A 144,179-nucleotide genomic window follows, 5' to 3' on the forward strand; every position below is an offset into this window, starting at 1 on the left:
ACGGAGCTGGTTGGGCGGCTGAGGGTGAGGACAGTCCCTCTTCCAATGACCAGGAGACAAACAGTTTATACATCGGTTCTCCCGGCTGCAGTGGGAAAATGTGGAGTGATCCGGAGACTTACAAACCCTGCACAACCTCTGCGGTGCGTCTGACACCTGCCCTGCGGCGCTAGCTGGCGGTTGAGTCTGCGTCGGTGTCCGGACTGCAGCGCTAACTGGAACCTGAGTCTGCATTTTGACCAAACGGTCTAGCAAGCTCACCAAACTCCTCATATAGTCATCACCGCCAGAGACAGGTGCGGGAGACGGTGCAGGAGACGGTGTAGGAGACCTTGCACAAAATGGTATAGGAGATGACGCATGAGCCGGGACGGGAGATAGCACCACCGGCACGGTCGTGTTCAAGTCGGGAGCCATGTCGACTACAGGGACATGAACCTGTGAATGGAACCTACGTTCTACCGCGCCTGCTTCACGTTGTCCACCTGCAGCAACACGGGACTTCCTCTGCAGCATGTGCTCATCAAGCCTCTCCTGGATCTCGCTAGCAGACCATTTCCCTGCGGACTTGAACTTAAAAACATTGGCAAGAGACTGATCTGGACAGTGTTTGATAAACATCATGCTTACCTCGTGGCTTGGCTCTTCAATACTACGGCCCTGCCACTTCAAGCATTCGTCAGCCACCTCCACTGTCTTATTAAGCCTAATCCAATACTCCATAGCGTCCTCACCTGGCTTGGGCAGCGTACTGTAAAAGTCCGCCAGGGGCATGCTCGAGTATGTGAAGTCACTAAAGTGTTGCTTCAGTACATCAAAAATAATGTGGGGGTTCGCTATGTGGTCGACAGATGTGTTGCGCAGCTTTATCCTCACCACGTCCCCTGCTTTCCCCATAAGCTTAGCTAGAATCTCATGTGACTGCTCACTAACTGGAATGGCTCGCTTCCTCAAATACAAAGTCATAAGGCTCTCCCACTCATGAACTGTAAACTTATCAGAGCTATCGCCCCTGAAAATAGGAGGCTCCCTAGCGTCTGTCTGCATTACTACTCTAACACTAGGAGCTGTCTCCGAACACTGTTCAGCAGACCTAGCACTGTCTGTGTGTGTGTTTCTAAGCATTTGTGTTTCCTGCAGCTTAGCAGTGATTGACTCTCCTATCTTCTCTGCTAACCGAGTAATGAGCATGGCTAACTCACCCACTGGCTGCTCGCTGTTACCCAGCACAGCCCCTTCGCTGATACCTGGCCTGGCCCATTCTACGTAGCGTGTGGAGGTGAACTGAGGAGTGCCAAATGTGGTCGGGTCTCTAGGTCCTGGTGCTCTGGTGTCTGGTTCTCCGCCCTCTAAGAGCTGCCCGAAACTCCTACCTACACCTAGCCGTAAACCCCCACCCACATCTAACTGGTACCCCCTCTCCATAGCACACTGGCGATCCAAAAGATCCTGATCAGCAATGTTACCCCCACCTACGTACGAACCACCCTCTGCCATGTTCCTACCTCTAACACTCAGATAAAATAAAAAATAAAATAAAAAAGTGAAAAGCTCAATTCATTTAAATAATTGAATCTAGAAATCACTAAGAGATTGAAACAATCACACACAATCAACAAATTCACCAATAGATTAATCACATATGCACATATCCAGTAGTTTAGATCAATAGATTATTCACACGAGTCCTTCAATCACATCAACAGTAACCTTTTTTTCCTTTTTTTTCGTGTGTTTTTCTTCCTTCAGTATATACAAATGTCCTGTTCACAAGCCCAGTCCATGGTAACCACAGCTATGACTGTTCAGTGTCCACACAGCTCAACTCCAGTCCACTGTAACATGAGTGTACAGTCTATAGAAATACCTGAGGACGTCTGGGGCTTGATGACGACAGCAGCCTCCCGCGGCGAGCAACTGATGTCACTCTCAGAATCCAGGAGGGTCACGGCACCAATGTAACGGGGGCAGTCCTATGCTGTTCTGTGCTGGTCAGCCTGCTGCATGCCCGTCACTTCCATCATCAGCTCTGCGTTGTGTTCTATTTTCGGTGGGGTCCCAGGTGTTATGGGGGGCCCTCAGTCTCTCATCATCATCATCATCATCATCATAATCAAGGAAGGAGGGGGGACACATAGGACTCTATTTGGCCCACCTTGCCATTTATTTTGGTTTCAAACCCTTCGACAACCGTCCAGTCCTCCAGCAGGAGCGGTGTTTCTTACGGACGTGGGGGTCGAAGTTCAACCACTGCCCGGACTCCACTCGTGTGCGTTAGAAGTAGAAACCGTCCACGGGACTCCGATGTAAGAAAGGATAAACAAGTATTTTATCCCACAGCTTGCAGTATCTTCTTACAGGGATACTCAAGGTTACGTTCTCCTCAACCCGCAAAACTGTCCCACGGTAAGAAACACGCGTGGCTCGGCTCGATTGCTGCTTGAGACTCCTCCCACAAAACAAAAATGGCCTCTCCCGCGTTCCGTCTTCCGTGTACCCATAAGACCTCTCTCTTAAAACGACAGTACACGTATATGACGGTCGTTGTAAAACACATAAAAGTAAATAATGACATAAAATAAAATGTAGTAAACACAAATAACAGCACACAGACAGGATTTGGTGATATTTCATACTCAAACAAAATAAAATAAAAACATTAATTTTAACCTGGTTACACTAGTGTATGATGATGTATCAGCTCAGATACATAAGATGGTGCCAGCCAATTTAAAGACTTGAAAACAAGTAATAATATCTTAAACTGGATCCTAAAACAGACAGGGAGCCAGTGAAGGGAGGCCAGTACTGGTGTTATGTGATCACGTCGTTTCTTTCCTGTCAGCTGCATTTTGTACAAGCTGCAGGCGACGAAGCGACAACTGAGCTACACCAACATACAATGAATTACAATAATCCAAACGAGAGGTAAAAAAGCATGAACTACCCTTTCAAGATCATTTGGAGGGAGATAGGCCTTTACTTTTCCCAGAAGTAATTAAAAAATAACTTGTTTTGACTACTGAGCTTATTTGTTTATCAAAGTTAAAAGAGCTGTCAAAAATCACACCAAGATTCCTAACAGAAGAGTGACTGTAGGACACTAAAGGGCCAAGAGCACTATCATAACCATCCAGAAGATCAGGTTGTCCATATACAATAATTTCAGTCTTATTTTGATTTAGTTTCAGGAAGTTCAACGCCATCCATGTGTTGACATCCTTTAAACAACTCAGCAAAGCCTGTAGAGAATCTCTGCTGTTTGTTTTTATAGGCAGATAGAGTTGCAAATCATCAGCAAAACAATGAAAAGGCATATTATGTTTTTTAAAAATGGACCCCAAGGGCAGCATATACAATGAGAAGAGCATGGGGCCCAAAATGGAGCCTTGGAGGACCCCACAGTTAAGTGGGGCTGCAGCTGAAGAGAATTGGTCTATATGGACAGAAAAGCTTCTATTTGACAGGTAAGACTTGAACCATTCTAGAGCAGTACCTTTAATGCCTACACACAGCTCAAGACGTGATAAAAGAATATTATGGTCAACCGTGTCGAAGGCAGCAGTCAGGTCCAAATTTAACCAAAATTGGGACAACTAAAATTAAGTAATAATTTGCTGGCTATAGTATTATTGGCTATACTTTTTCGCAATGCGCGACAGTTTCCCAACTAACCAATCAGTTACCATTGAGGAAAGTCATGCCGAAAAGGAACAAATCAATGTCAGCTACATATGCAACATAACTGACAAACTTCAAACGCAACTCTAGCATACATCAACAAATCAAACAACACATCAAAACATGGCTACTGAGGTAATTTAAGGACATAAACTGCATCTGGTGGCTGCTACATCTACTCTGTGGCGACGTGCTTTCGATTAATAGCATGAAACAGTCCCATCGCCACCTCAGTACTACGCATCTCTCCTGTGTGGGTAAACCCTCCGAGTTTTTCCATCAAAAGCTGGCTGAATTTAAGAGAAGCCAAGAAAAACCAAAGAAAGCGACATCGGTCTCAACCAAGGCTTTGGAGGCATTTGCCACAGCCGAAGAGCTGACCTTGCCTGCTGCTGTCATTCTCGCAGAAACGATGATCGATAAGAAAGCAGCTGATGTCCTGAAGAAAGTGCCGTTGTCAAATCATACTGTGTGCCATTGGATCGACGACATGGGAATTGACATTGTTGACCAAGTGGTGGATGTGATGTATTTTGTGTTTGTCTGCTCTGGACACTTCCCTATGGTGCCGTTAGAGGGCGCCAGTGTTGCTATAATGGGCATCACTGTTGCCGGGTTGTCTTATTCTGCTCTCTCTCTCTGGAATAAAGTCGGATCACAGCACAACGAAAGTCCGCTTCGCTCCTGTTATTTTATTATGTACTTCAAGTTTAGTACAGAGAAGTCGGTGACTTCCGTCTGTGAATCTAACCGACGAGTACGGTCCACCTGGCGTTCCCTACGACGCTGCGGTAACGAAGAATCCGCGTTAGCAAGTTAGCAACGTATGGCTAGGTTAACAGTGCTAGTTGCTAGTTAGCAGTGCCGGTATCACTTCAAAGAAGAGATGGCGGGGATCATCGGGCATCTTGATGCCTTAGAAGAGGCGGCGGAGCAGTGGTCAACGTATGTGGAGAGGTTTGCCCATTTTGTGCTGGCAAATGGGATTGAGGGGGAGAAGAAGCTGTCAGGTTTTTTTTTTAAATGTGATTGGGCTGACAACTTAGGGACTGTTGCGCCGCTTAATTGCTCCAGACAAGCCAGGAGAGAGAATATATGATCCGACTGTGGCTGTATTGCAGGCCCATTTCTCCCCGAAGCCCATTGTGATGGCCGAAAGAGATTGCGTTCACAGAAGGAACCAAGCGGAGGGGGAAGCAATAGCACAGTATATTGCTGATCTGAAAAAACTGTCGGCGCACTGTGGGTTTGGGGCTTATTTACATGATGCTCTGACGAACAGGTTTGTTTGTGGCCTCAACAGCCAGTCCATTCAGAAGAAGCTGTTAACGGAGCCTGCCCTCACCTACCAGAGAGCAGTGGAAATCGCCGTCTCTATGGAGTCCCAGCAGCTCAGCGGCTCCTTGAAAGTGAATGCCATGTCTCTTCCAGTCACTCCGGGGAGGAGATGCACTCGATGTGGCAGGACAAATTAAACCGAAAGTGACTGTTTCTTCAAAGATCAGCTCGGCCACCGCTGCGGTAAGAAAGGCCACATTTCACGCACATGCAGAGAGAGCAAGCAGGGAAATAAGGCAGGTAACACAATGTGGAAAATAAAAGGGCAGAGAGGGAAAGATTGTTCCGAGAGACAGTTAAATAAATTGGACACCAGTGCCAAGCCGAGTGACACTGATACTGACTCAGACGCTGAATTACCCTGCACAAGGTAGATATACTAGCTGTGAGTGAAAATGTCATACAGCAGGTCAATCCGACCTATTCAGTAATGTGGGTGAGGCCAAAAGTAGAGGGGCTAACAACAGAGATGGAACTAGACACCGGTGCAGCAGTCTCCGTTATTTCAGAAGAGTTGTACAAAGTAAAATTCTGCCATCTTCCTCTGCACCACATCCACATCCTGCTGAAAGCCTACTCAGGTCAAGTGATCCCCAATGTTGGGGTCATGAACGTTAGGGTGCAGATAAACAAACAAAGAGCACGACTCCCCCTATATGTGGTGAAAGGTAATGCGCCACCCCTTTTCGGGCGGGAGTGGCTGAGAAGATTGAGACTGAACTGGAGAGCCATAGAAACTGTCAGATCCATACATCACATGTGGGGAGACACATTGGAAGCCGTGCTACACCGACATGCAGATGTATTCAAAGATGAACTGGGAACTCTGAAAGGCTGTGAAGTAGCACTGACACTGAAGCCAGAACATCAACCGAAGTTCTGTCAGGCTCGTGTGGTCCCATATGCACTCAGGCCCAAAGTGGAAGCAGAACTGGAGTGCCTGCGACAACTAGGTGTTATATCCCCAGTGCAATTTAGTGAGTGGCCCGCCCCCATTGTGCCAAGAAAAAGGGGGGTGTACACATCTGTGGGGATTTTAAGGTAACTCTCAACTCCGCCCTTTGTGCTGAACATTATCCTATTCCCCGGATAGAAGATCTGTTTGTTTCCCTAGCGGGGGGGGGGGGCAGCGTTTCAGCAAACTGGATCTCTCCCATGCTTACCTGCAGGTGGGCTCTCGCAGTTACATTACCATCACCACACATAAGGGAATGTTCCACTACAACCGGCTGCCATTTGGAATAACGTCAGCGCCATCCATCTTCCAAAGAGTAATGGTGTCACGTATCTGGAAAAACCCAAAAGCAGACGGGACAACCAGGTAAGGAAAAAACCAAGTCTTTATTGAAGTGGCAGATCCCAGGAGTAGAGCAGGAGTTGGCTCAGTGGCAGGGAGACTGGCAGGCTGAAGTCCTGAAGAGCAGAGAGCAAAAAATCCGACAGGCAGGCAAGAATGCACAAACTATGAACATCAGAGAATGCAGGCTAGGACTGGGACTGGGACTGGACGTGCAATAACCTTTAGGCAACAAACCATGAATGGCTACGTTCCAGCGAAGACTGGTCCACAGTGGAGGCTTCTTAAAGGTGAGGGTGATTGCTTGATTGCCAGCAGGTGTGTTGATTGAAACCATGGACAGGTGTGCCAGAGTCAAGGAGGAGGAGGAGTGAGCAGGTGTCAAGGGAGAGGGGTTGTGACAGTACCCCCCCCCCTCCGAGTGGCGCCACCGGGCGACCCACAGGCCTGTCAGGGTGCGTCCTGTGGAAGTCCCGGACGAGGGTCGCGTCCAGGACAAGGCGACGAGGGACCCAACACCTTTCCTCCGGGCCATATCCCTCCCAGTCAACGAGATACTGCAGGCCGCGACTGCAGCGACGAGAGTCCAGGAGACGGCGAACAGTGTAAGCAGGATGATCGTCGATCATAGGTGGGGGCGGGGGGGGCGGAGGAACTAGAGGGCTGGTAGAGACAGGTTTGAGGCAGGACACATGGAAGGAAGGATGAACCCGGAGAGTGCGGGGCAGCTTCAGACGGACCACAGAGGGGTTAATGACTTTGACAATTGAAAAGGGACCAATATACCTGGGGGACAGTTTCTTAGCGTCTGATTTCAAAGGTAGGTCCTTGGTAGAGAGCCATACCTGGTCACCGGGGGAGTAGTCCAGAGCAGGGGTGCGATGATGATCAGCCAAGCACTGGTAACGGCCGGAGGCCCTGAGCAGTGCAGCACGGGCTCGCTGCCAGGTCCTGCGGCACCGACGGACATGGGCCTGGACAGACAGAACCGGAATGTCCTCCTCCTGAGAAAGAAAAAGGGGAGGCTGATAGCCATAAAGGCATTGAAAAGGTGACAACCCAGTAGCAGACGATGGCAAGGTGTTATGGGCATATTCTACCCAGGGAAGTTGTGAGGACCAAGAGGATGGGTTGGCAGACACCAGACAGCGGAGAACAGTCTCCAATACCTGGTTGGCCCTCTCGGCCTGGCCGTTGGTCTGAGGATGGAACCCCGATGACAGACTGACGGTGGCACCGATGGCAGAGCAGAAAGCCTTCCAGACAGCAGAAGTGAACTGGGGACCACGGTCAGACACTATATCACGGGGAAGACCGTGGATCCGGAAAACCTCCCTGACCAGCAGATCTGCAGTCTCTCGGGCCGAAGGCAGTTTCAACAAGGGCAAAAAATTAACAAATTTACTGAAGCGATCAACAACAGTCAGTACTGTTGGGGTTTGTGGAAGACCCCAAGCGCACGACACCAGGCAGAGATGGGATTAGCTGAAACGGGCGTACTTTATTACTTGCTCATACAACGGGCAAACAGGGGGCAATGAGCGACTAAGAAAAACAGGAAGTCCACGAAAAAACTCACGGGTAAATCCAAACTGGGAACACGTCAGGATACTTCCACAGGGAAACGTCACAAAGAAAACAGGAAACCAAGGGCTGAGATAAACTCGGAGAGAAATGCACCGGGAGGGAAGAGTAACCACTCCTGCGAGGAAGTTACGGCACGAACTGACAATGGGCGCTGGGAGACCAGCAAATTTAAGCCCAGCCCTGACGACTGAGCCCGGCCCTGACGAGCTGATTGGCTGCCGGCGAAGGGTGGGCGGGCCACGGCGCGGGGTGGGCGAGCCGTAACAAGTACAACGGTATTACCGTCGGAGGCGGGCAGACCAGAGACGAAATCCAAGGACAGATGCGACCAGGGACGGTGTGGAACAGGCAGGGGGCGCAGCAGACCGGCACTGGCCCGAGTGGAGGGCTTATTCTGGGCACAAACAGGACAGGCAGAAACAAAAGACCTAGTATCCTCCTTCATTGAAGGCCACCAGAACCGCCTACGGAGGAAGGCTAGGGTACGGGTTACTCCAGGATGGCAGGTAAGTTTGGAAGAGTGAGCCCACTACAACACACTAGATTTAACAGCATCTGGAACAAACAAGCGCCCAGGGGGACCGTTACCTGGGTCGGGCTGAGTCTGTTGTGCTGCCATGACCTCCCTTTCAATGTTCCAGGTGACAGCCGCAGCCGCAACCACACAGGTAGAGGGAACGATGGTGTCAGGTTGGAGCTTGGGCTCAGACTCCTTCCCATGCACACGAGACAGAGCATCGGGCTTGGCATTCCTGGAGCCAGGTCTGTACGTCAAAGAAAAATTAAAACGACCAAAAAAGAGCACCCACCTGGCTTGGCGCGCGGTGAGTCGCTTTGCTGACTGGATGTATTCCAGGTTCTTATGGTCAGTCCACACTATAAAAGGAAGCTCAGACCCCTCCAGAAAATGTCGCCATTCCTCCAGTGCCAATTTCACTGCCAGGAGCTCACGATTCCCCGCATCATAGTTCCTTTCAGCTGGGGAGAGACAGTGAGACAGGAAGGCACAGGGGTGTACTTTACCATCCTCACTGGAGCGCTGAGAAAGGACTGTCCCCACCCCAATCTCAGAGGCGTCCACTTCTACAACGAACTGCTTGGTTGGGTCTGGCTGGATGAGGATAGGAGCTGTGGTGAAGCGGTGCTTGAGGGCTTGGAAAGCTGCATCTGCTACAGGGGTCCACAGGAACGGCCTGGAGGTGGAGGTAAGAGCGGTTAGTGGGGCCGCAACACGGCTGTAATTGCGGATGAACCGTGTGTAGAAGTTGGCAAAACCGAGGAACCTCTGAAGCTGCTTACGGCTGGTCGGGCTTGGCCACTCAAGAACCGCTCTTACCTTGGCGGGGTCCATTCTCACCTGCCCATCGGCCACGATGTAGCCCAGGAAGGTGACTGAAGGAGCATGGAATTCGCACTTCTCTGCTTTCACGAAAAGGCGGTTCTCCAGAAGCCGTTGAAGGACTTGGCGGACGTGCATGACATGCTCTGACAGGTCTCTGGAAAAAATCCGGATATCATCCAGGTAAACAAAAACAAAACGATCCAACATGTCACGTAGGACGTCATTGACCAGACTCTGGAAGACAGCTGGGGCATTAGTGAGACCAAACGGCATCACCAGATATTCAAAATGCCCCAGGGGGGTGTTGAAGGCAGTTTTCCATTCATCTCCGTCTCGAACCCGGACCAGGTGGTAAGCATTGCAGAGGTCTAGTTTAGTGAACACTGTGGCTCCCTGGAGAGAATCAAAAGCAGAAGTTATGAGGGGCAGAGGGTACTTATTCTTGACTGTGATGTTATTGAGGCCTCTATAGTCAATACACGGCCGGAGGGTCTTGTCCTTCTTGGCCACAAAAAAGAACCCCGCACCAAGGGGTGACGATGAAGGGCGAATAAGACCAGCAGCCAAGGAGTCCTTGATGTACCTCTCCATGGACTCCCGCTCAGGCTTGGAGAGGCTATATAGACGGCTGCTGGGGAGGGGAGCGCCCGGCAGCAGGTCAATAGTGCAATCATAGGGGCGAAGAGGAGGCAGGGAGAGAGCTTGCTGTTTGTTGAACACGGCTTGGAGGTCATGGTACTCTGGAGGCACCAGTGACAGGTCAGAGGTCTCAGGGCTTGACACCTGACAGGGGACAGACTGAGGCAGAGCAGGCTGGAGGCATATGGCATGACAGACGGGACTCCAACTTGAAATTCTGCCCAACGACCAATCAATATGGGGACTATGCTTAACCAGCCAGGGATGACCAAGTATAATGGGAAAATTTGGAGAATTGATAACAAAAAAACTTAACTCCTCTTGATGGTTTCCCGACAACAGGAGGTGCACAGGCTCGGTCTTAGAGGTTATCCGGGCCAGGAGACGTCCATCAGGGCATTAGCTTCAAGAGGCTGGTCCAGAATCACAGTGGCAAGACCTAACTGCTTCACAACACTTGCATCCAAAAAGCTTTCATCAGCTCCAGAGTCAATTAAAGCCAAAGGTTTAGTGGACTGACCTTTAAAACTGATGGTAGCTTGCAACTGGGTACGTGGACAAGGAGACAGAGGGCAGACAGTTGGGCTCGCGAGGATCATCCCCCTCCCTCGTGAGCCTGCTAGTTTTGACGGATGGTGAGGGCAGGAGGCGAGAAAGTGACCAGGCTGACAACAATACAAGCAGCTGTTCTTGGTGATGCGGCATTGACGCTCCTCCGGGTCGAGCCGGAAGCGGCCGAGTTGCATCGGCTCCGAAGCTGAGGAAGAATCACGCCTCGGGCTTTCTCGGAGGGCGGCAACCTCAGTCGAGCGAGCTTGGCCCCCAGAGTTTGGAGGTGTGGCTCGTGGAAAGTTATTGTGACCAGGAGAGCGGCGCGTCCTCTCTCCTCCGCTCCCGGGGACGGTTGTCCACACGAATGGCCAGGGTAACCAATTCCGCCAACCCTCCAGGCTCGGGGTAGGAAACCAATTCGTCCTTTATGGATGTGCTTAGACCGTTGGCAAACCCGGCCTGGAGGGACTCGTTGTTCCATCCGCTCTCCGCTGATAGTGTACGGAACTCAACTGAGTAGTCAGCGACGCTGCGGGAACCCTGGCGGAGAGAGATCAGTCTTTTTGAAGCATCCTTTCCCCGCACTGGATGATCAAAAACCTGGCGAAAACCAGTGGTGAACTCAGCGTAGGATGAGGAAGAGGAGGCCCGCATCTCCCACACCGCTGTAGCCCAAGCCAGAGCGCTTCCCCGGAGAGGACCCATGATGTAAGCGACTTTGGCTCCATCCGTGGAATATGACTGGGGCTGCTGGTTAAACACAATCTCCCACTGCATCAAAAAAGGGCGACAAAGTCCAAAATCTCCATCATACTTATCGGGCGGGGCAACCCATGGTTCCTTAGCCGAAGTTGATGGCACTGAGGGTGGCGGAGCTGGAGGGGTGGGACCGGGGCTAGCGGAGGCACCAAGCTGGGTCTGGATTCTGGAGATCTTTGAGCTGAGCTCACGGAGGGCGTCAGCCATCCCCTGTAGCACCTGGCTGTGCTGCCTGAGGACCGATTCCTGGTTGGCTACAGCCTAGCAGACCGTGGCCAGGTCTGTGGTGGAATGGTCTGCTGGGTCCATAGTGGCTGGAACGTACTGTCACGTATCGGGAAAGAACCCAAAAGCAGACGGGACAACCAGGTAAGGAAAAAATCAAGTCTTTATTGAAGTGGCAGATCCCAGGAGTAGAGCAGGAGTTGGCTCAGTGGCAGGGAGACTGGCAGGCTGAAGTCCTGAAGAGCAGAGAGCAAAGAATCCGACAGGCAGGCAAGAATGCAAAAACTATAAACATCAGAGAATGCAGGCTAGGACTGGGACTGGGACTGGACGTGCAATAACCTTTAGGCAACAAACCATGAATGGCTACGTTCTAGCGGAGGCTTCTTAAAGGTGAGGGTGATTGCTTGATGGCCAGCAGGTGTGTTGATTGAAACCATGGACAGGTGTGCCAGAGTCAAGGAGGAGGAGGAGGAGTGAGACGGTGTCAAGGGAGAGGGGTTGTGACAAATGGACCAAGTTCTTCAGGGGCTTCTCAATGCGCACTGTTTTCTGGATGTTATTTTAGTGACTGGACGGGATGACGCTGATCATCTAAAAAAACTTGGAGACAGTGCTGAGTTGCTTGGAGAACTTTGGCCTCTGGGTGCAGAAGAAAAAGTGAGTTTTTCAGGAACTCACTGGAATATCTGGGACACACCATCAACGCCACAGGCCTCCACAAATCCCCAGAAAAACTCAGGGCTATTGCCGAGGCCCCTGCCCCAACGAATGTAAATCAACTCCGCTCCTTTCTAGGACTGATAAATTATTATGGCAGATTCGTCCCAAACATAGCAACACTCCCACCATGCCCCTGCATGGTGGGAGTGGTCCCCAGAGCATGAAAAAGCATTCTGCTCAACAAAAGAACAGCTCCTCTCTGAGAGAGTTTTAACTCATTATAACCCCCAACTGCCAATCGTACTGGCATGTGGTGTCTCACCATATGGAGTGGGCACTGTGATTTCTCATGTGATACCTGGTGGTCAAGAGAGGCCCATAGCATTCGCCTCCAGAACCTTGAGCAAAGCTGAGCAAAATTATGCTCAAACAGGAGGCCTTGGGGGTTATACTCGGCGTGCACAAATTTTTTGCATATCTGTATGGGCGCCATTTCACCCTTCTCATTACCGTGCTGTTACACCACCTGGACTCCCTGCCTGTGTGCAGCACAGATATTTGCAAAGAAACAAGGTATGACCCGGTGCTCTCTCACGTGATGGACATGGTCTTGTCAGAGCAGCTTCCAGTAGTCAAGGAACGGGACGATGCACTGATGCCCTATTGCTCAAGGAGAGAGGAGCTCACTGTGGTTCTAGGGTGCCTTCTGTTCAGGCTTTAAGGGGTTGTTCAGCTGTCATGGCCTGTCTGAGGTTTTGGTCAGCGACAATGGTCCGCAGTTCACCTTGAGTGATTTTGTGGACCCTTTCACCCAGCCACAAACGGATTGGCGGAACGTTTTGTGCAGACACTTAAGTGGTCGTTGAAAGCTTCCAGGGGGCAGACAACGATGCGACATCGACTGGATTCATTCCTGCTCAGCTATAGAAATGCTCCCCATGCCACAACAAATTAGTCTCCGGCCATGCTTTGACCTCCTCAAGCCAAGTGTGGCGGCTGTGGTGGGTCAGGCACAGACAGGCCGGGAGGGTCGCAGGGCCCCATTCGCCAAGGACAAAGACTTCACGCCTGGGGACTCTGTTCTGGTGCGTGATTATAGACGGGGGGAGGAGAAGTGGATGCCGGGTGTGGTGGCTCAGACGGGGCCAGTGTCCTACATGGTAGATATGGAAATGCCACACAGATCAGATGAGGGCCTGCGACCCGGAAATGCTCACGCCTGGAGAGCCACCACAACCCGCCTCACTGGAGCAAACAGCTTCTGCCCCCACGAAAGATCCAGTGCCAATTCCCCCAGCGGGTAGGCAGGATTCCCCCCTGAAAAGTCACCCAATCCCACAAACGGAGCCAGTAAACTCAGGGCCAACAGAAGTATCGGTTGAGGCTGATGCTCCCCCAGAGACTGTTCCCTCAGAGACTGTTAGGAGGTACCCTACACGGGAAAGAAAACCCCCAGACCGCCTCAATCTGTAATGGACTTTGGATTAAAGGGGCACTCGCCACACTAGGTTAGTTAGTGAGTTGGGCAGTTTACCACCACTCACCCAGATTGTGTAACATGTGCAAGTCCTGTTTTTTTTTTAATGCAAGTCATAGTAGGAAGTTTTGAGTTATGTTATCTGTTTTAAAGTATTCCGGGTTGTTCTGCAGGAATATTCGGGTGTTATTCAGGAGATATAAATAGGCATCCAGGTTTTTCGGAGAACTCCGAGCTAAATAAGTGGGGAGGAGATGTATGTGAATGTTCTCATTCATCCAGGTCATGGTTATCCAAAGGAACTGAATCTAGTGCAACTGGACTTGGTATATATCCGTGGGGAGATCTGATGTATTTTGTGTTTGTCTGCTCTGGACTCTTCCCTAAGGTGCCGTTAGAGGGCGCCAGTGTTTATATATTGGGCATCACTGTTTCCGGGATGTCTTATTCTGCACTCTCTCTCTGGAATAAAGTCGGATCACAGCACAATGACAGTCCGCTTCACTCCTGTTATTTTATTACGTACTTCAAGTTTAGTACAGCGAAGTCGGTGACTTCCATCTGTGAATCTAACAGTGGAGGAATCAAAGAGTCGGGTACGTTCGCTTTGCAGTTAGATGAATCAGCGGATGTCAGTGGGGAAGCGCAGCTGATGCGTTTGTGCGTCACAAAGACACTTTGGAGATGAACGAGCACGTTCTGTTTTGCTAGAACCTCACGGGGAGAACTAGCGCACAGCACGTTTTTAACGTTACTGACCATTTGTTCTCTCAACACAAGCTGGACTGGAAGTCCTGCTCTCATGTGAGCACGGACGGCGCTGCGGAGATGAGCGGCAGAGTGAAGGTTTAATGGCCCACATCGAAAAGGTCAACCCTCATGTTACATGGATGCACCGCATGATTCACCGAGAAGCATCAGCTAGCAAGAGAATGATCCAGAGTTACGCCACGTTTTGAATGATGCCGGAAACGTGATCAACTTCATACAGTGCAGGCCTTTGAATCATTGACTGTTTCAGTCACTTTGTCAACTTTTTCTAGCGTTACTTAGGTAGGCTAGATAGGTAAATGATATTGTGCGCGCTAAACAAGCTATCATCACATGCTCAAAACAGACACGTAACATTGTACTAGGACAATGCATGCAGAAATATTGACGGGCCCCCCCTAGCGACGGGCCCTGGTGCCACTGCACCGGCTGCACCACCTATATTTACGCCAGTGGACGGCGTCCACTCTGGCAGGAAGCGGAACGACTCCTTGCGGGGAGATGCGTTGGCCGAGGAAGTCGATGGACGACAGGCCAAACTGGCACTTGGCTGGGTTGACTATGGGTCCATGCGCACTGAGCCGCTCGAACACCTGCCGGAGCTGCGTCAGGTGCTCCTCCGCGGATGCGCTGGCCACGAGAATGTCATCCAAGTAAACAAACAAGAACGGCATATCCCGTAGCACAGAGTCCATCAGCCGCCGGAACGTCTGCGCTGCCCCCTTGAGACCGAAGAGCATCCGCAGGAACTCGGAAGAGTCCAAATGGCGTGATGACTACTGTCTTAGGCACGTCCCGAGGGTGGACCGGTACCTGGTGGTAGCCCCACACCAAATCTACTTTGGAAAAGATGGTGGCCCCCGCCAGGTGGGCAGAGAAATCCTGTATGTGCGGGACGGGGTACCGGTCAGGGGTTGTGGCGTTGTTCAGGTGATGAAAATCGCCGCAGTGGCGCCAACCGCCATCAGCCTTGGAAACCATGTGCAGGGGGGAGGCCCACGGGCTGTCCGAGCGGGGCACGATGCCGAGGCGTTCCATGGTGGCAAACTCCTCCCTGGCGATCGCGAGCTTAGCAAAGTCGAGGCGCCGAGCACGTGCGTAGACCGGGGGTGCAATACGGTGCTCCATGCCGTGCTTGGCCACCGCTGATGAGAACGTGGGTGTGGTGAGGTCAGGGAACTCTGCGAGCAGTCGTTGATACGTGTCTCCGGCGGCGAGCAAGTTTGACAGGCCGAGCGTCCCTGCACCTCCCAGTGTGCACGGGTATGTAGCGAAAGAGACAGCATCGATCAAGCGACAGTTTGTAACCTCCACCAGCAGCCTGAAGGCGCACAGGAAGTCCGCGTCCAGGAGGGGAACCGACACCGCGGCCATAACCAAGTCCCAGCCGAAACGCCGCCCGCCGAAACACACCTCCACATACCTGGTGCCGTAGGTACGTATGGGCGTGCCGTTCGCGGCATCCATCCGGGGGCCTTGTCCGCCGGCCATGGTGTCCGCGGCCGACGCAGGCAGGATGTTACGCTGAGCGCCCGAACCGACCAGCAGCCGCCGGCCAGATGAGGCGTCCTTGATAAACAACAGCCTGCTGTTCTCGCCGGTGCTCATAACTGCTATTGAGCGCCCCCTGGCGTTTCCCTGGACGCTGAAGCTGCATGGCGGGCGACACTGCTTGGCCCTGGCACCAGACCTGTTGTGGTAATAACACAGCCCGCTGCTGTCACGCTGCTGGCGGCGGGCAGCCACCGCAGCCGCGGTGCCCGCTGCGTCCTCTAGCGGCGGGGGCGAGGTCTGGGCGGGGAGCATCGCATGAACGAACTGCTGCCGGTTGGCGAGGGAAATCCTGTCCGCTTCCGCACCCAGAGCGCGGTAGTCTTTGGTGGAGGAGAGAGGGGGGGGGGGGAGCTGGCTAGCGCCGTGCGCACAGGCGCTGGGAGCTGCCGCAGAAACATATGGGTGAAAATGAAGGAGGGGTCCGCCGAGCCCAAAACGGCCAACATCTTCTCCAGCAGCTCGGAAGGTTTGCTATCGCCGAGTCCGTTGAGTGACAACAGGCGATCCGCCTTCTCCATCTCCAACAGCTGGAAGAGCTGCAGAAGGAAGCCTTGATGCGCCGTATTTCCCCACAGCCGGGGGGCTTCCAGTAGCCCCATAGCTCGGGCCGTCGTCCGGGCATCCAACGCCGCCACCGCATGGAAACACCTCGTACCGTCCCGGGTTATTCCTCCCAGCTCGAACTGGGCTTCAATGTGCTGAAACCATGGCCGGGGACGGTGCTGCCAAAACTCGGGCAACTTCCCCGTCGCTGCTGAGATGCTAGCGCTAACATGAGCCATACCGTTAGCATCACTCGGAGCCGGAGCGGTGTCGTCATCGCTTTGGGTCGACATGTTCGTTGTCAACGTGCGGGGTCACCAATGTGGGAGTGCAGGATGGAGGAGACTTAGAGATCGAGTCGAGTCCATCCCGTTTACTCGCCACACAAAACAACACCGATACAGCACAATCTCTCCTGGCAACCAGCCAACCAACCGCTAGGCTGCTGCCAACATGGCTCCACCCCCTAGGAAACTCTAAGCAGTGCCTACGTCACCACTCTGAACGTCTGGCTTAAAGGAGCTGCAGCCCCTGGTGGCTCTACCCTCAACAGGGTATCACCACAACATTCTCTCTCTTTATTTATAATTTATTTCTGATTTTTCCCTTTTTCTCCCAATTTAGTGGCCAATCGCTCCCTATTCTAGTTCAAACCCCCACCCTCGTACTGCATGCGTTCGCCAACTGCATTTCCCCGGCCGGCAGTCTGGAAGGAGACGCCTCGCCACTTCCGTGACAAGGCGACTCCAGGCCGAACCACTGCTTTTTCCCCACTCACCCACAGAGACGCAGTCACGTGACGAACACAAGCCGACTCCGCCCCCTCCCCAAGACAGCGTTGCCAATTATTGCTGCTTCATCGAGTCCGGCCATAGTCGGATCTGACGAGACCGGGGTGCAAACCCCAGTCCCCAGTGGACAACTGCATCGCTACACCACCGCGGACCCTGAGGTGACATTCTCCACCATGGCCCACATCAGAACTAAACACAGGAACAGGCTCAACTTGGAGAAGAACCTGGTCAGGCCCACATCAGAACTAAACACAGGAACGGGCTCAACTTGGAGAAGAACCTGGTCAGGCCCACATCAGAACTAAACACAGGAACGGGCTCAACTTGGAGAAGAACCTGGTCAGGCCCACATCAGAACTAAACACAGGAACGGGCTCAACTTGGAGAAGAACCTGGTCAGGCCCACATCAGAACTAAACACAGGAACGGGCTCAACTTGGAGAAGAACCTGGTCAGGCCCACATCAGAACTAAACACAGGAACGGGCTCAACTTGGAGAAGAACCTGGTCAGGCCCACATCAGAACTAAACACAGGAATGGGCTCAACTTGGAGAAGAACCTGGTCACAGCTGCTGCAACAATTCCCCCGGACTCACCCACAAGGCAGCGGGGCAGTGGTTGATAGGTGCCAGGGCGTGTCCACCAGGGTGGGCCTGCACACCATATCTCTGGGGCCCACTGCTGCTCCGAGATCCCCTGCCAAGTTAGTCTGGGGCCGCAAGAGCCCAGTTACCATTTGTGGCCACGGGGAGGCCTGGCAGGAGTCTTGGTGAAGGGGAGGCTATGTACTGGCAAGGGAAGGTTACACGCTAGGATGCTTCCCTGCACACACACGCGTTTCCATACCCATTCATCCCAAAGCCCTAACGAACTTGATCCATGAGAACCATGTCTAACCTCATCTCTCAGAACCACGTCTAACTTGATCCATCAAAACCATGTCTAACCTGATTCATCAGAACCACGTCTAACTTGATCCATCAGAACTACATCTAACCTGATCCATCAGAACCATGTCTAACATGATACATCAGAACCATGTCTAACTTGATCTATCAGAATAACGTCTAATTTAATCCATCAGAACCATGTCTAACCTCATCCGTCAGAACCACGTGTACCTTGATTCATCAGAACCACGTCTAACCTGATCCATCAGAACCATGTCTAACTTCATCTGTCAGAACCATGTCTAACTTGATCCATTAGAACCACATCTAATGTGATCCATCAGAACCACCACGTCTAACTTGATCCATCAGAACCACATCTAACCTGATCCGTCAGAACCATGTCGGATGTTAAAAGATTGAATTGAGACATTTAACGGAGATGATGGACCTGAATCGGGTCAACTGTGCTGTTTCTTAACAGTAATTCACACAGATGATGAAACACAGTCTTCATGTTTAAAGATCAGTTCAACGTGATGGCTTTATTTCTGAAGCTCCAGACCTGTACTGAAAACTAAACATCACAGGTTCAGCAACTGTACTAGCTCCATGACATACAAGTTCACAGAAAACACCTCGGCTGGTGGTCTCACCCACAAACCAAACGAGGAAGGTTAAAACACATCTTCCTCAGTGAGCTGGTTATTCACCATGTGATCTCTACACCGTTAATTCGGAGTCTTTGTGACTGTAGGTCACTTTTAATCTTGTTGTTTCTGCTTCTTGTCATGGTTTAAACTTCTCTGGTGAATGAAAAACCCTCCAGCTGCAGGTCCTGTATGAAGGAGGTGTGACATATATGAGGTCATGATGACACCTGCTGAAGAGAGCAGCACTACGTCCATCTGCTGGACTCTGCCATGCGGTCATGTCTCGGCTATTCACCACCAGACATGCCTACCTGGTAGAAAACACACGAGTATCCTCACAGCAGGACTCGAAAAGTGCTTCTGTCCTTCAACACTACAGGACTCAGACTTCCAGAGATCTTCTCCACCATTCCAGCTGGGACATCCATGACAGCCACTGCAGACATAAGGTCACATTATTCAGTGTTAATAACATAACAAGACATTGGGATCATGCGTTTGGACCTGCAGCCACTGTACTGTTTATAAGGGTGGGGACACCTGCAGCCACTGTATTGTTTATAAGGGTGGGGACACCTGCAGTCACTGTATTGTTTATAAGGGTGGGGACACCTGCAGTCACTGTATTGTTTATAAGGGTGGGGACACCTGCAGCCACTGTATTGTTTATAAGGGTGGGGACACCTGCAGTCACTGTATTGTTTATAAGGGTGGGGACACCTGCAGTCACTGTATTGTTTATAAGGGTGGGGACACCTGCAGCCACTGTATTGTTTATAAGGGTGGGGACACCTGCAGCCACTGTATTGTGTATAAGGGTGGGGACACCTGCAGCCACTGTATTTTTTATAAGGGTGGGGACACCTGCAGCCACTGTATTGTTTATAAGGGTGGGGACACCTGCAGTCACTGTATTGTTTATAAGGGTGGGGACACCTGCAGCCACTGTATTGTTTATAAGGATGGGGACACCTGCAGTCACTGTATTGTTTATAAGGGTGGGGACACCTGCAGTCACTGTATTGTTTATAAGGGTGGGGACACCTGCAGCCACTGTATTGTTTATAAGGGTGGGGACACCTGCAGCCACTGTATTGTGTATAAGGGTGGGGACACCTGCAGCCACTGTATTTTTTATAAGGGTGGGGACACCTGCAGCCACTGTATTGTGTTAATGGGTGGGGACACCTGCAGCCACTGTATTGTTTATAAGGGTGGGGACACCTGCAGTCACTGTATTGTTTATAAGGGTGGGGACACCTGCAGTCACTGTATTGTTTATAAGGGTGGGGACACCTGCAGTCACTGTACTGTTTATAAGGGTGGGGACACCTGCAGTCACTGTATTGTTTATAAGGGTGGGGACACCTGCAGTCACTGTACTGTTTATAAGGGTGGGGACACCTGCAGCCACTGTATTGTGTTAATGGGTGGGGACACCTGCAGCCACTGTATTGTTTATAAGGGTGGGGACACCTGCAGTCACTGTATTGTTTATAAGGGTGGGGACACCTGCAGTCACTGTATTGTTTATAAGGGTGGGGACACCTGCAGTCACTGTATTGTTTATAAGGGTGGGGACACCTGCAGCCACTGTATTGTTTATAAGGGTGGGGACACCTGCAGTCACTGTATTGTTTATAAGGGTGGGGACACCTGCAGTCACTGTATTGTTTATAAGGGTGGGGACACCTGCAGTCACTGTACTGTTTATAAGGGTGGGGACACCTGCAGTCACTGTATTGTTTATAAGGGTGGGGACACCTGCAGTCACTGTACTGTTTATAAGGGTGGGGACACCTGCAGTCACTGTACTGTTTATAAGGGTGGGGACACCTGCAGTCACTGTATTGTTTATAAGGGTGGGGACACCTGCAGCCACTGTACTGTTTATAAGGGTGGGGACACCTGCAGTCACTGTATTGTTTATAAGGGTGGGGACACCTGCAGTCACTGTACTGTTTATAAGGGTGGGGACACCTGCAGTCACTGTATTGTTTATAAGGGTGGGGACACCTGCAGTCACTGTACTGTTTATAAGGGTGGGGACACCTGCAGTCACTGTATTGTTTATAAGGGTGGGGACACCTGCAGTCACTGTATTGTTTATAAGGGTGGGGACACCTGCAGCCACTGTATTGTGTTAATGGGTGGGGACACCTGCAGCCACTGTATTGTTTATAAGGGTGGGGACACCTGCAGTCACTGTAGTGTTTATAAGGGTGGGGACACCTGCAGCCACTGTATTGTTTATAAGGGTGGGGACACCTGCAGTCACTGTAGTGTTTATAAGGGTGGGGACACCTGCAGTCACTGTATTGTTTATAAGGGTGGGGACACCTGCAGTCACTGTAGTGTTTATAAGGGTGGGGACACCTGCAGCCACTGTATTGTTTATAAGGGTGGGGACACCTGCAGTCACTGTATTGTTTATAAGGGTGGGGACACCTGCAGTCACTGTACTGTTTATAAGGGTGGGGACACCTGCAGTCACTGTATTGTTTATAAGGGTGGGGACACCTGCAGTCACTGTATTGTTTATAAGGGTGGGGACACCTGCAGCCACTGTATTGTTTATAAGGGTGGGGACACCTGCAGTCACTGTATTGTTTATAAGGGTGGGGACACCTGCAGTCACTGTATTGTTTATAAGGGTGGGGACACCTGCAGCCACTGTATTGTTTATAAGGGTGGGGACACCTGCAGCCACTGTATTGTGTATAAGGGTGGGGACACCTGCAGCCACTGTATTTTTTATAAGGGTGGGGACACCTGCAGCCACTGTATTGTGTTAATGGGTGGGGACACCTGCAGCCACTGTATTGTTTATAAGGGTGGGGACACCTGCAGTCACTGTATTGTTTATAAGGGTGGGGACACCTGCAGTCACTGTATTGTTTATAAGGGTGGGGACACCTGCAGTCACTGTACTGTTTATAAGGGTGGGGACACCTGCAGTCACTGTATTGTTTATAAGGGTGGGGACACCTGCAGTCACTGTACTGTTTATAAGGGTGGGGACACCTGCAGCCACTGTATTGTGTTAATGGGTGGGGACACCTGCAGCCACTGTATTGTTTATAAGGGTGGGGACACCTGCAGTCACTGTATTGTTTATAAGGGTGGGGACACCTGCAGCCACTGTATTGTTTATAAGGGTGGGGACACCTGCAGCCACTGTATTGTTTATAAGGGTGGGGACACCTGCAGTCACTGTATTGTTTATAAGGGTGGGGACACCTGCAGTCACTGTAGTGTTTATAAGGGTGGGGACACCTGCAGCCACTGTATTGTTTATAAGGGTGGGGACACCTGCAGTCACTGTATTGTTTATAAGGGTGGGGACACCTGCAGTCACTGTACTGTTTATAAGGGTGGGGACACCTGCAGTCACTGTACTGTTTATAAGGGTGGGGACACCTGCAGTCACTGTATTGTTTATAAGGGTGGGGACACCTGCAGTCACTGTATTGTTTATAAGGGTGGGGACACCTGCAGCCACTGTATTGTTTATAAGGGTGGGGACACCTGCAGTCACTGTATTGTTTATAAGGGTGGGGACACCTGCAGTCACTGTATTGTTTATAAGGGTGGGGACACCTGCAGCCACTGTATTGTTTATAAGGGTGGGGACACCTGCAGTCACTGTACTGTTTATAAGGGTGGGGACACCTGCAGCCACTGTATTGTTTATAAGGGTGGGGACACCTGCAGTCACTGTACTGTTTATAAGGGTGGGGACACCTGCAGTCACTGTACTGTTTATAAGGGTGGGGACACCTGCAGCCACTGTATTGTGTTAATGGGTGGGGACACCTGCAGCCACTGTATTGTTTATAAGGGTGGGGACACCTGCAGTCACTGTATTGTTTATAAGGGTGGGGACACCTGCAGTCACTGTATTGTTTATAAGGGTGGGGACACCTGCAGCCACTGTATTGTTTATAAGGGTGGGGACACCTGCAGCCACTGTATTGTTTATAAGGGTGGGGACACCTGCAGTCACTGTATTGTTTATAAGGGTGGGGACACCTGCAGCCACTGTATTGTGTATAAGGGTGGGGACACCTGCAGCCACTGTACTGTTTATAAGGGTGGGGACACCTGCAGCCACTGTATTGTTTATAAGGGTGGGGACACCTGCAGTCACTGTATTGTTTATAAGGGTGGGGACACCTGCAGTCACTGTATTGTTTATAAGGGTGGGGACACCTGCAGCCACTGTATTGTTTATAAGGGTGGGGACACCTGCAGTCACTGTATTGTTTATAAGGGTGGGGACACCTGCAGTCACTGTATTGTTATAAGGGTGGGGACACCTGCAGTCACTGTACTGTTTATAAGGGTGGGGACACCTGCAGTCACTGTATTGTTTATAAGGGTGGGGACACCTGCAGTCAGGTGAGACTGAAGAGGACACTTAGATGAGGATGAAACGTATCTGTGTCCAGATGAACTGATTCCACCGTCTTTGATTTCCTCACCTGGATTATTGAGCAGCATCAAGACAGAAAGTCAGGAGAAGTATGGAGGAGGCCAGGAGGAGGTACATTGTGTCTTTGTAGATGTAGAGAGAGCATATGACAGGGTGCCGAGAGAGGAGGTGTGGTATTGTATGGGGAAGTCGGGCCTTGTCTCTCCGCTGCTGCTGCTGCTGAGAAGCTGAAGAACAGATATGTAGTGATGAGGAGTTGAGTGAAGGAGCATGAAAGAGAGAGTGACAAAAGAGCCTCCATCCCCATCACTGTCGTGCAGGTGGAGGCTGTTGTGCATATTGCAGAGTCCTTGGCCAAAATGAAGCTGCAAGTTGTGGCGGGAGAGGAAGAGGTAGACGAGGCCCTCAGGCTGAGGAAGTCGGGAGTTGCAGAGAAGTATGTAGGAGTGGTGCAGGATATGTATGAGGGAGGCGTAGCAGTGGTGAGGTGTGTGGTTGGAATGACAGATGGGTTCAGGGTGGAGGTGGGATTACATCAAGGATCGGCTCTGAGCCCTTTCTTGTTTGCAGTGGTGATGGACAGGTTGACGGACAAGATCAGGCAGGAGTCTCCATGGACGATGATGTTTGCGGATGACATTGTGATGTGTAGTGAGAGTAGGGTGCAGGTGGAGGAGAGCCTGGAGAGGTGGAGGTATGCACTGGAGAGAAGAGGAATGAAAGTCAGTAGGACCAAGATGGAATACCTATGTGTGAATGAGAGGGAGGACCGTGGACTGGTGAGGATGCAAGTGGAGGTGGAGGTGGAGGTGATGAAGACATATGAGTTTAAATACTTGGGGTCAACTGTCCAAAGTAATGGGGAGTGCAGGCAGGGTGGAGTGGGTGGAGAAGAGTGTCAGGAGTGATGTGTGACAGAAGGGTACCAGCAAGAGTTAAAGGGAAGGTTTACCAGATGGTAGTGAGACCAGCTATGTTATATGGTTTGGAGACAGTGGGACTGATGAAGAGACAGGAGGAGGAGCTGGAGGTGGCAGAGATGAAGATGATAAGATTTTCACTGGGAGTGATGAAGAAGGACAGGATTAGGAAGGAGTATATTAGAGGGACAGCTCAGGTTGGACAGTTTGGAGACAAAGCAAGAGAGACAAGATGGAGATGGTGTGGACATGTGTGGAGGGGACATGCTGGGTATGTTGTGTGTGACATTGGTGTGTAAGAAGTGGGGTTGTTGTGAAGTGTGTAGTGTGTTGGTGTAGTGTTGTGTGTCTGTCACGTCTCAGTCTCAACCTTCACCACTGGCTAGCAGACGTGAACAGCAGAGCCGAGCATGTAAGCCTCTCCCTGCCAGTACATAGCCTCTCCGACAGCAAGCCCTATGTAGCGCCTCCTCGTGGCGACACACGGTAACTGGGTACACCTTGGACCCGGGCTGAACTACAAGGGACTCTGAGGAGGTCTGGCCCCTAGACGTGCGGTAGGCAGGCCCATTGGTGTGTGGATATTCCCTGATGCCCACAAACCACCCCCAGCTATGGGTTAAATAGTGCCACCTAGTGGACACCTCGGGAGAGGACTAGGCTACGGGAGTAAAACCCTACACATCAACGTCCACAGCGCTGTTGTTTAGTGTTTTTCTTCCCCTTGTGTGTGTGTGTAAGTGGCAGACTACTGCTGACGTCGTGTGTGGCTGCTGCTTCTCCCTCTCGTAGCCCCCCTTCCCATCCCCCTTCCCTTTCACCTTCCCATCCACCTTCCCATCCACCTTCCCATTCACGCTCCCATCCACCTTCCCATCCACCTTCCCTTTCACCTTCCCATCCACATTCCCATTCACGCTCCCATCCACCTTCCCTTTCACCTTCCCATCCACATTCCCATTCACGCTCCCATCCACCTTCACATCCACCTTCCCTTTCACCTTCCCATCCACATTCTCATTCACGCTCCCATCCACCTTCCCATCCACCTTCCCTTTCACCTTCCCATCCACATTCCCTTTCACCTTCCCATCCACCTTTCCTTTCACCTACCCATCCACCTTCCCTTTCACCTTCCCATCCACCTTCCCTTTCACCTTCCCATCCACCTTCCCATTCACCTTCCCATCCACCTTTCCTTTCACCTTCCCATCCACCTTCCCTTTCACCTTCCCATCCACCTTCCCTTTCACCTTCCCATCCACCTTCCCTTTCACCTTCCCATCCACCTTTCCTTTCACCTTCCCATCCACCTTCCCATTCACCTTCCCATTCAGCTTCCCATCCACCTTCCCTTTCACCTTCCCATTCACCTTCCCATCCACATTCCCATTCACGCTCCCATCCACCTTCCCATCCACCTTCCCTTTCACCTTCCCATCCACATTCCCATTCACGTTCCCATCCAACTTCCCTTTCACCTTCCCATTCACGCTCCCATCCACCTTCACATCCACCTTCCCTTTCACCTTCCCATCCACATTCTCATTCACGCTCCCATCCACCTTCCCATCCACTTTCCCTTTCACCTTCCCATCCACATTCCCATTCACGCTCCCATCCACCTTCACATCCACCTTCCCTTTCACCTTCACATTCACCTTCCCATCCACCTTCCCATCCACCTTCCCCTTCACCTTCCCTTTCACCTTCCCTTTCACCTTCCCATCCACCTTCTCTTTCACCTTCCCTTTCACCTTCGCATCCACCTTCCCTTTCACCTTCCCATTCACGCTCCCATCCACCTTCACATCCACCTTCCCTTTCCCCTCCCCATCCACCTTCCCTTTCACCTTCCCATCCACATTCTCATTCACGCTCCCATCCACCTTCCCTTTCACCTTCCCTTTCACCTTCCCCTTCACCTTCCCATCCACCTTCCCTTTCACCTTCCCATCCACCTTCCCATCCACCTTCCCTTTCACCTTCCCTTTCACCTTCCCATCCACCTTCCCTTTCACCTTCCCATCCACGTTCCCATTCATGCTCCCATCCACCTTCCCTTTCACCTTCCCATCCACCTCCCCATTCACCTTCCCATCCATCTTCAAATTCACCTTCCCATCCACCTTCCCTTTCACCTTCCCATCCACCTTCCCTTTCACCTTCCCATTCACCTTCCCATCCACCTTCCCTTTCACCTTCCCATCCACCTTCCCATTCACATTCCCATCCACCTTCCCTTTCACCTTCCCATCCACCTTCCCATTCACCTTCCCATCCACCTTCCCATTCACCTTCCCATCCACCTTCCCTTTCACCTTCCCATCCACCTTCCCATTCACCTTCCCATCCACCTTCCCATTCACCTTCCCATCCACCTTTCCTTTCACCTTCCCATCCACGTTCCCATTCACCTTCCCATCCACCTTCCCTTTCACCTTCCCATCCACCTTCCCATTCAACTTCCCATCCACCTTCCCATTCACCTTCCCATCCACCTTCCCTTTCACCTTCCCATTCACCTTCCCTTTCACCTTCCCATCCACCTTCCCTTTCACCTTCCCATCCACCTTCCCATTCACCTTCCCATTCAGCTTCCCATCCACCTTCCCTTTCACCTTCCCATTCACCTTCCCATCCACATTCCCATTCACGCTCCCATCCACCTTCCCTTTCACCTTCCCATCCACATTCCCATTCACGCTCCCATCCACTTTCCCTTTCACCTTCCCATCCACATTCCCATTCACGCTCCCATCCACCTTCACATCCACCTTCCCTTTCACCTTCCCATCCACATTCTCATTCACGCTCCCATCCACCTTCACATCCACCTTCCCTTTCACCTTCCCATCCACTTTCCCTTTCACCTTCCCATCCACATTCCCATTCACGCTCCCATCCACCTTCACATCCACCTTCCCTTTCACCTTCACATTCACCTTCCCATCCACCTTCCCATCCACCTTCCCATCCACCTTCCCATTCACCTTCCCATCCACCTTCCCTTTCACCTTCCCATTCACCTTCCCTTTCACCTTCCCATCCACCTTCCCTTTCACCTTCCCATCCACCTTCCCATTCACCTTCCCATTCAGCTTCCCATCCACCTTCCCTTTCACCTTCCCATTCACCTTCCCATCCACATTCCCATTCACGCTCCCATCCACCTTCCCTTTCACCTTCCCATCCACATTCCCATTCACGCTCCCATCCACTTTCCCTTTCACCTTCCCATCCACATTCCCATTCACGCTCCCATCCACCTTCACATCCACCTTCCCTTTCACCTTCCCATCCACATTCTCATTCACGCTCCCATCCACCTTCACATCCACCTTCCCTTTCACCTTCCCATCCACTTTCCCTTTCACCTTCCCATCCACATTCCCATTCACGCTCCCATCCACCTTCACATCCACCTTCCCTTTCACCTTCACATTCACCTTCCCATCCACCTTCCCATCCACCTTCCCATCCACCTTCCCCTTCACCTTCCCTTTCACCTTCCCTTTCACCTTCGCATCCACCTTCCCATCCACATTCCCATTCACGCTCCCATCCACCTTCACATCCACCTTCCCTTTCCCCTCCCCATCCACCTTCCCTTTCACCTTCCCCTTCACCTTCCCATCCACCTTCCCTTTCACCTTCCCATCCACCTTCCCATCCACCTTCCCTTTCATCTTCCCTTTCACCTTCCCATCCACCTTCCCTTTCACCTTCCCATCCACGTTCCCATTCATGCTCCCATCCACCTTCACATCCACCTTCCCTTTCACCTTCCCATCCACCTTCCCATTCACCTTCCCATCCACGTTCCCATTCATGCTCCCATCCACCTTCACATCCACCTTCCCTTTCACCTTCCCATCCACCTTCCCATTCACCTTCCCATCCATCTTCAAATTCACCTTCCCATCCACCTTCCCATTCACCTTCCCATCCACCTTCCCTTTCACCTTCCCATCCACCTTCCTTCCCTTTCACCTTCCCATCCACCTTCCCATTCACCTTTCCTTTCACCTTCCCATCCACCTTCCCTTTCACCTTCCCATCCACCTTCCCTCTCACCTTCCCATCCACCTTCCCATTCACCTTCCCATCCACCTTCCCTTTCACCTTCCCATCCACCTTCCCTTTCACCTTCCCATCCACCTTCCCTTTCACCTTCCCATCCACCTTCCCATTCACCTTCCCATTCAGCTTCCCATCCACCTTCCCTTTCACCTTCCCATTCACCTTCCCATCCACATTCCCATTCACGCTCCCATCCACCTTCACATCCACCTTCCCTTTCACCTTCCCATCCACATTCTCATTCACGCTCCCATCCACCTTCACATCCACCTTCCCTTTCACCTTCCCATCCACTTTCCCTTTCACCTTCCCATCCACATTCCCATTCACGCTCCCATCCACCTTCACATCCACCTTCCCTTTCACCTTCACATTCACCTTCCCATCCACCTTCCCATCCACCTTCCCCTTCACCTTCCCTTTCACCTTCCCTTTCACCTTCCCATCCACCTTCTCTTTCACCTTCCCTTTCACCTTCCCATCCACCTTCCCTTTCACCTTCGCATCCACCTTCCCTTTCACCTTCCCATTCACGCTCCCATCCACCTTCACATCCACCTTCCCTTTCCCCTCCCCATCCACCTTCCCTTTCACCTTCCCATCCACATTCTCATTCACGCTCCCATCCACCTTCCCATCCACCTTCCCTTTCACCTTCCCCTTCACCTTCCCATCCACCTTCCCTTTCACCTTCCCATCCACCTTCCCATCCACCTTCCCTTTCACCTTCCCATCCACCTTCCCTTTCACCTTCCCATCCACGTTCCCATTCATGCTCCCATCCACTTTCCCTTTCACCTTCCCATCCACCTCCCCATTCACCTTCCCATCCATCTTCAAATTCACCTTCCCATCCACCTTCCCTTTCACCTTCCCATCCACCTTCCCTTTCACCTTCCCATTCACCTTCCCATCCACCTTCCCTTTCACCTTCCCATCCACCTTCCCATTCACATTCCCATCCACCTTCCCTTTCACCTTCCCATCCACCTTCCCTTTCACCTTCCCATCCACCTTCCCATTCACCTTCCCATCCACCTTCCCATTCACCTTCCCATCCACCTTCCCTTTCACCTTCCCATCCACCTTCCCATTCACCTTCCCATCCACCTTCCCATTCACCTTCCCATCCACCTTTCCTTTCACCTTCCCATCCACCTTCCCTTTCACCTTCCCATCCACCTTCCCTTTCACCTTCCCATCCACGTTCCCATTCACCTTCCCATCCACCTTTCCTTTCACCTTCCCATCCACCTTCCCTTTCACCTTCCCATCCACCTTCCCTTTCACCTTCCCATCCACCTTCCCATTCACCTTCCCATCCACCTTCCCTTTTACCTTCCCATCCACCTTCCCTTTCACCTTCCCATTCAGCTTCCCATCCACCTTCCCTTTCACCTTCCCATTCACCTTCCCATCCACATTCCCATTCACACTCCCATCCACCTTCCCATCCACCTTCCCTTTCACCTTCCCATCCACATTCCCATTCACGCTCCCATCCACCTTCCCTTTCACCTTCCCATCCACATTCCCATTCACGCTCCCATCCACCTTCACATCCACCTTCCCTTTCACCTTCCCATCCACATTCTCATTCACGCTCCCATCCACCTTCACATCCACCTTCCCTTTCACCTTCCCATCCACTTTCCCTTTCACCTTCCCATCCACATTCCCATTCACGCTCACATCCACCTTCACATCCACCTTCCCTTTCACCTTCACATTCACCTTCCCATCCACCTTCCCATCCACCTTCCCCTTCACCTTCCCTTTCACCTTCCCTTTCACCTTCCCATCCACCTTCTCTTTCACCTTCCCTTTCACCTTCCCATCCACCTTCCCTTTCACCTTCGCATCCACCTTCCCATCCACATTCCCATTCACGCTCCCATCCACCTTCACACCCACCTTCCCTTTCCCCTCCCCATCCACCTTCCCTTTCACCTTCCCATCCACATTCTCATTCACGCTCCCATCCACCTTCCCATCCACCTTCCCTTTCACCTTCCCATTCAGCTTCCCATCCACCTTCCCTTTCACCTTCCCATTCAGCTTCCCATCCACCTTCCCTTTCACCTTCCCATTCACCTTCCCATCCACATTCCCATTCACACTCCCATCCACCTTCCCATCCACCTTCCCTTTCACCTTCCCATCCACATTCCCATTCACGCTCCCATCCACCTTCCCTTTCACCTTCCCATCCACATTCCCATTCACGCTCCCATCCACCTTCACATCCACCTTCCCTTTCACCTTCCCATCCACATTCTCATTCACGCTCCCATCCACCTTCACATCCACCTTCCCTTTCACCTTCCCATCCACTTTCCCTTTCACCTTCCCATCCACATTCCCATTCACGCTCACATCCACCTTCACATCCACCTTCCCTTTCACCTTCACATTCACCTTCCCATCCACCTTCCCATCCACCTTCCCCTTCACCTTCCCTTTCACCTTCCCTTTCACCTTCCCATCCACCTTCTCTTTCACCTTCCCTTTCACCTTCCCATCCACCTTCCCTTTCACCTTCGCATCCACCTTCCCATCCACATTCCCATTCACGCTCCCATCCACCTTCACACCCACCTTCCCTTTCCCCTCCCCATCCACCTTCCCTTTCACCTTCCCATCCACATTCTCATTCACGCTCCCATCCACCTTCCCATCCACCTTCCCTTTCACCTTCCCTTTCACCTTCCCCTTCACCTTCCCATCCACCTTCCCTTTCACCTTCCCATCCACCTTCCCATCCACCTTCCCTTTCACCTTCCCTTTCACCTTCCCATCCACCTTCCCTTTCACCTTCCCATCCACGTTCCCATTCATGCTCCCATCCACCTTCACATCCACCTTCCCTTTCACCTTCCATCCACCTCCCCATTCACCTTCCCATCCATCTTCAAATTCACCTTCCCATCCACCTTTCCTTTCACCTTCCCATCCACCTTCCCTTTCACCTTCCCATCCACCTTCCCTTTCACCTTCCCATCCACGTTCCCATTCACCTTCCCATCCACCTTTCCTTTCACCTTCCCATCCACCTTCCCTTTCACTTTCCCATCCACGTTCCCTTTCACCTCCCCATCCACCTTCCCATTCACCTCCCCATCCACCTTCCCTTTCACCTTCCCATCCACCTTCCCTTTCACCTTCCCATTCAGCTTCCCATTCACCTTCCCTTTCACCTTCCCATTCACCTTCCCATCCACATTCCCATTCACACTCCCATCCACCTTCCCATCCACCTTCCCTTTCACCTTCCCATCCACATTCCCATTCACGCTCCCATCCACCTTCCCTTTCACCTTCCCATCCACATTCCCATTCACGCTCCCATCCACCTTCACATCCACCTTCCCTTTCACCTTCCCATCCACATTCTCATTCACGCTCACATCCACCTTCACATCCACCTTCCCTTTCACCTTCACATTCACCTCCCCATCCACCTTCCCATCCACCTTCCCCTTCACCTTCCCTTTCACCTTCCCTTTCACCTTCCCATCCACCTTCTCTTTCACCTTCCCTTTCACCTTCCCATCCACCTTCCCTTTCCCCTCCCCATCCACCTTCCCTTTCACCTTCCCATCCACATTCTCATTCACGCTCCCATCCACCTTCACATCTACCTTCTCTTTCACCTTCCCATTCACCTTCCCTTTCACCTTCCCATTCACCTTCACATCCACCTTCCCTTTCACCTTCCCATCCACCTTCCCTTTCACCTTCCCATTCACCTTCCCATCCACCTTCCCTTTCACCTTCCCATCCACCTTCCCATTCACCTTCCCTTTCACCTTCCCCTTCACCTTCCCATCCACCTTCCCTTTCACCGTCCCCTTCACCTTCCCATCCACCTTCCCTTTCACCTTCCCATCCACCTTCCCTTTCACCTTCCCATCCACCTTCCCATTCACCTTACCATCCACCTTCCCTTTCACCTTCCCATCCACCTTCCCTTTCACCTTCCCCTTCACCTTCCCATCCACCTTCCCTTTCACCTTCCCATCCACCTTCCCATCCACCTTCCCTTTCACCTTCCCTTTCACCTTCCCATCCACCTTCCCTTTCACCTTCCCATCCACCTTCCCTTTCACCTTCCCATCCACCTTCCCTTTCACCTTCCCATCCACCTTCCCTTTCACCTTCCCTTTCACCTTCCCCTTCACCTTCCCATCCACCTTCCCTTTCACCTTCCCATCCACCTTCCCATCCACCTTCCCTTTCACCTTCCCATCCACCTTCCCTTTCACCTTCCCATCCACGTTCCCATTCATGCTCCCATCCACTTTCCCTTTCACCTTCCCATCCACCTCCCCATTCACCTTCCCATCCATCTTCAAATTCACCTTCCCATCCACCTTCCCTTTCACCTTCCCATCCACCTTCCCTTTCACCTTCCCATTCACCTTCCCATCCACCTTCCCTTTCACCTTCCCATCCACCTTCCCATTCACATTCCCATCCACCTTCCCTTTCACCTTCCCATCCACCTTCCCTTTCACCTTCCCATCCACCTTCCCATTCACCTTCCCATCCACCTTCCCATTCACCTTCCCATCCACCTTCCCTTTCACCTTCCCATCCACCTTCCCATTCACCTTCCCATCCACCTTCCCATTCACCTTCCCATCCACCTTTCCTTTCACCTTCCCATCCACCTTCCCTTTCACCTTCCCATCCACCTTCCCTTTCACCTTCCCATCCACGTTCCCATTCACCTTCCCATCCACCTTTCCTTTCACCTTCCCATCCACCTTCCCTTTCACCTTCCCATCCACCTTCCCTTTCACCTTCCCATCCACCTTCCCATTCACCTTCCCATCCACCTTCCCTTTTACCTTCCCATCCACCTTCCCTTTCACCTTCCCATTCAGCTTCCCATCCACCTTCCCTTTCACCTTCCCATTCACCTTCCCATCCACATTCCCATTCACACTCCCATCCACCTTCCCATCCACCTTCCCTTTCACCTTCCCATCCACATTCCCATTCACGCTCCCATCCACCTTCCCTTTCACCTTCCCATCCACATTCCCATTCACGCTCCCATCCACCTTCACATCCACCTTCCCTTTCACCTTCCCATCCACATTCTCATTCACGCTCCCATCCACCTTCACATCCACCTTCCCTTTCACCTTCCCATCCACTTTCCCTTTCACCTTCCCATCCACATTCCCATTCACGCTCACATCCACCTTCACATCCACCTTCCCTTTCACCTTCACATTCACCTTCCCATCCACCTTCCCATCCACCTTCCCCTTCACCTTCCCTTTCACCTTCCCTTTCACCTTCCCATCCACCTTCTCTTTCACCTTCCCTTTCACCTTCCCATCCACCTTCCCTTTCACCTTCGCATCCCCATCCACCTTCACACCCACCTTCCCTTTCCCCTCCCCATCCACCTTCCCTTTCACCTTCCCATCCACATTCTCATTCACGCTCCCATCCACCTTCCCATCCACCTTCCCTTTCACCTTCCCTTTCACCTTCCCCTTCACCTTCCCATCCACCTTCCCTTTCACCTTCCCATCCACCTTCCCATCCACCTTCCCTTTCACCTTCCCTTTCACCTTCCCATCCACCTTCCCTTTCACCTTCCCATCCACGTTCCCATTCATGCTCCCATCCACCTTCACATCCACCTTCCCTTTCACCTTCCATCCACCTCCCCATTCACCTTCCCATCCATCTTCAAATTCACCTTCCCATCCACCTTTCCTTTCACCTTCCCATCCACCTTCCCTTTCACCTTCCCATCCACCTTCCCTTTCACCTTCCCATCCACGTTCCCATTCACCTTCCCATCCACCTTTCCTTTCACCTTCCCATCCACCTTCCCTTTCACTTTCCCATCCACGTTCCCTTTCACCTCCCCATCCACCTTCCCATTCACCTCCCCATCCACCTTCCCTTTCACCTTCCCATCCACCTTCCCTTTCACCTTCCCATTCAGCTTCCCATTCACCTTCCCTTTCACCTTCCCATTCACCTTCCCATCCACATTCCCATTCACACTCCCATCCACCTTCCCATCCACCTTCCCTTTCACCTTCCCATCCACATTCCCATTCACGCTCCCATCCACCTTCCCTTTCACCTTCCCATCCACATTCCCATTCACGCTCCCATCCACCTTCACATCCACCTTCCCTTTCACCTTCCCATCCACATTCTCATTCACGCTCACATCCACCTTCACATCCACCTTCCCTTTCACCTTCACATTCACCTCCCCATCCACCTTCCCATCCACCTTCCCCTTCACCTTCCCTTTCACCTTCCCTTTCACCTTCCCATCCACCTTCTCTTTCACCTTCCCTTTCACCTTCCCATCCACCTTCCCTTTCCCCTCCCCATCCACCTTCCCTTTCACCTTCCCATCCACATTCTCATTCACGCTCCCATCCACCTTCACATCTACCTTCTCTTTCACCTTCCCATTCACCTTCCCTTTCACCTTCCCATTCACCTTCACATCCACCTTCCCTTTCACCTTCCCATCCACCTTCCCTTTCACCTTCCCATTCACCTTCCCATCCACCTTCCCTTTCACCTTCCCATCCACCTTCCCATTCACCTTCCCTTTCACCTTCCCCTTCACCTTCCCATCCACCTTCCCTTTCACCGTCCCCTTCACCTTCCCATCCACCTTCCCTTTCACCTTCCCATCCACCTTCCCTTTCACCTTCCCATCCACCTTCCCATTCACCTTACCATCCACCTTCCCTTTCACCTTCCCATCCACCTTCCCTTTCACCTTCCCCTTCACCTTCCCATCCACCTTCCCTTTCACCTTCCCATCCACCTTCCCATCCACCTTCCCTTTCACCTTCCCTTTCACCTTCCCATCCACCTTCCCTTTCACCTTCCCATCCACCTTCCCTTTCACCTTCCCATTCACCTTCCCATTCACCTTCCCATCCACCTTCCCATCCAGCCGTGTACGTATGTGTTTTATTTATCTGTTGTCTTGTTTCACCCCGTTTATTGGAAAGCCACCTGGAGTGTTAGAAAAGTGCTATATGTTTGATGTATTGTTATTATTATTGTTATTATTAATATTATTGTTATAATTATTGTTATTATTATTATTTCTTTCGTGTTTCCTGTTTTACATCCTGTAGAGCTGGGTCCAAACTATGGACCTGAGGCACTGTAGGGCAGATGTCACTTGATTGACAGTACTCGTGGTAATATGTGGGCTGTTCTGAGTAGGGCGATCTTCTGGACTGCACAGATGCTGATGTTACCTGGGATACGGTTGGTGAACTTTTCCATTCCCTTCTTCATGAGTCCTACAGCTCCGACGACCACTGGTGCATCTGCTCAGATTGTATTTTATTTTTCCGTATGTGAAAGTGGTACTGCAGCCTACACCGTAACAGATTCTACAGAACCCTTTGGAGGCCTGGTACAGAACTTCGCACTTACCCCAGGTGCAAAAAACGACACATGTCAACCAGTTGGTGGCGCTATTTTGAAGGTCAACGCGTTTTGGCATGTAACTCCCAAAACGTACATCGGACATTCAAAAACGTTACATGCCCAGACTCACCGAGCAGAGCTGAGTCATGTGGTATAGGCCACGCCCATTTCTGCTTGTTATTTATTTCGCAAATTTGCGAAAATACCCAAAACTACTTTTTCAAACTCCTCCTAGGCCGTGCGTTGAATTTACACGAAACTTGGCACACATCATCTGCAGTCTCTCAAGGCAAAACGCGATCGAAAGAATTTTGATCCGTTGCTCGGTTTTGATTTGACAGATCAATGAACCTTGACTGAAAACGGTGATTTTCCATGACGGTGCCATAACTCATCAATGCATTGACATATCAACTTGAAATTTTAGACGTATGTCACGTATTGTCAAAAGATCCTAACCCATGAAGTGCGTTTCATTTGTCCAGTAGGGGGCGCTATAAACCGGAGAAGTTTATATCCCATAATTGGCACCATGGATTTGGATGAAATTTGGGGTGCACAATCTAGGATCATACTGGAGTTGATCCATGCGATTTCGTCATGATTGGAAAAAGTGGGCGTGGCTTATGACAAAAATGTAAATTTCACCAGCTGCAGGTGGTGGGAGCAGATCCGGTAAGGGAGGCCAACACTCTGCTGCTCTGCAACATAGGGTCCGTTCAGAAGTCCGTCACTCTGTAGTTCTCAAAATAGGAAAAATCATAACACAGCAACATTTCTGCACAGATTCCTTCAATTGCTACCAAATGGCCGCAGACATTCTGGAGGATGACCAGATCTAGGGGGTCAAAGGTCGTTCTGATCGGTCAAACAACGCAGCCACGGCAATGTACAATATATGCCTGTACACTGTACAATATACCTAATATTTTGTATTTTCAAAAGTGTTTGATCAAACTATTCCAATACATTGGACAGGACACGTGACACCACCAGAATGAGGGGTGACGTGTTGTCACCAACGGGTCTTGTGTCATAAGCGTTTAAGGACGAATCGCAGTTTGCTGATGCGAGCTTCACGCATGCCCTGCGAGATGCTGAGCTCGGCTGCAGCATCTCGCAGTGCTTCATCATATACTCCACCCCCCACACCCCCACCCCCCACTGCCACAGCTTTCATTAAAACACAAGCAAGTCCCCTGGAGCGCAGGACGAGGCTGCGCTTCCCCCACTTTACTGGGTAGCTCACTGCAAGGCTGCCCAGAGAACCCCTGAAGGCAGAGCCAGACAACCTCTTCCTTCCTCGGCCTGCCGCCCGCCGCCCGCCGCCCGCCGCCCGCCGCCCGCCGCCCGCCGCCCGCCGCCCGCCGCCCGCCGCCCGCCGCCCGCCGCCCGCCGCCCGCCGCCCGCCGCCCGCCGCCCGCCGCCTGCCTCGTCCACGGCAGGCGGTACTGGAAGTGGACTTCTGCTAAAAACGACACTACACCCTCATGTGGTGGACACGTATTGGGGACAGAATTCAACCCAGGAACTAAGGGTTAAGTCATGGTTGCCCTGGCAGGTTAACGCAGGGTTAAGTTATGGTTGTCCAGCCAGTTTTCGGGTTATTCTTGCCACCTCCGCTCAGTCGAGCTGTGGGGTTTTGTTTGTCTCTCTGATTTACCGTGGATTAAAGAAAGTTGCCTACACGGCTACAGTGTGAACCTACGGTCTTCTCCGTTCCTTCGGCTCTACACTGTTGACCCCGATGTCGGTTTTCGGATAAGTTTTCTGAAACCACACACATTATGGCTACGAACGCCGTTGCAATTAAACTGCCGGAGTTTTGGGAGTCTTCCGCGGCTACATGGTTCACACAGGCTGAGGCACAGTTCGCGCTCAGAGACATAACAGCAGACGAGACCAGGTGCTACTACGTAGTGGCAGCGCTGGGGGGCGCTACGGCTTCCAGGATAAGCGGTTTCATAACCAACCCACCGGCCGATGGTAAATACGCCGCACTTAAACATCTCCTCCTTGAAACTTTTGAACTGTCTGCAACGGAGAGAGCACGTCGCCTCTTCGCAATTCAGGGCTTGGGAGATGGCAAACCATCGGAGCTAATGAGCAGGATGTTAAACCTACTGGGTCAAGAAAAGCCATGTTTCCTGTTTATGGAGCTGTTTCTGCGCAACATGCCGCCCCACGTCCAGACTGCGCTCGCTAACTCCACCATCACTGATCCCCGTGAGCGGGCAAAGGAGGCTGACCGATTCTTCGTCGCTACACAACGTTCCTCCCATGCCGGGGTGCTGGCTCCTACCTTCACTGGCCCCCCGCCGACATCGCGGGCGTGGCCCGACGGTGGCGCCACAGCATCAGACCGCTACAAGCCCTCTGGACTCTGTATGTACCACGCTCGATGTGGTGCGAAAGCTAAACGGTGCCGTTCCCCCTGCAACTACAGGCCGACGGGAAACGAGAGGGCCAACACTCAGTAGTGGCCATGAGTGTTGGCGACACGAGCAGGCTACTCTTCATCCTCGACACCATCTCCGGTCGGCGATTTCTTTGTGACACGGGCGCACAGAGAAGCGTGCTCCCTGCTACTGACGTCGACATCATGGGCGGGGAGCGGGGCCCCCAGTTGGCGACGGCTGACGGCAGCCCTATCCACACCTACGGCGTGCGGTCTGTAGAACTGTGTTTTGGTGGACAACGTTTCACGTGGGAGTTCGTCATGGCCAATGTAACGCTTCCCCTCCTCGGAGCTGATTTTTTGTGCGCTTACGGTTTACTAGTGGACATTCAGAACAGCCGTCTGGTCGATGCCTTAACCTTCTCCTCCTTCGCATGTACGCGGAGGGAAGCGGCCTATGCAGGTCTAGCCAACTCTCTCTCAGAGGCAGACAAGTTCACCCGCCTCCTCGCTGAGTTCCCTGACCTCACCCAGCCTACCTTCTCTGCACCCACCGCTAAGCATGGGGTGGAGCATCACATTGCTACGAAGGGGCCCCCGGTCTACGCCAGAGCCAGGCGTCTCGACCCCGCCAAACTCGCCATTGCCAAGTCTGAGTTCGAGCACCTGGAACGCATGGGGATCATCCGCCGCTCTGACAGCCCGTGGGCGTCCCCACTCCACATCGTCGCTAAGCCTGATGGAGGTTGGCGCCCATGCGGGGACTACCGCCGACTAAATGACGCCACCACGCCTGACCGCTATCCTGTCCCGCATATCCAGGACTTTTCTGCAAACCTGTCTGGCAAATGCGTCTTCTCAAAAGTCGACCTGGTCCGTGGTTATCATCAAGTTCCCGTGCACCCCTCAGACATCCCCAAGACAGCGGTGACAACCCCATTCGGCCTATTTGAATTCCTACGAATGCCATTTGGACTCAAAAACGCGGCCCAGTCCTTTCAGCGGCTGATGGATTCAGTGCTCCGTGGCCTTCCTTTCATCTTCGTCTATTTGGACGACATACTCATCGCCAGCGCCTCCAAGGAAGAACACCTGTCCCATCTTCACGCCCTCTTCACACGCCTCAGCCAGCATGGGCTGATTGTCAACCCGGCGAAGTGCCGGTTCGGGCTGACAGCCATGGATTTCCTCGGGCACCGCATCACTGGGGACGGGGCAGTCCCCCTGCCCTCAAAGGTGGAAGCGGTGGCGGCCTTTCCGCGCCCCCAAACAGCTCGTGCGCTCAGGGAGTTCATCGGGATGGTGACATTCTACCACCGCTTCATTCCCCGAGCCGCCTTTAACATCCGGCCACTGTACGAGGCGCTGAAAGGCATGTCCCCCAACCAGGCGGTCGACTGGACAGCAGAGCGGGACCGTGCGTTCACCGAGACTAAAGCTGCGCTCTCCCAGGCTACCCTGCTAGCGCATCCTTCACCTACAGCGCCTATTTCCATAACCACGGATGCATCGGACTATGCTGTTGGTGCGGTTCACGAACAGTGGGTGGGGGGGGCTTGGCAGCCTTTGGCCTTTTTCAGTCGCCAGCTTACACCCCGAGAGCGCAAGTATAGTACTTTTGACAGGGAACTCCTCGGTCTCTGGCTCGCCGTCCGGCATTTCCGTTTCCTGCTAGAGGGCCGCGAGTTTACTGCGTACGTGGACCACAAGCCCCTCACGTTTGCCATGTCCAAGACGGCCGAGCCATGGTCCGCTCGCCAGCAGCGACAACTCTCCTACATTTCGGAATTCACTACCGACATCCAGCACGTCGCTGGTAAGTCTAACCAGGTAGCTGACTGCCTGTCTAGGGCAGTGATTGGAGCGGTCCACCTAGGCCTTGACTATGCACAGATGGCTGCTGACCAGGCCACGGACCCGAGCATCCTCCGTCTCCGGGCCTCCGACACGGGGCTCCGCCTGCAGGACGTTCCTTTCAGCGACACAGGTGTCACCCTCCTGTGTGACGTCTCCACAGGACAGCCCAGGCCCATCGTCCCGCACAGCTGGAGACGCCCCGTATTTGAAGCTGTGCACGGCCTCTCTCATCCAGGCGGTAAGCCATCCGTGCGCCTGACCTCTGCTAAGTTTGTGTGGGAGGGACTTAAGAGAGACGTGAAAGCGTGGGCCGACTCGTGTGTTGCCTGTCAGCGGGCTAAGATACACCGCCACATTAAGGCGCCCCTGGAACGCTTCGCAGTGCCGGAGAGACGATTTGACCATGTCCACGTCGACCTGGTTGGTCCCCTACCCCCCTCCCATGGGTTCACCTACCTCTTCACTGTGGTGGACAGGACTACGCGCTGGCCTGAAGCTGTTCCCCTGGCATCCACGACGTCTGCTGATGTGGCCCGGGCTTTTATTGGGTCGTGGGTCTCACGTTTCGGTACGCCTTCCGACCTTTCATCTGACCGTGGGCCACAGTTTACCTCAGAGCTATGGAATGCTGTGGGTGAGGCTCTGGGCGTCAAGCTTCATCGCACTACCGCCTACCACCCTCAGGCGAACGGCCTATGTGAGCGCTTCCACCGGTCCATGAAGGCTGCGCTTCGGGCTACTCTCAAGGACTGCAACTGGGTTGACAAGCTCCCATGGGTCATGCTGGGCCTGCGGACCGCCCCGAAGGAAGACCTACAAGCCTCCTCTGCGGAGCTGGTGTACGGCACGCCGCTGCGAGTCCCAGGCGATTTCATGCCCAATGCAACGCGTCCCTGGTCAGCTGTGGACCAACGAGCCTCCTTGCTGGACGGGGTCAGAGCTTTCACACCCGTCCCTACCGCCCAACACGGCGCTCCGGTGTCCCAGGTGCCCCCAGGTCTGCAGTCAGCGGACTACGTGTTCATCCGTCACGACGCACACCGCCCCCCTCTGCAACCCCCTTATGACGGCCCCTTCCGCGTCCTGGAACGGGGAACTAAGCACCTGGTGGTGGATTTTGGGGGCACGGCCGAGCATGTTTCAGTGGACCGAGTTAAACCCGCACACCTGGACTTGACGCAGCCGTTGGAGTTAGCCCAACCTCCTCGTCGCGGTCGTCCCCCGGCTCCGCCTCCTCCCCCCGTGGAGGCCCGAGCTGCCTCGTCTGCTCCTCAGGCCGACCTCCACAGGCCCGCGTCAATGCCTCCCAGAGACACTCCGGCCCCTGTTATCCGGAGCCGCCGCGGACGGCCTGTCGTCCACCCGCGCCTGCCTGACTTCGATTACTAGGGCGAATTCTGGGGGGGCTCATGTGGTGGACACGTATTGGGGACAGAATTCAACCCAGGAACTAAGGGTTAAGTCATGGTTGCCCTGGCAGGTTAACGCAGGGTTAAGTTATGGTTGTCCAGCCAGTTTTCTGGTTATTCTTGCCACCTCCGCTCAGTCGAGCTGGGGTTTTTGTTTGTCTCGCTGATTTACCGTGGATTAAAGAAAGTTGCCTACACGGCTAAAGTGTGAACCTACGGTCTTCTCCGTTACTTCGGCTCTACACTCTAACACTTTTACTGCTCAGCACTTAGCTCTCAACATTGCTGACAAGTACAGGTGCTACAGCCTAATACTGCTCAGCTTCCCCACCTCGTCCCTACGTGTCATTATGTTCTCTTGGACAAATATGTTGTTTTCTCCCAGCCCCACCCCACACCATGTTAAGAACCTGCTCCGGGTTCATCAATAATCCTTTCTTCACTTCATACATGATCAATAGTTGTGCGCTGTGTTCACAAGCATACTCATACACCATCTTGACGGACAGCTTTACGACCACCGTCCCTCTTCAGGACTGAGACCTGCATCCACTAATAAGCACGCAGTCCACTAGCGAGGCTCCTACACACAGCCGGACCCGACTTACATACATGGGGGCTCGGACCCCGTTAATGCCTGCTGGCAGGTCTACTTGTCATTATTATCATTATTATCATTACTATTATTATTATTCTTGTTGTTGTTATCATTACTATTATCATTACTATTATCATTATTATCATTACTATTATCATTATTATCATTACTATTATCATTATTATTATTATCATTACTATTATCATTATTATCATGACTATTATCATTATTATCATTACTATTATCATTATTATCATTACTATTATCATTATTCTTGTTGTTGTTATCATTAATATTATCATTACTATTATCATTATTATCATTACTATTATCATTATTATCATTACTATTATCATTATTATTATTATCATTACTATTATCATTATTATCATGACTATTATCATTATTATCATTACTATTATCATTATTATCATTACTATTATCATTATTCTTGTTGTTGTTATCATTAATATTATCATTATCATTACTATTATCATTATTATCATTACTATTATCATTATTATCATTATTATCATTACTATTATCATTATTCTTGTTGTTATCATTACTATTATCATTACTATTATCATTATTATCATTACTATTATCATTACTATTATCATTATTGTTGTTGTTGTTGTTGTTATTATTATTATTGATATTATTATTATTATTATTGTTAATATTATAATTGTTGTTATTATTGTTATCATTGTTGTTGTTGTTGTTGTTAATATTATAATTGTTGTTGTTGTTATTATTATTGTTATTATTATTATGATTATTACATTGGGAGGAGGATGGTGAATATGGAGCTGCCAGGGAAGAGGAGAAGAGGAAGGCCAAAGAGGAGGTTTATGGATGTGGTGAGGGAGGACATGCAGGTGGCTGGTGTGACAGAGGAAGATGCAGAGGACAGGAAGAGATGGAAACGGATGATCCGCTGTAGCGCCCCCTAACGGGAGCAGCCGCACATGGCAGCAGCAGTAGTGGAAGTTATCCCCTTCTCTGTGTGAGTACATGTTGTGTGTATTACTGGGTAGTACAGTGTTTCTCTGTGTGAGTACATGTTGTGTGTATTACTGGGTAGTACAGTGTTTCTCTGTGTGAGTACATGTTGTGTGTATTACTGGGTAGTAGTGTGTTTCTCTGTGTGAGTATATGTTGTGTGTATTACTGGGTAGTAGTGTGTTTCTCTGTGTGAGTACATGTTGTGTGTATTACTGGGTAGTAGTGTGTTTCTCTGTGTGAGTATATGTTGTGTGTATTACTGGGTAGTACAGTGTTTCTCTGTGTGAGTATATGTTGTGTGTATTACTGGGTAGTAGTGTGTTTCTCTGTGTGAGTATATGTTGTGTGTATTACTGGGTAGTACAGTGTTTCTCTGTGTGAGTATATGTTGTGTGTATTACTGGGTAGTACAGTGTTTCTCTGTGTGAGTATATGTTGTGTGTATTACTGGGTAGTAGTGTGTTTCTCTGTGTGAGTATATGTTGTGTGTATTACTAGGTAGTACAGTGTTTCTCTGTGTGAGTATATGTTGTGTGTATTACTGGGTAGTAGTGTGTTTCTCTGTGTGAGTATATGTTGTGTGTATTACTGGGTAGTACAGTGTTTCTCTGTGTGAGTATATGTTGCGTGTATTACTGGGTAGTAGTGTGTTTCTCTGTGTGAGTATATGTTGTGTGTATTACTGGGTAGTAGTGTGTTTCTCTGTGTGAGTATATGTTGTGTGTATTACTGGGTAGTACAGTGTTTCTCTGTGTGAGTATATGTTGCGTGTATTACTGGGTAGTTGTGTGTTTCTCTGTGTGAGTACATGTTGTGTGTATTACTGGGTAGTAGTGTGTTTCTCTGTGTGAGTATATGTTGTGTGTATTACTGGGTAGTAGTGTGTTTCTCTGTGTGAGTATATGTTGTGTGTATTACTGGGTAGTACAGTGTTTCTCTGTGTGAGTACATGTTGTGTGTATTACTGGGTAGTACAGTGTTTCTCTGTGTGAGTATATGTTGTGTGTATTACTGGGTAGTACAGTGTTTCTCTGTGTGAGTACATGTTGTGTGTATTACTGGGTAGTATATGTTGTGTGTATTACTGGGTAGTACATGTTGTGTGTATTACTGGCTAGTACAGTGTTTCTCTGTGTGAGTACATGTTGTGTGTATTACTGGGTAGTAGTGTGTTTCTCTGTGTGAGTACATGTTGTGTGTATTACTGGGTAGTAGTGTGTTTCTCTGTGTGAGTACATGTTGTGTGTATTACTGGGTAGTAGTGTGTTTTTCTGTGTGAGTACATGTTGTGTTTATTACTGGGTAGTAGTGTGTTTCTCTGTGTGAGTACATGTTGTGTGTATTACTGGGTAGTACAGTGTTTCTCTGTGTGAGTATATGTTCTGTGTATTACTGGGTAGTAGTGTGTTTCTCTGTGTGAGTACATGTTGTGTGTATTACTGGGTAGTACAGTGTTTCTCTGTGTGAGTATATGTTGTGTGTATTACTGGGTAGTAGTGTGTTTCTCTGTCTGAGTACATGTTGTGTGTATTACTGGGTAGTATATGTTGTGTGTATTACTGGGTAGTATATGTTGTGTGTATTACTGGGTAGTAGTGTGTTTCTCTGTGTGAGTACATGTTGTGTGTATTACTGGGTAGTACAGTGTTTCTCTGTGTGAGTACATGTTGTGTGTATTACTGGGTAGTACAGTGTTTCTCTGTGTGAGTACATGTTGTGTGTATTACTGGGTAGTACAGTGTTTCTCTGTGTGAGTATATGTTGTGTGTATTACTGGGTAGTATATGTTGTGTGTATTACTGGGTAGTAGTGTGTTTCTCTGTGTGAGTATATGTTGTGTGTATTACTGGGTAGTACAGTGTTTCTCTGTGTGAGTATATGTTGTGTGTATTACTGGGTAGTACAGTGTTTCTCTGTGTGAGTATATGTTGTGTGTATTACTGGGTAGTACAGTGTTTCTCTGTGTGAGTATATGTTGTGTGTATTACTGGGTAGTAGTGTGTTTCTCTGTGTGAGTACATGTTGTGTGTATTACTGGGTAGTACAGTGTTTCTCTGTGTGAGTACATGTTGTGTGTATTACTGGGTAGTATATGTTGTGTGTATTACTGGGTAGTAGTGTGTTTCTCTGTGTGAGTACATGTTGTGTGTATTACTGGGTAGTAGTGGGTTTCTCTGTGTGAGTATATGTTGTGTGTATTACTGGGTAGTATATGCTGTGTGTATTACTGGGTAGTACAGTGTTTCTCTGTGTGAGTATATGTTGCGTGTATTACTGGGTAGTTGTGTGTTTCTCTGTGTGAGTACATGTTGTGTGTATTACTGGGTAGTAGTGTGTTTCTCTGTGTGAGTATATGTTGTGTGTATTACTGGGTAGTAGTGTGTTTCTCTGTGTGAGTACATGTTGTGTGTATTACTGGGTAGTACAGTGTTTCTCTGTGTGAGTACATGTTGTGTGTATTACTGGGTAGTACAGTGTTTCTCTGTGTGAGTATATGTTGTGTGTATTACTGGGTAGTACAGTGTTTCTCTGTGTGAGTACATGTTGTGTGTATTACTGGGTAGTATATGTTGTGTGTATTACTGGGTAGTACATGTTGTGTGTATTACTGGCTAGTACAGTGTTTCTCTGTGTGAGTACATGTTGTGTGTATTACTGGGTAGTAGTGTGTTTCTCTGTGTGAGTACATGTTGTGTGTATTACTGGGTAGTAGTGTGTTTCTCTGTGTGAGTACATGTTGTGTGTATTACTGGGTAGTAGTGTGTTTCTCTGTGTGAGTATATGTTGTGTGTATTACTGGGTAGTAGTGTGTTTCTCTGTGTGAGTACATGTTGTGTGTATTACTGGGTAGTAGTGTGTTTCTCTGTGTGAGTATATGTTGTGTGTATTACTGGGTAGTAGTGTGTTTCTCTGTGTGAGTATATGTTGTGTGTATTACTGGGTAGTACAGTGTTTCTCTGTGTGAGTACATGTTGTGTGTATTACTGGGTAGTACAGTGTTTCTCTGTGTGAGTATATGTTGTGTGTATTACTGGGTAGTACAGTGTTTCTCTGTGTGAGTACATGTTGTGTGTATTACTGGGTAGTATATGTTGTGTGTATTACTGGGTAGTACATGTTGTGTGTATTACTGGCTAGTACAGTGTTTCTCTGTGTGAGTACATGTTGTGTGTATTACTGGGTAGTAGTGTGTTTCTCTGTGTGAGTACATGTTGTGTGTATTACTGGGTAGTAGTGTGTTTCTCTGTGTGAGTACATGTTGTGTGTATTACTGGGTAGTACAGTGTTTCTCTGTGTGAGTACATGTTGTGTGTATTACTGGGTAGTACAGTGTTTCTCTGTGTGAGTACATGTTGTGTGTATTACTGGGTAGTAGTGTGTTTCTCTGTGTGAGTACATGTTGTGTGTATTACTGGGTAGTACAGTGTTTCTCTGTGTGAGTATATGTTCTGTGTATTACTGGGTAGTAGTGTGTTTCTCTGTGTGAGTACATGTGTGTATTACTGGGTAGTAGTGTGTTTCTCTGTGTGAGTACATGTGTGTATTACTGGGTAGTAGTGTGTTTCTCTGTGTGAGTACATGTTGTGTGTATTATTGGGTAGTAGTGTGTTTCTCTGTTTGAGTACATGTTGTGTGTATTACTGGGTAGTAGTGTGTTTCTCTGTGTGAGTACATGTTGTGTGTATTACTGGGTAGTACAGTGTTTCTCTGTGTGAGTACATGTTGTGTGTATTACTGGGTAGTACAGTGTTTCTCTGTGTGAGTACATGTTGTGTGTATTACTGGGTAGTACAGTGTTTCTCTGTGTGAGTATATGTTGTGTGTATTACTGGGTAGTATATGTTGTGTGTATTACTGGGTAGTAGTGTGTTTCTCTGTGTGAGTATATGTTGTGTGTATTACTGGGTAGTAGTGTGTTTCTCTGTGTGAGTATATGTTGTGTGTATTACTGGGTAGTACAGTGTTTCTCTGTGTGAGTATATGTTGTGTGTATTACTGGGTAGTACAGTGTTTCTCTGTGTGAGTATATGTTGTGTGTATTACTGGGTAGTATATGTTGTGTGTATTACTGGGTAGTAGTGTGTTTCTCTGTGTGAGTATATGTTGGGTGTATTACTGGGTAGTAGTGTGTTTCTCTGTGTGAGTACATGTTGTGTGTATTACTGGGTAGTAGTGTGTTTCTCTGTGTGAGTACATGTTCTGTGTATTACTGGGTAGTATATGTTGTGTGTATTACTGGGTAGTACAGTGTTTCTTTGCGTGAGTATATGTTGTGTGTATTACTGGGTAGTAGTGTGTTTCTCTGTGTGAGTACATGTTGTGTGTATTACTGGGTAGTAGTGTGTTTCTCTGTGTGAGTATATGTTGTGTGTATTACTGGGTAGTATATGCTGTGTGTATTACTGGGTAGTAGTGTGTTTCTCTGTGTGAGTATATGTTGTGTGTATTACTGGGTAGTACAGTGTTTCTCTGTGTGAGTACATGTGTGTATTACTGGGTAGTACAGTGTTTCTCTGTGTGAGTACATGTTGTGTGTATTACTGGGTAGTACAGTGTTTCTCTGTGTGAGTATATGTTGTGTGTATTACTGGGTAGTACAGTGTTTCTCTGTGTGAGTACATGTTGTGTGTATTACTGGGTAGTACAGTGTTTCTCTGTGTGAGTACATGTTGTGTGTATTACTGGGTAGTATATGTTGTGTGTATTACTGGGTAGTACATGTTGTGTGTATTACTGGGTAGTATATGTTGTGTGTATTACTGGGTAGTATATGTTGTGTGTATTACTGGGTAGTAGTGTGTTTCTCTGTGTGAGTACATGTTGTGTGTATTACTGGGTAGTAGTGTGTTTCTCTGTGTGAGTATATGTTGTGTGTATTACTGGGTAGTACAGTGTTTCTCTGTGTGAGTACATGTTGTGTGTATTACTAGGTAGTACAGTGTTTCTCTGTGTGAGTACATGTTGTGTGTATTACTGGGTAGTACAGTGTTTCTCTGTGTGAGTATATGTTGTGTGTATTACTGGGTAGTAGTGTGTTTCTCTGTGTGAGTATATGTTGTGTGTATTACTGGGTAGTACAGTGTTTCTCTGTGTGAGTACATGTTGTGTGTATTACTGGGTAGTAAAGTGTTTCTCTGTGTGAGTATATGTTGTGTGTATTACTGGGTAGTAGTGTGTTTCTCTGTGTGAGTACATGTTGTGTGTATTACTGGGTAGTACAGTGTTTCTCTGTGTGAGTACATGTTGTGTGTATTACTGGGTAGTACAGTGTTTCTCTGTGTGAGTATATGTTGTGTGTATTACTGGGTAGTAGTGTGTTTCTCTGTGTGAGTATATGTTGTGTGTATTACTGGGTAGTACAGTGTTTCTCTGTCTGAGTACATGTGTGTATTACTGGGTAGTACAGTGTTTCTCTGTGTGAGTATATGTTGTGTGTATTACTGGGTAGTACAGTGTTTCTCTGTGTGAGTACATGTTGTGTGTATTACTGGGTAGTACAGTGTTTCTCTGTGTGAGTACATGTTGTGTGTATTACTGGGTAGTATATGTTGTGTGTATTACTGGGTAGTACATGTTGTGTGTATTACTGGGTAGTATATGTTGTGTGTATTACTGGGTAGTATATGTTGTGTGTATTACTGGGTAGTAGTGTGTTTCTCTGTGTGAGTACATGTTGTGTGTATTACTGGGTAGTAGTGTGTTTCTCTGTGTGAGTATATGTTGTGTGTATTACTGGGTAGTACAGTGTTTCTCTGTGTGAGTACATGTGTGTATTACTAGGTAGTACAGTGTTTCTCTGTGTGAGTACATGTTGTGTGTATTACTGGGTAGTACAGTGTTTCTCTGTGTGAGTATATGTTGTGTGTATTACTGGGTAGTAGTGTGTTTCTCTGTGTGAGTATATGTTGTGTGTATTACTGGGTAGTACAGTGTTTCTCTGTGTGAGTACATGTGTGTATTACTGGGTAGTAAAGTGTTTCTCTGTGTGAGTATATGTTGTGTGTATTACTGGGTAGTAGTGTGTTTCTCTGTGTGAGTATATGTTGTGTGTATTACTGGGTAGTAGTGTGTTTCTCTGTGTGAGTACATGTTGTGTGTATTACTGGGTAGTAGTGTGTTTCTCTGTGTGAGTATATGTTGTGTGTATTACTGGGTAGTACAGTGTTTCTCTGTGTGAGTACATGTTGTGTGTATTACTAGGTAGTACAGTGTTTCTCTGTGTGAGTACATGTTGTGTGTATTACTGGGTAGTACAGTGTTTCTCTGTGTGAGTATATGTTGTGTGTATTACTGGGTAGTAGTGTGTTTCTCTGTGTGAGTATATGTTGTGTGTATTACTGGGTAGTACAGTGTTTCTCTGTGTGAGTACATGTTGTGTGTATTACTGGGTAGTACAGAGTTTCTCTGTGTGAGTTTATGTTGTGTGTATTACTGGGTAGTAAAGTGTTTCTCTATGTGAACATTATTTGTGTTGTGTTAAATTCTACTAAATCCCTGAACTTCAACACACTTGATTAAAACAGCTTGTTGTGTTCACCATATCCTACATCATTAACTGTCCTCATGGCTCGTTTGTGTAGTATACATAATGGCTGTAGGTTGGTGTTGTAGACCAGAACAAAAGACATTCGTGTCATCAGCAAACAGAACACATCTCAATAGGTTTGATATCTTGCATATATCACGAAAGTACAGAATGAACAGGTTTGGACCTAAAATCGAGCCCTGGGGTACACCACATGTAATATCTATGCATGATGATTTATGTTCACCTGTCATCTCTTAAATAGCTTCTTAACCAGTTCTGTACCACCCCTTTCCAAATCGACCATCAGTCTGTTGTGGTCAGTAGTGTCAAAAGCTTTTGTTTAGGTCTATAAATATTCCCACAGCAATCTTGTTTTGGTCCATGCAGTTAGTTATTTCTTCCATTTTCAAGAATTCAAAACCCCATCCATGCATATGAGACCTGAATGGATTTTCTTCACACCAGTTTATCTGCTCTGGTGGGGTTCCATCCATCCATTATCCAAGCCGTCCAGCCCAACCAGGGTCGCGGGATGCTGGAGTCTATCCCAGAAGTCATTGGGCAGCAGGTGGGGAGACACCCTGGACAGGCCACCAGACCATCCCAGGGCTGACACACACACACACACCTAGGGGCAATTTAGTACGGCCAATTGACATGAGAATTTAATATTTCTCTGTATTTTAACATGAAACTGAACAGACAGTTCATCACACACATCGAGGTCATGATAAATCAGATCACTTCGGAGTCAAAACATCCAAGGGAAACTTTATTAAAAAAAAAAACCAGAAGAAATTACAAAACATTTAAAACTATACAACATCCAAGGTTGACAGGTGAAGTGTGTGTCTGTATTAGGTCAAGGACGAGGAGGTCTCATTCCAGGTGGGGGGGGTCCTGGGGAAGACAATACACAAGTTAGACCATCAGTGAAGAAACTGGAAGCTGGCGCCGCATGTTGTATGGTGCACTTCACAGAGTGCGGTTTGCAGACGTGTTCAGCCCCCTTGACAGTCACCACTCATTCTGGATTATAAAAGGTACTCACACATCTGTTCCTGAACAACAAGCTCTAGCAGCATTTCCCAAAGCAAGTTCAGTTTCCCTGACTTTTTATTAAGAAAGTGCACAACAAGCTCTGATCTTGAACACGGGACACCGCAGTCGTTTGGTAAATGATTCAAAACTGGTTTTGAGTTTTGATGCGCATTTAGGCCGTTATCAGGCTTTGTTGGGCTGAGCACTTGCTAGTTTCACTCTGACCATCCATAGCTGGGTCAGCTGACATGGGTCGCGCCCTCTATTGCTTCCTTTGTTGTGAAAATCAGAAGGGGGTGGGTTCAGGTGTGGTACTTCCTGGTATTTAAACACACAGCTGCGTCAGACCTCATTGTGTTAAGACTGAACTGGGTAAAGACGTGCGAGTCTACCATTGAGCAAGGACACTGAGTCCTTTTTCTCTCGTTGCCTGCCTCACCCTACCATGTGCTACGAAGACATCCCTGTCAACACCGTTACCCCATCTGTCGCAGACAATGCAACCCTGAGAACCTCTATTCACTCAGGACAGCCTCCTCTACTCACGCCTCCTTCACCCGAGCACTTGCTAATCTGTCAGACATTCAGGTACTAGCCCTGACCGAAACCTGGATACATCCAGAAAATACCGTCACACCGGCTGCACTCTCTGTTGACTCTGCTTTCTAACACACACCCCGTTCTGTTGGGCGTGGTGGCGGTACGAGTGTCCTCATTTCCAAAGAGCAACAATTCCTCCTTTGAATACAATCCAAGCATGGTTACTTCTCCTAGTAAGCTGTTTGTGGTTGTCATATACTGCCCACCAGGGTGTCAACTGGGGAACTTTGTAATCGAACTAAACATGTTACTCTCAGCCATTCCTGATGGTGAGACATGAATATCCTTACTGACAAAAACCCAAGCGACTGACTTCCTGTCTCTTCTGTCCTCCTTTGACCTCAGACAGGTCCCCACTCCTCCCACACACAAAGATGAATGGAGCAAAGTACAGAGAGATCCTTGATGAAAACCTGCTCCAGAGCACTCAGGACCTCAGACTGGGGCGAAGGTTTACCTTTCAACACTACAACGACCCTAAGCACACAGCCAAGACAACGAAGGAGTGGCTTCAGGACGAGTCTGTGAATGTCCTTGAGTGGCCCAGCCAGAGCCCAGACTTGAAACCCATTGAACATCTCTGGAAAAAACTGAAAATAGCTGTGCAGCGACACTCCCCATCTAACCTTACAGAGAAGAATGGGAGAAATACCCCAAATATAGGTGTGCTAAGCTTGTAGCTTCATACCCAAGAAGACTTGAGGCTGTAATCGCTGCCAAGGGTGCCTCAACCAAGTACTGAGTAAAGGGTGTGAATACTTATGTACATGCAATATTTCAGTTTTTCATTTTTAATACATTTGCAAAAATTTCTATAGAACCTTTTTTCACTTTGTCATTATGGGGTATTGTGTGTAGATTGATGAGAAAAGAAAAGGAATTTAATCCATTTTGGAATAAGGCTGTAAAATAACAAAATGTGGGGAAAGTGAAGGGGTGTGAATACTTTCCGGATGCACTGTACATGCAACCATACCACTACACACATTCATACACAACTCCCCTCCCCTCCTTTCTTTTTTTAATGATTCATCTCTTTAATTTATACCTCTGTTACAACTAACACTTCAAGCTGAAGTAAAGTTTTTTTTAACTCTCTTTTGTTAAATTGTCTGTAAACCATATAGGCACAGCTGAAAAAAATGGAAAAAACAGCAGGCAAAATTGTGAATTGGGTTGTATAAGTTGTTGAAATTGAAATAAAAACTAAGTTTGGAAAAAAAGACATGCATGTTAGGGTTAATACTGCTGTCTGTGTCCCTGGCCGAGGCATGGCAAGACAAACTGGAGTTAGTCCCTGGGTGCTGCACGGCGGCTGCCCGTGCTCCTAGCTACACAGCTAGGATGGTTACATGTAGGGCTGGGCGATATGACCTAAAATTCATATCGCGGTATATATTGAATCCCTTCACGGTAACGGTATATATCGCAATATAAACTTAAGTGTAAAAATTATAATGGAAGTGTTTCTGAATGAGTTATATAGTCCCTTAGCAAAGCTAAATTGATCCAAAAAAAAAAAAACCCAAAACAGATATAATGTAATTTTGAGAACATTTATTGTGCAGATCTCAAAACTCAAAATTAAAACTCAGCACTCTATGGTGCAAAATAGTGCAAACGAACACAAATAACATTGCTGATATTTTAAATAAAAACAGTACAACAGACCATTTTCTATAATGCAAAATAGTGAAAATGTGTCAACAACAATTGCTCACTTCTTCAAGAACACATAAATAAGGTGGATATTGTACACAGTACTTCAAGTAAAAGAGGTTTTCTATAATGTAAATTGCAAAAACAGTGAAAAGGTTGCCAACAATAATTTCTCACTTCAAGAACACAATAAACTAGATATTGTAAACTGTACTTCAAGTACAACAGGTTGTTTTCTGTAATGCAAAATAGTGCAAAAGTTACCAAACACTAATTTTTCTACATCTTAAAGAACACAAAAATAAAATAGATACTCTAAATAACACTACTTCAAGTACAACAGGCTTTTGTTCTATAGTGCAAAAGTGTTACTCAACACCAAATTTCTCAAGTTGCAGATATTTTTTAAGAAAGAAATACTTAAAGTACACTTAGCATCTTTTCAGTTAAGAAAAAAAACAGCATATTTCAAATTAAAATCAAGCTGCAAACACAAACACTAAACTTTGGTGTTCACTTGCTTCCCATCCTCTTTTATAGATTGTTAGCCAGGAACACAAGCTTGTCCACAGTCTCTGGCTTTAACGCAGACCGGTGGCATGTGACAATGTTGCCACCAGTGCTAAATGCCCTCTCTGATGGGGCACTGGTGGCAGGGATACAAAGATATTTCTTTGCCAGGCTTGCCACCCTTGGGAAATTAGCCTGGTGCAGCCTCCACCACTCTAGTGGGTAAGCTTCTCCATCAACCTCCAGTGACTGCAGGTAACTTCTTATCTCCACTTCAATGGCATCTCTGTCAGAGAGAGCAGCTGGGCCAGGCTGAGTGGATGCTTTTTTGAAAGAACTGCCCAGACTCCGTTTCACCTTCTTAGGTTCTCTCTCCTCAACTCCACCAGCAGCTGCCGTGCTTGTTTGTGGGGGTGACTCTGTGGCAGATAAAGCTTGCATCTCAAGCAGTGCCTGAATTTCCGCTGCTGCTCTGGTCTTGATGTACTCCCTTCTGTCATCAGCTATATATGTGTCTTTGAACCGTGGATCGACAAAGGAGGCCATATCCAGCAGGTCATTGGTAGCAGGGTCAGAGTAATTCTCATTAAGATACTGGAGGACAGCCGTCTTCATGTGTTTTGTCAGGTCTGTGTCATCTTCAGAATGAGGAAGAACTCTTATTTTTTAGCAGATGAAGCACAGGTTTGAGGTATGACACACTGACATATTCTTCCCCGGACAGTGCATCTGTGAACTCCATTAGGGGGCTGAGGGTCTTGCTTACAGATTCCCAAACATCAATGTCCTGCCAAGTAGGTACCAGATGTCTGGTCTTTTTATCTGCTCTCAGGACCTGTGATATGGCCTTCTCCTGTTCAAGAACCCGCTCTATCATCTGTTGGCTGACCCCCACCTTGTTGGTGTTTCAGTGATGAGCCAGTGAGGAGGCAGGTGTAGCTCAGCCTGGGCAGTGGCCAATTCTCTCTTCCTTTTCCATGTATTTGAAAAGGCACTCACAATCCTTTTACACACGCCAATTGCGCGCTCCACACGAAGATCTTTCACACTTCTCTCTGTTAACAAAGTTAAAAGTTGTTATTACTTTAGTTTCATCCACAGAGCATCAGACATCTCTACCAACAAAACATAAAAATATTATACAGTAATCTGATAACAGATTAAATAAATGAATCAAAATTATTTTGCACCATGGAGGCGTGAAATTTAAAATGATCTTTATCAGTGTCCATATTATCAGGCTACATTTAATTCAATTTATTCATTTATTTGCACGTCACTAAAAGCAGGTACAAAAAAATAGTTCTGTAATTAAGTTATGTGAAACGGGACACCCTAGGAGGCTGATGAGCTATTTTAGAGGGGCATGGGCACACAAAATAAATAATACATCCAGCAAATAACCCAATCAACATAATACACAGCATACAATAATAACAACTTTGCTGGTTGGCTATGCCAAGTTGCACTAATGCCATCTCTGTATTAAAATAAAATAGCTTTAAAATAGCTTATAATGTTACACTCTTACAAAGAGAAGTTTTAACCTACCAATGGCGAGATGGAGCCTGTGACCGAAGCACTGCAGCCTGTTCCAGTCGTTCAGAGTCACTGCCTTCACCACATTTGCGGCGTTGTCGGTGGTTATGCACACTTGAGATTCTTCCCTGAGACCCCATGACTCCAGCGCATCCTTTAATCCTTCTGCTATCGCTTCACCCGTATGGTCATCAGGGAAATATGAAGTCTGTAAGCACCGGCTGGCCAGTTCCCACTCAGCAGTTATGAAATGGATCGGGAGGCTGATATAAGGCTCCATGCTGCGACTCGACCACAAGTCCGTAGTAGTTGCGAAATACTTTAATTCACGGAGGTCTTTTTCAACTTTCTCTCGGAGCTGGCCATACAGTTTGGGCATTTCTGTCTCATTAAAGTACTTGCGGCTCGGCACTACGTATCGTGGATCAAGGGTTTTAATCATGTCTTGAAACCCGCTGCATTCCACTGTTTGGAAAGGGACCATGTCTTTGCATAAGTGTATCGCAATGGCTTTTGTAATGTCAGTCCAACGCTTGCTCTTTTTATCAGAGGGAGTACTCTTCGAAAAAGCTTGCGCAATAGAGGTCTGCGGTTGGGTAGTAGGGCAAACTTTTTTCTCCCCTCCTGTGTTCGGAGACTGACTGGGCCTTTGAGTCGAGCGCGTCCTCTGGCTCTCCTCATACTCCAGGACATGTTTTGTTTTTAGATGGTAGAACAAATTGCTCGTGTTACCTTTGTTTGCAGGCACTGTCACTCGACACATCTTGCAAATGACATTTTTCTGCTCACTATCCGACTTCTTAAATCTGAACCAAGTCCAAATCACTGACGTAGCACCGTTTTTTTTTAACCAGCTCCTCCTGCTCCGTGGTCTCTGTGCTTGAAGCCATTGTCACACTGAGGCAGATACGATGACGTCATCAACAAGCGTTATCGCGATTGGTCGGTAGAGTGCAAATCTCTACCGTAGGCCAAGTTTATATCATTTATACTGTCTACCTCATATACCGCGCACCCCTAGTTACACACAGAGGAATAATTTCCCCACGGGGATCAATAAAGTATCTCAAAATCACAAGAGGTTCACCTCCCAGCAGGACGATGAGCCTAAGCACAAGGCTAAAGCAACACTGGCATGGCTCAGCAACAAAAAGAGAACAGTGTGGAGTGGCCAAGTCAAAGTCCGAACCTCAACTCCATTGAAAATCTGTGGCACAGACTGAAAATCGCAGTCCAGAGGCACCATCCCACCACCCTACAAGACCTGTATAAGTTCTGCCAAGAGGAATGTGCAAAGCTTGTACATACTTACCCCAAGAGAGTCATGGCTGTTACTGCAGCAAAAGGGTACTCTACAAAGTACTGATATGTGGGTTTTGAACACTTATGCAAGCACAATATGTTAGTTTTCATTTTTTTTAAAAAGTCAGTGAAACATAACTCATTTTGGCTTTGGGAGCTTCTGTTAGAGCTTATGGGTTCACAACAACACTGTTCAGTGACAGATGTGTGCCTATCTTCTATAATCCAGAAATGAGCGATGACTGTCAAGGGAGTTGAACACTTCTGCAAGGCGCTGTAGACCAATGAACCAGTTAACATGCTGGTCATCAGATCTGTGTGCAGAGTCTCCGTTTCACAAATGACCATCCAGGACTGATTCCCTCCACCTCCCCTGACCGTCTGCACTGTTTACATGGAAAGTGCCTTACCTCTCATGCCGGGGGGTGGTGGCCTCATTCCAGGGGGAGGCATGCCCATTGGTGCTCCACGGCCAGGAGGCATACCCATTGGAGGACCCATTGGAGGTCGCATGCCTGGAGGCGGGCCCATCATACCTGGAAAAGCAATTCAAAATTAGAAACAGCTTACATTTCAAATAAATAATCCCCAAGAGGACCCAGGTACAAATTTCCAAGAAATGCGAGTTAAAAATCCATTTCTTGCACCCTGAAGACGTGTTGTTTCAGTTATTTTCACAGAAACTGAACTGTATCGCTCTTTTTAGCAAGAGGTGGTGAAACGCTTCAGTGAGCTGCTCGGGCCTGCCGACTAACATACTCACTGGTTATGTTAGTGTGTCCTAAAGACTGGACAAGTAAAACAACAAAACAGCAAATTGACCCTTCCAGTAAGAGGACCCTGTTACTTGTTCTTAGCACTTATTGTATTCACTTATTTAAAAAACAAAAAAATCTCTTTCTTGCACTTTTACTGTAGCACTGGTTTTGCTCTTAGATGCTTGTTTAGATGCACTTATGACCTCTGATGACTAGTAGTTCTCCTGATCTCCTAAGTTTAATGATGCACTTATTGTAAGTCGCTTTGGATAAAAGCGTCAGCTAAATGACTGTAATGTCATGCAATGTCATGTCATGTAATGTAAAAGAGGACGTCACCTTCGTCTCATGCTGCTCAACGTGAAATACAGACACGGACAGTCTTCATTCATACTTTGCATTCATTTCGTTCATATTTGTGCACATTTTCTGAAAGCTCACGGATAAGGACGAAACGGAGCAATACCACCGTAGGGCGGTGCAGCCAATAGTTCAAGTGAGACCAGCGATACACAAGGAAGACATTTAAAAATGTCTGAACTCTGGGGAGAGGTTGTGTGAGTTGGTGAGACATTTTAAACATAACTACAGCATTCCCTTGCTTGGGCACAGGGACAGACAATCACCTGTTCGTTGTCAAACTTTTTAGTCTGAACCGCCCTCTAGTGGATGTACTGCTTAACATCCATGCCAACGTAAAGGATAAAAGGAAGTATGAGGATGTGACAGTTGCACATCGCTTGACATGGACGAATTTACTGTCACATTTAAAAAGTAGCCTATATAAGGGAAGAAGCACTTCCAGTGTCGCGCCACAGTAACACAACATAAATAGCAGACATCCGACATCTAAATTACCCCGTTTCATCCCACCAGTCACAACTGTGACAGCGTGTTTTGTTTTGTTTTGTTTTATTTCTTGGAAGTGTTGTTAAAAAATGTAAAAAACTAAGTCTTGTTGTAGCTTTCGGCAAGAAATTCAACTTTTAAATTGGAAGATAGATTGCCTTGATTAAAACTTATCGGGCGTCCCGGTAGTGAAGTGGTCTATTCCATTGCATACAAACACGGGGATCGCTGGTTCAAATCCCCGCGTTACCTCCGGCTTGGTCGGGCATCCCTAAAAAACACAACTGGCTGTGTCTACGGGTGGGAAGCAGGATGTGGGTATGTGTCCTGGTCGCTGCAATAGCGCCTCCTCTGGTCGGTTGGGGCACTTGTTCGGGTGGGAGGGGGAACTGGGGGGAATAGTGTGATCCTCCCATGCACTACGTCCCCCTGGTGAAACTCCTCACTGTCAGGTGAAAAGAAGCGGCTGGTGACTCCACATGTATTGGAGGAGGCATGTGGTAGTCTGCAGCCCTCCCCGGATCAGCAGAGGAGGTGGAGCAGCGACCGGGATGGCTCGGAAGAGTGGGGAAACTGGCCGGATACAATTGGGGAGAAAAAAATCCGGGAAAAAAAAACAACAAAAAAGACCACACCTGCTGATCAAACACAAACATAGAGAACAAATATCCAGACCCCCTGCTCATTATGCTTGGAAATATCCAGACCTCCTGCTCATAATGCTTGGAAATATCCAGACCTCCTGCTCATTATCCTTGGGGATTTTAACAGAGCAAACCTCAGCCACCAACTGCCAAAATACAGACAGCATGTTAAATGTCCCACCAGAGACAAAAACACTCTGGATCATTGCTACACAGTATCAAAGGACACCTATCGCTCTGTCCCCCCTGCAGCCCTGGACCTCTCTGACCACTGTCTGATTCATCTCATCCCAACCTACAGGCAGAAACTAAAACCTGCAAAGCCTGTGGTTAAAACTGTGAGGAAATGGACCAGTGAGTCAAAACTGGAGCTCCAGGCCTGCTTCGACTGCACTGACTGGAGCGTTTTTGAGGCTGCAGCTACAGACCTGGATGAACTTACTGACACTGTGACATCTTACATCAGCTTTTGTGAGGACATGTGTGTGCCAACCAAACCCTTCTGTACCTTTACAACAACAAGCCCTGGTTCTCAGCTAAACTCAGGCAGCTTCGCCGGGCCAAAGAGGAAGCCTACAGGAGTAGAGATAGGATCTGGTACAACCAAGCCAGAAATACACCCACAACGGAGATTACAATGGCTAAAAGGTGCTAAAAGATCCTCATATACGCTATGTCCCCCAGTGAAACGCTTCACTGTCAGGTGAAAAGAAGCAGCTGGCAACTCCACATGTATGGGAGAAGACATGTGGTAGTCTGCAGCCCTCTGCAGATCGGCAGAAGGGGTGGAGCAGAGACCGGGACGGCTTGGAAGAGTGAGGTAATTGGTTACTGGAGACCATCCATGGAGCATAGGAGAGGTCTGATCACGCAGTTAACAGACTGGAGTCACACATGCCATCAAAGCGACTGCTACTCTTTCACTGGCTGACCAAGAAATGGAAACATATAGATAAACGTACATACATGACACAGAGTAGCTGGCCTGTGCTAATGTGTAGACCTACACAAAATAGCAAGCTAGTGTCCAGGAAAATGTCCAGTCCCAGAACTGTGTGTGTTGTTGGAGCCACATTAATGATTAAATAAACAAGCAAATCCTAACCTGGTGTCGCTTATTCCTGTTAACTAACGAATGGCATTTGTACAACTGTTGTATAAAAGCAATGCAATAATAATAATAATAATAATAATAATGGATTACATCTATATAGTGCTTTATCTAGACACTCAAAGCGCTCACATTGAAGCGGGTAACTCACAGCCATTTTGGGCCAGAACACTCACCACACATCAGCTGGGGGTGGAGAGGGAGGAATCTGAGTGAATTACACATGGCGAGAGCCAGACTGGGAATTTGGCCATGACACCAGGGGACCCCCTACTCTTTGTCATAGGTGCCAAGGGATCTTTAATGACCACAGTGAGCCAGGACCTCGATTTAACGTCCCAGCTGAAGGACGGCATCTCCTACAGCACAGTGTCCCCGTCACTGCACGCATGAATATCACCCTGGAGGTTGTGCTGTTATACTGAACATCAGCACAGCTGTGACTCCATCCCGTGTGATATCGCTTTAATGACTCAGCCATAATGACAAAATGAATAAAATCTGAGCTGCCTAAGACGGCGTTTCTCACCACAGAACAAGTTCCCTGTGTCCTGCAGGTCTTCACTGTACTATAGGTGAACAGGTAGGCCTGCTTGTAGTTAATCATATTATAGGACTTAGTTATGCCAGATGTGCGAAATCTGTCATTGTTTAGGGCTGAAAAACACAAATAGGCCAACCTGTGCAAGGCTGCAATGAAAATGTGCAGGACAGGTGGTACTAGAGGACAGGCTGGCAAACTGGTCAATAACTAAATAAACAAATAAATAGGCATCAATCTTAAAAAAAACAAAAAACAAAACATTGGTTGACCTCTAAATATGACCTTCAGTTCATCTCCAGAAAGCTCCTGGTAGAGAAACTTCATTCACTGTTGGAATGACTGACAGATAGACATGGAGAGTGAATGTCCCCAAGCAGTGACAGAATTTGTCCTTAAGGATTTACATTCCTTCTTAACTGTTGACACTTCTTCATGTACAAAGACGTGAATAACATCTTATCTACAGAATATGCATATGCATAAAATATTTTTCAAAGCAGGAGGACATTGTCTTCTGTATTTATCACCAAAATGAATGTCGTGTCATTGTTGACACTATACTGGTGGTAGAAACCCACAAATGATAGAATCAAACCAAGACTTGTTAAGAACCACATTCAACAAGTGAAAAAATCACAACACCCAACCCTACTGTGTCCTCACCAGGAGGTGGCGCTCCGCGGCCCATAGGAGGAGGAGGTCCTCCCCTGCCAGGAGGATACTGGGTAGGAGCTCCTGCTATGCTAGCTCCTGCTGCCGCTGCAGCAACCGTACCTCTGCCTTGCGGGGTCATCACCTAGGAAACATCAATCAAACGATCAATCAAAAGTCACCTCTTCACAGTTGCTTTTAATGTATGATTAATGTTGCCTTTGATCTTTCTGCTGTGTTGCTTTCATGTTCACTCCAGCTCATCACCCTGTAACTAAAATACTATTATGATTAAGGTTCAGGAGAACCTTAATCATAATAGTAATGTGCTACCTGTGGTAGCAACACATGCTGTCATGTTCACTCCAGCTCATCACCCTGTAACTAAAATACTATTATGATTAAGGTTCTCCTGAACCTTAATCATAATAGTAATGTGCTACCTGTGGTAGCAACACATGCTATCATGTTCACTCCAGCTCATCACCCTCTAACTAAAATACTATTATGATTAGGGTTCTCCTGAACCTTAATCATATAGTAATGTGCTACCTGTGGTAGCAACACATGCTGTCATGTTCACTCCAGCTTATCACCCTCTAACTAAAATACTATTATGATTAAGGATCAGGAGAACCTTAATCATAATAGTAATGTGCTACCTGTGGTAGCAACACATGCTGTCATGTTCACTCCAGCTCATCACCCTCTAACTAAAATACTATTATGATTAAGGTTGTGCTACCTGTGGTAGCAACACATGCTATCATGTTCACTCCAGCTCATCACCCTCTAACTAAAATACTATTATGATTAGGGCTCTCCTGAACCTTAATCATAATAGTAATGTGCTACCTGTGGTAGCAACACATGCTATCATGTTCACTCCAGCTCATCACCCTGTAACTAAAATACTATTATGATTAAGGTTCAGGAGAACCTTAATCATAATAGTAATGTGCTACCTATGGTAGCAACACATGCTGTCATGTTCACTCCAGCTCATCACCCTCTAACTAAAACACTATTATGATTAAGGATCAGGAGAACCTTAATCATAATAGTAATGTGCTACCTGTGGTAGCAACACATGCTATCATGTTCACTCCAGCTCATCACCCTGTAACTAAAATACTATTATGATTAAGGTTCTCCTGAACCTTAATCATAATAGTAATGTGCTACCTGTGGTAGCAACACATGCTATCATGTTCACTCCAGCTCATCACCCTGTAACTAAAATACTATTATGATTAGGGTTCTCCTGAACCTTAATCATAATATTAATGTGCTACCTGTGGTAGCAACACATGCTGTCATGTTCACTCCAGCTCATCACCCTGTAACTAAAACACTATTATGATTAGGGCTCTCCTGAACCTTAATCATAATAGTAATGTGCTACCTGTGGTAGCAACACATGCTGTCATGTTCACTCCAGCTTATCACCCTCTAACTAAAATACTATTATGATTAAGGATCAGGAGAACCTTAATCATAATAGTAATGTGCTACCTGTGGTAGCAACACATGCTGTCATGTTCACTCCAGCTCATCACCCTCTAACTAAAATACTATTATGATTAAGGATCAGGAGAAGCTTAATCATAATAGTAATGTGCTACCTGTGGTAGCAACACATGCTATCATGTTCACTCCAGCTCATCACCCTCTAACTAAAATACTATTATGATTAAGGTTGTGCTACCTGTGGTAGCAACACATGCTATCATGTTCACTCCAGCTTATCACCCTCTAACTAAAATACTATTATGATTAAGGATCAGGAGAAGCTTAATCATAATAGTAATGTGCTACCTGTGGTAGCAACACATGCTAGCATGTTCACTCCAGCTCATCACTCTGCAATTAAAATACTATTATGATGCTATCGGTTGCCATCACTACCTGCTGAGAAGGCCCGCCGACTCCCCTTACAGGTCCTGCTAGTCCAGCGGGGGCCTGGGGCATCGGGGCCCCTGCAGGTACACCCCGTCCTGCTGCTCTGCCCACCCCGGGACCCCCAGCTACACCAGCCAAGGGAACCCGGGCAATGCCAGTCTAGGAAGAGCGAGAGAGAGAAAGAGTGTGAGAGAGACAGATCACATGAGACAGCTGAACACACAGGCCCGACTCAGTGTCCCCCCCACTCACAATGACTGGCTGCAAGATGCATGAGTGCATATGGGTGCAAGGACTCAGAATGGTATAAATATCAGAGAGGGGACAACACTTAGTGACAGCACACATTACTTTGTCGACGCCAGTTGCTGCTGCCAGGATCTACGATGCGTCCAACAATGGCAGCTTTAAGAGTTTATGTTCTTTACAACTGAGACACCTGCCCGACTTTACCATTTGATTACTTGCAGTTTGTTGATTGTTTTCCATTTATGAATAATAATGTTGGAGCTTCAAAACAACTGAAAAGTGAAAACAGACTTCATATGGTACATTCCTGAGTACTTGCATATAAATGTCTATTTCTATCCGGCTACTTCCACTGCAAAGTCTCACACACCATTACTTTACATTTTTACATTTCCGGGGTTTCCCGTTGTCCTCGCTTTCACACTAGAACGACTGGGATTTCCCTCTTCCCTACAACGACCACGGGCGGTCAAAATGACGGCCAGTTTTTAAACTCTATATTCTGTCAAGATAAATAACCAGTTGAGATATTAAAGCATTACATATGTGTGTCAGTATGTCTGTTAAGAAATGACTGACACCAAAAGTAACATTTTAACATCTATCCATCCATTATCCGAACCACTTATCCTGCTCTCAGGGTGACGGGGATGCCTATCCCAGCAGTCACTGGGCAGCAGCCGGGGAGACACCCTGGACAGGCCGCTAGACCATCACACAGGGCCCACACACACACACGCGGGCAATTTAGCACGGCTGATTCACCTTACCTACATGTCTTTGGACTGTGGGAGGAAACCGGAGCGCCCGGAGGAAACCCATGCAGACACGGGGAGAACAGCAAACTCCAGAGGAAGATCCAGGACGATCCCCAAGGTTGGACTACCCTGGGGTTCTAACCCAAGACCTTCTAGCTGTGAGGCAACCGCGCTAACCACTGTGCCACCGTGCCGCCCTTTAACATCTTTAATACCATTTTTCCTAATACTATCGTAATACTATTTTTAATACTATTTTAACATCTTTAATACTATTTTTCCTAATACTATTGTAATACTATTTTTAATACTATTTTAACATCTTTAATACCATTTTTCCTAATACTATCGTAATACTATTTTTAATACTATTTTAACATCTTTAATACTATTTTTCCTAATACTATTGTAATACTATTTTTAATACTATTTTAACATCTTTAATACTATTTTTCCTAATACTACCGTAATACTATTTTAGCATCTTTAATACTATTTTTCCTAATACTACCGTAATACTATTGTTAATACTATTTTAACACCTTTAATACTATTTTTTAAAACAATTTAAAATGGTCACTGTCCAACGTCAGTAAATACTGCAAGGCCCCGGTGATATTCATGGTGCGTCTGAAATGGCGGCTGTACCCAGACATGTTGGACATAATCAAAAATCAAGTTTAGACTATTTCTCTGCACTGGAGAACACAAGTGCTTCTAGGACAAAGCAACGAACGGCGTGAAGGAAATGATGCGACCAACACACGTCATAAATACTGACATGCTGCGCGCCATGACATGCAAATTACACATGGTCATTTTGACCAGTCATGGTAGATCTTATCAGAACTTTTTTGTGCAATTGATCCAAAACTCATTGTAATGCAAATATATGCAATTTAAGTAGCATTCGGGGAGCGGCAGGTCTGTATATTTTCCCCCCACAAAGTTATCAAACTTTGAAAATACAAAATGGTCAAAATGACCACCTTGGTCGTTCTAGTGTTAAACATCACAATGCAATGAAAAGTCTGCAAGCGAGCCTTCTGGCACATGTTGGTTTTAATGTGGGACAAACCTGACCTTTCACGGACTTATCGGGAATGTGTGACCCTATGAGTGGACACTGAGATTGGGAGATTGGTCATCATGGTTAATCTCCCAGTATGCTTTGTTATGTCTGCTCAAACTTACATCTTTAGGAGGTGGGCCCTCTACAGTCATGGAAACCAGGTTCTCTCCTCTTAGCAACACCAATCCCAGAACCCTTTTCTCCTCACGCTCTGGCTGCTTCGAGTTCTTGGGCCTGCAGACAGTTTAGACTGAGTCATCTGACTTCAACAGAATCAGATTCTCAGGTTGTCTAAGAGTTCAACTAACTTACTTGATCTTCCTGAACTCGTCACAGTCACAGAGAATCAGGTTCATGTGTTTGTCAAAAGCCTTGAAGGTTCCGATGAAGATGCGTCCATCCTGCAGAATGCACCTCATCCTGTAGTCGATGTGCTGCAGCATCTTACTGCTCTTCCCCACCGTCTGGAAGAGAACCACAGGGTAGTAGCACTACAGACTGGACCTTGACCTTGGACCACAGTGTTATTCTACTCTTAAAACTTATCTACAATTAAAGTGTTTAACCAGTTAAAAAAAATCCTGTTTGATATTTGGAATAGAAATGTTGGGAGAGTTCAAATTTATATTTGAATGTATGTCAAAAATATCTAGGGATGTGCTGATACTGGTATCATATCAAACTGAAACCAGTCGAAAATGGAGCATCTTTCACCCAACACTAAATTCTGACAGTCAGAGCCGTGAGGAACATGTCATACATCAAAGCAAAATGGCTCTATTTAAAGCATTTTCGGCATTACTAAGTATGTACTTCTTAAATGGTGGCAGCAAAACTGGTTCTATCTCAGGTACTTTGCCCACTGATCCCAAACTAACGGTGTAAGTCTGCAGTTTCCAGGAAAAGTCATCAACATGACTGCTGCTCCATATCCGCACTTGAGAGGTTTGTACCAGGAGTCGGTATTGGCAGTAAAAAGGTGATGTCGCTGCATCCCTAAACTCGAAGCCACACAGAAGCCTTGCACATCCAGTGGCCGACTTTTAACGGAGCGGCCCGCGTTTATAACGACTGCCAACAAGCCATGCAGACACTGCGGACCTGGAGCTACCACACAGCCTCCATCCACCCTGCACGCCTCGGCCCAGGTGTAAACTGCCGTGCTGCTCATCCTGATGGTCAGCAAACAAACTAGTCAGTAGTCAGTAGTACTCAGTAATCAGAAGTAGTCAGTAATCAGTAGTCAGTAGTAGTCAGTAATCAGTAGTACTCAGTAGTAGTCAGTAGTACTCAGTAATCAGTAGTAGTCAGTAGACAGTAGTAGTCAGTAATCAGTAGTAGTCAGTAGTAGTCAGTACTCAGTAGTAGTCAGTAATCAGTAGTACTCAGTAATCAGTAGTACTCAGTAAACAGTAGTACTCAGTAGTCAGAAGTAGTCAGTAGTACTAAGTAGTCAGTAGTACTCAGTACTCAGTAGTAGTCAGTAATCAGTAGTACTAAGTAGTCAGTAGACAGTAGTACTCAGTAGACAGTAGTAGTCAGTAATCAGTAGTACTAAGTAGTCAGTAGTAGTCAGTAGACAGTAGTAGTCAGTAATCGGTAGTAGTCAGTAGACAGTAGTACTAAGTAGTCAGTAGTAGACAGTAGTACTCAGTAGACAGTAGTAGTCAGTACTCAGTAGTAGTCAGTAAACAGTCAAATCAGTATTGCCATTTTTACCCGATCGAGCGTGCTGGAGACTATAGAGGCTACATAGTCCGACAGCCAAACCACAACCGAGATCCAGACGCGTCTGCACGGAGTAAGAGTGAAGGACGTCCGAATGAAAACCCCGCTTTCACCGTGAGTGAATATCACCATGACCGCCGTGGACCGGCCCAAATAACGGCTGGACCGCCTGAAACACGAACGGCTCGGTGTGGCAGCGGAGGAATACGTCGTGTCTACGTTGTGCTAGACGGGTCAATATGCCGACATTTACCATCATCCTCCGACGAAATGATGAACTAAAACAAACGGAACCACAGCAAACGACACCCTGTGTAAAGTCTCACCATGGCTGCGGTTCTGATGGCCCCGATTTAAATCGGATTCCGACAATCAAACTCCAAAAATTGACCCGCGAAGTTCCCAGGAAGGGGCCGCCAGGTCGAGGTTTGAGACAATTTCAGGAAGTGACGTCAGGCCGACTACGGAAGTGACGTTGGGCGTAGTGGGCTGCTGTGCGAAGGGCCCGCTGTTCCCTTTCCCTCTGTTCAACAGTTCCTAGGCACCGACGAGTAACTTGCGACGTTGTCATAAATACACACCGGTCCGTTATTTTGTGGGCGTGTGCTGAGAAATGGCTCCCGGCCCCGGCGCGCCAGGCGGCCGTGAGCCGGCGGAGCGGCCGAGCGCTGTGGTGAAGTGGGCTGACCGGACGGGGAGGCATCCTCAGCTCGTCATGGTCACCACTAGCTCCAGCAAGCAGCAGGGAAACAGCCATTCCGCATGTCTGCAAGCCTGTCTGCAGCACACTGTCCCAGAGGACCCTGACTTGTACGACAAGACACATATCAACCTGTGGAAAGTTGTCTGGGTGTTTTTTCACAAACAACTAAACAAACAACTTCCCAACTTTGAAAAAAAACAAACTTTTTTTCTATGTTAATACCTTGACAAAGAACCACCTCACTGCTTGTGTCCTTCCACCGCTGCTCCAGAGAGAGCACACTGACCTACTGCAACTGTGTCTCGTAGCAGAGAGGAAAGTGCTCCAGAGGGTCATCACCACCGCCCAGAAGACTATCGGATGCCCACTCCCCTCCCTGGAAGACCTATACAGTTCCCGCTGCCTCAGAAAAGCCCATGGCATCCTCAAGGACCCATCCCACCCAGGACACCACCTGTTTGAGCTGCTGCCCTCGGGCAGACGTTATACGATAATAAGAGCTCGGACAAACAGACTAAAGAACAGCTTCTCTCCCCGATCCACAACCGCACTAAATGCTGCCAAGTCTCGACTCCTGACGTTTTGTGCAATATGTTGGTGCCCATTAGAATATAAAGATGAATGTGTGTGTGTTTTATGTTTTTTGTTCTTTTATACTGATCTTTGCACTGACAAGAACTGCACTGTCAAATGTCGTTGTACTTGTACAATGACAAATAAAGTTATATTCTATTCTGTTCAAAGGTTTTCAAACAACAGATTAGCCAATATCACCAGAATATGGTACTAGAACACAAAGAAAACCCAGACACACTAAAAACATCAGTCATGTGTCTGAGCAGAGAATTTCGATTTGTATTTATTTATTTATTTATTTATTTATTTATTTATTTGGTTTGGATGTGTGTGTGTTGGTTTGGATGTGTTGGATGTGTGTGTTGGTTTGGATGTGTGTGTGTTGGTTTGGATGTGTGTGTTTGGCGTTGGATGTGTGTTGGTTTGGATGTGTGTGTTGGTTTGAATGTGTGTGTGTTGGTTTGAATGTGTGTGTTAGTTTGGATGTGTGTGTTGGTTTGGATGGATGTGTGTGTTGGTTTGGATGGATGTGTGTGTTGGTTTGGATGTGTGTGTGTTGGTTTGGGTGTGTGTGTTTGGTGTTGGATGTGTGTGTTGGTTTGGATGTGTGTGTTAGTTTGGATGTGTGTGTGTTGGTTTGGATGTGTGTGTTTGGTGTTGGATGTGTGTGTTGGTTTGGATGTGTGTGTTTGGTGTTGGATGTGTGTGTTGGTTTGGATGTGTGTGTTGGTTTGGATGTGTGTGTGTGTGTTGGTTTGGATGTGTGTGTTGGTGTTGGATGTGTGTGTGTGTGTGTGTGTGTGTGTGTGTGTGTGTGTGTTGGTTTGGATGTGTGTGTTAGTTTGGATGTGTGTGTTGGCTTGGATGTGTGTGTTTGGTGTTGGATGTGTGTGTTAGTTTGGCTACGTGTGTTCCTGTAGTTCTTGTGGTTTTTGGACATGTGTTTTTGTCTTTGTGTTTGACGCATGAAACGCCAGCTGGAGTGCTGGCTGGTCCCTGAAGGACGCCAGAAGGCTGCGGAGGAGGAGGAGGAGGAGGAGGAGGAGGAGGACTCCAGCGCAGGGCTGAGGTGGCAGCCTTCTGGCGTCCTGTTGTCTGTCGACCTGTTGACTAAACATGAACTGGGATAGAAACGAAGCGGACTTGGCTGGACTGCAGGCCACGTGGCGTGGCCGGCCCCCGGTCTCGGTGTGAAGCGAGGATAAGACACGGCGGCGGGGGGCGAGGGGGCGGGGCTTTGGAGAAGTCTGCGGGTCTGCGTCTTGGCCTCAGTGTTCCAGTCTGCGGGTCTGCGTCTTGGCCTCAGTGTTCCAGTCTGCGGGTCTGCGTCTTGGCCTCAGTGTTCCAGTCTGCGGGTCTGCGTCTTGGCCTCAGTTTTCCAGTCTGCGGGTCTGCGTCTTGGCCTCAGTTTTCCAGTCTTTGTTTTTTTCTTCTGCTCGTGGACCGCGCAGCCACGCGCTCGTGCAGCCTGCTGACAGCATGGTAATTGGTGTTGGGAGCGCGCGCTTGCGTCCGTCTCCGTGGTTCTGGACTTTGCTGGAGTCCGCGTCGCGCGGCGGTGTTGTGTAAGCGCTGGCTGCAGCCCGGAAGGCGGGGATGCCGCCGCCGCCGTCATCCTCCCCGTTGATACGGCAACCGGAGAGGAGTGCGGTCCTGATGCTGGCGGCGCGCGCCGCAGTGACGGCGATGCGACGTTGACGGGAGCTCGAGCCGGCCGGCGGTGTGTCGCCGACAGCACGCGACGGACACACCGATCACCGGGGAAGATGAATTGACGGCCAATCCTTCAGAACCGGGACTGTAACGGAAAAGCGGGGTGAGTTTCGGAAGCGACCGGTACCGGACTGTTAATGAGGCTGTTGCTGCAGTGTGGCCGCGGAGCGCCGGGTCGCTAAAGGCCCAAACACCGCGGAACCGAACCCGCGGATGAGCGAGCTGCAACAGACGTGTAAGGGCTGCCGCGCTGCGGCGCTGCGGCGCTGCCAGGCGCGGCGCTGCGGAGCTGCGGAGGCCTTGGGCTTTAGCAACAGGCTTGGTTCGGGCTGCTGTGCTGGGATGAAGTGGTGAGCAGGCAGGATCAGGGGACACTCCTACAAGTCCAAGGAGCAGTCACGGTCCACCCCAGCCCGCTGGCGGCAGATCGGTCGTGTCCAGTGGCTGTTGGTGCCACATGTGTCCTCTGTGAAGACTGGCGGGTGTGAGTGCGTGTGGAGGCGCTTCCTGTGAGTCGCCAGTGCTGCTTCCAGCGTTAACGCCTTCACACTGAAAGCAGCGCTGGCTTATGTACGCAAGTGTGTTTAGTTCCCAGAGAACCGTCACACGTCTGATCTCCGAGGTCGTGGACGTTCTGTCTGCAGTTTAATTAGCTGCAGATTAATTAGCTTCAGCTCCTACAACAGTAAATAAAACACGGCCAGAGCAGGAGCAGGAGCAGGAGCAGGAGCAGGAGCAGATGTCTCGGACAAGCCCGGATATGTGAGAGGTGACAGACGTAGAGACAGAACGATGACTTGGTGCTTACAATCTTTGCAGAAGATGTAAATAACACAAGCGACGTGTCACATGTTGTGTGTTCGGAGACAACAGCGTCAGGCGTGAGTGTGAACATTAGTGACAGATGGACATGGATTCTGGTGAGCTCAGACACAGGACATGGTGATAAAAAGCCAGTCGTGGACGTCTGGGTCCTCTGTGTGGACGGACTAAACCAGATTCAGTCCAGGTTCCCTTTCAATAGCAAATCAGATGTGGACCACAAGCTGCCCCCCCCCCCACTTACTCACTCACACACATAAGTCATACCCCCCCCCTTTTTTCTGTTTCTTTTTCCTGGGCTCTTCCCCTCACCTTTCCCTCCTCCATCTTTCCCGTGTTCATCCCGAGTCAGAGAGGAAGGAAACACACAGAACCCTTTGCAAGCTCAGGAAATAGTCAGTTCTGCACAGGATCTGATGTTGAATCCATTGTGCTGATGGTTACAGGGCTGCACACACAAGTCCAGCTCAACCAGAACACTCTGAACACATGTTCTGGAGTATGAGGAGAGGACATCAGCCAGTGGTGTCACACATCTCCATAAAGCCAGCTCCCAATGGCGACCACACTGTAGCAACCACCGGCACAACATCGCGAACACCAAAAACACTGACGAAAAAGCTTAAAATACTAGAGGAAGCCAAAACATGTTATAATCGTTTATGTTCTCAACAATCTTTCTCTCTTTAGTCTCCCATGCTGTTCTCAGAGGAACCTTCAACTGGACAAGCAGAACCCAAATCCTGGAGACTTACTAGCTGGTCAAGAACCCAGGCTGGTCTACAGAACTTTAAAAAAACACCTGGAGCTTTGTCTGAGGAGAGACGTAGCTGAGACTGGACAGGACAGTGGCTTCAGAGAGGATGGAGGGACGGGTTCACAGATAGATCAGTAGATGGATTTAGACCTACAGGAATGCATGAGTGGAAATGAAAGAGACTCTTCTTCACAGGAAATACACTCTCATCAAATGAGTGTTCCTTCTTGTTTCTTCTTAACCATCTCAAGAGAGGAGTCTCAGGGTGGGTCCTAAGAATCAATTTTCCTGTGGCGCTGCGAGATATTTCTGTTGGCAGACAGCACGTCTCTCTGAATGTGAGCACACTGTGGACTGAGACTGTAGACTGTTAAAGTTAAAACCATGTCTGCGACTCCACAGTCACATATCAAGTTGATTACTGTGTAAAGAAACTGTGGGTGCATTTCCTCTTGGTGACATACCAGCTGGATGTCAAACTGATTGATTCTGCCTGCTAACAGCACATCTCTAGTTATGACAGAACACTGCACGCAGCTAGGCCTCTGCTTCTTCTCTGCTGTTTTGATGGACCACTAACACCTCCTACTGTCTCAGAGCATGTAGAAGTCCTAAAAAGTCAGGCGACCTCTCCAGCTCTGCCAGCAAACCCATAACAGTCCATCCTCCTTGAATTAAGCGCCACTCACCACTCCCGTTTCTCCCTGGTTGAGCAAGAAGACGTCTAATAAGATGAGCCAGCTGCAAGAGGCGGAGTCAGGACGGGAAAGGGAAGGCAAGGTAAGATCTTCCTCATCTCAGCTGAAAGTAACTGGTCTATCAGAAAACCAAGGCTAGCTTAAAGAAAGACCATTAACCCTGTGCTCAAACACAGAGACTCATCAGCAGCAAGAATAGTTGGCAGCCGTTCATGTTCTATGCTAACTGGTGAGGGGGAGCAGTCGACACCATGGCAGCAGGGAGCAGCTCGATGCCAGCGCCCACAGCAGGTTTTGAAGTTCTGCTAACTTTATGCAAATTAGTAATGATGCACTCAAGTAGCATCAGTTTCCATACAGGGGCTTCTTCCACTGTAAAGTTTTTACTATAAACTTGATAGGCGATTGGAAGTGATGTCTGCGGCACATGGTGATCAACCCGCCCTGCCCGAGCTAGCTTCCAGAATGACTGCTGACGCCCCCCGTCACACTCCTTGTTTGAGCATAGGTTTAGGAACGGTAATAAGCTACATGTGGAGAAAGAGCTTTCAGTGAATACATCCTACTGGGAACAAAAAACAACAGCCATTTTATTACCTTTCTTTTTTTCTGAGAAGTTTTGATTAAAATCCATTAGCATCACCATGCCTTGGAGCTACACAGTAGTCTTCAACTGGTAAACGCTGGAAGTGGCAAGGTTGGGAGTTTAGCGCCTTGCTAAGGGGCAGCTCAGCATTGCGGTTTCATATGGTCCAGTCTAGAAGGCATGAGGTTCCAGTCAGGGCCGTGGCGAGGGCCACATTTTGACTGTGGTCCAGAAGCATAAGTAGAGTGGATTTATGTTTATCGCTGTACATTTGTACTTTTTACTTTTTTTTCCAGGAAAATTCGAGTTTCAGACATGTAATTTCAAGTCAAGTCAATTTCATTTGCATAGCCTAATATCTCAAATTACAACTTTGCCCCAGGGGGCGTTACAGCAACACAACATCCTGTCCGTAGACCCTCACATCAGATTTCCTGCATTCTGGTGAACTTTTAATGCATGTGGATCACAGTATGAACAGCAGACCGACTTGTAAGACAAATAGTTGAAAATATTCTGGAAAAAAGTTTATCTTAACTATTTTCTAAAATAAATAAGTAAATAAAATAAGTAACTACAATATAATCAGACTGCATATGATTATTCATCTAGCTCATTATCATTATTTTCGTCACACACATCTAACCGGTGGTGCATCGCGTGCGTTGCGGCCCAGACCAGGATATCTTTGGAGGCAATCTCCGTTTATTCTGACAAGGTTAAAATGACAAGAATCAAAATCCTCCGGTCAATAGTGACATGTGCTCTTCAGCCCCTCTTGCATGTATTACACAAAAGCCCATAATGTTGCAGTCACACACACCCAGGCCAAACAATGTGGGTAAATTGAAGAAAAAAAAAGTTGGGCTTCACACAGCATACCATGTCAACATAAAGAGTGGCCTAAGAATACACCCTAAAAAAAAGAAAAACAAACATGGCAGTAGCATGCCACTCTGACTCACACGTGAATAACAGCATGGGGGCTTAGTTCAACCCCTAAAATGGACTAATCACTCTGCTAAACCATGAAGTAAATTGGCCATCTGCATTTGATCCCTGAGTCGGATTGGAACGCCCAGGTGATGGTTGTGGTAGAGGAGTGGGGGCAGCTGTTGGGGAATCCACAGCAGTGGCGGGATCATCAGAAGCAGGGGAGGCCGTCACAGAGGGAGGAGGCGATCGGTCCAAACCAGAGGACTCAGAAGTGGATGACTGCTCATGGACCCATGAGGCAGTGCAGCCATCATCCCAGTCATCTACACTCAAGAGGGAACCAGCAAGGGATGGCTCCCCCGTCACAGCTTCAGTGTCCAATCCAGACATCTCAGTCTCGTGCCAATCAGATGTAGGGGGGGCATTGGCTATATTAGAGGCAGGCATGGACATAGGAGCAGCATCACCATCCAAGGCTTCATCCAGGGGCAGGAAGTTGACCTGGAGCAGCAGGTTCCGGTGAACAACTCGTTCATTTCCCTCCTGATCTCTGATCCGGTAGATATGCAGGGGAGGTTTTGAGGCCACCACGGTGTAAACATCAGGCACCCACTTGTCAGAAAGCTTGTGTTTCCCTCTGATGCCCTTGTTTGCCAGCATGACCTGGTCACCGAGAGACAGAGGCTGACCTGTTGTTGTACTGGTCACACTGATGTCTCTGCTCAGCTGTGCAGTTCTTCTGAGCCACTGCCATGGCACAGTACGGGTCCTCTAAAAGGGACTTCACGTAAGCATCATAGTCACACACTGTCACATCATGGAGTACATTCCTGAAGAGAAGGTCGACCGGCAGCCTAGGGACTCTCCCAAACATCAGGTAGAAAAGCACAAATCCGGTGGTCTCATGAGCAGTGCAGTTATATACAAAGATCATGGTTTGGATCATCTGGGGCCATTTCTGCTTGGAATGGAAGGCTAAAGATCTCAGCATGTTGCCCAGGGTGCGGTTAAACCTCTCTGTACCGCCATTCCCCATAGGGTGGTAGGGTGAGGTATGGGACTTGTCAACTCCTGACAACTTCAAGAGCTCGGTGATCAACTCACTTTCGAAGTTCGCTCCCTGGTCAGAATGGAGGTGCTGAGGGGAGCCATAAATGCAGAAAAAGTTATCCCACAGCTTTCTGGCTACCCTTTTAGCAGTCTGGTCCTGACAGGGAAAAGCATGTGCCAGCTTTGTAAAGTGATTGGTGATCACAAGAACATCCACAGACTTGTTATTATTGTCTTCAGCTGACCAAAAATCAATGCAAACAAATTCCAGAGGAGCGGAGGTCTTAATGCTCTCCAGTGGGGCCCTTGCAGAAGGTTCAGGGGTTTTGCTGAGAACACATCTATGGCAGCACTTGACATGATTGCGGACATCTTTCTCCATGTCATACCAGAAGGAACACTGGCGAGCCAGAGAAAGTGTGCGGGGCTGACCTTGATGACCAGCATGGTCATGAACACCGGACAACGCGTCTGCCTTCAGCGAATCGGGCACAACAAACCGAAAGCTCTTCCATTTGGTCAAGGGGTCCTTTGTGACCCTATAGAGGATGCTGTTCAGCAGTGTGAGTTTATCCCACTGTTTAAAGACTCTCAGAGTTGGCTGACTCTCACTGCAGCGTTCATGTAGGGCCTGTGTTTCCTGTCAACATAATGAACAACACTTGAGATTACTGGGTCCTGTTGCTGGTGTGACTGAAGGTCAGCAAGAGACAAAGTAGGCAACAAGTCCTGACCAGGAGGTTTCAAGGTGGTGAAGTGGTCAGCAAGAGAAGCTGCATGCTGCATAGGAGCAGAGTCCCACTCGTCCAAAGAGGAGAGAAGAGAGGAGACGTCACCTTCAGACAGTGAACCCTCAATGCTGGCAGAGGTAGAGGGACCTCCCAGTGACTGTGGCTGGCAGGTAGGTGGAAGGTGTCTTGCACACATCCATTATCGACATCACAGACCTGGCCCAACAGCTCAGAATAAGGTTCGCACAGCAGTCGCTCTCTCAAAGGCTTCACAAATGGATCCCTACTGAGGGTGTCCGCTACCACATTCAACCTGCCTGGAATGTGTTTGATCTTAAAGGAATATGGAGCCAGTTTGGAGACCCAACGCTGCTCACAGGCGTCAAGTTTTGGCTTGGTTAAGATGTATGTGAGTGGATTGTTGTCTTATCACAAATCCCCCATTTAAGAGCCAAGAACTCCAGCCTGTGAGCAGGATAATTGGCTTGACTGCGACTGAGTGTTTTGGTTGCAAAAGCAATGGGTCTTGCTCTCTCCTCTCCAGCTGGCACCTGGGACAGGACAGCACCAAGACCATCAAGGGAAGCATCGGTGGACAGGATAAAAGGCCTAACAAAGTCTGGATGTGCCAACACCACACTGATGAGGTGTGCGCTTTTCAGATCTTCAAATGTCTGTGAATGTTCTCATTCATCCAGGTCATGGTTATCCAAAGGAATTGAATCGAGTGCAACTGGACTTGGTATATATCCGTGAAGACGTTTCGCCTCTCATCCAAGAGGCTTCCTCAGTTCGTGCCTTTTTGACTAGACCAAGCTAGTCTGACTGGCTGCTGATGAGACTCAGATATTTAACCTCTTTGGAGTCGTTATCAGCGCTATAGATGTCCATGGCTCTTTGTGTTCCGATGTGTAGCAACGCCCGTCGTTATCAGAGGTATTGATATGCGTGGCTGTTTTGTGTTCTGATGTTTAGCAACGCCCGTCGTTATCAGAGCTATTGATATGCGTGGCTCTTTGTGATCCGATGTTAAGCAGCGACGGTCGTTTGGGGTGTTAGTTTTGACTTCGTTAATGCTCCATTCAGTGGTCATGAGTCGTTGGAGCCGTTAGTGACCGACTGTTGTTCTCAGAGGCTAAGCTTCTTGAGTCTCCTGGGTAGAGATGAAAGGAAGGCATTGTAAGTCGGAGATAGGTGGTGTCGCAGACTTCCTCCTCTGTTGAGGGATGGTTTTTCCAGTTTCGCATAGACCTTTAGGGACCTTTAGCTCTCCTCTTCTGCCCTGCAGTCAGTGTGTAGAGTGGTTTTGCGATGGAAGAGCAACCAGAAATGAAATGCTGGTAATACAGCACCATCTCAAGGATTTGACCTTCTGCTAAGATGGAGTGCAGCTACCATCATTCATGAGGTCCTCCTTCCTGAAAGCTTAGATGACCTTCACTTTCTCTGAGACTGAGACACCACTGCTGTCCACCACGTGGCCAAGAAACCTCACTGACCTGCGAAGAAAGTGGCACTTCTTCTGTGCCAGCTTGAAGTTGTTGGTTCTGAGACGTGAGAAGACCGTCTCCAGACGTTCCAGGTTTTCTTCTTCAGATGGAGCAAAGATGAGAAGATCGTCTAGATTACATAGGAGACTGGAGAAGTTTAAGTCACCAAAGACACTGATCATCATTCGCATAAAGGATGCAGGACTGTTGCACAGGCCTGGGGGAGTCTGCGCCTAAGGGTGTCGTGTACCGCCTGTCAGACTCATGGAGGGGGATGTTGTAGAATGCCGATGTGAGGTCCATGGTGCTGAAAAAGACATTTCCACCAAGAGCAGCAAGGCAGTCGGCCTGGTGGGGCAGCGGGTGGGCATCCTTGATGGTCTTGGCATTAAGCCAGTGAAAGTCAGTGCAGATCCTTAAGTCTCCTGAATTCTTCCAAACTAGGACCAGTGGGGAGGCATATTCACTGACTGACTTACTGATGATGCCTTTCAACCACCTCAAACAGCACCTCTCTCAGTTTATGATAGTGTGCTGGAGGGACACGGTGATAGGCCAGCCGGAAGGAGCAATCATCAGTGAGGTGAATACGGTAGACAAACTCTTTCGCTCCCCCACAGTCCAGCTTGTCCTTGGAGAAAACATCCTGGTAAGTGAGCACGAGATCAGCCAGCTGCTGTTTCCATTCATCTGACATTTCGCAGCTTTCAAGGTCGATGTCTGCCAATCCGCAGCCCTTAAGCAGCTGAGAGGGAACAAAGGTGGTATCCGAGTTGAAGACAGCCTGTGGTCTACTCACCCCCTGGGAGAGCCGTAGATCCTCCATAGCAACACAAGGAAATACATCTGCCACTCTTGCATTGTGGTGCAGTGTCACAGGTCTTTTCGTTGGGTTGAGGATCTTCACCGGGACCCAGCAATCTCCCCACATGGGTGCCACAACCCGTCCAATAATGATGTCTTTAGGAGCTGAACAGGAAGTGGTGGGCTTCACAATGATAGTGCTCCTAGGTGACACAGGGGCACTACTGGGCAATTTTCCCCATACAAGATACTCCTCTTGTGGTGCAAGGGTGACAGCTTGTCGTAGCCCAACAGTGCCAACCCTGTTGGGCATTTCAGCTCCAGTCCAGCGAGTAATGCAAATGAGCAACTGAAGAAACTGCTCAAACTCCAGGTCCAAGGTGTTGGAGCAGATAAGCTCCCAGTACTTCTCATCAAACTTCATCCTCTGTATTATGGGCCTGATAACATTGCTTCCAATGATAAGCTCATCCCTCTGCCCTGGAACAAGGAAAGTCGGCACAATGAGCTTGGATCCATAAATCTCAATGTCCAAGTCATAGATACATCTGGGTTGTATTGCAAGGCCACCACAGGCCTTCAACAAGGACCACCTTCTCGGGCACAGGCCAAGGACTCGGGAGAACACCAGCGGCTCTAAGCTTGGACTCTGCCTCTACACTGAGTATGCATGACGTGCTCCCTGAATCGAGCATCCCCTTCAAAGAAGACTGGCCCCCAATGGACACTGGAGCATAGAACAGGTTGCTAGCTCCTTCCACGCTATGTAACCCCACAACAATCACTGTTTTGTCATCAGAAAGAGTACTACAGCAGTTCACGTAGGTTGACTGCAAATCCTCTTCTTCACTGAGGGTGTCACCAGCACCGCCCATGCTACCCCTCTCACGACACAGGCGGGCTAGTTTAAATCAGCATTGGAGGGAGAAGGGGGTGACATGGCTGCGGAACGGGAGGTCTGCGGGCACTTGTGTCTCATATAACCGGGACTGAAGCAGTTGAGGCACAATCTATAAAGTTTACAGTGTGCGTGGGTTGAGTGGTCCTTGGAACAACAAACTCTGCATGTTAAGGGCTCAGAACCCTACTGGTTACGGGGCTGGCCAGCCTGACGGCGGACTGGCTGACAGTTGACTGGGCAATGGCTGCCTGGCCTTTGCATGGGAGGCGTTGCACAGGGAGAGAACCTTGTCAAACATAGTTACGACCTGTTGAACACCAGGTTCGGTAGATAGAGTTGAATCTGAGACAGCAGTGGAAGGTATGGACAAGGAGGCAGGGCTACATGGGCTCACCATCATGTTGTCTGACCGAGGCTGACTGCAAGCCAGGGTAGAAGCAGGCAGAGAGATAGGTGGGGGCTGTTGCTGATATGCCACCGAGGCAGCTTGAGACATGCCAGGATCGTAAAGGTGAAAGGAATCAGTCACAGGGCTCTGACTGTAAACTGACAAACCCACTGTGTGTCGGGATTGGGCTGCCGTCTTTCTCACATTTCTCATGTGACTATACAGACACTCCTGAACCTCAGCTGTGGTCTACTGCTCAGGTGCCCTCAGCTGGAATGACATGGAGAGACTGGGTTCGGGACAATGATTAATGAACATCATGACCACTTCAGCACTGGGGTCCTCCACAGACCTACCTCGCCTCCAGAGACACTCATCAACAGCATTGATGGACTTAATAAGGCAAACCCAGTAGTCCATGGCAGCCTCATCAGCTCGAGGAATGGTGCTATAGAAATCTTTCATGGGCAAGTGTGAGTATGACAGCTCACTAAAGTGACCTTTCAGTAAGTCAAACACAGCTGTGGGCAGTTCAGTTGCATGCAGCCCAGGGCGGCTGTGGAGTGACACCTTCACTACATCCCTAGCTTTGCCTGTTAGTCTCGAAATTATCATGTCAAATTTTTGAGCACGAGTGTCACATTCAACCCTATCCAGGTAACATTTCATCATGTCCTCCCATTCGTGAACAGAGAATGTATCGGCATGGTCACCCCTGAAGTAAGGCGGAGCTATGGTGTCAGACAGTACAACGACCTTCAACTGTGACAAATCAGTGTGACTGGATGACTGACTCGTAGGAGACTGAGGCTGGACAATACTAGGCTGGTACATAGTGCTAAGGCTGGCAGAGATGTTATCTCCAATCTGTCTAGCCAAATCCCCAAAAGCTTCAACAGAGATGACTTGTGTGGGCTTAGGTTCTGATTGGGAAATTGGTGTGGAACTAGCAGTGGGGGTTAATGGTGGGACAACAACAGGCTGGTGGACTGTGTAGTTGGGACCGCTGGGGGACACAGACCTACCTCTACGAGCAATCTTTTGTTCTCCCTCCCCACTTCAAGAGTGACATCATGCCTGTGACCAGCCATATTACGAACCTCGAAATGTTCTTCTTCTGACATTACAAACTAGCAGCAATATTGGCAGAACCAAGAAAAATGAAAAAAAAAGAAAAGAAAAAAACACCTTAAACTCAAGGCAGACTATAAGCAGCAACGTGCAGTTCAACCATATGAGCCTCACACGGCAGAGCATAACAAAATCGGAGCCTAAAAACCCTTACAGTTATATAACAGATATCATAATCTCAATGTGTGACAGTGACTCCGCACACTAATCAGCGGTCCTTCAGCTGGAAAACTTTTACAATTTACAAAACCAACCACAAGAGAGCGCAGTTGCCCGAGCCGTATAGCGGGAAGAGGGGAGAGAGGAGCCGGCCGCCAGCAGGAGAGAGGAGCCGGCCGCCAGCAGCTGTTTCCCGGGACCAGCAAGCGCTGATCGTCGATGCAGTGGGTCGGACGGCACCAGGTGTAACCGGTGGGGTATCGCATGCGTGGTGTTTGAAGAACTGGCCCAGACCAGGAGACCTGTGGAGGCAATCTGTTTTTATTCTGACGAGGTTAAAATAACAAGACTCAAAGTCCTCCGGTCAATAGTGCTGTGTGCTCTTCAACCCTACACAGGGGCGGATCTACAGGGTGGCAAGGGGTGGCAGCTGCCACCTCTGGGGCACAGTCTTGCCACCCCATTTATAAATCAGATAATATGTTTTTAAAGTATATTTTATGTACATGCATGGTGAAGGTCAATGAGACCCGCACCAAACTCATCTCAAACAGAAGTCGCCGATTTAGAATCCCCCTCCCCCTCACAGGGGCGGATCTACAGGGTGGCAAGGGGTGGCAGCTGCCACCTCTGGGACACAGTCTTGCCACCCCTTTGCCACCCCAGGAAAAAGTCTCTAGATCCACCACTGGCCCTACACAAGTTCAATGACACAGGAACATGTTAGCATGCTACACAGGAAGTTTAAGCTACAAAGCTTTACCTCTGGCCTGGCCTGTACTCACCCTTTGCAGACGCGTCACAATTATCACGTGACGAGGGGGACTGCGCCATGACGCACGGCGGGAAGTGATAGACCGGGAAATTCAAAAGCGAACAACAAAAACAAACAAAACATTGTGACGGATGAGTAGCGATTATCGTTTACATTGAAGTGATGGCTGCCAATAGTCAGAGTCATGTTGTGGAGTTGTCCCGTGAAGTGAGGCACCTTGTAGGACGGCACGAAGAGCGATATGTGGAGAAGCTAGCGATAGCAGGGTTAGCTAGCGATAGCAGGGATGGCTAGCGATAGCAGGGTTAGCTAGCGATAGCAGGGTTAGCTAGCGATAGCAGGGTTAGCTAGCGACCCGTACCTTCTTCCTACCGATGTGTTCACGGATCTAGCAAAACCGTCCAGTCTGCCCGAGTTCAGTCCACACGGTCCTCACCACTCTGTTACCAGCGGAGTGCCCCCCCCCCCACACACACACACGGGTGCTGACCTAAAAGCACACACAAGTCTGGAAGCTGACCAGTTCTTTGTAGCTGGGTGGGTTACAGAACCGCGGCGCTACTCTCACAGCAGGGGGATGTACTTCATAATGGCAAAGGTAAGACATAGCTAGCTAGCCAGCTGTGTATGTTTTTAACCTGTTTCCCCAGGATGCCATCAAACCTCAAGTCGACTGTAACCAAAAGCAGCCCATACTTTCCTCGCCATGTCATAGTAGGCTACACAGTCTGGCCAGCTAGCTAGCATTTGGCTCATCCCATAGAACGTCCTAAGTTTGAGTCCACAACATTCAAAGGGGACAAGGAGGCATAATAAAACTGTCAGTAATGTTTTCAGTGTCTGAAGCCACTGATTCAAGTGTACTGGTTAGCATGAAGCAAAATACAATTAAATAATAAATATACGATTTGTATATTTTTAGCTGTTTTTGTTAAATTACAATCATTTTCTCATGTCCACTCTGACCATTTCTCACATTCATGTAAGGTAACACTTAAAAAATATCACATAAATCTCAGACTTTTATTGTTCTTATGAGCAAAATTACTCCCCTCTTCATATGAAATGTGTTAATTAAATTAAAAATGCATAATTTTCGAAAATTATGCATTTTTAATTTAATTAACACATTAATTAACGCTACTGTCCCACAGGAAGTGATGCACCAGTTCAACAGACACGTGAACATGGTGACTATGTTGTACTGCCCTCGCAGCGCATACTCTTGTGCAAAGCTAGACAGACAGCTAACATTCAAAAGTCCGCCAATAAACACACAGGGCTTGACTTTTCTTGTATTTTACTGACATCTTGTTTCCTCTTGTTTTGCTTTTTTTTTGCTTTTGTTTGTAAAAAGACAAATAGTCTCCAAGGCAGCAGCATATCAGAAATACATTCAGCAGCATGTGTGCTCAGTACGACTTCACCATCACTAACACACTGTTTCACCAGAAAAACAAATTTAAGCCATCTTGGAGAACCCCCCCCCCCCCGCTCCAAACAGTGGCATCTCCTTGACTATGTCATTGTACGAACCAGGGACTGCTGTGACGTGAACATCACGAGGGCCATGATCAATGCAGATGACTGCTGGACAGATCATCACCTCATGTGCACCACGATGTCCATCAAACTCAAGAGGAGGAGGAGGGGCCAAAAGAAGCAGATCCAGCCAAGACTGAACCTTGAAAGCCTGCATGAAACTACCACCCAGCAGCGACTTCAAGCCTCTCTTGGGGAAACCCTCCAACAGGAATCCTGATGACATTGAGAAGCAGTGGAGCCTATTCAAATCCACCATCCGCGACACCTGCAAAACCACCCTTGGGTACCAGTTCAGAAAACACCAGGACTGATTTGATGAGAATGACACAGTGATAGAACAGCTCATCTCAAAGAAAAGGACAGCCTTTCGTGCCTGACAAAATTATGTAACCCAATGGAGAGGACAGTCATACTTGCTTCGAGTGACCGCCAAGGATGATGAGTCTTCCTTCATGTGGATACTGTTTGGACATGGTCTCAGAAAGGATGTGCGAACATTTTGCAGTACGTTTGCTTTGTAGACATTGACCTCTGATAGTTTGTGAACTGTTCCCAAGCACATTTCTCCCAGAATTACGCAGCCTAGGTCTAGCCGCTGTGCGTAAGGCACGTTGTGGGACCCACTGATTTGCTTGCATACCTTGTGCACCCAAAGGATGTTTCCCCCTAAAAGCAGGAGGATTGGAGCATCTCGGTCTACAGGTTGAATTTTGTTAGCCACTGGCTGTAGGTGGGGGTGATGGTGTGCAATCTCTGGCGAAGAAATTTCTGTCCTATCATCTGGCACCATGTCACACTCTATTGAGGGGATAAGGGAAGCTGTAGTTTCACATCCATGGACTCAATGATGAAATTAGTAGCTCTCCTACCTGAAGTCTCCAAATTCCCGGAACAGGTTTTCAGGGTGTATGGGGTGGAGCTGGCTTTAATTTTGAAGAGGTTGAAGAACTCTGTCTTGGCAAGGGACTTGTTACTTTGTTCATCTAGCACTGCATACATCTTAATTGCCTTCTCCTTTTTCCCTGCAGGATATGCTTTCACCAAGCAGATTTTGGAACATGAGCATGAACTGTGTGCATTTCCAGAAACCACTGTAAACTTGGAAGTGACTGAAGAAGACAGATTTCACTTAGCTCCCCGCTATTATCTTTGTCAGCCATAGTACTCTGCATGGTTACAGAAGGAGGACCTGGATGCAGTGCCACAATATGGTTGTCACTGTTGCACTCGAAGCACTTGACAGTCGCCTTGCAGTCTTTTGACAAGTGTTGAGTAGACCCACAACATGGGTATGCTGAATATGGAGCTGCCAGGAGAGAGGCAAAGAGGAAGGCCAAAGAGGAGGTTTATGGATGTGGTGAGGGAGGACATGCAGGTGGCTGGTGTGACGGAGGAAGACGCAGAGGACAGGAAGAGATGGAAACGGATGATCCACTGTGGCGACTCCTAACGGGAGAAGCTGAAAGTAGTAGTAGTAGCAGTAGTAGTGAGCAGATTTACAACATCTATAGCAGATGCGATACTCTCAGAGGTATGCTTTGCATTCTTCTAGGGATTTGTCTCTAAAGAGCTTACATTTTTTCAGTGGGTGGGGGTTCTTACGTATTGGACACTGAAGATCTGGTTCATCCAGTTTCTCCAGAGCAGGACTGGTTTGGATGCCTGACAGCTCTGTAGGGATGTCTGTTTCATCCATTATTCAAACCGCTTATCAGAATCAGAATCAGAATACTTTATTCATCCCTGAGGGGAAATTGGGTTCTATTACACACACTAAAAAACTAAAAACTAACAAGATACAAGATAAGAAAATAGAAACAGAAACAAATAGAAATAAAGATAAAATAAGAAATAGAAATAAGAACAAAATATATCAACAAGCATGGTGTACATAACACCCTATCTATACTGCACTACCGCAGCACACAACAAGCAGCACAAACAAAACCCGACAGGGCCAATCCAATGACCATTATCTCAGAGTGTCTGACAGTCGGAGTCTGAGGGAGGAGTTGTAAAGTTTGATAGCCACAGGCAGGAATGACCTCCTGTGGTGCTCTGTGGTGCTTTTCCACAGAATGAGTCTGTTACTAAAAGTACTCCTGTGCCCAACCAGCATGTCATGGAGTGGGTGGGAGACATTGTCCATGATGGCACGTAATTTCAACACCGTCCCCCTCTTAGAAACCGCCGCCAGAGAATCCAGTTCCACCTCCACAACGTCACCAGCCTTGAGGATCAGTTTATTGAGCCTGTTTGCATCCGCTACCCTCAACCTGCTGCCCCAACACACAACAACAAACAGGAGAGCACTGCCACCACAGACTCAAACCACATCCTGAGCATTGTCTGCAGATGTTGAAGGACCTCAGCCTCCTCAAAAAGTAAAGACAGCTCTGTCCCTTCTTGTAGAGGGCATCAGTGTTCTTAGCCCAGTCCAGTTTATTGTCTATATACACCCCCAGGTACTTATAGTATTCCACAGTGTCCACACTGACCCCCTGGATGGAGACGGGGGTCCCTGGTGTCATGTCCCTCCTCAGGTCAACAACCAGCTCCTTTGTCTTAGTCACGTTGAGCTGCAGATTGTTCTGCTCACACCATGTGACAAAGTTTCCTACCATAGCCCTGTACTCAGCCTCCTCGCCATTAGTGATGCGTCCGACTATAGCAGAATCATCAGAGAACTTCTGAAGATGGCAGGACTCTGTGTGGTAGTTGAAGTCCGTGGTGTAGAGGGTGAAAAGGAAGGGAGACAGAACTGTCCCTTGCAGAGCCCCAGGGTTGCTGACCACTCTGTCTGACACACAGTGCTGCAAGTGCACATACTGTGGTCTACCAGTAAGGTAGTCAACAATCCAGGACACAAGAGGGGCATCTACCTGCATTGCTGTCAGCTTCTCACCCAGTAGAGCTGACCGGATGGTGTTGAAGGCACTAGAAAAGTCAAAGATCATGACCCTCACAGTGCTTGCTGGCTTATCCGGGTGGGCGTAGGCACAGTTAAGCAGGAAATTGATGGCATCCTCAACTCCCAGTTGGGGTTGGTAGGCGAACTGGAGGGGGTCTAAGTGTGGCTTGACCATGGGCTGAAGCTGCTCCAGGATGAGTCTTTCCAGAGTCTTCATGATGTCTGAAGTCAATGCTACTGGTCTGTAGTCCTTGGAGTCCCTGGGATGTGATGTTTAGGCACAGGAACGAGGCAGGATGTCTTCCACAGCACGGGGACCCTTTGAAGTCTAAGGCTCAGGTTGAAGACATGGTGAAGCACTCCACATAACTGAGGGGCACAGGCTTTGAGCACCCTGGGGCTAACACCACCTGGGCCTGCCACCTTGCTTGCGTGAAGTCTCAACAACTGTCTTCTGACACGGTCAACCGTGAAGCACACTGTAGGTGTTACAGGTAGAGGGGGTCGTCAGGATGGAGAGGGCCATTAGTCCAGGAACCCAGGGGGGGGGATAGGACCCCCACTGGAGGCTGGGGAATGTAAGGAGAAGGAGGGGGAGGGGGGGCAGTGAAGTTGATGGTTGGTGAGGACGGGCAAAAGATGAGACCAGGCGGGCACGGGGAGGGGTCATTGTGTCATATCTGTTAAAAAACACATTAAGTTCATTGGCCCTGTCCAAGCTGCCCTCCACTGCTCTGCTGCCAGTCGGCCTGAAACCAGTGATGGTCTTCATACCAGCCCAGACCTCTCTCATGTTGTTCTGTTGGAGTTTTTGCTCCAACTTCCTCCTATAGTTATCTTCAGCCTACCTGATTCTCACTTTAAGGTCCCGTTGTATTTTTCTCAACTCCTCCTTATTGCCAGCTCTAAAGGCCCTCTTCTTTTCGTTCAGGACGGCTTTGATGTCCTTCGTTACCCATGGCTTATTATTTGAATAACAATGGACAGTCTTTTCAGGGACAATGCAGTTCATCCTGCTTAGGATAAGCGGTTTGGATAATGGATGGGTGGATGGATGGATGGATGGATCCGAGCTTCACTATATCTACCTCCAGCAGTCATGCCCCTTCCAGGACCGAAAAGTCTGTGAAATACAGTAATAAAGCCTCTGTGACTACTCACAAAACTGCTGGAGGTAGATATAGTGAAGCTCGGATCTTTTTTTATCATTGCCTGTTGTCGGAAGAGACAAAGAAGGGAGGAAAAGCCACTCTGTAATCCTCCTTGTACTTGCTTCCAAGGCTTGTCCATTTTTCTTGGAGGTTATAGGGGAGCTTTTCCACTATTTGTTTTACCCCATGAGACGTATCCAAATACCAGAGCCCTGGTAGAGCATTCTCTTCCTTAGTACACTCCAGTTCAAGGAGAAAATCATTTAGTTCTCTCAGCTTAACATTATCTCTATTGGTCAGCCTCGGAAAGTGTTCAGTCTTTTTGAGCAGTTCATCTTCGATAACCTCTGGTGTCCCATAACACTCTTCGAGGCGTTACCAAACCATGTTGACACCTGCTGCAGGACTGAGGACGTGTACTGTACGAATTCTCTTTGCCTGTTCTGACAATTCAGCGCCAAGCCACTTTGTCTTCAGGTGCAGTTCTTCCCTGGCCGAGAGATTCAATCCTTGGTAGCACTTAGAAAAAAGCTTTCCATGACCAATAATTTTCAGGTTTGTCATTAAATTGCAGAAGAACAGCACCCACCATTTCTCACTGGATACGATATCTCGGCGATCAGGGATCGCTGCTTCGAATCCCTGTGTTACCTCCGGCTTGGTAGGCATCACTACAGACACAATTGGCCCTGTCTATGGGTGGGAAGCCGATGGGGTATGTGTTCTGGTCGCTGCAGTAGCGCCTCCTCTGGTCAGTCGGGGTGTCTGTTCAGGGGGGAGGGGGAACTGGGGGGAATAGCGTGATCCTCACACACGCTACTTCCCCCTGGTGAAACTCCTCACTGTCAGGTGAAAAGAAGCGGCTGGTGACTCCACATGTATGGGAGGAGGCATGTGGTAGTCTCTAGCCCTCCCCAGGTCGGCAGAGGGGGTGGAGCAGCGACCGGGACGGCTCGGAAGAGTGGGGTAATTAGCCGGATACAATTGGGGAGAAAAAAGAGAGGGGGGGGGGGATCACCAAGACTGCCTTTTGCCACTTTTCTAAAACAATGTTACAAAGTGCTTTACAAAGAAATAAAATCAGACAAGGCAAAAATAAGAGTAAGACGAAGTAAGTAAAAGTAAAAATAAAAACTATGAATAAATACAAGCAAATATCAAACATTTGTAAAAGCTTTCATAAAAAGACGAGATTTAAAAGAAGCTAGAGACTTGGTTCGTCTTAGCTCAACAGGAAGCAAGGTCCACAGTGTGGGGGCTCCAACAGCAAAAGCTCGATCATCCTTTGTAACAAAATGAGACCTGGGAATAACCAGCAGGGCTCCACATGTAGATTGTGACAGATGTACTCTTAGCACCCCCCCCTTCCCACCTCGGTTCAGGGATGTTCGTTCCCTCTTCACATAGACGGCCTCTTTGACTCCCCGTTCAAACCAGCGTTCCTCCCTGTCAAGGATGTGCACATCCTCATCCCTGAAAGAGTGGCCACTGGCCTGTAGATGGTGTAGACTGTGGAGTCCTGGCCTGTAGATGGTGTGGACTGTGGAGTCCTGGCCTGTAGATGGTGTAGAGTGTGGAGTCCTGGCCTGTAGATGGTGTAGACTGTGGAGTCCTGGTCTGTAGATGGTGTGGACTGTGGAGTCCTGGCCTGTAGATGGTGTAGAGTGTGGAGTCCTGGCCTGTAGATGGTATATACTGTGGAGTCCTGGTCTGTAGATGGTGTAGACTGTGGAGTCCTGGTCTGTAGATGGTGTGGACTGTGGAGTCCTGGCCTGTAGATGGTGTAGACTGTGGAGTCCTGGCCTGTAGATGGTGTGGGCTGTGGAGTCCTGGCCTGTAGATGGTGTAGACTGTGGAGTCCTGGTCTGTAGATGGTGTAGACTGTGGAGTCCTGGTCTGTAGATGGTGTGGACTGTGGAGTCCTGGCCTGTAGATGGTGTGGACTGTGGAGTCCTGGCCTGTAGATGGTGTAGAGTGTGGAGTCCTGGCCTGTAGAAGGTGTGGACTGTGGAGTCCTGGCCTGTAGATGGTGTGGACTGTGGAGTCCTGGCCTAACGTGTTGGCTCTCCTGTGTTGTGCCATCCTCTTGGCCACCAGAATCTGTTTGGTTTTCCCGGTGCACAATTCATGGCAATCCTGCTGGCACTTAAAAGCTACACTATATTGCTCTGTTTTTGCTGCGGGACCCAATTCTTGGGGCGGGCCAACTTCTGGCACTGTGTATTTTGGGGTTTGAAAGCACTGGAGATGCAGTTTTTGGAAAATATGCGTCCTAACTGGTTCGACACTCCCGCCACATACGGAATCCCCACTGGTTTACGCTTAGACAAACATTGCCCTTCTCTTCTCTTTGATCGGCTGGTGCACTGTTTGGGCATCTTCCTGGATGCCTCCACAGTCTACACCATCTATAGGCCAGTGGCCACTCTTTCAGGGATGAAGATGTGAACATCCTTGATGGGAGGAACGCTGCTTTGAACGGGGAGTCAAAGAGGCCATCTATGTGAAGAGGGAACGGCCATCCCTGAACCGAGGCGGAGGGATAACAGTACATCTGTCACCATCTTCCAGTGCTGTGACTGCAACTATTCCCCAATCCTCTGTGAATGGTACATGTGGGCATTTTAACTTTAATTAATGTTCATGGCAATTTGCATATGAACTGATCGCTGGTTTCAATTATAACACAACTGTGCTGGTTTGGGTCATTCTGCAACTGTGCTGTTTATAGGGATGGGGATACCTGCAGTCAGCTAAGACTGACAGGGATGGGGATACCTGCAGTCAGCTAAGACTGACAGGGTTGGGGATCCCTGCCGTCAGCTGAGACTGACAGGGATGGGGATACCTGCCGTCAGCTGAGACTGACAGGGATGGGGATCCCTGCCGTCAGCTGAGACTGACAGGGATGGGGATACCTGCAGCCAGCTGAGACCGACAGGGTTGGGGATACCTGCAGCCAGCTGAGACTGACAGGGTTGGGGATCCCTGCCGTCAGCTGAGACTGACAGGGATGGGGATACCTGCAGCCAGCTGAGACTGACAAGGATGGAGATACCTGCAGCCAGCTGAGACTGACAGTCACTTAGATGAGTGATGAAACGTTTCTCTCACTAAATGTTGTGTCCAGATGAACTGACTCAACTTTCTGGGATTTCCTTACCTGGATTATTGAGCATGCATCAAGACATCAAATTATGTTAATTCACACACACACACACACACACACACACACACACACACACACACACACACACACACACACACACACACACACACACACTACCAAGGTCCAGAATTCATCGGCCTTATAGCTGGCTACGGGGGTGGTTCCAGTTTCTTAGTAGAGGTGGTGGGATCCCCTGATAAGATTTGATTTGTGCATTCCTCCTAGGTGGAGGCCTGGGGTGGGTCTCTGGTCTACACCCTGGAGGAGCTGGAGTGTAAGATCTGCTACAACCGCTACGACACACGCAGCCGCAAACCAAAACTTCTGGGCTGTCTCCACCGTGTTTGTGCCAAATGTCTGAAGAAGATGATGCACATGGGTGAGCCTAAAGAAACAGGAAGGTGTACAGGACTGATGTCACTACCTGGTACCAGAGAACTAACTGTGCTCCACACCACTAGCCCCGTGTTATTATGGTTACCACTGTGTGGTACAACATCAGGGCCATGTTACCACATGCATCTAGAACACTGGTCTTACAATCTTTTGCTGGGTGGATGGTAGAATCCTGATCTGGTTTCAGCCAGTTTATTGTTCAACCACCTTTGTCAGAAGGCTGTCTAACATCCTGTATAGTAGTGTGCTGTACTATCGTATAGTACAACACAACACACTATCATAACACCTGGTGCTACTTTATACCACTACTACAACCTCTGAAAGATAGGCTCAGTACAGCCAGGCTGTGTCTTTCTATTGGTTATTACATCATCTGCCCCACTTCTGATTGGTTTCCAGGTGAGTCGTCACCCTCAGTCATCAGTTGTCCTTTCTGTCGCCATGAAACTCATGTGCCTGATGAAGAGGTAAGGCTCCTCCTGCATGGTTTTCAAAATACTAAACAATAAAGGGTGGCTCATCAGCACATTTCTTAGCATATCTTCCAGATGTAAATCCAACTCTACCATGCAGCACAACACACCACAGGAAAGATACAAAACACTCGCTAACAGCTGCTACTACTATACAAAGTTACTCTCATCTCCTTCTCCTCATTCCTCTCATTCAGATTTGGCTGATGGAGGATGACCGACACATCCTGGCAGTTCTTTCTTGTCAGGACCGTGCCCGGAGAGGAGGAGTAGCAAATGGAGGGGAGGTGGTCTTGAGTCCTGCTGATCTTTCTGGTAAACCCACTTTTAAAATGGTTTCCTATTGGTATCCCCAACTGTTGTCGATCAACTGGGTCTCTCCAACTAGTTCATCCGGTTTATCCTTATAAAGTCCTCTTGGGACAAAACATTGAAAAATAATAATGCAAATTTTATTGTCTTGTATGCGTGAAGCAGGTGCTGAGGCAGACGGAGGAAGAGGAGGAGGAGGAGGCATTTCTCACTCCTCCCACGGCTCCTCTGACTGTCTGGTCATCACTATCCTGGAGCTCCCTGGAGACTGTCCCTCCTCAGATTCACTGAGCATGCTCAACATGGTGCGACTGTACCGCCCCCCAAGTCTGGAGTCACTGCCCTGCCACCTTCCTGCACAGAAATGTCACTCCTGGACATCACGCAGTTTCCCACGCTGCCTGCTGGGGGTGCTGTGTATGGTTAGTTCCTTTAATACAGTACTTCACAGTCCTCGGGCCTCAAGTACCATGAGTCCTGCTGCTTTCTGTCCCGCCAGATGGATACAGTCAGCTGTTGTTCCAGGTCTAAAAACACCCTCCCCGTGTCCCGAATGCATCCTACATACTACGTCTAGCTGTGTTGTGAGTGTTTAGTGTGTTCACAGTGGAAAACTGACAAAGTCGAGTATACCGCTAAGAACTTGTATCCAAAATCTGATTGATTTTTGAGTGTGCTGTTGGAAGACACCCTTGTCCTATAGTGCAATGTGATGCGGAAATGGAGGAGCTGAAAAAAACAAAAACAAAAACGGATGATGACACAACCCAAAGCCAAGCAGTAAGTTAACCATCAACGGTGAATAAATAACCCACATGGCTAACGAGAACAAGCTGGAACTTGACTTACTGGGGAAAACAGATGAACCAGCTGTCCTCTGCGGGAGCATCTTTGCCATGTCAAAGGAGAATAGTAAAAAGAATAATTGAAAAGAATAAAAGAAGAAAGAATAAAAGAATAATTAATGAAAGCAAAAAACAAGTAAAACAACCCAAAGCACATTTTAATAACTTTTTTTTTTAAATTGGCGGAATCTCCTTTGTTGCTCTTCTGTCGGCGTACGCGTTGCATCATTTCCTGTAAATACAAAATTGTTAGTATTTTAATTTCTGACATACTGACACACTATTAATCTATGAAGAATAATACACAGTAAATACGACATACTGCTAGTGTATAGTATGGCTTTGGGACAAAAGCATCAGTCACGAGAGCTGTACAACCTGGTTTTCTCTTCTGTTCACTGACTGAGAACAGTGTAAGAGAATTAAGCCACATCCTAAATGCGTATTAATGGAGTACAACATCCTAAAGAGGTATGTAGCACTAGTAGTATGTAGTATTAGTATATGGCATGTTTCAGCATATGCATGTTCCAGACACAACCCCTGATTAAATTTGTTGTGAAAATTACACCAAATAATACAACTTTACAATTACATAAATCCATTTCTAAAAACAATACCATAAAATATCAGATTCCAGCAGTAGAGGACTGGGGACAGCTGGTCGGGGGAACATGGGGAAGACAAACAGGTGGTAGATTCCAGCACTAGAGGACTGGGGACAGCTGGTCGGGGGAACATGTGGAAGACAAACAGGTGCTAGATTCCAGCACTAGAGGACTGGGGACAGCTGGTCAGGGGGACATAGGGAAGACAAACAGGTGGTAGATTCCAGCACTAGAGGACTGGGGACAGCTGGTCAGGGGGACATGGGGAAGACAAACAGGTGGTAGATTCCAGCACTAGAGGACTGGGGACTGCTGGTCGGGGGAACATGGGGAAGACAAACAGGTGGTAGATTCCAGCACTAGAGGACTGGGGACAGCTGGTCGGGGGAACATGGGGAAGACAAACAGGTGGTAGATTCCAGCACTAGAGGACTGGGGACAGCTGGTCGGGGGAACATGTGGAAGACAAACAGGTGGTAGATTCCAGCACTAGAGGACTGGGGACTGCTGGTCAGGGGGACATAGGGAAGACAAACAGGTGGTAGATTCCAGCACTAGAGGACTGGGGACAGCTGGTCAGGGGAACATGGGGAAGACAAACAGGTGGTAGATTCCTGCACTAGGGGACTGGGGACAGCTGGTCGGCGGAACATGGGGAAGACAAACAGGTGGTAGATTCCAGCACTAGACGACTGGGGACTGCTGGTCGGGGGAACATGGGGAAGACAAACAGGTGGTAGATTCCAGCACTAGAGGACTGGGGACAGCTGGTCGGGGGAACACGTGGAAGACAAACAGGTGGTAGGTTCCAGCACTAAAGGACTGGGGACAGCTGGTCGGGGGAACATGGGGAAGACAAACAGGTGGTAGATTCCAGCACTAGAGGACTGGGGACTGCTGGTCAGGGGAACACGTGGAAGACAAACAGGTGGTAGATTCCAGCACTAGAGGACTGGGGACTGCTGGTCGGGGGAACATGGGGAAGACAAACAGGTGGTAGATTCCAGCACTAGGGGACTGGGGACAGCTGGTCGGGGGAACATGGGGAAGACAAACAGGTGGTAGATTCCAGCACTAGAGGACTGGGGACAGCTGGTCGGGGGAACATGGGGAAGACAAACAGGTGGTAGATTCCAGCACTAGAGGACTGGGGACACCTGGTCGGGGGAACATGTGGAAGACAAACAGGTGGTAGATTCCAGCACTAGAGGACTGGGGACAGCTGGTCGGGGGAACATGTGGAAGACAAACAGGTGGTAGATTCCAGCACTAGAGGACTGGGGACTACTGGTCGGGGGAACATGGGGAAGACAAACAGGTGGTAGATTCCAGCACTAGAGGACTTGGGACAGCTGGTCAGGGGAACATGGGGAAGACAAACAGGTGGTAGATTCCAGCACTAGAGGACTGGGGACACCTGGTCGGGGGAACATGGGGAAGACAAACAGGTGGTAGATTCCAGCACTAGAGGACTGGGGACACCTGGCCGGGGGAACATGGGGAAGACAAACAGGTGGTAGATTCCAGCACTAGAGGACTAGGGACACCTGGTCGGCGGAACATGGGGAAGACAAACAGGTGGTAGATTCCAGCACTAGAGGACTGGGGACTGCTGGTCGGGGGAACATGGGGAAGACAAACAGGTGGTAGATTCCAGCACTAGAGGACTGGGGACACCTGGTCGGGGGAACATGGGGAAGACAAACAGGTGGTAGATTCCAGCACTAGAGAACTGGGGACACCTGGCCGGGGGAACATGTGGAAGACAAACAGGTGGTAGATTCCAGCACTAGAGGACTGGGGACAGCTGGTCGGCGGAACATGGGGAAGACAAACAGGTGGTAGATTCCAGCACTAGAGGACTAGGGACACCTGGTCGGCGGAACATGGGGAAGACAAACAGGTGGTAGATTCCAGCACTAGAGGACTGGGGACTGCTGGTCGGGGGAACATGGGGAAGACAATCAGGTGGTAGATTCCAGCACTAGAGGACTGGGGAGAGCTGGTCGGGGGAACATGGGGAAGACAAACAGGTGGTAGATTCCAGCAGTAGAGGACTGGGGACACCTGGCCGGGGGAACATGGGGAAGACAAACAGGTGGTAGATTCCAGCACTAGAGGACCGGGGACTGCTGGTCGGGGGAACATGTGGAAGACAAACAGGTGGTAGATTCCAGCACTAGAGGACTGGGGACTGCTGGTCGGGGGAACATGGGGAAGACAAACAGGTGGTAGATTCCAGCGCTAGAGGACTGGGGACAGCTGGTCGGGGGAACATGGGGAAGACAAACAGGTGGTAGATTCCTGCAGTAGAGGACTGGGGACACCTGGTCAGGGGAACATGGGGAAGACAAACAGGTGGTAGATTCCTGCAGTAGAGGACTGGGGACTGCTGGTCGGGGGAACATGGGGAAGACAAACAGGTGGTAAATTCCAGCACTAGAGGACTGGGGACACCTGGTCAGGGGAACATGGGGAAGACAAACAGGTGGTAGATTCCAGCACTAGAGGACTGGGGACACCTGGCCGGGGGAACATGTGGAAGACAAACAGGTGGTAGATTCCAGCACTAGAGGACTGGGGACACCTGGTCGGGGGAACATGGGGAAGACAAACAGGTGGTAGATTCCAGCACTAGAGGACTGGGGACAGCTGGTCGGGAGAACATGGGGAAGACAAACAGGTGGTAGATTCCTGCAGTAGAGGACTGGGGACACCTGGTCGGTGGAACATGGGGAAGACAAACAGGTGGTAGATTCCAGCACTAGAGGACTGGGGACACCTGGCCGGGGGAACATGGGGAAGACAAACAGGTGGTAGATTCCAGCACTAGAGGACTGGGGACTGCTGGTCGGGGGAACATGGGGAAGACAAACAGGTGGTAGATTGCAGCAGTAGAGGACTGGGGACAGCTGGTCGGGAGACATGGGGAAGACAACCAGGTGGTAGATTCCAGCGGTAGAGGACTGGGGACAGCTGGTCGGGGGGACATGGGGAAGACAACCAGGTGGTAGATGCCAGACTCTCCAGAAGGCTGGGTTTAGAAATGATCTAAATAAAGTCTACTACAAGTGGAAGGAATGACTAGAACATCAGGTGAATGTACTGAACTACCTGGTAGAGTAGAAAACCAGCAGCACTGCTGCTACCTGAGGACCTGGTTGGGGACTCAGTCTATCGGTCTGTCTGTAGTCAGTCAGACATGACAGATGTGAGTAAGAAGAAGCATCCATCCTGTAGTATCTTGGTGACTTGTAGTCAACTCAACATGCTGTAGTATTTTGGAAGGGTGTAGCGTTGTTGGTGATTGTGTTGAAGGGTGGTGTTTGTGTTTTCAGGTGTACTTCAGCTCTCTGCCTCTGGGGATTTACCTGCTGATGATCAGCCAGCTGTGGCTGGGCGTGGTGCTGGTCAGCCTGGTGCCCTCCACACTCCTGCTGTGTGTCGTCTATGGATTCTGTCAGTGTCTCTGCCACGAACTGCTGGAGAGCCTGGCCGCACGACAACATACACACACCTAAACACACCCACACCCACACCCACCCACACCCACACCCACCCACACACACACACACACCCACACACACACACCAAGACCTGTAAACATCCCCCCCAACACACACACACACACACACACATCTGAGAATACCAGCATTATCAAGACCAAGCTCTGTGTGGAGACCAGAACCAATCAGACCAGAAGCAGAAAATTACACCTTCACCTGGAAGAACTTGGTTTGTGGAACCAGCCCTGAAGGTGGAGCCCTGTCTCTCTCTCTCTCTGTCTCTCTTTCTCTCTCTCTCTCTCTGTCTCTCTTTCTCTCTCTCTCTCTCTTGCTCTCTCTCTCTCTCTCTCTCTCTCTCTCTCGCTGTCTCTCTCTCTCTCTGTCTCTCTTTCTCTCTCTCTCTCTCTGTCTCTCTTTCTCTCTCTCTCTCTCTTGCTCTCTCTCTCTGTCCCTCTTTCTCTCTCTCTCTCGCTGTCTCTCTCTCTCTCTCTCTCTCTCTCTCTCTCTCTCTCTCTGTCTCTCTCTCTCTCTCTCCCTCTTTCTCTCTCTCTCTCGCTGTCTCTCTCTCTCTCTCTCGCTGTCTCTCTCTCTCTCTCTGTCTCTCTCTCTCTCTCTCTCTCTCTCTGTGTCTCTGCTGAAGTTATCCAGACACCCCTGGCTGGCCTCATACTGGAGTGTCTGGGGTCCACCTTCCGCCCACTTTACTGTTGTCAAGTCAGATACTGAGCAGCTTTGGACCAGAGCAGCTTGTCCCTCCCGTCAGATGAGAACAAGTGTGTGTCTGTTACCCTACTGAACTGGTTAAACTGGATGTGAACGGACTCGGGGCTGTTGTGGCAAGAGCTCAGAACGTTGCCAAGCAGCCAATGTTGTTTTGACCAGTTCTGGCCAGTAGAGGACATCCTGGAGTCTACCACACTGTTTATCCACACGAGACGGAATTCTGACCTTTATTGTATATGTAAAGTCTGTAAAAGTGTTTTCATTCTGTTAACCAATGACTAACCTTGCTACATAGCTGCTATCCCCTTGAGAATTGGTTAGATTTTGTTTCTCCATTTTATTGAAACGATGGGTTCTGATTAAGTCAAGGCAATTTTATTTGTATAGCCCAATATTGCAAATGACAAATGTATAGCTGTTTTATTCCGTCTGTATATTTTAGTCTGAAGAAGGACATCCTCTGATATTTAATCACCAGTAAGTCCTTCCAGTTAAACTGGGAAACTGGGTTAAGTGACAGTCTGGGGGCTGCTGAGACGGGACAGGCCTGGGGGCTGCTGAGACGGGACAGGTCTGGAGGCTGCTGAGACGGGACAGGCCTGGGGGCTGCTGAGACGGGACAGGTCTGGGGGCTGCTGAGACAGGACAGGTCTGGGGGCTGCTGAGACGGGACAGGCCTGGGGGCTGCTGAGACGGGACGGGCCTGGAGGCTGCTGAGACGGGACAGGTCTGGGGGCTGCTGAGACGGGACAGGCCTGGGGGCTGCTGAGACAGGCCGGGTCTAGGGGCTGCTGAGACGGGACAGGTCTGGGGGCTGCTGAGACAGGCCGGGTCTGGGGGCTGCTGAGACGGGACAGGCCTGGGGGCTGCTGAGACGGGACAGATCTGGAGGCTGCTGAGACGGGACAGGCCTGGAGGCTGCTGAGATGGGACAGGTCTGGGGGCTGCTGAAACAGGCCAGGTCTGGAGGCTGCTGAGACGGGACAGGCCTGGAGGCTGCTGAGACGGGACAGGTCTGGGGGCTGCTGAGACGGGACAGGCCTGGGGGCTGCTGAGACGGGACAGGCCTGGGGGCTGCTGAGACGGGACAGGCCTGGGGGCTGCTGAGACGGGACAGGTCTGGGGGCTGCTGAGACGGGACAGGCCTGGGGGCTGCTGAGACGGGACAGGCCTGGGGGCTGCTGAGACAGGACAGGTCTGGGGGCTGCTGAGACGGGACAGGCCTGGGGGCTGCTGAGACAGGACAGGTCTGGGGGCTGCTGAGACGGGACAGGCCTGGGGGCTGCTGAGACAGGACAGGTCTGGGGGCTGCTGAGACGGGACAGGTCTGGGGGCTGCTGAGACGGGACAGGTCTGGGGGCTGCTGAGACAGGCCGGGTCTGGGGGCTGCTGAGACAGGCCGGGTCTGGGGGCTGCTGAGACGGGACAGGCCTGGGGGCTGCTGAGACAGGCCGTGTCTGGGGGCTGCTGAGACGGGACAGGTCTGGAGGCTGCTGAGATGGGACAGGCCTGGAGGCTGCTGAGACGGGACAGGCCTGGAGGCTGCTGAGACGGGACAGGTCTGGAGGCTGCTGAGACGGGACAGGTCTGGGGGCTGCTGAGACGGGACAGGCCTGGGGGCTGCTGAGACAGGCCGGGTCTGGGGGCTGCTGAGACAGGCCGGGTCTGGGGGCTGCTGAGACGGGACAGGCCTGGGGGCTGCTGAGACAGGCCGTGTCTGGGGGCTGCTGAGACGGGACAGGTCTGGAGGCTGCTGAGACGGGACAGGCCTGGAGGCTGCTGAGACGGGACAGGCCTGGAGGCTGCTGAGACGGGACAGGCCTGGGGGCTGCTGAGACAGGCCGGGTCTGGGGGCTGCTGAGACGGGACAGGCCTGGGGGCTGCTGAGATGGGACAGGTCTGGGGGCTGCTGAGACGGGACAGATCTGGGGGCTGCTGAGACGGGACAGGCCTGGGGGCTGCTGAGACGGGACAGGTCTGGAGGCTGCTGAGACGGGACAGGCCTGGGGGCTGCTGAGACAGGCCGGGTCTGGGGGCTGCTGAGACAGGCCGGGTCTGGGGGCTGCTGAGACAGGCCGGGTCTGGGGGCTGCTGAGACAGGCCGGGTCTGGGGGCTGCTGAGACAGGCCGGGTCTGGGGGCTGCTGAGACGGGACAGGCCTGGGGGCTGCTGAGACGGGACAGATCTGGAGGCTGCTGAGACAGGACAGGCCTGGGGGCTGCTGAGACAGGCCGGGTCTGGGGGCTGCTGAGACAGGCCGGGTCTGGAGGCTGCTGAGACGGGACAGGCCTGGAGGCTGCTGAGACGGGACAGGCCTGGGGGCTGCTGAGACGGGACAGATCTGGAGGCTGCTGAGACAGGACAGGCCTGGGGGCTGCTGAGACAGGCCGGGTCTGGGGGCTGCTGAGACAGGCCGGGTCTGGGGGCTGCTGAGACAGGCCGGGTCTGGGGGCTGCTGAGACGGGACAGGCCTGGGGGCTGCTGAGACGGGACAGATCTGGAGGCTGCTGAGACAGGACAGGCCTGGGGGCTGCTGAGACAGGCCGGGTCTGGGGGCTGCTGAGACAGGCCGGGTCTGGAGGCTGCTGAGACGGGACAGGCCTGGAGGCTGCTGAGACGGGACAGGCCTGGGGGCTGCTGAGACGGGACAGGCCTGGGGGCTGCTGAGACGGGACAGATCTGGAGGCTGCTGAGACAGGACAGGCCTGGGGGCTGCTGAGACAGGCCGGGTCTGGGGGCTGCTGAGACGGGACAGGCCTGGAGGCTGCTGAGACGGGACAGGCCTGGAGGCTGCTGAGACGGGACGGGCCTGGAGGCTGCTGAGACGGGACAGGTCTGGGGGCTGCTGAGACGGGACGGGCCTGGGGGCTGCTGAGACGGGACAGGTCTGGGGGCTGCTGAGACGGGACAGGCCTGGGGGCTGCTGAGACAGGCCGGGTCTAGGGGCTGCTGAGACGGGACAGGTCTGGGGGCTGCTGAGACAGGCCGGGTCTGGGGGCTGCTGAGACGGGACAGGCCTGGGGGCTGCTGAGACGGGACAGATCTGGAGGCTGCTGAGACGGGACAGATCTGGAGGCTGCTGAGACGGGACAGGCCTGGAGGCTGCTGAGACGGGACAGGTCTGGGGGCTGCTGAGACGGGACAGGTCTGGGGGCTGCTGAGACGGGACAGGCCTGGAGGCTGCTGAGACGGGACAGGTCTGGGGGCTGCTGAGACAGGCCGGGTCTAGGGGCTGCTGAGACGGGACAGGCCTGGAGGCTGCTGAGACGGGACAGGTCTGGGGGCTGCTGAGACGGGACAGGCCTGGGGGCTGCTGAGACGGGACAGGTCTGGGGGCTGCTGAGACGGGACAGGTCTGGGGGCTGCTGAGATGGGACAGGTCTGGGGGCTGCTGAGACGGGACAGGCCTGGGGGCTGCTGAGACGGGACAGGTCTGGATGTGCTTCCGGGTCGCCCAAGCTGTGGTTCAGCGCCCATTCCTATTGGTTGATGCTGTTTGGGTCTGTAAAGACAGGGGCTACTGGTCCATCTTCCTATCCAGTCTGATGTGAAGTGTTGGAGTCCCTGATCCTTCTCTTGTATTCTGACTGTTTGTTTTTTGTTGCCATGGAAACTGTTATTGGCTTCTTAATAAAGGCTTAAAGACTGTGAAGTGTTTTAGTCCGTTGTTCCTAAACATCTTCAGCCCGTTCGTCCCTCATAAACGCAGGTGCTGCTGATTGACTCCAGGAGTATTTAAGCAGTTCCTGAGAAGTTGTTAGGGTTGTAGGACATCAGGGTGTAGATGTGTGCACATGATGTTCATTTAAGCTCAATTGTTATGAGTTGAGTTTTGTTGAGTTAAGCTGAGTTAACTGTTAACTTGTTTTTTGTTTTTGTTTTGTACATATTCTTTTGTTTGACATGTAGCTACACCCTGTGATTAAATCCATTTTGTTAAATGGAAACGGTTTTGAGTCACTCTGATCAGGCTTCCCGCCAGTAGGAGGCAGTGGTGGGATCCAGGCCAGTAGGAGGCAGTGAAAGAAATACCAACCTGAGAAAAGGAACATCAAGTAACTGCTGCGCCTGAAGGTCACGATGTCCTTGGCCAGCAAGGGGCAACAGTCAAGTGCCAGATAAACTAGGTTGTGCTGAACTGCTCAGTCTTTGGCGACATCCGGTGTGGAAACAGTCTGACAGTGGTACCAGGAGGGAGCAGGAAGGCAAGCAGCAGGAGCAGAGGAGGAATCGAGTCAAGCAGCAGTGTGCCCAGCTTCAGCAGGGGGTGCAGCAGGACCATCAGGAGTGTCCGCAGCTGTTGGAAGGTGCAGCAACCGTCTCTAACCTCTCCACCGAGCTCAAGGCGTAGCGCTCTGACAACCAAGTTATTTGGGAGAGACGTGATGCCCGGCCATTGGGGGCATCCGGCGGAGAACGTTCCAGTCAAGTGACGCTCCCTGACTGGAGAGGTCCAAGCATTCCTGAAGAATGGAAGAGCCAGATGCCGGTGCAGTGCGTAAGTCACAGACTCGTTCCAAAGGAAGTGAGATACTTCATGGTTGAAAAGGGTGGTTAAATGGGCTCTAGACACTTTGAAGCATGACCTCATTGGTAAAGACTTTGTGCTTGAGGCTGATCACGTTTGCAGTTGAGCCACAGAAGGAAGCACTAACGCAAGGATGAGCAGCTGGTATCTTTATTTAGCCATGTGGTTTTCAGGTCCAGTACAGACCAGAGGCCTCATTCATCAGTCGTTCGTATGTACCTCAGCACAAACGTGTAATCACAAATACATGTCCTTGCTTTAATATGTTGCACTTACTTTAGATGTCACTCAGGGTTTTTGTTGTGCTTTTTATTCAGAGTGGTTACCAGATGTTTCTTAGTCTACGGTCAGGTTGCCCCTGGGCTGGTTCCAGCCAGAACCCTGGGCTGGTTCCAGCCAGAACCCTGGGCTGCTCCTGACTGTGTGTCATTTGTATTTCCTGCCATTGAACAGGCCAGACTGGTTTTTATAGCTGCTGTCATAGTTTAGGTCAGATTGTTATTCATTGATGTTTCAGGTCAGTTTACTAATTATACGTACTGTTGCTGAATAGATGAAATCCATATTCATTATGTTGTTGTCATGTAGGCCAGGTTGCTGTTTATAGCCATTGTTTTAAATAGATCAGATGGTATTTATAACATTTGAGACTGGTTTTCTGATGTGTTGTCATGTTTTTATTTTGTCTTGGTTGTTCTTTGTCTGCCTGTCCAATAGTTTTCTTATGTATTGTTATGTTTTAACTTCTGTATCAATTGTTGTTTGTTTGCCTGCCCAGAGACTGCAGATGCAAATTAGCTGCCGGCTAACTCTGGTGCAGTTGGGAAATTGTGCGTTGTCCCTGTCAAATAAACAATAAACGAAAACGAATGTACAAATGTGTTCTTACACACCCACGGATTTTCTGGCTCTGAGGTTTGTCTCACAGACCAGTGTAGAACCTGGGTAACCCCTGACTTAGACACCATCGGCTAACCATGACGTCTTTGCAGGCCTGGGTGGCTGCTCATTGCAAGAAGTAGACAACAGATGTTAGGGGGAAGGGATTACCATCAGCCATCAGGCTTTGCTGCAGCCTGTCAGACAAGCCTGAGAGCTAAACCAAACTCCACGGGTGTGTACGCACCAACGATTGATTAATGAGGCCCCAGGACACAAGAATGTCTTGGCTGACTTCCTGTCTCATGACCCTGAGGAGTAACAGTCTTAAGGGGTGGTGCTGACAAAGTGGGTCTTCTTGTGGGAGAAATTCACAACGACTCTCTTTCAACTTTCAGATCCCATCTCAAACCATATTGACGTATTGTAGCGAATTCGGGGGACAACGCCGCCACAGGAAGTGCCGCGGCCGGGACGCGAACCCGTAGCGCCCGCACCGCAGGAGGCATCGCTAACCGCTCGACTAAAGGCTCAGACCCGCCCAGCCAGCCGGCCAGCAGCGTGTCTCCTTATCCACGCACCTTAACGTTACAGTATTGACCTTTTTTTGTCTACCCTGCTTTGTTTTGACTCATGCTGTCTGATACAATGCTGCTTGTCTTTTGTACTGTGTTCTGTAAGGCAGCGTTTCTCAACCGGGGGTCCGCGGACCCCTAGTGGTCCGTGGTGTAATTGCAAGGGGTCCGTGAAAATAAAATATCTTTAAAAAAAAGATCCTATGACATTTATAGAAATAGGATTATTGTTGCGGGACAGCTCCCTGACAGACAGACAGTCTGACTAAAGTAACGCGAGACCCTGTTAGCCAATGAGAAGAGACTTAGGAATGCGTGCGTGCTGCCTATTGTTATCCATTGCACAGCACAGCGTGAGTTAGTTGTTATAGTGGTTTACAGACTGTCACACAGTGTTAGCTTAGCATAACGTGTTAGCGATCAGACGTAACATTCCTGACTCCTACACCTCGACTGAGCTGACGCTAGACAGTGACTAACCAGCGACGACCATAATAGAACCAGTAAGAGTGATTACCAGCCCCCAGAGAGAGATCAGAGTGTGCAGCCAGTGACAGTGCGAGTGTCTGCAGAGTGAGACCATCCCAGCCAGGCTAGCCAGCGTCCGTCATCGTCTGCAGACTGCAGGAGCAGTGCAAGGTGGGTTGCTAAACCCGTAGCCTAGCCCGGCTAATTAACGCCAGAGACTGTGTTGTCGCACCATAATTCCCAGCCTCCAACTACTTAATATAAGAACATCTAAACCCAGTCCCGCGACAAGTGGTGTTCAGAAGTGGTGAAATTGGATTGCATTCTGTCTCCATACAGAATAGCGGTGCTATTGCTATTTACGTTAGCGTCCTTGCTAACTAGCAACCAGCTAATTACGTGCAGTAGCACTTTATCAAGGCCATCGTTGCATGTGATCTAGATGATGTTGGAACCTACTGAGGAGATCGAGCACGTGGAGCACGGTGCTGTAGGGGGGGGAGAGGATAGCGCTGTGGAAAGCGAAATGGAAAAGCAGATGTGTCGTCTAGCCCAAATGTTTGAGCGGTCCCTCCTTAACCAAGAAAAGCAGGAACAATCAATGGAGGAGGTGAAGTGCATGCTTAAAGGGGTACTTGTCGGGCGAGTTGTGCCACATCCCCAACCTCCCGCTGTGCAGCAATTGAGCACGGGACTCCACCCGCTCCCTAGTTCCCCGCAGCCATTCAATGGCTATCAGGAGGGCTTTGATAGTGGCCATGGAGCCAGTCATAGCATTACAACATTGGAGGTGCAGGACATGGAGTTAACTACTCCACTGGTCCCCCGTCCAGACGGACCGGATGTGAGACCCCGTGAATATGCTTTGCCCCCGGGAATGGAGAATGTCGGCCCAGTAGCGGATGGCCGCAACAGAAGTCACCATCCCAAACCCCTTGTCACCAGTACTCCAGCGGAGCGGGGTGGTAGGAGCGCCAGAGCCCGGAACGCATTTCCGGAAGGGAGTCACCATTTCCTGAGCACGCCCAGCCGGGGTGACGCGGCGCCGCCTACTGGTGGTACCGGAGGGCCGCCATCCGTCTAACAAATAGTCCAGTGGTAGGGAACGGTCGGGACCGGAGTAGTAGCTACAGGAGAGAAGTAGGACACGAAAGTGAAGTGAAGCTGCTAGCTACCTACGATGGGAAGGGCGACTGGGACTCCTTTATTGGCCCGTTTGAGAGGATGGCCCGGAAGCGGAATTGGAGCAAGGAAGTCTGCCTGGACATGCTCTACCTGCGACTGCGAGAAGGCGCTATGTCATTCGTTATGGCGCAACCGACTCCTATCCGCGAGGACTACGAAAAGCTGGTGGAGCAGCTACGGCGCCGTTTCGGACGAGAAATACCCGAAAGTACTGCCCGCCGTAAACTGAGCGAGGTTCGGCAGGGGAAGGAGACTAGCCTGTCTGAATTTGGAGAGGAAGTACGGAAGCTGGTTACGCTAGCCTATCCAGGGGTCGACGTCGGACTGCAGGAGGAGTTCGCGGCCGAGGCGTTCCTGCGAGGCCTGCGCAACAAAACATCGCCTACGAAGTCCTGGGCTCCGAACCTAAGACCCTGGCAGACGCCCTCAAGAAGGTAGAAGCCCGAGAATACGACTATCGAGCAACGCTTGGAAGGGAGAGCGAAGCTAAGGGGCGGATTCGCCGAGTGTCATGGGATGATGAGCGTAAAGGGGGAGCGCCAAACCCGACATCGACGGCCACCGGCGCGACGCAGTCCGACCTAAATGCTGACATCAAGGAGTTGAAAGCCGAGGTAGCGACGCTGCTGCAGGAAATGCGGCGTTCCTGGAAACCGTCCCCCCCGCAGCTGACATCCGACACAGCCGAACAGAAGAAGGAGGAACGGGGCAGAACTCTAGAGCGGCCGGCGAGCAGCACTAATGGGCAGCGGCGTTACCAATCACCGAGTCCGGGCGCCACCCCTAGAGGCTCCTGTTACCAGTGTGGAGGCCAGGGCCACTTCAAACGAGACTGCACCTCCCGCTCACCGAGCCCTCACGTCAAGGAAAAGGCCGATAGCCAGCCAGCACCCCGCATAAACCGAGCAGCAGGAGATGGTCCTAGTCTGGTAGTGCCCATCACGGTCAACAAACTGGAACTCAAGTGCGTTGTGGACACCGGCGCGGAGGCGACCGTCATGTCTGAAGACACCTTCCGTCAGCTGGAGCTAGCTGGTCAGCCAAGTGTGGGGACTGCCGTCCTGAGGAACGCGGAGGAGGGGAACGAAATGACCGAGACTCCGAAGTATAGAGTCACCATCCGCTTGGGCCGTAAGACCAAGGACTGGGACGTCTACGTCGCACCCATCCGCGACCCCTTTCTCCTGGGTCTGGACTTTATGCTAACCGCCAGAGTCACAGTTTCGGTCGGAGGACAAGTACACGTTGATGGAGAACCGATCGGCACTGTCGTCATAGGCAGGTCGCTAGGAGAGTACACGGTTTCCAGAGTACTGCTGGAGTGCCCCTCGACTTTACCAGCGGAGAGCGAACGCGACGTCTGGGGTCTAGTGGAAGGCCCAAAGCCAGGAATTTCTGCCGTCCTGGAGCCCACTGGCCTTGCAGAAGGAGTCTCTTCAGGCAGTGTAGTAGTCGACGTTGCCAAGAGAGTCCCTGTGCGACTATGCAACTTGTCGCCCCGCGAAGTGACCCTAAGGAGAGGTGTTTGCTTGGGCGTGTTGGTTGAGGCAGAGGAAACCCCGTCCCTAGAGCCGAACCCCACGAACCCGGCGGAGAAGGAACAAGTGTCAGTGCGACGGCTGGAGTCCGCAACAGCCTTGGATCTACCAGACCATCTGTCATCCCTGTATGCAGCCGCCAGTAAGGAGCTCGAAGAGGGGCAGCAGAGAGCCCTACTGCAGCTTCTGGTCAAGCACAAGGAGGTCTTTGCAGCAGCAAACGACGACCTGGGCTGTTTTGATGCTGTCCAGCACCGCATCGACACCGGAGAGGGACGCCCAGTACGCCAGGCAACCCGCCGCACACCGCTGGGGTTCCAGCAAGAGGAGGAACAGCACCTCCAGGAAATGCTGAAGGCTGGAGTGATAACGCCATCGACGTCTGAGTGGGCTTCACCTGTGGTCCGGGTGAGGAAGAAAGATGGAGGCGTTCGATGGTGTATCGACTACCGAAGACTCAATGAACTGACGCTGAAGGACGCGTACCCGCTTCCAAGGATAGAAGAGTGTCTGGACACCCTGGAAGGCGCAACCGTGTTCTCCACGTTAGACATGCAGAGTGGATACTGGCAAATTGGAGTCCATCCTGCTGACCGATGCAAGACGGCCTTCATTACTCGCTATGGCCTGTACGAGTACGCCCGAATGCCTTTCGGACTCTGCAACGCGCCAGGCACCTTCCAGAGGGCCATGGAGGTTGTCCTGCGCGGGTTGCAGTGGAAGAGCCTCCTCGTGTACCTAGATGACGTCATCGTCATTGGCCGCAGTGTTGAAGATGGGTTGAAGAACCTGGCCATCGTCCTCGAGCGGGTCCAAGCCAGCGGGCTCAAGCTCAAGCCCTCAAAGTGTCATCTCCTGCGCAGCGAAGTGCTTTTCCTGGGCCACATAGTGAGCGGACAGGGGATCGCTCCCAACCCCGAGCTAGTGAAGGCAGTGGGAGACTGGAGTCCACCCTCCAACATCACGGAGCTCCAGGCCTTTCTTGGGCTGTGCAACTACTACCGACGCTTCGTCCGCAACTTCTCTCTCATCTGCAACCCGCTGTACGAGCTTCAGAGTAAAGGAACAGAGTTCCACTGGACCGATCGCCAGCAGGAGGCGTTCGAGGAGATGAAGAAGAGACTCACATCCACTCCGGTGCTAGCCTACCCCACCAAAGATGGCGAGTTCATCCTCGACACTGACGCCTCAAACACCTGTATAGGCGCGGTGCTCTCGCAGGTCCAAGAGGGGGAGGAAAGGGTTGTCTCCTATGCCAGCGCCCACCTCCAAAAAGTCCAACAACGGTACTGCGTAACTCGCCGGGAGTTGCTGGCCGTAGTCCGGTTCGCCAGACAGTTCCGGCACTACCTGCTCGGACGGCACTTCACCTTGAGAACTGATCACAACAGCCTGACCTGGCTCTTCCGCTTTAAAAGTCCCGAAGGCCAGCTAGCAAGGTGGATTGAGGAGCTTAGCCAGTTCCACTTCAAAATAGAGCATCGAGCAGGAGTCAAGCATGGCAACGCGGATGCACTTTCAAGGGCGCCAGCGCCAACTTGTGACTGCTACCGGGCAGGAGAAAGCCCCGACTCACTGCCCTGCCAAGGCTGCCCGTACTGCCGACGTGAACACCAGAGATGGGCAAGGTTCGACGAGGATGTCGACGACGTGGTCCCCCTGGCGATCCGTAGGACGACGAGGACCCCGGCGACTACGGATCCGGCGTCAAGACCTTCGACACCCGACCAGAACCCGGTGGACACCGCCGAGCCACCAGTGGACGAGAACTCAAACACTGGGATCCAGTCATCGCCACCCACTGTTAACTGGCTGCCCCAGTATACCGAGAAGGAGCTGGCAGAGTACCAGCGCAGTGACCCTTTGCTGAGGAAGCTTCACGCCTGGAAGGATGGAGGCCAGCTACCGTCTCAAGATGAAGTAGCCCTGGAGGGTCCGGCCGTGCGCAAGTTCTGGTTGTGCTGGGACCATGTGGAACGCCGTGGAGACGTTCTCTATTACCGCTGGGATGAGGGAACCGGCCAAGTCCCTGTCTACCGCCTGATAGTTCCAGCAGCCCTCCAACAAGAAGTCCTGCGTTCTTGCCACTGCCCTCCGCAGTCAGGCCACCTGGGAAGAGAAAAGACGTGCCACCGAGTCAAACGGGAGTTCTTCTGGGTGGGACTGGCGGACAGCGTCCAACAATTTGTCCGCCGGTGCCCACAGTGCCAAGCCTGCAAGTCTTCCGGGAGGGTCGGCAGAGCTCAGATGCAACTGTTCCAGGCCGGTGCTCCCATGGACAGGGTCCACATAGATGTCGTCGGGCCGTTCCCTATCTCGGCATCCGGGAACAAGTACGTCCTTGTCATGGTGGACCAGTTCACCCGGTGGGTGGAGGTCGCAGCTATCCCTGAACAAACCGCGGAAGTGACTGCGACGAAGCTTCTACAGGAGTTCATCTCCCGGTTCGGGTCGCCCCTAGAAATCCACACAGATCAGGGACGCAACTTTGAAAGCAGCCTGTTCCGTGACCTCTGTGAGCTTCTCCAAATAGCCAAAACCAGAATGACTCCTTACCATCCTGCGTCGAATGGCCAAGTTGAGAGGTTTAATCGGACGCTTCTCCAAATGATCCGCTGCTACGTAGAGAAAAACCAGCGTGAGTGGGACAAGAACCTCCACCTCCTCGCCAGCGCATACCGCAGCTCACCCCATGCCCTTACAGGGTATACGCCGAACCGGATGATGCTTGGCCGTGAAGTCCACCAGCCCCAAGGACTCACTCTACGGGTGCAGGAGGCCAACGCCCATCGTAGTCCCCCAGCCGAATATGTTGCTGACCTGGAAGCCAACATGCTAGACATCCACGAACTGGCACGTGAGCGTCTCCGTACATCTCAACTCCGGAGCAAGAAAGACCACGATCTGCGGGCCCGTCAACGCACATTCCACCCCGGAGATCTGGTGTATGTCAGGGACGACGCGCGAAAGAAGGGCCAATCGCCATAGTTGAAGCCACGGTGGAGAGGCCCGGCACTCATAACAGAGAAGATGGGAAACGTCCTGTACCGTGTCCAAGAGGGCAGGAAGGAGAGAGTCCTCCACCATGACCGACTGTTGCCCTACCTCGCCGAGGAAGTACCCATCTGGATTCAGCGGAGGCGGCACGCACTGCTGCAGATTCCGGCGTCAGGAGAGAACCTGCCGAGTACACCAGGAGAAGACCTCGAGGATCCGGAAACAGAGGCAGCGGACGACAAAGAGATTGAGCGACAGGAGGATATCGGTGGACTGGCGGAGGATCAGGGGTTCGAGAGCGATGACGACCTCGACCTACGTCTGGAAGACGTGTTCCCCGATGAGGAAGATGACACATCGGGCCCCCCCACGGAAGCCCCACGAAAGCCCCATGAAAGCCCCACAAAAGCCCCACGAAAGCCCCATGAAAGCCCCACGAGCGCCCAGGTGTCTCCCTCCTTGTCTCCGCCCTTGGCTGCCAGCAGTTCTCCAGGGGAGCCGACCACTACTCGACGCCGAGAGGCCGCAGCCCGTGTTCCAGGCGGGCAGTCTTCCGCCCCTGACCCAGAGGGAGCCGAAGCAGACGTTGCTGAGCCCCTGCCCCTCCCCACCACTAGACGGGGCAGACCAGTCCGGCCGCCTGCCTGGCTCCGGGACTCTGTTCGAGACTGATCTTGACGGACGTGACTAGTTGACTTAGGGGGTTACTAGGCTAGTCACAGGAGTCCTACTTTAATAGTGACCACCCAACCAGTTTATTTTGACGCCCTTAGTTCCGGGCCTAGTTGTGTGCCGGGTGTTTTGTCCCGGGTGTAATTCCGACTCTAGTTCCCAGAGTTATTTTATCTTTATGTTGAAGGGACTCAACAATCTAAAGGGGGGGTAGTGTTGCGGGACAGCTCCCTGACAGACAGACAGTCTGACTAAAGTAACGCGAGACCCTGTTAGCCAATGAGAAGAGACTTAGGAATGCGTGCGTGCTGCCTATTGTTATCCATTGCACAGCACAGCGTGAGTTAGTTGTTATAGTGGTTTACAGACTGTCACACAGTGTTAGCTTAGCATAACGTGTTAGCGATCAGACGTAACATTCCTGACTCCTACACCTCGACTGAGCTGACGCTAGACAGTGACTAACCAGCGACGACCATAATAGAACCAGTAAGAGTGATTACCAGCCCCCAGAGAGAGATCAGAGTGTGCAGCCAGTGACAGTGCGAGTGTCTGCAGAGTGAGACCATCCCAGCCAGGCTAGCCAGCGTCCGTCATCGTCTGCAGACTGCAGGAGCAGTGCAAGGTGGGTTGCTAAACCCGTAGCCTAGCCCGGCTAATTAACGCCAGAGACTGTGTTGTCGCACCATAATTCCCAGCCTCCAACTACTTAATATAAGAACATCTAAACCCAGCCCCGCGACATTATTTTACTCAAATGTGACGGAGACCTTTATCTACCTAAACTATAAAGGGTAACAGGACTTTTCTCTCTAATTACATCTGTTTCACACGTGTGATTTATTGTATTTTAATAAGAGATCTCGCTCCCGTTTGCGTTGTTAAAGTTACTGCATGACGCTGTTAATACAAACTTAACACGATCTGCATCCGTTTCCAAATGATGAGCCCCCTGGTGTTTCAGTGGGCGTACACCATTCACTTCTTCATAAGGATTTTATTGTGAAACATCTGCAGGAAGGTGTTGTGGGAAAACTCAGTAACTTGCAAGATTCAGGTTAGCGCTTGAAATTAAGCTAATGTTATAAACAAACAAAGAAGAAGATGATAAGCACAGTTACACGAAGAAGAAGAAGAAGAAGAAGTAAAAGAAGAAGAAGAAGAAGTCGTGACACCATGGAGAGATGGCTCAAATTAGAAAAAACGGACGACGGAGACTCGGGGCCCCTCGAACAGAAAACCAAAACAGACAGCAAAACGAGAAAGAAGATGACGTATTATTTGGATTTGCGGCAGCTGATTCGGAACCTCAGCAGCCTCTGTGTTTTTATGTGGAGAGGTACCGTCAAACCACGCCATGACACCGGCCCACCTGCAGCGGCACCTGAGCACCAGGCACCAGTCATCAGGCACCAGCCACCAGGCACCAGTCACCAGGCACCAGCCACCAGGGGGCAAGACTGCTGACATCTGCAGACGGAAGTGGTCGGAGTTCAGGGGAGCGCAACATCACATGCGTGCCGTACCGCAAGTCCGACTTCAGCAGCTTCCCTTCAAGCATCTTACCAGGTAGCTTTGCTAATCGCTAAAGCTAACAAGCCGTATACAATAGCGGAGGAGCTAACTGCACCACCAGCAGCAGCTATGCTAGCTGAAACTATGGTGGATAGGAAAGCAGCAGCAGCAGCAGCAGCTATGCTAGCTGAAACTATGGTGGATAGGAAAGCAGCTGCAGCAGCAGCAGCAGCAGCTATGCTAGCTGAAACTATGGTGGATAGGAAAGCAGCTGCAGCAGCAGCAGCTATGCTAGCTGAAACTATGATGGATAGGAAAGCTGCAGCAGCAGCAGCTATGCTAGCTGAAAGTATGGTGGATAGGAAAGCAGCAGCTATGCTAGCTGAAACTATGGTGGATAGGAAAGCAGCAGCAGCAGCAGCTATGCTAGCTGAAACTATGGTGGATAGGAAAGCAGCTGCAGCAGCAGCAGCTATGCTAGCTGAAACTATGGTGGATAGGAAAGCAGCTGCAGCAGCAGCAGCTATGCTAGCTGAAACTATGGTGGATAGGAAAGCAGCTGCAGCAGCAGCAGCTATGCTAGCTGAAACTATGGTGGATAGGAAAGCAGCAGCAGCAGCAGCAGCTATGCTAGCTGAAACTATGGTGGATAGGAAAGCAGCTGCAGCAGCAGCAGCAGCAGCTATGCTAGCTGAAACTATGGTGGATAGGAAAGCAGCTGCAGCAGCAGCAGCTATGCTAGCTGAAAGTATGGTGGATAGGAAAGCAGCAGCTATGCTAGCTGAAAGTATGGTGGCTAGGAAAGCAGCAGACGCGGTCCGGTCAGCAGGGCCGTCTGTCTGTCTGTGTGACGACACAACATGGCGCCGCAGAGTGGGTGAGTGGCTGGTGACGTCGTTCAGCAGGTGACGGATAAACTGAACAGAGCCGCGGGCTCTTCGTCACTGCAGCTAGACGAATCTACTGATGTGAATGGAGAAGCTCAGTTGGTCATGTTTGCTCGTTTCAAAGATGACACAGTCAACGATATAGTAGTTGAACACATCGTCTTCTGCAAGCCACTACCTGAAACAGCTGCGGGTGAGGACATTTTTAATTTGATTGACTGTTTTGTCACGGAGCACGCGCTGGACTGGAAGCGCTGCTCGCATGTATGCCCAGACGGGGGGAGGGGGGGGGCAGCGTCTATGACAGGTCGGCCCCGCGGAGTCGTCTCTGGCATCAGGCAGGTAAACCCCACCATCCCAGGCATGCACTGCGTAATTCACAGAGAAGCGTTGGCTTCAAAACGCACGAGCCCAGAACCGGACCGTGTTTTGCCTGACGCTGTGAAAGTGATGAACTTCATTAAATCACCACCTCCTCTCGACGCAAGACTGTTCCACAAGCTGTGCGACGAAACGGGCGGTGACCAGCATCATCATCATCATCATCATCATCATCATCATCATCATCATCATCATCAGCCGCTGCTACATACAGACAGACAGACATACAGACAGACAGACAGACAGACAGACAGACGTAGGTTGGCTATCAAGGGGGAAAACACTACAGGGACTGTGGGAACTGAGAGAGCAGGTGCGCGGTTCCCTCTCCCCCGAGCATGGACATCCTCTGGCTGCTACACTTGAAGACCAGACCCGGTTGGCTCAACTGGCTTACCTTGCTGATGTCTTTGGCCGTCTGAATGAGTTGAACACGAGCTTGCAAGGTGACGATAAAACTGTTCTTCAGATGTTTGATAAAGTTTCAGCATTCATGAGGAAAACTGACCTCTGGTTGAGACGGTGTGAAAAGGGGGATGTCAGTAATTTTCCTCAGCTTAACTCTTGGATAGCTGACATGAAACAGAACATGAAGCAGAACATTTTGAAAACTGTAAAAATGCCCCTGGCCAAACTGTCAGCTGAGTTTCAATCCTACTTCCCAGACACCGAGGACATGTGTACTAGACATGACTGGATACGCAGGCCAGTCATGCCCAGCAGCATGGATACAGCACCAGAGCAACTCCATGAGAGCCTCATTCACCTGTCTTCAGACAGTGGCTTCAGACTGAAGTTTTCAGAGACATCACTGACACAGTTTTGGTGCTGTTTGGAGAAGGAGTACCCAGAGCTTGCAAAAGAGGCTCTCTCCCAGTTGGAGCCATTCGGGTCTACATACTTGTGTGAGGTCACTTTCTCAGCTCTGACACACATAAAGACCAAACAGAGAAACAGACTTCAAGAGCGAGGTAGCATTACAGCTGTTGCCACTATTCAACCCAGGTTACAGAAACTCATGAGCGGCAGACAAGTACAAGTGTCTCACTAACGGTTACACAGCACACCTCACCACACATGAACTTTTCACCACACCACACCCAAGTGGCACACAAACAGTGAGGATGCTTTGCTTTGAAAACACACACACCATCTGCCTCTACAGACAAAACTAAGACTTAACTATACAATATCCATTGAGATTTCATACTTATGTTTGTTTTTGTTCTTGCAGAGTGCATAAAAATTCTGTTGTTACATATATCTGAAAGTTACTGAATACATATTCTGTTTTGTTACATATATCTGAAAGTTACTGAATACATATTCTGTTTTGTTACATATATCTGAAAGTTACTGCATACATATTCTGTTGTTACATATATCTGAAAGTTACTGAATACATATTCTGTTTTGTTACATATATCTGAAAGTTACTGAATACATATTCTGTTTTGTTACATATATCTGAAAGTTACTGAATACATATTCTGTTTTGTTACATATATCTGAAAGTTACTGCATACATATTCTGTTGTTACATATATCTGAAAGTTACTGAATACATATTCTGTTTTGTTACATATATCTGAAAGTTACTGAATACATATTCTGTTTTGTTAACTATATCTAAGTTACAACTGAAAGCTCTTATTTTTGCCCCAAAGAGTGAATAAATGCTATAATGCAATTTAAAATGCAGTTTCTACTGTTTCTATCAAATTGCAACCCCCCTCCCCCAAGATCAGGTGGAGGGGTCCTCAGGGTAGATCAAAAATACGCAGGGGGTCCAGGACCCCAAAAAGGTTGAGAACCACTGCTGTAAGGTGTCCTTGAGTGCTCTGAAAGGCGCCCACAAATAAAATGTATTATGATAATGATGATTATTATTATCATCATCATTATTATCATCATCATCATCATCATCATTGTTATTATAATTTCTTTCATGTTTCCTGTTTTACATCCTGTACAGCCGGGTCCAAACTATGGACCTGAGGCACTGTAGGGCAGATGTCACTTGATTGACAGTACTCGTAGTAATATGTGGGCTGTTCCGAGGAGGGCGATCTTCAGGACTGCACAGATGTTGATGTTTCCTGGGATACGGTTGGTGAACTTTTCCATTCCTTTCTTCGTGAGTCTTAGAACTCCGATGACCACTGGTGTTGTTTCGGTGTTCATACCCCACATCCTGTTGATTTCAGTCTCCAGGCCTTTGTACTTGGTCAGCTTCTCTGTGACTTTCACTGAGGTGTTTTTTTTCGGATGGTGTTGCCATGTTGATGAGCATGCACTTCTTTTGCTTCCTGTCCTTGATAATGATGCCGGGCTTGTCGGCTTTTATCTCTCTGTCAGTGTGGATGGGCGTGTCCCAGAGGATGGTGACGTCATTGTTTTCAGTGACCGTTCTTGGCTGATATTCGTACCACTTCTCAGTCGTCTTGATCTTGTAACTCCTGCAGATCTTCCAGTGCAGGTATGCTGCTGCCTTGTTGTGCCTGTACATGTACTCGGTCTTTGCCAGTTCCGGGCAGCCTGAGACAATGTGGTCGATGGGTTCTTCGTACATTCCACAGATTCTGCATTTTGGGTCTGTTCCATCTTTGATGATGCGATATTACATTACATTACATTACAGTTATTTAGCCGACGCTTTTATCCAAAGCGACTTACAATAAGTGCATCATTTAACGTAGGAAATCAGGAGAACTACTAGTCATCAGAGGTCATAAGTGCATCCAAACAAGCATCTAAGAGCAAAACCAGTGCTAAAGTAAAAGCGCAAGAAAGAGTTTTTTTTTTTAAATGAGTGAATACAATAAGTGGTAAGAGCAAGTAACAGGGTAGTAGTTCTTGAAGAGGTGAGTTTTCAACCTGCGTTGAAAGATGGGCAGCGACTCGGCTGTCCTGACATCAGTGGGGAGTTCATTCCACCACTGTGGGGCCAGGACAGAACAGAGCCGTGACCGGGTCGATCGGCAGTAGGGGCCTCTGAGTGACAGGGCAACTAGGCATCCCGAGGCAGCAGAGCGAAGTGGTCGGGCGGGGGTGTAGGGCTTGACCATGGCCTGGAGATAGGAGGGAGCTGTTCCTTTCTCTGCCCTGTAGGCCAGCACCAGAGTCTTAAACTGGATGCGAGCAGCTACTGGGAGCCAGTGTAGGGACATGAGAAGGGGAGTTGTGTGGGAGAACTTAGGGTGGTTGAACAACAGACAAGCTGCAGCTTTCTGAACAAGCTCCAGAGGTCTGATGGCCGACGCCGGGGCGCCAGCAAGGAGAGAGCTGCCGTGGTCCAGCTGGGAGATGACCAGAGCCTGGATGAGCACCTGTGCCGTCTCGTCGGTGATGAATGAGAAAATTCTCCTGATGTTATAGAGGAGAAATCTGCAGGAGCCAGCAACCAATGCAACGTTTGCAGCAAACGACAGTTGGTCGTCCAGGATCACACCCAGATTCCTCACAGTCCAAGTTGGCGTCACCACGGTGTTGTCAATGGTGATGGCCAGGTCTCGGTGCGGGCAACCTTTCCCCAGGAGGAACATCGGCTCTGTCTTGTCCAGATTGAGCTTCAGGTGGTGTGTCGCCATCCACTCCGAGATGTCAGTCAAGCACGCAGCAATGCGTGTCTCTACTTGTGTGTCAGAGGGAGGAAAGGACAAGATCAGCTGGGTGTCATCAGCATAACAATGGAAAGATAAGTCATGGGAGCGAATAACACAACCCAGGGATGTCGTGTACAGGAAGAACAGGAGAGGGCCCAGAACAGAACCCTGTGGAACGCCTGTAGTCAGTCTGCGAGGCTCTGACACAGATCCTCTCCATGTCACCTGGGAGGAGCTACCCGTCAGGTAGGATGCAAACATTGAGAGTGCAGAGCCTCTGACACCCTGCCCCTTGAGGTTAGAGAGGAGGATCTGGTGGTTCATTGTGTCGAACGCAGCTGACAGGTCCAGGAGTATCAGGACAGAGGAGAGAGAGTTTGCTCTCGCAGAGTGCAGCGATTCTGTCACTGCAAGGAGGGCCGTCTCTGTCGAGTGGCCCACCCTGAACCCAGACTGGTTGGGGACCAGGAGGTTGTTCTGGTGGAGGTACAAAGAAAGTTGGTTAAAGACAGCACATTTGAGGGTTTTGGATAGAAAGGGTAGAAGGGAAACCGCTTTGTAGTTGTTGACGTCAGAGGGGTTAAGTGATGGTTTCTTGAGAAGGGGGGTGACTAGCAGTCTTGAAGGCAGATGGAAAGCATCCTGCCTGGAGGGAGGTGTTGATGAGGTGACTTAGAAAGAGAAGGAGTTCAGGTGCTATAGACTGAAGAAGAGGGGAGGGACCGGGTCCAGAGCCCTAGAAAGAGAGAGTTACGTCAATGAGGGGTCAGAACGCGAGAGGGTCACGTGGTTCATGTAGCCGCCGAATAGTTCCAAACGAAGCTTGGCGAGTCATTTAAATGAACTGCTTAGCCGCGATTTCTGGTAACTACTAACCAATATTTTCAGATTTTTACATTTATATATAGATATAGATGTATTCCAATGTGACACATATTCTATGAGCATGTGTAGGAATTGACGAGCTGTCATGCTTTAAATTACATCGTTAATTTGATTCAAACGTGCTTGTAAAATGGTCATTATTAAAATGTCAACCATAGCTTCTTACCTGTAAATTAAACTTTGATTAATGCGAGAAACATACCTTCGCCATAGAAATCCTATTGCCCCGGGTCGCACTGTTTGGAACTATCCGGGGCTCCCATGATCCGCCATTGCAGTTAAATAATTTGCCCATTGACGTCTACGGAGTTGACATAACTCTCTCTTTCTAGGGCTCTGACCGGGTCAAGGGAGCATGCGGTAGGGCGACTGGATGTGATGAGGTTGAGGACCTCGTCGGGGGAGAGAGGAGCGAGGTGGGATAGGGTGGGACGTGGAGAGGTGAGGGAGGGTGCAGAGGGTGGGCTAGTGCAAGGAGCAATAACTGAGTGGTGAGAAAAGGACGATCTGATGTTGTTTACCTTCGTGTCAGAGAAGTTAGCAAAGTCATCAGGGAGAAGGGAGGAAGTAGGAGGAGGAGGTGTGGATTGAAGAAGTGTAGAGAAGGTTTCAAAGAGTTTCTTAGGATTAGAGGCAGAGGATTGGATTTTACAGCGATAGAAGGCAGCTTTAGCAGCAGAAACAGAGGAGGAGAAAGTGGAAAGAAGAGATTGGAAGTTGAGAAGTGATAGGATCTGGTTGCCAGGCTCTGGTCTTGTGCAGCGATTATCACACCCTCCGTCCCTGCTTTCAGTCCGGTACTCCTCAGCCACTGGTGTGTCTTTTGTTGGTCCACGTCTGCGTCTTTCATTCTTTTTGGGTACTTCCCGTGCATTGCTTTGTCCTCCCTGGTTTTTTGCAGTTGCCGCTGGCCATGGTGTTTTGCCCTCTGCTTCACTCGTTTGGCATAGATGGTAGTTGCCTCATTTTCTGTTGGTGGGGTTTCTGGGACATCAAGCTCTTTCTTGAATTGCGCAGCTTCTTTATTGATGGAGTAGATCTGATGTTTTACTATTCGGAGGAGTGGGTCATATGTCCTTGTCAGGTATGCATCCAGCCCGATAGTGGTAGTCTTGAAGGTCAGTTCGAGCTGGACTACGCCTCGTCCTCCTGAAGCTCTTGGTAGGTACAGCCTGTCGACATCTGCTTTTGGGTGGTGCATCTTCTCCATGGTCAGCATCTTTCTTGTCTTGGTGTCTAGTCTCCTGATGTCGTTCAGTTTCCAATGGATGATGTTGAAGCTGTACTTCACTACAGGTATCGCTAGGGTGTTGATAGCTTCAATTTTGTTAGCCGCATTGAGTTCGCTCTTCAGTACCGTACGCACTCTCCTGTGGTACTCTTTCTGGATCTTCTCCTTTATGGTCAAGTGTTGTATGCCGTCTCCTTCCTTCACGCCTTGGTACTTGTATGTGCTATCTTGATCTAGCTCTTTGATTACGGTGTCAGTATCAAGGTCTAAGTCTGCAGTCTTGGTAAGTCCTCCTTTCTTGAAAGTGGCTTTGGCACACTTGTCGATTCTGAATTCCATCTTGATGTCGTCACTGAAGGACTTTACGATGGAGAGTAGACCCTTCTGCTGATTGCCGTCCTTGGTAAACGTCTTGAGGTCGTCAATGTAGAACAGGTGGGTCAGTTTGCCATTCTGTGATTTGTACCCATAGCTGCTGTTGTTCAGTAGATTGCTGAGTGGTGCTAGTGCAAGGCAAAAGAGCAGTGGTGATAGTGAGTCCCCTTGGAAGATTCCGCTTCTGATGCTGATCGGTCTCGAGGTTAACGACCCCTCCGCATGATGGTCCACCCTGAATCTCCATCATGCGGAGAAATAAAAATAATAATAATGATGATAATAATAATAATGATAATAATAATTGATTGATTTTTTTATTTCGAACATGCTAAAATAACAAAAGAAAATACACAGGCAGGAATACAAGAACAAATGGAAATAACAGCGAACATATATTTTGCAAACTCTCTGTAACAACACAAGTAATAACTAGACCATGTTCGAAAAGGGCGTAGGATGAGGTAAAGAACTTTTCTGGTCCTACCCCTTTCTTATACTTTACCAATCAAATCAAACCAAAGCAAAACTTTCAAGACAAAACAAAAGTGGAAAAAAGAAAAGAAATGCCAATGCATAGAGCTCAACATAAACAAAACAGCACAAGTCAAACAAGGCACCTTACACGTCATGTATCATGTCATGTTATTCCAGACCACCTCTTTGTTCATCTATCCTATATCTATTCAATATGTTGTTTTTAAAGAGTTGTTTAAACTTACTTATTGATCTACACATATTCATTTCTTTTGTACAGTTGTTCCATAGACTGACTCCTCTGATGGATATACAATGAAGTTTTCTATTTGGTAACTGCTGATTTTTTACTCTGTACATGATTTGAGTTGTTTTGAAGTCAACCAAATCCTTAAATTGTAGTGCTTTCAGTTTGATAAAGAGTGGGTTTGTAGGCTCTCTGTAAGTGGTTTTGTCTACATTTCTACGTACATGGCTCTTTTTTGAAGGATATAGATTGAATCTGTGTCTTTTTTGTATGTGTTGCCCCACACTTCCACACAGGAGGTGATGTATGGAAGTATGAAGGAGCAGTACAAGGTGTATAGTGCTGGTTGATGCAGATCTTTGGCTTTATATAGTATTGCAATTGACTTTGATATTTTTGCTTTAATATACTTTATATGTGGTTTCCAACATAATTTATTGTCTATTATTACTCCAAGAAATTTGATTTCCTACACTTTTTCGATTTCTACATCATTTATCATGAGCTTCTTGTTTGAGGTTGTTGACTGATTCCCAAATATTATAAATTTCGTTTTACTTAGATTTACTGTTAGTTTATTTGAATCAAACCAACTCTTTAGTTTCTTCAATTAATTTCCTACTGTATCCAAAAGTTGCTCCAAGTTGTCCCCACTGCAAAGTAGGTTTGTGTCATCGTCAAATAAAATTATCCTTAGTGCTTTTGAAACCTCACATATATTATTAATGTACAAAATAAACAACAATGGCCCCAACACTGAGCCTTGAGGAACTCCACACTTTACCATCATTAATTGTGATTTATAATTATTAATTTGCACATATTGGTTCCTATTATTTAGCTATCTGGATAGCCAAGAAAGAGCTACTCCTCTGATTCCATATTTTTGTAGTTTTATTAATAATAAGTCATGGTCAACAGTATCAAATGCTTTATTTTAGATGTAAGAATACTCCTACAGCATATTCTTTCTTTTCTATAGCAGTTGTTACCTCTTCCACAAAATCAGCGAGTGCTGATGATTTAGTCCTATTAGTTCTAAATCCATATTGTTGTTCACACAGTACATTATGTGTTGTGATAAAGTTTATTAGTTCTAAATCCATACTGTTGTTCACACAGTACATTATGTTTTGTGATTAAGTTTATTAGTTCTAAATCCATACTGTTGTTCACACAGTACATTATGTGTTGTGATAAAGTTTATTAGTTCTAAATCCATACTGTTGTTCACACAGTACATTATGTGTTGTGATAAAGTTTATTAGTTCTAAATCCATACTGTTGTTCACACAGTACATTATGTTTTGTGATTAAGTTTATTAGTTCTAAATCCATACTGTTGTTCACACAGTACATTATGTGTTGTGATAAAGTTTATTAGTTCTAAATCCATACTGTTGTTCACACAGTACATTATGTGTTGTGATAAAGTTTATTAGTTCTAAATCCATACTGTTGTTCACACAGTACATTATGTGTTGTGATAAAGTTTATTAGTTCTAAATCCATATTGTTGTTCACACAGTACAATGTGTTGTGATAAAGTTTATTAGTTCTAAATCCATATTGTTGTTCACACAGTACATTATGTGTTGTGATAAAGTTTATTAGTTCTAAATCCATATTGTTGTTCACACAGTACATTATGTGTTGTGATAAAGTTTATTAGTTCTAAATCCATATTGTTGTTCACACAGTACATTATGTGTTGTGATAAAGTTTATTAGTTCTAAATCCATACTGATGTTCACACAGTACATTGTGTTGTGATAAAGTTTATTAGTTCTAAATCCATATTGTTGTTCACACAGTACATTATGTGTTGTGATAAAGTTTATTAGTTCTAAATCCATATTGTTGTTCACACAGTACATTATGTGTTGTGATAAAGTTTATTAGTTCTAAATCCATATTGTTGTTCACACAGTACATTGTGTTGTGATAAAGTTTATTAGTTCTAAATCCATATTGTTGTTCACACAGTACAATGTGTTGTGATAAAGTTTATTAGTTCTAAATCCATATTGTTGTTCACACAGTACATTATGTTTTGTGATAAAGTTTATTAGTTCTAAATCCATATTGTTGTTCACACAGTACATTGTGTTGTGATAAAGTTTATTAGTTCTAAATCCATATTGTTGTTCACACAGTACATTATGTGTTGTGATAAAGTTTATTAGTTCTAAATCCATATTGTTGTTCACACAGTACATTATGTTTTGTGATAAAGTTTATTAGTTCTAAATCCATATTGTTGTTCACACAGTACATTATGTGTTGTGATAACATCATCCAACCTTGAGAAGAATATTGTTTCCAGTATTTTAGAGAATAGTGAAAGCAAAGAAACAGGTCTGTGTGTGTCTGTCTCCAGCCTTGTATATGGGTATGACTTCAGCTGTTTTCATTTTACATGGGAAAACATTAGTTTTCAGAGATTGATTGTATATATACTATGTAGAGGTTTCGCCACACACTCAGTAATATCTTTAACTAGTGACATTTCAATACCATTGCAGTCTGTTGACTTCTTACTCTTAAATCTTTTGGCAATGTCAGTCATTTCTTTTTCATCTGTTCCCTAAAAACAAAGATTCTTTCAGCGGTACATCTTTACTTGCCACGTCATTTCTACAGCCAGTGCTTGCAATCTCCCCAGCCAAACCAGGACCAACACCAACAAAAAAACCATTGAATTCATTAACGATAAAGGCCACATCGTTGATAGTTTGATTATTTTTGGTAAGGAAGCAGTTTGGGTATCCAGTGTCCCCCTTTTTATTTTTAATAATATCAGTCAATACCATCCATGTATTTTTTATGTTGTTTTTATTGTCCTCTAGAAATTTGCTGTAGTAATCCCTTCTGCTGTTTCTCATAATGTTTGTCAGTTTGTTTTTATGTGTCTTGTATTTGTGTTGCGAATTTTTTGTTCTCTTCTTTAAAAAGTCTTTATATAATACATTTTTCTTCTTACATGAGTAAATAATCCCTTAGTTAACCATGGCTTTTAGGGTAGTAGAGTGTTTCTCTATGTGAACATTATTTGTGTTGTGTTAAATTCTACTAAATCCCTGAACTTCAACACACTTGATTTTAAAACAGCTTGTTGTGTTCACCATATCCTACATCATTAACTGTCCTCATGGCTCTTTTGTAGTATACATAATGGTTGTAGGTTGGTGTTGTAATATACATAATGGGTGTAGGTTGGTGTTGTAGTATACATAATGGTTGTAGGTTGGTGTTGTAGTATACATAATGGTTGTAGGTTGGTGTTGTAGTATACATAATGGTTGTAGGTTGGTGTTGTAGTATACATAATGGGTGTAGGTTGGTGTTGTAGTATACATAATGGTTGTAGGTTGGTGTTGTAGTATACATAATGGGTGTATGTTGGTGTTGTAGTATACATAATGGGTGTAGGTTGGTGTTGTAGTATACATAATGGTTGTAGGTTGGTGTTGTAGTATACATAATGGGTGTATGTTGGTGTTGTAGTATACATAATGGGTGTAGGTTGGTGTTGTAGTATACACAATGGGTGCAGGTTGGTGTTGTAGTATACATAATGGCTGTACAGTGCTGTTGTAGTATACATAATGGTTGTAGGTTGGTGTTGTAGTATACATAATGGGTGTACATTGCTGTTGTAGTATACATAATCGGTGTAGGTTGGGGTGTTGTAGTATACATAATGGTTGTAGGTTGGTGTTGTAGTATACATAATGGCTGTACATTGCTGTTGTAGTATACATAATGGGTGTAGGTTGGTGTTGTAGTATACACAATGGGTGCAGGTTGGTGTTGTAGTATACATAATGGCTGTACATTGCTGTTGTAGTATACATAATGGTTGTAGGTTGGTGTTGTAGTATACATAATGGGTGTACATTGCTGTTGTAGTATACATAATCGGTGTAGGTTGGGGTGTTGTAGTATACATAATGGTTGTAGGTTGGTGTTGTAGTATACATAATGGCTGTACATTGCTGTTGTAGTATACATAATGGGTGTAGGTTGGGGTGTTGTAGTATACATAATGGGTGTAGGCTGGTGTTGTAGTATACATAATGGGTGTAGGTTGGTGTTGTAGTATACATAATGGCTGTACATTGCTGTTGTAGTATACATAATGGGTGTAGGTTGGGGTGTTGTAGTATACATAATGGTTGTAGGTTGGGGTTGTAGTATACATAATGGGTGTAGGCTGGTGTTGTAGTATACATAATGGGTGTAGGTTGGTGTTGTAGTATACATAATGGCTGTACATTGCTGTTGTAGTATACATAATGGGTGTAGGTTGGGGTGTTGTAGTATACATTATGGGTGTAGGTTGGTGTTGTAGTACACATAATGGGTGTAGCTTGGTGTTGTAGTATACATAATGGTTGTAGGTTGGTGTTGCAGTATACATAACTGTTGTAGGTTGGTTTTGTAGTATACATAATGGGTGTAGGTTGGTGTTGTAGTATACATAATGGGTGTATGTTGGTGTTGTAGTATACATAATGGTTGTAGGTTGGTGTTGTAGTACACATAATGGGTGTAGCTTGGTGTTGCAGTATACATAATGGTTGTAGGTTGGTGTTGTAGTATACATAATGGTTGTAGGCTGGTGTTGTAGTATACATAATGGTTGTAGGCTGGTGTTGTAGTATACATAATGGGTGTAGGCTGGTGTTGTAGTATACATAATGGGTGTATGTTGGTGTTGTAGTATACATAATGGGTGTATGTTGGTGTTGTAGTATACATAATGGTTGTAGGTTGGTGTTGCAGTATACATAATGGGTGTATGTTGGTGTTGTAGTATACATAATGGTTGTAGGTTGGTGTTGCAGTATACACAATGGGTGCAGGTTGGTGTTGTAGTATACATAATGGTTGTAGGTTGGTTTTGTAGTATACATAATGGCTGTGCATTGCTGTTGTAGTATACATAATGGTTGTAGGCTGGTGTTGTAGTATACATAATGGTTGTGCATTGCTGTTGTAGTATACATAATGGGTGTATGTTGGTGTTGTAGTATACACAATGGGTGCAGGTTGGTGTTGTAGTATACATAATGGGTGTAGGTTGGTGTTGTAGTATACATAATGGTTGTAGGCTGGTGTTGTAGTATACATAATGGGTGTATGTTGGTGTTGTAGTATACACAATGGGTGCAGGTTGGTGTTGTAGTATACATAATGGCTGTGCATTGCTGTTGTAGTATACATAATGGTTGTAGGCTGGTGTTGTAGTATACATAATGGGTGTAGGTTGGTGTTGCAGTATACATAATGGTTGTAGGTTGGTGTTTTAGTATACATAATGGTTGTAGGTTGGTGTTGTAGTATACATAATGGCTGTGCATTGCTGTTGTAGTATACATAATGGTTGTAGGCTGGTGTTGTAGTATACATAATGGGTGTAGGCTGGTGTTGTAGTATACATAATGGTTGTAGGTTGGGTGTTGTAGTATACATAATGGTTGTAGGCTGGTGTTGTAGTATACATAATGGGTGTAGGCTGGTGTTGTAGTATACATAATGGGTGTAGGCTGGTGTTGTAGTATACATAATGGTTGTAGGCTGGTGTTGTAGTATACATAATGGGTGTAGGCTGGTGTTGTAGTATACATAATGGTTGTAGGTTGGGTGTTGTAGTATACATAATGGTTGTAGGCTGGTGTTGTAGTATACATAATGGGTGTAGGCTGGTGTTGTAGTATACATAATGGGTGTAGGCTGGTGTTGTAGTATACACAATGGGTGCAGGTTGGTGTTGTAGTATACATAATGGGTGTAGGTTGGTGTTGCAGTATACACAATGGGTGCAGGTTGGTGTTGTATACATAATGGGTGTAGGTTGGGTTTGCAGTATACATAATGGGTGTCGGTTGGTGTTGCAGTATACATAATGGGTGTCGGTTGGGTTTGCAGTATACATAATGGCTGTAGGTTGGTGTTGTAGTATACATAATGGCTGTGCATTGCTGTTGTAGTATACATAATGGTTGTAGGCTGGTGTTGTAGTATACATAATGGGTGTAGGTTGGTGTTGCAGTATACATAATGGGTGTAGGTTGGTGTTGTAGTATACATAATGGTTGTAGGTTGGTGTTGTAGTATACATAATGGCTGTGCATTGCTGTTGTAGTATACATAATGGTTGTAGGCTGGTGTTGTAGTATACATAATGGGTGTAGGCTTGTGTTGTAGCATACATAATGGTTGTAGGTTGGGTGTTGTAGTATACATAATGGTTGTAGGCTGGTGTTGTAGTATACATAATGGGTGTAGGCTGGTGTTGTAGTATACATAATGGGTGTAGGCTGGTGTTGTAGTATACATAATGGGTGTAGGCTGGTGTTGTAGTATACATAATGGGTGTAGGCTGGTGTTGTAGTATACATAATGGTTGTAGGTTGGGTGTTGTAGTATACATAATGGTTGTAGGCTGGTGTTGTAGTATACATAATGGGTGTAGGCTGGTGTTGTAGTATACATAATGGGTGTAGATTGGTGTTGTAGTATACATTATGGGTGTAGGCTGGTGTTGTAGTATACATAATGGGTGTAGGCTGGTGTTGTAGTATACATAATGGGTGTAGGCTGGTGTTGTAGTGTACACAATGGGTGCAGGTTGGTGTTGTAGTATACATAATGGTTGTAGGTTGGTGTTGTAGTATACATAATGGTTGTAGGCTGGTGTTGTAGTATACATAATGGGTGTAGGCTGGTGTTGTAGTATACATAATGGTTGTAGGCTGGTGTTGTAGTATACATAATGGGTGTAGGCTGGTGTTGTAGTATACATAATGGGTGTAGGCTGGTGTTGTAGTATACATAATGGTTGTGCATTGCTGGTGTTGTAGTGTACACAATGGGTGCAGGTTGGTGTTGTAGTATACATAATGGTTGTAGGTTGGTGTTGTAGTATACATAATGGTTGTAGGCTGGTGTTGTAGTATACATCATGGGTGTAGGCTGGTGTTGTAGTATACATAATGGGTGTAGGCTGGTGTTGTAGTATACATAATGGCTGTGCATTGCTGTTGTAGTATACATAATGGTTGTAGGCTGGTGTTGTAGTATACATAATGGGTGTAGGCTGGGTGTTGTAGTATACATAATGGGTGTAGGCTGGTGTTGTAGTATACATAATGGGTGTAGGCTGGTGTTGTAGTATACATAATGGGTGTAGGCTGGTGTTGTAGTATACATAATGGGTGTAGGCTGGTGTTGTAGTAAACATAATCAAATCAAATCAAATCAGTTTTATTTGTATAGCCCAATATCACAAGTTACAAATGTGCCTCAGTGGGCTTAACAGCAACACAACATCCTGTCCTTAGACCCTCTCATGGGATAAGGAACAACTCCCTAAAACCCTTTAACAGGGAGGAACAACAGGAAGAAACCTCAGGGAGAGCAGCAGAGGAGGATCTCTCTCCCAAGACGGACAGCGTGCAATGGATGTTGTGTTTACACAATTTACACAACACAACATTGAAAGAGGATAACAGAATTATAATGGACAGAACATTTATGAAGAACATGATGCACAGGATGCCAAGCAGTGTCCACATGCCAACGGAGCAGTCCAGGACCCGAGCCACGCGACCAGCATCATCATGTAGTAAAAGAATTGGGTGGCATCCAAATGGCGACCACCATCACCACGGAGACCTGGGAGGAGAACCGACTGCACATGAACACAAGAGAGACTCACATGACACCATTCAAACACAGAAAAAGAGAAAGGAGAAGACGTCATTCAGAGAGAGAGAAAAGACATGTTAGAGAAGAGAACAGTTTACAATAGTCATTAGCCATAATCAATTAAGTCATCAATTAGTCGTAAACTATACTCTGTAACCTATACTCGATAATCTCGTCGGCAGAACAGTGGTTGGTAAATTCATTGAGACAGAAAACCAACCCGCCATCCAGTACAGGTTGTGAAGCACTCAACTTAAAGGCAACTAGTTGTAAACTAAGGCAAAAAGATGAGTTTTAAGTTTGGATGTAAAGACTCAACAGACTCTGATGGTCTGATGGCAGCAGGCAGGTTATTCCACAACAATGGAGCCCGATAGGAAAAGGCCCTGCTGCCTCCAGCTGACTTCTTTTTAACTTTGGGGACACACAGGAGCCCTGTATTTTGAGAACGAAGTACTCGAGATGGCATGTAAGGTTTAAGGAGATCAGACAGGTAGGATGGAGCAAGCCCATTTAGGATTTTATAAGTCAGCAGAAGCACCTTGTATTCTGATCTAACATGGATAGGAAGCCAATGAAGGGAGGCAGGAATTGGTGTAATATGGTCACATTTCCTAGTTTCAGTTAGGATTCTAGCAGCAGCAGCATTCTGAACCATCTGAAGACTTTTAGTACTAGAATGTGGCAGACCTGAGAACAGAACATTACAGTAATCAAGTCTGGATGAAACAAATGCATGTATTAGAATCTCTGCGTCAGCCATGGAGAGAAAAGACCGAATTTTAGCTATGTTACGTAAGTGAAAAAAGGCAGTCTTGGTGATTTCTTTAATGTGCTTATCAAGAAAAGGCTGGGATCAAACGTAACACCAAGATTTTTGGCTGCCACACTTTGTGAAACCACAGAGTTGTCGATTGTTATCGTTACTTGATCAAATCGGTGTCTGTGTCTAGCAAGGCCAATGACCAGCATCTCGGTTTTATCTGAATTTAAAAGCAGAAAGTTAAGTGACATCCAGTTTTTCACAGTAGCCACGCAGGCCTCTAAGTTAGTGATTTGAGGTTGATCATAGGCACATACAGCTGAGTATCATCAGCATAGCAATGGAAATTTATTCCGTAACTGCGTATAATTTGGCCAAGAGGTGTAATGTAAAGAGAGAAAAGTAGAGGGCCAAGTACTGAGCCCTGAGGCACACCGTGTTTAATGTCAGAAATTTTTGATATAATATTATTATAGCAGACACAGTGTGTTCTTCCAGATAAGTAGGACTTAAGCCAAGAGAGAGCTAAGCCAGAGACACCAAAATTACAATTTAATCTATCTAAACATATACAGTGATCGATGGTGTCAAAGGCTGCACTGAGGTCCAGTAGTAGAAGCACAGAAGTGGAATCAGAGTCGATAGCCAGTGGAAGATAATTCACCACTCTGATCAGAGCAGTTTCAGTGGAGTGACAGGGCCTGAAAGCCGACTGAAAAGGTTCATATAGATGGTTTTCTTTTATATGGGTCAAACGTTGTTGATACACAACTCTCTCTAGTACTTTAGAGAAGAATGGAAGATTAGAGACTGGCCGATAGTTATTAAGAGACCCTGGATCAAGGTGCGGTTTTTTAAGTAGAGGTTTAACCACAGCTGTCTTATAACTGCTGGGAACAATGCCAGTAGTAAGAGATACATTAACGATGTCTAGCATTGTAGGTCCAAGAAAAGGCCAGAGGTCTTTAAAAAGTTTTGCTGGTAAGGGGTCAAGTAGGCAAGCAGTTGGTTTAGAAGCTGACAGGAACTTAGTCAAAGTATCAAGAGAGATAGTCTCAAAAGCTGTAATAACTGGAACTGTCAGTGACTCATTGTGTAGACATGAATTTAGTATGACAGGATCTGCAGGAGTAGATGGAGTTGAAGAACTAGCTTTGTTTAAGATCTCATCAACCTTATTGCAGAAAAAATCTAGAAATTCATGGGCTGTGAATGATGAGCAGCTAATAGACGACTGCTTTTTAGTAAGTGTAGATACAGTGTCAAAGAGAAATCTGGGGTGATGTTTATTAATATTTATTAAGTGAGAGAGATACGATGTTTTTGCAGTAGATAAAGCACGCTTGTATTTCAATAAACACTTGTGCCACGATAGGTAAAAAGCTTCCAATTTTGATTTTCGCCATTTACGTTCCAGTCTCCTGCAGGTCCGCTTAAGAGCATGTGTCTCATCATTAAACCAGGGTGTAGGCCTCTTTAGTCGCCTAGCTCTGGTAGTGAGAGGTGCAACTGAATCGAGGAGACTAGAGAGGGCCACATTTAAGTCACTAGTGAAATTTTCAACAGAGTCATTTACCACAGTGAAAGGAGCCAAGACTTCAGGCAGCTGCTGGCCAAATGCAGCTAAAGTGGAGGGACTGATATGGCGAGTGGCAATTACATCTGTGCTGACATCAACTGGACAGGCCAATAATGCTTCAAATTAAAAGACAAAAGACAAAGACAAAAACACATCTAAAAACTACAAGAACACACATACCCAAACTAACACATATATCCAAACTAAAAAAAAAATCACTGTCCAAGGGAACGAACGACAGCCAGGATGAAAGTCGGAACCGCTGGTTTGCATGGGCTAGCAGTTAGCTTAGCCTGCCCCACTCCCAGGTGCAGCTCCAGTCAGGGCTGTGGTCCTTGGGCCCACCAGACAAAGCAGACCAAGCTCTCCCAGCCAATCCAGCACCAGCTCTCCCAGCCAGACACCCACAACACACCTCCCCGAACTCCTCACGACGACATCAAAACACCACAGTCAACGCCAGGTGAGCTGCCGCCAGACCGCCCTCTGTGTTATCGGAAATGTTGGTCTGCATGGGCTAGCAATTAGCTTAGCCTGCCCCGCTCTCCCAGCTGATCCAGTGCCAGCTCTCCCAGCCATCAAACGAAGTCAAAACTTAGATGCAGACATGGACAAAGACACTGCGTGGACGGTACTAGGTGAGGCCGCCGCAACTGTGAAGTCGCACCGCCATCGTCCCACACCGGCACAAGAGCTCCGCTATCATCCCGGTCCCCAAGAAGCCCCGTATCACAGGATTAAATGACTACAGACCCATTGCCCTAACGTCTGTAGTCATGAAATCCTTCAAGAGACTGGAGTTGGCGCACTTGAAGGACATCCCAGGCCCCCTGCTCGACCCCCTGCAGTTTGCCTATTAAGCAAACAGGTCACTGGATGATGCAGTCAACATGGGATTGCACTACATCTTCCAGCACCTTGACTCCCCAGAGACACACGGGCATTCAACACCATCGTCCCAGATATCCTCCACTCCAAACTCACCCGGCTTACTGTTCCAGCCTCCATCTGCAAGTGGATTAAAAACTTTCTGACAGACAAGAGGCAACTGGTGAGGCTGAGAAAATCACATCCAGCACCCGGACAATCAGCACTGGCCTCCCCCAGGGATGTGTGCTCTCCCCTCTACTCTTCTCCCTCTACACAAATGATGACTGCACCTCAGGTGACCTGTTTGTTAAACTCCTGAAGTTTGTGGACGACACAACCATCATTGGCCTTATTGGGGATGGTGACGAGTCTGCATATAGATGGGAGGTTGATCAGCTGGTCCTCTGGTGTGGCCATAACAACTTGGAGATGAACACGCTCAAAACGGTGGAGATGACAGTGGACTTCAGGAGGAGCCCCCCAACACTGCCCCCCTCACCATACTCAACAGCATGGTGTCTATGGAGAAAACCTACAGATTTCTGGGTTCCACAATCTCCCAGGATCTAAGGTGGGAATCTAACATAGACACAATCATCAAAAATGCTCAGCAGAGGATGTTCTTTCTCCACCAGCTCAACAAATTCAACCTGCTGATTCAGTTCTACACTGCAGTAATCCAGCCTGTCCTCTGCACATCCATCACTGTCTGGTTTGGTTCGGCCACCAAACAGGACAGGGACAGACTACAACGGACAGTTAAGTCTGCAGAGAAGATCACTGGTGCCAACCTGCCCTCCATTCAGGACTTATACACCTCCAGACTCAGGAAACGGGCAGGCAGCATCACTGCAGACCCATCACTTCCTGGTCACAAGCTGTTCCAACTCCTCCCCTCTGGTAGGCGCTACAGAGCACTGTACCCCAAAACAACCAGATATAAAAACAGTTTCTTTCCACGGGCTGTCATTCACATGAACACTTAACACTGACAAATAAATTCAACCATTTTGCTTAAACTGCACATTGTACGTATACTGGTACTCTGTCATGTACATATAACTCAGGCATGTATGTAAGTAAGCTGCTAACATGTATTTCAGCATCTCTGATATATTCTCTTCACCACTGCACCTTATCACCTCTTATGTCACCTGTATAAGTCAGTCCTTGTGTATATATGTGAAGGTTGTTGTGTTGTAGTGTTGTTATTCTATGTTTTGTACACTGAGAGAGCCACCACACCAGAGTCACATTCCACGTAGTGCAAACCTACATGGCCAATAAACATGATTCTGATTCTGATTACGTATAGACAGCACAGTGTACATATGACTACATAAAGACAGAAACCTTCCAGAGGTGGAACAAGAGGGTGAACAGACATGTACATGGTGTAGATGTTAGTATGTTAGTTAATATGGTTATACATGTAAGTGGGTTTAGTTCATTGAACGACAACAAAAGGTTTTGAACTTCACGTGTTCATCAGCAGGTAGTCAGTATGAGGACACCAACAGGAGAGACGTGTTCACATCTGGTCAGCTCCAGCATCACTCTGGAGTTTTTACAGTGGTTTTATTACAGACTAGGAGACCAGAGAGAAGTGTGGGTGATACCAGGTTAATTTGAGGTAGCTCACTAATAACGCTTAAATTTGGTTTCATAAATATCAGATCACTGTCTACCAAAGCCTTACTAATAAATGATGTGATTCTTGAACATAGTTGTGATATGATTGGGTTATGTGAAACCTGGCTGTAACCAAATGTTTTCCTTCCCTTAAATGAAGCTTCCCCACCTGACTATACTTATGCCCATGTAGCGCGGGCAAATAAACAAGGTGGGGGGTGTTGCCTTAATATATAAATCTATTTTCAATCTGACTTCTAGGTGTAACCCTGTGGTTAAATTATAGGCCTTAGATATATTACATTGCACTAATAGATAAGAGTTTGGCCTATGTTTATTATTTTGTTAACCTTTTGAATATGAATATATTATATTGTTGATATTGTTCTGCAAAACAGTTGTTTACCAATGTGAAATGCATTTACTTTTAGTGTTGAAACTTACCATTGTTGTGATTGGTTGGCTGTGGAGAGAATACCTTACCTTGAATGTGATTGGTTGAGAGGGCAGCGGAAAACGTCAGCGCGAGCAGACTGGACTGGGAGAGGGAGGAGGTCTCTCGTCCCTGGTGAGAGCCAACGGAGCAGTTTGATGTCGAGTTGTTATATGCTATGTTGCGGGGAGAGAAATGTAATTGAAGTTTAGTGAACAGTGATGTGTGCGGGTGTCTGACCGAGACCCATCCCGGGAACTGTTGGTGTGGACTGGGGAGACAAACTTATTGTATTTTTAAATCACGTCAGGACACAGCGCTGTCGCTCGACACAACCTCTCCGTGGCATTCTTTATTTAGACTGACACAGCATCAAAGGCAGACCCGATCAAACAACCCAGAGCCCGCAGGCATCACCAATCGATCCCAGCACAATAGAACAGCACCAAATCGAATGCAGCACTGTCGATGTGTGCATACATAACATTTCCCCCCCCCGGCAGGATTTCAAACATGAAAGGTTGACACAAAGTCCTCTAGGTGGCCAGGGCGTAAACGTGTGCGAACAGGTCGCGGGGCGGCCTGAGGCTGGGCAGGCCGAGGTGGGGAGGGAGAAGGCAGGGGAAGCTGAGGCCCAGAAATGTCTGGGGCCCGTGTAGGAGCTGCATGAAGCCCCGGGGCGTCTCGCCATGCTGAGGGAATGGCTAAGGTTGTGTCACCAGCTGTGTGTGGCGGAGCTGACACCTTCCGTAGACGACTGGAGTGCCACCGAGTGCCATCGCTGAGGAGGTAGGTGGCTGGGCCCAGCTGACGGGTGACTTGGAGAGGAGAGGACCAGTATGAAGCCATTTTATGGTCCCTGTGGGGCCTGCGGACCCTGACCCAGTCTGACACATTGATGTCTGGCACCCTGGTTCGTTTTGACTGGTCAAACCGTTGCTTCAGCCGCGTCTGCTGACGAGTGACTGAGGCTCTGACCCCAGAGGGAGGTGCCTGAGGTGTGGAGGGGCGGAGCCTGCCAAGGGGCATGCACAGTTCCCGGCCTAGCATGAGAGAGGCTGGGGAGACGCCTGTGGTCGAGTGCTGTGTGGCCCGATAGTGTAGCAGAGTGTGACGGATGGCCTGCGTGAAAGAGCACCCTTGGGCCATGTGTGCTCTGAGGCCGTTCTTCAGTGACTGGTGAAAACGTTCAACGCCGCCATTGGCCTGGGGGTGGTAGTACGCAGTGCGTATATGATGGATGCCCTTGCTTTCGAGATAAGCAGTGAACTCAGCAGAGACCAGCTGAGGGCCGTTGTTAGCGGTGATGGCCTTTGGGAGGCCCCAGCAAGAGAAAAGAGAGTCCAGGAAGTCGATGATGATCTGTGAGGTCACAGTGCCGGAAGTGGTGAGTTCAGGTCATTTTGAGTGTAGATCGTAGGCGACCACCATGAAGCCTTGGTGGTGGGGAACTCCATGGATCTCACCACAAATGTCCAACTGCAGGTGTTCCCAGGGCTGAGAGGGCCAGGCGAGAGGTTGCAGGGGTGGGGGAGCCTGGTGGCCAGTCTTGCCACTCACAAGGCAGGCAGAACAGTCTTTCACCAGAGCCTCAATATCTCTGTCTATCCCCGGCCACCACACCAGGTCTCGGCAGCGCTGTTTCAGTTTCACAATGCCCAGGTGGCCTTCATGCGCCGTATTCAAAACACGTGCACGGAAGCAGCTGGGACCACTGTGCAAAACCCACGTGCCACGCAGGTGTCGTTCCAGCAGGAGAGCTCCTGTCTGACTCGGGCGAACGCAGCCAGCTCCTCTGGGACCTTGTGAGGCCAGCCGTTCTGGATGTAGGTGCGGAGCTGGGAGAGGACAGGGTCCTGTTGGGAGGCTGCCCTCAGCTCCTGCAGAGAGACAGTGGCCTGGAGGGGTGTGTGTAGCATTTGGACAATGTCCTTTTCCACACAGTCAGTGTCCGTCTGTGGAGCTGGGGTGGAGACAGAGCGAGAGAGCAGGTCGGCGACAACATTGTCTCTGCCTGGGCTGAACTGCAGGCTGAAGTTGTACTGGCAGAGGCGGTCAGACCAGCGGTGCAGCCTCAGGGGTTTGTGGCCTGTCCCAGATGTGGACAGCAGCGCTGTCAGGGCCTGGTGATCTGTCCTGAGGGTGAAGGAGCGGCCATAGAGGTAGAGGTGCCACCTTTCACAAGCCCAGATACAGGCTAACGCCTCACGCTCACCCACGGAGTACCGCTGCTTGGTCAGGTTGAGGGCACGGGAGGCGACGGGCTTCTCCACACCGTTCTGGGTTTGAGACAGCACAGCCCCTATCGCTGTGGCTGATGCGTCACAGGTCACAAAGGTGGAGCTGGAGATGTCGAAGTGAGCCAACACTGGTGGTGAAGTCAGTTGAGTCTTGAGATCACGCACAGCGTCACTGCATGCCTTTGACCACACCCATGGCTCGTCCTTACGCAGCAGCTGGTGCAGGGGGGCTGTGGTCGCAGAGTACTGGGGAAGAAACCTCAGGTAGTAACTTGTCATACCCAGGAAGGAGGCGACCTGGGCGGCCGAGCTGGGCTCAGGGATGGCCTGAATGGCGTCCACGTTGGATTGTAGTGGAGTTACACCGCTCGCTGACAGCCGGAACCCCACGAAGTCGATGGCTGGCACAGAGAGTACACATTTCTCAGCATTGAGAGTTAGCTTGTGCTTGGACAGGGCTGCAAAGACCATGTTAAGGCGCTTGTCGTGGATTTCACTGGTGGGCCCGTGTACCACTATATCGTCCAGATAAATGGCCACGCCCAGTATGCCAGCCAGCACGGAGACCATGATTTTCTGGAAGCAGCTAGGGGCGGAGCTGAGACCGAAAGGCATCCTGGTGGAGTGAAACACTCCTGCATGTGTCACAAAGGCTGTGAGGTTTCGGCTGCTGGGGTGGAGGGGCACCTGTAAGTACCCCTGTCTGAGGTTGAGCTTGGAGAACACCTCAGAGCCATAGAACTGAGCAGTGAGTTCTTCTGAGGTGGGCAGTGGATACTTATCAGGGACCACTGCCTTATTTACTGCACGTAGATCGACGCAGACACGCAGCCCCCCCGACTTCTTCTTAGCCACCACGAGGTTTGAGACCCAAGGTGACGCGTCCACCGGTTCAATGATGCCAGCTTCCAGCAGTTGTTGCAGCTCGGCGGAGACCCCATCACGGAGAGCCAACGGGATGCGGCGCAGTGGTTGGATGACAGATTTCACAGCAGGGTTGAGGAGAGGTTGATGGGTGAAGGCGGAGAGGCAGCCCAGCCCCATAAACAGCGATGGCCACTTCTGCTGCCAAGGTGTGGCGACAGTCAGGATTGCTGCCCCCCTTGTGTCTAAGAGGGAGAACCCCAGAGCGGAGAACAGGTCCAGGCCCATCAGGTTGGCCCCACGGCGTGCCACATGAAAAACTGCATTGGGCACCAGCTTGGTTCCATAGCGGACAGTCACTTGGAGAGAGCCAACCAGATCGATTTTGGAGTCACCATACCCACAGAGGACAGCTGAGGGTGCGGACAGTGGCAGTGAACCGAAAAATTGACTGTAGGTATCAACATTCAGGAGAGACACACCTGCACCGGTGTCCAACAGCAGGGGGATGCACACATCATTAATGTTGACTGTGCATGATTTGAATGACACTGGCCCAGAGCTCACCTTGTGACTGACGGCGGTTGAAGACTGGGGGGTGTGGCCCTCTGACCCAGCCGGGGAAGATCGACAGACGTTGGCAAAGTGATTGTGCTTACCGCAGCTACGGCATGTCTGGCCACGGGCAGGGCAGTTCTGAGCCCTTGAAACATGAGACCGGGACCCACAGTTACCACAGGACTGTTGAGGGCGGGGCCGAGAACGCCGTCGTTGCAGTTGCAGGACGTCCCCAGTGGAGTCGGCGCCCGCCTCGCTCTGGCTGGGTTGCGTCCCGAGGGGCAGCCGTGAGTAGAGGGAGGAGTCGTTGGTAGCTTGACTGGAGGTGGCCACTTGCTGTGTATTTAGCATAGCAGCACACTCAGCTGCTCCCTCAACCTGTAGTGCGATGGTAATTGCTCTGGACAGCAGCAGATCGTCTTTTTCCAGCAGGAGAGTCTCACGCACCTTTGCGTTGTTGGTGTGTTCGATTAGCTGGTCGCGAACCATCTCGTCCTGAAGCGCGCCAAACTTGCATGAGCTAGCTAGCCCTCGCAAATTAGCTACGTACTGCCGCACAGACTCACCAGGCAGTTGGTGTCGCTGACGGAATATAAATCGCCGAAGGTCCGCGGTGGCGTAGCGGTCTAAGCGTCGGCTTGGTGTCGATGCAGTTGCCCACTGGGGACTGGGGTTCGCGCCCCGGTCTCGTCAGACCCGACTATGGCCGGACTCGGTGAAGCAGCAATCATTGGCAACGCTGTCTTCGGGAGGGGGGCGGAGTCGGCTTGTGTTCGTCATGTGAATGCGTCTCTGGGTGTGTCGGAAAAACAGTGGTTCGGCTTGGATTCGCCTTGTCACGAAAGTGGGGAGGCGCTTTCCTTCGAGACTGCCGGCCGGAGAGATGCAGTTGGCGAACGCATGCAATACGAGGGTGGGTGTTTGAATTAAAATAGGGATCAATTGGCCACTAAATTGGGAGAAAAAAGGGGAAAATCAGAAATAAAAATTAAAAAAAAAAAAAATCGCCGAAGGAGGGCACTCTGTGGAGCAGCGAAATGGGTGCTCAGAAGTCCCACAGCTTCGGCAAAGCTTGTGACGTTCCCCAGAGTCCCGAGCACACGATGACCCTCTGCTCCCAAGCAGTGTAGCAACAGAGCCGTCTTCCTAGCCTGGCTCACGTCGTCGAGCCCTGAGGCGATGATGTAATTTTCAAAACTATGTAGCCAGCGAGTCCATGGTACCGGAGGCTCGCCAGGTAACGCCAGGAAGGGGGCAGGTGGTGGGAGGGAGATATCAGCCATCCTCGTCGCCAATATTGTATTTAGAAATCACGTCAGGACACAGCGCTGTCGCTCGACACAACCTCTCCGTGGCATTCTTTATTTAGACTGACACAGCATCACAGGCAGACCCGATCAAACAACCCAGAGCCCGCAGGCATCACCAATCGATCCCAGCACAATAGAACAGCACCAAATCAAATGCAGCACTGTCGATGTGTGCATACATAACAAAACTGACTACTCGTCAGTCCCATATGTGGACCCAGTGACGTTACGGAGCGAGCTAGCCAGTCGGTGTCCGTTGTTAGCACAGCAAGACGGGCGAATGGACTGGATGCGGTAAGGGGCTCGCCCCACAGTGAGTCGGGCCGTCTTCTGGTTTAGCGAAGTAACGTTATCAGTACAGTGTAGTGGTGGGTTCATGCGACCATCGAGGAACGCAGAAGGAGTCGTCTGTTGCCGTGTTGTGCTGCCGAGGCGAGCGCACGGTTCGACCGTGAGATGGTGCTAACGGCTAACTAGCCAGTTAGCTAGGAGGGCTGCCGGCCTGACGTTCGCTGCTGCGCTGCGGCGGGAAGCGCGAGACGAAGAGGAGCATTCATTGTGAGTACAAGCCGGATGTGCGGGCTTCCAAGGGGAGCAAAGAGGGCTGTTTAGGGTCCCAATGTACCCGATAAAGAAACAGGCCTGCAACTGGGGGTTGACTTTCTTTTATTTTATTGCCGGCTTAGTTATAAGGTTGTTGAGCTGTATGCTAATGTGTTGGTCTGATTAATTTGTGTATATCTGAATGCAGATGCTTGTTAGCCATTGAGGCTTATCACTTTCATTCATTCTAATAATTATTACTCATAATACATTTGTATATATAATTCTATGTACCTGTGTGAGTGTGGATTATTCATGTGTGTTTATTCCTGTGGTGTCTAGGCTATGGTAAGTGACATGCTGAGACAACCTTAAAGGGCTAGTCCACCGTTTTAATATAAGTTACTCGGTGACACATTGAGGTGTCTAGACCATGTTAGATTGCCTTAAAGGGGTCATATGCCATATTTCAGCGCCTTAAAGGGGTCGTCAACCTTTTTAGTTGGAGTTACCAGATGACACTGTAAGACATTTAGAGCCTTTAGAACATACTTTAAACACCTAAAAAGCGAAGTTACCATACTTCAATAGTTTATTGGATACCGAGTTGTATAGAGAACTCAGTAGCGTTGTCCTTGACAGTTAAAAGGGATAGATAGCGCTACATAGACTTAAATCTAAATTCCAGTCTTCTGAGTGTCTTGTTCTTGGTCCATCTCCCTGAGCCATGAATAGACTCGGCTCAGTCCAAATTGTGATACTCTACCAGCCTCCTGGTTGTTACTCGTTATTTCTTGAAGAATTTGGAGAATTTGTCTCAGGCCTTGTTGCTCACTCTGATGAGATTCTAATTCTAGGTGATTTCAATATTCATGTGAATAAGGCTGCTGATCCTCTAAGTAAAGCCTTTCTGGCACTAGTTGACACTTTTGGGTTCACTCAGTTTGTTCAAGAGTCGACTCATTGCAGTGGTAACACCCTTGATTTGGTTTTATCTAAAGGAATAGCTGTTTCTGATCTGATGTCTTACCAACCACATCTGCTGTGTCAGATCATTTTCTCATCACATGTGAAGCATTATTGGCCTGTCCAGTTAATGTCAGCACAGATGTAATTGCCACTCGCCATATCGGTCCCTCCACTTTAGCTGCATTTGGCCAGCAGCTGCCTGAAGTCTTGGCTCCTTTCACTGTGGTAAATGACTCTGTTGAAAATTTCACTGGTGACTTAAATGTGGCCCTCTCTAGTCTCCTCGATTCAGTTGCACCTCTCACTACCAGAGCTAGGCGACTAAAGAGGCCTACACCCTGGTTTAATGATGAGACACATGCTCTTAAGCGGACCTGCAGGAGACTGGAACGTAAATGGCGAAAATCAAAATTGGAAGCTTTTCACCTATTGTGGCACGAGTGTTTATTGAAATACAAGCGTGCTTTATTTACCGCAAAAACATTGATCTCTCTCACTTAATAAATATTAATAAACATAACCCCAGAGTTCTCTTTGACACTGTATCTAAACTTACTAAAAAGCAGCCATCTATTAGCTGCTCACCATACACAGCCCATTAATTTCTTGATTTTTTCTGCAATAAGGTTGAGGAGATCTTAAACAAAACTAGTTCTTCAACTCCATCTACTCCTGCAGATCCTGTCATACTAAATTCATATCTACACAATGAGTCACTGACAGTCCCAGTTATTACAGCTTTTGAGACTATCTCTCTTGATACTTTGAGTAAGTTCGTGTCAGCTTCTAAACCAACTGCTTGCCTTCTTGACCCCTTACCAGCAAAACTTTTTAAAGACCTCTGGCCTTTTCTTGGACCTACAATGCTAGACATCGTTAATGTATCTCTTACTACTGGCATTGTTCCCAGCAGTTATAAGACAGCTGTGGTTAAACCTCTATTTGAAAAACCGCACCTTGATCCAGGGTCTCTTAATAACTATCGGCCAGTCTCTAATCTTCCATTCTTCTCTAAAGTACTAGAGAGAGTTGTGTATCAACAACTTTCGACCCATATAGAAGAAAACCATCTATATGAACCTTTTCAGTCGGCTTTCAGGCCCTGTCACTCCACCTAAACTGCTCTGACCAGAGTGGTGAATGATCTTCTACTGGCGATCGACTCTGATTCCACTTCTGTGCTTCTACTACTGGACCTCAGTGCAGCCTTTGACACCATCAATCACTGTATACGTTTAGATAGATTAAATTGTAATTTTGGTTTCTCTGGCTTAGCTCTCTCTTGGCTTAAGTCCTACTTATCTGGAAGAACACATTGTGTCTGCTATAATAATATTATATCAAAATTTTCTGACATTAAACACGGTGTGCCTCAGGGCTCAGTACTTGGCCCTCTACTTTTCTCTCTTTACATTACACCTCTTGGCCAAATTATACGCAGTTACGGAATAAATTTCCATTGCTATGCTGATGATACTCAGTTGTATGTGCCTATAAGGGCTGATGATGATACTCAAATCACTAATTTAGAGGCCTGCGTGGCTACTGTGCAAAACTGGATGTCACTTAACTTTCTACTACTACTACTTTCGGCTGCTCCCGTTAGGGGTCGCCACAGCGGATCATCCGTTTCCATTTCTTCCTGTCTTCTGCGTCTTCCTCTGTCACACCAGCCACCTGCATGTCTTCCCTCACCACATCCATAAACCTCCTCTTTGGCCTTCCTCTTCTCCTCTTCCCTGGCAGCTCCATATTCAGCATCCTTCTCCCAATATACTCGGCATCTCTCCTCCACACATGTCCAAGCCATCTCAATCTTGCCTCTCTTGCTTTGTCCCCAAACTGTCCAACCTGAGCGGTCCCTCTAATATAATCATTCCTAATCCTGTCCTTCTTCGTTACTCCCAGTGAAAATCTTAGCATCTTCAACTCTGCCACCCCCAGCTCCGCCTCCTGTCTTTTCGTCAGTGCCACTGTCTCCAAACCATATAACATAGCTGCTCTCACAACCATCTTGTAAACTTTCCCTTTAACTCTTGCTGATACCCTTCTGTCGCAAATCACTCCTGACACACTTCTCCACCCACTCCAACCTGCCTGCACTCTCTTTTTCACCTCTCTACTGCACTCCCCGTTACTTTGGACAGTTGACCCCAAGTATTTAAACTCAAATGCCTTTGTCACCTCCACTCCTTGCATCCTGACCATTCCACTGTCCTCTCTCTCATTCACGCATAGGTATTCCGTCTTGCTCCTACAGACTTTCATTCCTCTTCTCTCCAGTGCATACCTCCACCTCTCCAGGCTCTCCTCCACCTGCACCCTACTCTCACTACAGATCACAATGTCATCCGCGAACATCATCGTCCATGGAGACTCCTGCCTGATCTTGTCCGTCAACCTGTCCATCACCATTGCAAACAAGAAAGGGCTAAGAGCCGATCCTTGATGTAATCCCACCTCCACCTTGAACCCATCTGTCATTCCAACCGCACACCTCACCATTGTCACACTTCCCTCATACGTATCCTGCACCACTCCTACATACTTCTCTGCAACTCCTGACTTCCTCATACAATACCACACCTCCTCTCTCGGCACTCTGTCATAAGCTTTCTCTAAATCTACAAAGACACAATGCAACTCTTTCTGGCCTTCTCTATACTTCTCAATCAACATTCTCAAAGCAAACGTCGCATCTGTGGTGCTCTTTTGTGGCATGAAACCATACTGCTGCTCGCTGATCGTCACCTCTCCTCTTAACCTAGCTTCTATTACTCTTTCCCAAATCTTCATGCTGTGGCTGATCAACTTTATACCTCTGTAGTTGTTACAGTTCTGCACATCGCCCTTGTTCTTGAAAATCGGTACCAGTATGCTTCTTCTCCACTCCTCAGGCATCCTCTCACTTTCCAGGATTGTGTTAAACAATCTAGTTAAAAACTCCACTGCCATCTCTCCTAAACATCTCCATGCCTCCACAGGTATGTCATCAGGACCAACTGCCTTTCCATTCTTCATCCTCTTCATAGCTGCCCTCACTTCCTCCTTGCTAATCCGCTGAACTTCCTGATTCACTATCCCTACATCATCCAACCTTCTCTCTCTCTCATTTTCTTCATTCATCAGCCCCTCAAAGTATTCCTTCCACCTTCTTAGCACACTCTCCTCACTTGTCAGCACATTTCCATCTCTATCCTTGATCGCCCTAACTTGCTGCACATCCTTTGCAGCTTGGTCCCTCTGTCTAGCCAATCGGTACAAGTCCTTTTCTCCTTCCTTAGTGTCTAATCTGTCATACAACTCACCATACGCCTTTTCCTTTGCCTTTGCCACCTCTCTCTTTGCTTTACGCTGCATCTCCTTGTACTCCTGTCTACTTTCTTCATCTCTCTGACTATCCCACTTCTTCTTTGCCAACCTTTTCCTCTGTATAATTTGCTGTACTTCCTCATTCCACCACCAAGTCTCCTTGTCTTCCTTCCTCTGTCCTGATGACACACCAAGTACCTTCCTAGCGGTCTCCCTCACTATTTCTGCAGTGGTTGTCCAGCCATCTGGCAACTCTTCACTACCACCCAGTGCCTGTCTTAACTCCTGCCTGAACTCCACACAACAGTCTTCCTTCTTCAACTTCCACCATTTGATCTTCGGCTGTGTCTTCACTCGCTTCCCCTTGTTGGTCTCCAAAGTCATCCTACAGACCAACATCCGATGCTGCCTAGCTACGCTCTCCCCTGTCACCACCTTGCAGTCTCCAATCCCTTTTAGATGGCGCCTTCTACATAAGATATAGTCCACCTGTGTGCACTTTCCTCCACTCTTGTACGTCACCCTGTGTTCCTCCCTCTTCTTGAAATATGTATTCACCACAGCCATTTCCATCCTTTTCGCAAAATCGACCACCATCTGTCCTTCCACATTTCTCTTCTTGACTCCTTACCTTCCCATCACCTCCTCATCGCCTCTGTTCCCTTCACCAACATGTCCATTGAAGTCCGCTCCAATCACCACTCTCTCCTCCTTGGGTACCCTCTCCACCATGTCGTCCAACTCATTCCAGAATTCTTCTTTTTCATCCATCTCACACCCAACTTGCGGGGCATATGCGCTGATAACATTCAGCAATAAACCTTCAATTTCCAGCTTCATACTCATCACTCTGTCTGACACTCTCTTCACCTCCAGCACGCTCTTGACATACTCTTCCTTCAGAATTACCCCTACCCCATTTCTCCTCCCATTCACACCATGGTAGAAGAGTTTGAACCCACCTCCGATACTCCTGGCCTTACTCCCCTTCCACCTGGTCTCTTGCACATACAGTATGCCTACCTTTCTTCTTTCCATCATGTCAGCCAGCTCTCTCCCTTTACCAGTCATAGTGCCAACATTCAAAGTTCCAACTCTCACCTCCACATGCCTACCCTTCCTCCTCTCTAGCTGCCTCTGGACATGCTTTCCCCCTCTCCTTCTCCTTCGCCCAACAGTAGCATAGTTTCCACCGACACCCTGTTGGTTAACAGTACCGGTGGCGGTTGTTGGTAACCCGGGCCTCGACCGATCCGGTATGTAAGTCTTATTTATGATCCGCATATTTGATTTGGCAAAGATTTTACGCCGGATGCCCTTCCTGACGCAACCCTCCCCATTTGTCCGGGCTTGGGACCGGCACTAAGGATGCACTGGCTTGTGCATCCTCAGTGGCTGGGTTGATGTCACTTAACTTTCTGCTTTTAAATTCAGATAAAACCGAGATGCTGGTCATTGGGCCTGCTAGACACAGACACCAATTTGATCAAGTAATGATAATGATCGACAACTCTGTGGTTTCACAAAGTGTGGCAGCCAAAAATCTTGGTGTTACGTTTGATCCCAGCCTTTCCTTTGATAAGCACATTAAAGAAATCACCAAGACTGCCTTTTTTCACTTACGTAACATAGCTAAAATTCGGTCCTTCCTGTCCATGGCTGACGCAGAGATTCTAATACATGCATTTGTTTCATCCAGACTTGATTACTGTAATGTTCTGTTCTCAGGTCTGCCACATTCTAGTACTAAAAGTCTTCAGATGGTTCAGAATGCTGCTGCTAGAATCCTAACTGAAACTAGGAAATGTGACCATATTACACCAATTCTTGCCTCCCTTCATTGGCTTCCTATCCCTGTTAGATCAGAGTAAAAGGTGCTTCTGCAGACTTATACAATCCTAAATGGGCTTGCTCCATCCTACCTGTCTGATCTCCTTAAACCTTACATGCCATCTCGAGCACTTCGTTCTCAAAATACAGGGCTCCTGTGTGTACCCAAAGTTAAAAAGAAGTCAGCTGGTGGCAGGGCCTTTTCCTATCAGGCTCCATTGTTGTGGAATAACCTGCCTGCTGCCATTAGACCATCAGAGTCTGTTGAGTCTTTAAATCCAAACTTAAAACTCATCTTTTTGCCTTAGTTTACAATTAGTTGCCTTTAAGATGAGTGCTTCACAACCTGTACTGGATGGTGGGTTGGTTTTCTGTCTCAATGAATTTACCAACCACTGTTCTGCCGACGAGATTATCGAGTATAGATTATAGAGTATAGAGTATAGATTACAGAGTATAGATTATGACTAATTGATGACTTAATTGATTATGGCTAATGACTATTGCAAACTGTTCTCTTCTCTAACATGTCTTTTCTGTCTCTCTGAATGACGTCTTCTCCTTTCTCTTTTTCTGTGTGTGAAGGTTGTCATGTGAGTCTCTCTTGCATGCATGTGCAGTCGGTTCTCCTCCCAGGTCTCCATGGTGATGGTGGTCGTCATTTGGATGCTGCCTGCCCTTCCTCTCCTCACATAAGTATTTCTGTTATTACATGATGATGCTGGTCGCGTGGCTTGGGTCCTGGACTGCTCCGTTGGCATGTGGACACTGCTTGGCATCCTGTGCATCATGTTCTTCATAAATGTTATGTCCATTATAATTCTGTTATCCTCTTTCAATGTTGTATTATGTAAATTGTGTAAACACAACATCCATTGCACGAG

At 48.6% G+C, this 144,179-nt stretch overlaps 2 protein-coding genes across 2 annotated transcripts; one reads left to right on the forward strand and one right to left on the reverse strand.

Annotated features, from left to right (window-relative positions):
- Positions 1-50,211: 50,211 nt before the first annotated feature.
- snrpb (small nuclear ribonucleoprotein polypeptides B and B1) lies at positions 50,212-66,840 on the reverse strand. Its single transcript, XM_056274424.1, has 7 exons — positions 66,696-66,840; positions 64,954-65,105; positions 64,764-64,875; positions 62,569-62,721; positions 60,673-60,805; positions 56,514-56,639; positions 50,212-50,352 (listed from the first exon to the last, which is right to left on the reverse strand). The coding sequence occupies exons 1-7, from the start codon at positions 66,696-66,698 to the stop codon at positions 50,315-50,317; spliced, it is 717 nt and encodes a 238-aa protein (XP_056130399.1). The 5' UTR covers positions 66,699-66,840; the 3' UTR covers positions 50,212-50,314.
- Positions 66,841-89,069: 22,229 nt separating this feature from the next.
- Positions 89,070-95,523, forward strand: LOC130133168 (E3 ubiquitin-protein ligase RNF182). Its single transcript, XM_056301945.1, has 6 exons — positions 89,070-89,084; positions 89,591-89,744; positions 90,164-90,231; positions 90,435-90,552; positions 90,727-90,971; positions 95,341-95,523. Exons 1-6 carry the CDS (start codon positions 89,070-89,072, stop codon positions 95,521-95,523), a joined length of 783 nt encoding a protein of 260 aa, XP_056157920.1.
- Positions 95,524-144,179: the final 48,656 nt, after the last annotated feature.

The sequence above is a fragment of the Lampris incognitus genome, chromosome 2, assembly GCF_029633865.1.
Source record: "Lampris incognitus isolate fLamInc1 chromosome 2, fLamInc1.hap2, whole genome shotgun sequence".
NCBI classification, from domain to species: Eukaryota; Metazoa; Chordata; class Actinopteri; order Lampriformes; family Lampridae; genus Lampris; species Lampris incognitus.

Bases quoted from the DNA above. Each gene is read 5' to 3' on its own strand.
- snrpb (XM_056274424.1), bottom strand. The intron at 62,722-64,763 runs GTAAGTTTGAGC...CGCTCTTCCTAG, and splicing joins AGGGCCCACCTCCTAAAGAT to ACTGGCATTGCCCGGGTTCC. The intron at 50,353-56,513 runs GTAAGGCACTTT...TGTCTTCCCCAG, and splicing joins ACCACCCCCCGGCATGAGAG to GACCCCCCCCACCTGGAATG.
- LOC130133168 (XM_056301945.1), top strand. The intron at 89,745-90,163 runs GTGAGCCTAAAG...ATTGGTTTCCAG, and splicing joins GAAGAAGATGATGCACATGG to GTGAGTCGTCACCCTCAGTC. The intron at 90,972-95,340 runs GTTAGTTCCTTT...TTGTGTTTTCAG, and splicing joins TGCTGGGGGTGCTGTGTATG to GTGTACTTCAGCTCTCTGCC.